This window comes from Heterocephalus glaber, unplaced genomic scaffold (genome assembly GCF_053883595.1).
Source record: "Heterocephalus glaber isolate CG9 unplaced genomic scaffold, H.glaber_assembly_v1.0 deba00000594, whole genome shotgun sequence".
Classification (NCBI taxonomy): domain Eukaryota; kingdom Metazoa; phylum Chordata; class Mammalia; order Rodentia; family Bathyergidae; genus Heterocephalus; species Heterocephalus glaber.
Window position 1 is genome coordinate 23,867,342 of NW_028258151.1, and position 123,269 is coordinate 23,990,610.

General features: G+C 41.6%; 1 protein-coding gene across 14 annotated transcripts; it reads left to right on the plus strand.

Annotated features, from left to right (window-relative positions):
- The first annotated feature begins 33,659 nt into the window (after positions 1-33,659).
- On the plus strand, positions 33,660-120,235 carry Cd44 (CD44 molecule (IN blood group)). 14 transcript variants are annotated; one of them, XM_013074934.3, is made up of 17 exons: positions 33,672-34,053; positions 65,869-66,034; positions 69,420-69,553; positions 75,050-75,121; positions 78,442-78,657; positions 86,212-86,337; positions 88,801-88,914; positions 89,378-89,494; positions 92,283-92,411; positions 93,794-93,931; positions 97,504-97,605; positions 99,339-99,431; positions 100,327-100,533; positions 103,172-103,237; positions 106,784-106,852; positions 110,461-110,539; positions 117,116-120,235. In XM_013074934.3, exons 1-17 carry the CDS (start codon positions 33,981-33,983, stop codon positions 117,318-117,320), a joined length of 2,106 nt encoding a protein of 701 aa, XP_012930388.1. In that variant the 5' UTR covers positions 33,672-33,980; the 3' UTR covers positions 117,321-120,235. The 14 variants fall into 14 exon arrangements, with proteins under 14 accessions (XP_012930394.1, XP_012930388.1, XP_021120017.1 ...); XM_021264358.2 differs by having other exon boundaries at positions 99,342-99,431; XM_021264361.2 differs by lacking the exon at positions 93,794-93,931.
- Positions 120,236-123,269: the final 3,034 nt, after the last annotated feature.

A 123,269-nucleotide genomic window follows, 5' to 3' on the forward strand; every position in this document is an offset into this window, starting at 1 on the left:
CATGGCTCTGACCTCTTCTATTTCTTGCAAGCAGAAATGGTGAGAGCTCTTCCCACCACTAGGGTCTTGAGGAAGGAGTTCCATCCTTGGCTTACTAGGACAGCACTTCTCTGGATAGTTCTCTTTCTTTCCCTCGTCAGTCCTGGCTGGTTCCCTTCCCTTCATATTGGGCTTTAGAGGGTGGGCCTTATCATCCTTTCTTGCTCTCCTGTTTTTCTCTTTTTTCTCAAGATGGGACCTTGCCATGTTGCCCAGGCTGACCTCAGACTTGCAATCCTCTCACCTTAGCCTCAGCCTCAGCACTACCATGCCTAGCCATCCTTTCTTGCTTTTAATTCTTGCAGGGCCTCTCTGGCTGCCAGCAGATATTGTCTTGGTTCAAGATTGGGTTTTGACTTAGTCTCTGGATCACCTTGAGAAGGAGAGGCCCTGGCTTGGAACCTCTCCCTCCCAGCTGTGGCTTTTGCAGTGTTTCCTTCCCACTTCTGCCCAGTGTTGGGCAGCCATGGCCTTAATGTTCAATGCTAAAAGGAACTTCCATGCTTCCCCCCACAAACTCCCAGAGCACTGAGTTCAGGGCCTGGGCTGGAACTTTAGGCTGCACTGTGACTTTCTATCACGGTGCCAGCTGCCTGGAATGTCTTTCTTGCCCTGTCTTCTTGTGGGGACCTAAATAGGTCTCGGGACTCAAAGCAACTTTATTTCCTTCAGCAGGTCTTCCTGCCTCTGGGTCCCTCCTCCACCACAGCCTCATGGTTACAAAAGAGGATGGGGGGGCTGAAGGGTCCCTCCCACAGCCCCAGGACCCAGTGCTTTGAAGTCCTGGCTCCAGAGTAGATATCTGTGTATATGCCTTTCACCTCTCTCCCTCCAATGAGAGGTCCTTGAATTCTTATAGTGCTTGGTGATTAGTAGGCCCTCAATACCTATTGGGTAAATCAAGGATGGATTCTGGTACAGGACACTGTAGAAGCATTTGAGGGAAGCTTTTGCCACATTCTTGAGGTTCCTGTTGCTGAGGGATTTGCTAAAAGGGGTAATCAAAAATATGGTGAATATTTAAATTTTAAAAATTTATTACAGTAAAGGACATCTTGTCATCAATTCCCCTCAGAATCCTCCTCCTTCCTTTGAACACCCTTATCCTGTCATTCCTGCCATTTTCCAAAGCAGTTCTGGAAGTCCTCTTTTGTGAGTGTCTTTATAAGTTATGATAAAAATTACAGTGAATCCTGCTGCCAAGTGCCATCCAACAGAAAGGCGGGGTCATGAAGACATTGTGTGTCCTCATCCACCTTATTCATGGGATCTGGCAGAGTGTGACTTCTGGTTTTTGAACGTCAAAATAGCCATGAAAGGTAAATGTTTTGATTCAATTCAGGACACTGAGGCAGCCACGACAGTGCAGCTAAAGACACTCATGAAAGAGAATTTCCAGAACTGTTCAGGAAGTGGCAAGAATGATGAGATAACTGTCTTTGAAGTGAGGGGAAGTATTCTGAAAGGGATTCCTGACAATGTGGCTTTTACTGTAATAAGTTTTTAAAAATTTAAACACACACCTATTTTTTGATCCTGTCTTGAAGTAACAGCTTGTGTTTGTTGAACACTTAATCTATGTCAGGCACAATCACAGGCTCTCTGCATGTATTATTGAATTCTCATAACAGTTCGTTGAGGTGAGTGCTCTTTCCATTTTGGTCATAAGAAAACAGAGACATAAAAAGGTTAGCTAACTTGTCCAAGGTCCCATGGCTAGGACATGTTGAAGGCATTTTTTCAACCTCCAAGTGTAAGCTATTAATCAAATGTCATGCCTAATGTGTCTTTAGTGCCAGCCCTCCACCCTCTCAGCCACACAGGAGCCCATAGCATGGGCATGACATCCTCATGTGGATCAATTAAACAAAAGGGCAAGACAGAGCCTGCCCCAACCTTCAACACTTAATTATCATCTCTGTGTGAATGTACGGAGTGAGAGGCAGGGGAAGAAGTGATGAACACTGGGCTGGAGGGAGGTGTAGGAAGGATTTCTATTAAAAAACTGTCTCATTCAGCCTGGGGGCAGCACAGGAGTAACACCTGTGGATACTGGAAGGGTAAGGCCAGTGCAGAGAGAAGGTAGTATGGACAACCCACTTCAGGTTTCTTCCAATTTTAGTATATGTGCTGCCAAAGGGAGCACTCAAGTTTCTTCCAAGATGATATCTGGACTTAGCCACCATTTCAGGACTGCTCAGCAAGGAAACCACTTGGAGCCTGTGACTGAAGTTAAATTTGGGGCCACTTAGAGCTGAGACCAGCACTCTTATCTGAGAAATGTGGGCTGTCATCAGCCATCTTACCAAGATGGGGCAGGGAGCAGTGGATGGCAGGAGACCAGAAGCCAAGTTGAGAAGGTTGCCACCAGCTTCTAGGCCACATGGAGAGATAGGTGGCTTTTTGTCAGTCATAGGTTGACTGACAGCAGAGCTTAAGAAGTTGCTGCTTGGCTTTGAGAATCAGGTGGATGTTTTCCTCTCTTGCTCCAAAAGATCAAGGAAGTAGAAGCCATCTAGTCTTGACTCTAGGTTCTGCTACACTGAAGTGACATCATTAGGGAGATATATGGAAACCTTACCTTTTCCTCTTCTTTCAAGATAAGTTTACATAGGTATAGAATTTGACAAATCACTAAAAATTATGTGAATTCCTAGAAAACAGCATAGACACACCCCAGACTAAATATAGAACTTTCATATTATCCAGCAAACCTACTACTGGATAAATTTTTTACTGTATTGTAATTATATATCTACGTGAATGAATAAAAATATTGCAAAATAAATTTAAAAACCACAAAGTATGTGAAATCTGTATGTTAAAGAGACACCGATATGCCCATGTGCATGTGTAGTGCAGAAATAGTGTTACCTGAGAAGGACTTAGGGTTCAGATAGGGTTAAGGGCTAGGGTTAGGGTTAGTATAAGGGTGATAGAGAGCACTGAAATTGAAATGCCTTTGTCTTCCACTGTGGGTTGGAAAGTTAGTATTAGCGTAAGTTCATCGGGAGGGGGAAGCATAATGTCTATTGTCAAGCACCTGGGTACTGTGATTTGGTTCTGCGGCTTAGGGTTAGGGTTAGGGTGAGGGGTAGGTTTAGGTTTAGGTTTCCAATTCATGTACCTGACGTATGGAGTGTGGGTATGATTGTTAGGGTCGGGATTCTTCTTTTGGTAATGATCATGTGCACTGCGGAAATAGCGGTACCTGAGAATGACTTAGGGTTCAGATAGGGTTAAGGGCTGGGTTTAGGATATGGACACAAGCATTTCTATTTCAATGTTATCTATCACCCAGACTCTATCCCAAACCGTTGATCTAACCCTACCTGAACACTAAGTCATTCTCAGGTACTGCTTTTTCCACACTATCCATGGCCCTTACGAAAACAAAGACCATAACCTTAGCAATCATACCCACACGCCAAACGTCACATACATGAATTGGAACATCAAAATCAAACTTACCCCTAACCCTAACACTACGCCTAAGCTGCAAGACCAAATCATAGCTCCCGGGTGCTTGAAAATAGACATTATTCTTCCCACTACCCATGAACTTACACTAATGCTAACTTTCCAACCCACACTGGAAGACAAAGGCATTTCAATTTCAATGCTATCTATCACCCTGATCCGAACCCTAACCCTAGCCCTTAACCCTATCCGAACCCTAAGTCATTCTCAGGTACCACTATTTGTGCACTACAAATGACCTTTACAAAAAGAAGTACCCCAACCGTAACAATCATATCCACACTCCAAACGTCAGGTACATGAATTGGAACCCTTAACAAAAACCTACACCTAACCCTAACCCTACCCCTAAGCCACAGGACAAAGGCCCAGTACCCAGTTGCTTGACAATAGACATTATGCTTCCCCCTCTGCAAGAACTTACGCTAATACTAACTTTCCAACCCACACTGGAAGACAAAGGCATTTCAATTTCAATGCTATCTATCAGCCTGATTCGAACCCTAACCCTAGCCCTTAACCCTATCCGAACCCTAAGTCATTCTCAGGTACAACTATTTCTACACTATACATGACCGTTAGGAAAAGAAGACCCCTAAGCCTAACAATCATACCAACACTCCAAACGCCAGGTACATGAATTGGAACCCTAAACCTAAACCTACTCCTAACCCTAACCCTAACCATAAGCCACAGGACCAAATCACAGTACCCAGGTGCTTGACAATAGACATTATGCTTCCCCCTACCCATGAACTTACGCTAATATGAACTTTCCAACCCACACTGGAAGACAAAGGCATTTCAATTTCAATGCTATCTATCACCCTGATCCGAACCCTAACCCTAGCCCTTATCCCTATCTGAACCCTAAGTCATTCTCAGGTACCACTATTTCTGCACTACAAATGCCCGTTACGAAAATAAGAACCCCAACCCTAACAATCATATCCACACTCCAAACATCAGGTACATGAATTGGAACCCTAAACCTAAACCTACTCCTAACCCTAACCCTACCCATAAGCCACAGGACCAAAGCCCAGTACACAGTTGCTTGACAGTAGATATTATGCTTCCACGTCCGCATGAACTTACGCTAATATTAACTTTCAAACCACACTGGAAGACAAAGGCATTTCAATTTCAATGCTATCAGCCTGATCTGAACCCTAACCCTAACCCTTAACCCTATCTGAACCCTAAGTCCTGCTCAGGTCACACTATTTCTCCACTATACATGACCGTTACGAAAAGAAGACCCCTAACCCTAACAATCATACCCACACTCCAAACATCAGGTACCAGAATTGGAACCCTAAACCTAAACCTACTCCTAACCCTAACCCTAACCGTAAGCCGCAGGACCAAATCACAGCACCCAGGTACTTGACAATAGACATTATGCTTCCCCCAACCCATGAACTTACGTTAATGCTAACTTTCCAACCCACACTGGAAGACAAAGGCATTTCAATTTCAATGCTATCTATCACCCTGATCCGAACCCTAACCCTAGCCCTTATCTCTATCAGAAGCCTAAGTCATTCTCAGGTACCACTATTTCTGCACTACAAATGACCGTTACGAAAAGAAGAACCCCAACCCTAACAATCATATCCGCACTCCAATCATCAGGTACATGAATTGGAACCCTAAACCCAAACCTACTCCTAACCCTAACCCTACCCCTAACCCACAGGACAAAGACACAGTACCCAGGTGCTTGACAATAGACATTATGCTTCCCCCTCCGCATGAACTTACACTAATGCTAACTTTCCAACCCACACTGGAAGACAAAGGCATTTCAATTTCAATGCTATCTATCACCCTGATCCTAACCCTAACCCTAGCCCTTAACCATATCTGAACAGTAAGTCCTGCTTGGGCCACACTATTTTTGCACTATACCTGACCGTTAGGAAAGGAAGCCCCCTAACCCTAACAATCATACCAACACTCCAAACGCCAGGTACATGATTTAGAACCCTAAACCTAAACGTACTCCTAACCCTAACCCTACCCCTAAGCCACAGGACCACAGCCCAGTACCCAGTTGCTTGACAATAGACATTATGCTTCCCCCTACCCATGAACTTACGCTAATACTAACTTTCCAACCAACACTGGAAGACAAAGGCATTTCAATTTCAATGCTATCTATCACCCTGATCTGAACCCTAACCCTAGCCCTTAACTGTATCCGAACCCTAACTCATTCTCAGGTACCACTATTTCTACACTATACATGACCGTTAGGAAAAGAAGACCCCTAACCCTAACCATCATACCAACACTCCAAACGCCAGGTACATGAATTGGAACCCTAAACCTAAACCTACTCCTAACCCTAACCCTAACCGTAAGCCGCAGGACCAAATCACAGTACCCAGGTGCTTGACAATAGACATTATGATTCCCCCTACCCATGAACTTATGCTAATGCTAACTTTCCAACCCACACTGGAAGGTTTAGGGTTCTTCTTTATGTATGGGTCATGTGTAGTGCACAAATAATGGTACGTGAGAATGACTTAGGGTTCGAATAGTGTTAAGGGCTAGGGTTAGGGTTCGGATCAGGCTGATAGATAGCATTGAAATTGAAATGCCTTTGTCTTCCAGTGTGGGTTGGGCAGTTAGTATTAGCATAAGTTCATGTGGAGAGGGAAGCATAATGTCTATTGTCAAGCCCCTGGGTACTGTGATTTTGTCCTGCGGCTTAGGCTTAGGGTCAGTGTTAGGAGTAGGTTTAGGTTTAGGGTTCCAATTCATGTAGCTGACATTTGTAGTGTGGGTATGGTTGTTAGGGTTGGGGTTCTTCTTTTCGTACCGGTCGTTTGTAGTGCAGAAATAGTGGTACCTGAGAATGACTTAGGGTTTGGATAGGGATAAGGTCTAGGGTTAGGGTTCAGGTCAGGGTGATGGGTAGCACTGAAATTGAAATGCCTTTTTCTTCCAGTGTGGGTCGGAATGTTAGCATTACTGTAAGTTCATGGGTAGGGGTAAGCATAATGTCTGTTGTCAAGCCCCTGGGTACTGTGATTTGGTCCTGCAGCCTAGGGTTAGGGTTAGGGTTAGGAGTAGACTTAGGTTTCGGGTTCCAATTCATGTACCTGACGTTTGGAGTGTGGGTTGTTAGGGCTAGGGGTCGTCTTTTCGTAACGGTCATGTATAGTGTAGAAATAGTGGTACCTGAGAATGAGTTAGGGTTCAGATACAGTTAAGGACTAGGGTTGGGTTCAGATCAGGGTGATAGATAGCATTGAAATTGAAATACCTTTGTCTTCCAGTGTGTGTTGGAAAGTTAGCAGTGGTGTAAGTTCATGGGGAGGGCGAAGCATAATGTTTATTGTCAAGCACCTGGGTACTGTGATTTGGTCCTGCAGCTTAAGGTTAGGGTTAGCATTAGGAGTAGGTTTAAGTTTAGTGTTCCAATTCATGTACTTGATGTTTGGAGTGTGGGTATGATTGTTAGAGTTAGGGGTCTTCTTTTCATAATGGTCATGTGTAGTGCAGAAATAGTGGTACCTGAGACGGACTTAGGGTTTGGATAGGGTTAAGGTTTAGGGTTAGGGTTTGGATCAGGGTGATAGATAGCAGTGAAATTGAAATGCCTTTGTCTTCCAGTGTGGGTTGGAAAGTTAGTATTAGTGTAAATTCATGTGGAGGGGGGAGCATAATGTCTATTGTCAAGCACCTGGGTACTGTGATTTGGTCCTGCAGCTTACGGTTAGGGTTCGGGTTAGGAGTAGGTTTAGGTTTAGAGTTCCAATTCTTCTACCAGATGTTAGTAGTGTGGATATGATTGTTAGGGTTAGGGGTGTTCTTTTCCTAACCTCATGTGTAGTGCAGAAATAGTGGTACCTCTGCAGGACTTCGGGCTCGGATAGGGTTAGGGGCTAGTGTTAGGGTTCGCATCAGGGTGATAGCATTCAAATTGAAATGCCTTTGTCTTCCAGTGTGGGTTGGAAAGTTAGTATTAGCATAAGTTCATAGGGAGGGGGAAGCTTAATGTCTATTGTCAAGCACCTGTATACTGTGATTTGGTCCTGCGGCTTAGGGTTAGGGTTAGGGTTAGGAGTAGGTTTTGGTTTAGGTTTCCAATTCATGTACCTGACTTTTAGAGTGTGGTTATGAATGTTAGGCTTAGGGTTCTTTTTGTTATGGTCATGGTTAGTGAGCAAATAGGGGTACCTGAAAATGAGTTAGTGTTCGGCAAGGGTTAGAGCCAGGAGTAGGGTTAGGGTCAGGGTGATAGATAGCATTGAAATATAAATGCCTGTGTGGTCCAGTGTGTGTTGGAAAGTTAGTATTACCGAAAGTTCGTGGTGACAGGGATGGTTAGTGTCAAATGTCAAGTACCTTCGTATTGGGGTTTGGTCCTGCGGTTAGTGTTAAGGTTAGGGTTAGGTGTAGGTTTAGGTGTAGCGTTCCAATTCATGTAACTGATGTTTGGAGTGTGGGTATGATTTTTAGGGTTATTCTTCTTCATTTCGTAAAGGCCATGGATAGTGCAGAAACAGCGGTACCTGAGATTGACTTATGGTTCTGGTAGGGTTAGGGCTAGGGTTAGGGATAGGGTCAGGGTGATAGATAGCATTGAAATAAAAATGCCTCTTTCTTCCAGTGTGTGTTTTAAAGTTAGTATTAGCGAAAGTTTGTGGTGAGATTGAGGGATAATGTGGAATGTCAAGTACCTGTGTATTGGGATTTCGTCCTGCAGCTTTGTGTTAGGGTAAAGGTTAGGAGTAGGTTTAGTTTTAGGGTTCCAATTCATGTACCTGACCATTGGAGTGTTGGTATGACTGTTAGGATTAGGCTTCTTCTTTTCGTAAGCGTCATGGTTAGAACGGAAATAGCGGTACATGAGAATGACTTTCGCTTCATGTAAGTTTAGGGCTAGGGTTAGGGTTAGGTTCAGTTTGACAAATAGCATTGAAATTGAAATGCCTATGTCTTCCAGTGTAGGTTGGAAAGTTAGTATTAGCATAAGTTCATGGCGATGATGATTGATAATGTGGAATGTCAAGTATCTGGGTATTGGGATTTGGTCCTACAGCTTAGGTTTAGGGTTAGGTTTAGGAGTAGGTTTAGGTTTAGTGTTCCAATTCATGTACCTGACCTTTGGAATGTGGGTATGATTGTTAGGTTTTGGGTTTTTCTTTTCCTAAGGTTTATGGATAGTGCAGAAATAGCCATACTTGACAATGACTTAGGGTTTTTCTAGTGTTAGGGCTAGGGTTAGGGTTAGGTTCAGGGTGATAGACAGCTTTGAAATTGAAATGCCTGTGTCTTCCAGTGTGGGTTGGGAAGTTATTATTAGCATAAGTTCGTGGGGACGGAGATGGATAAATTTGAATATCAAGGACTTGGTATTGGGATTTGGTCCTTTGGCTTAGGGTGAGAGTTAAGGTTAGGAGTAGGTTTACATTTATGGTTCCAATTCATGTACCTGTCATTTGGAGTGTGGGTATGATTGTTAGGGTTAGGGTTCTTCTTTTCGTAAGGGTCATGGATAGTGCAGAATTAGTCTTTCCTGAGAATGACTTAGGGTTCGGTTAGGGTTAGGGCTAGGGTTAGGGTTAGGGTCTATCAGAGGATGAATTATTAAAATATCATGCGTATACACAATGGAGTATAACTCCACCTTAAGAAAAGGAAATATTTTCATACAAAAAATATGGATAATCTTGGAGAATATTATATTAAATGAAATAAACTAATAAGCCAGGCACAATAATGCACATACCTCACAATCTCACTTATAAATGGCATCTAAAAACACTGAACTCACCTGATGGTGATGCTTTGGATGTTGCCAACAAAATTGGTGTTACATAAATGGAGTCCAGCTGCCTAATTCTAAATATACATTTTTTCCCTCTATGGCAACAAAACATTGATCTCACCAAAAGTAAAAGGGTGGTTACTAGAAACTGTGTTGAAATGATTAGAGAGATGTTGGTCAAACAACACACATTTCAGATAGGAGGAATAAGTGCAGGAGATCTATTTTACAGCATGGTGACTATTGTTAATAATAACATACCATATGCTTGAAAATTTCTTAGATTAGACTTTAAGGGTTCTCATACACAACACACAGAACAAAAGTATGTGAAGTGAGACATATGCTAAATAGCTTAACTCAACTATTTCATAATATATACATATGTTGTGCCCCATAAATATATATGATTTTTACTTGTCAGTTCAAAAGATATTCCAAACCTTTATGTCAGTTGAATTTCCCAGTAAGTCTATGGAATATGCAGGACCTTATACTGTATTTATTTGAATACCCAGGATGATGGCACTAGACTGAGTTTGAATTCCACTCTGGCTATGAAACTGGACAACTGCTTCACCTTCCATGTGCCTCCCCTTTCTTTGCCCATCCAAAGGGTGTTGACAATGCTTAACCTCAAAGAACTGCTGTGATTAAATAAGTTACTGAGGTAAGTAATTGGAACAATGCCTATTACACAATACGTGATATGTCTACATTAGCTATTATTATTATCCCATTTTAGAGAAAGGAAAACTGAGGCTTAGAAGATTAAATCATTTTCCCCAGGTCGCACAACCAGTTGGTGTCAGAAAGAGATCTGATCTCCTGAACTTGATCTTCCAATTTTAAGTCTGATGATCGCAGTGAGCCTTCCCCTTGATTACCCTCCCAAAGCAGTGGTATTTTTTGTCAAGACTCTTTGTTATGGACAAGACAGAATGACACCTGGAAGAGAGGACTTGCAAAGAATGTGATGAGGACCCAGGAAAAGGAATAGTACTTTTTCAACATTCTACCATTTGCCAAACCATTCAGATCAGTTGTCAGCAAATGATTTTCTTTTTCCTAGGGAACCAGATGTCTTATTGCTTGTGGACCATCTGATCTCCACAGTAACTACTCAGCCTGTTGTTCTAGCACTATAGAAGCCATAGGCAATACCGTATATAACAAATAAGCTCAGTTATATTCTAATAAAACTTTATTATAGACTCTGACATTTGAATTAGATGAAATTTTATTTAATGCATTATAAAATAGTCACCTTCTCCTGATTTTCTTTAACCATTTTAGAATATAAAAATCCAGGCTGGTGATGTGGCTCAGTGGTAGAGTGCTTACCTAGCATGCATGAGTTCTTGGGTTTGATCCTTAGCACCATACATACATACCACGCTAGCTTGAGGACTATTAAAAAACAAGCAGCAAACCAGATACTTCATGGGTGAATTGTGCCAATCTCTGATGCAGAGATTTTGACTCATTCAATCATGTATGCAAGGCCAAGATTCATTTTAAAAAGCATTAAGAAACTGAGGCTCTGGAAGTTCTCTTATTGGCACAAGAGCACAGACTAGTAAGAAGCAGAGCTAGGACTCAGTTCCTCAGCCAGTCTACTCCATGATGCCCTTGGATATGATTGCTAAAGTTTCCTCTGCCATTTGTTCCCACCATGTGAAGGAGTTGTATGACCCACTCTTATGTGACAGGAGAAGCTGCCCCTTTCATGTGTAATGATGGCATTTCCCATAAACAGGCCCTTGGGGAAACAGTATCAACAACTGAGTGAGAGGCCTGCCCAGACAACAGTAGTGTGGGTATACAGGCCCCAACCAGAGGCCCACCCAGATGCCAGTAATAAGGGTGCACAGGCCCCAGCCAGAAGCCTGCTTGACAGCAGAACAGCTCAGGGATCCATAAGGCCTTCACTCTGAGCCCCAGAATTGGTTCAGTGGTGAGCAGTAGAGAGAAGACCTCTCTGAGGCTTGTTGAGAATTGAAGACCACTGGGAGAGCAAAGAGTCACCTCAATAAAGCCACAGCAGACTGCAGCATGTGGTGAGTTGTTGTGGTCAACACCTCCTACTGGAACCACACTCATTGTGGGGGAGGGGCACCTCAAGCCTGCAGTAGAACTGTGCAGAGTTCAAACCTGAAGGAGGTCAGGGAGCTCAGTTCCAGCCTCACAGACAGAAACCAGCCTGAACTTCAGAGGACTGCTACAGCTGGCTTGCTGAGATCAGCTGACACAATCTATATGCTACTCACATTGTATGCCTGAGACAACAGAGACATGCCTTGAAAGGGACATTTTTTTCTTCTTTTCTTTTCTCCTTCTTAATTTCTTGCTTTTCTTGCTCCTGTTTTTGTCCTGCTTTTTTAAATTGTTCTTATTTTTATAGGAATGAGAATTCAGTTTCTGATTTTTCTGTTGCTGTCAGTTTGTTCTGTTCTTGGTTTTTTTTCCTTCCTTCTCTCTTTTCCTTCTGTCTTCACCAGTTTCCCAAAGTTTGCATGATCTTCCTGTATCCTCTAAACTTACTTCTAACCTTTCACTCTTCTTCTATTTCTCTATACCCAAACTCTTTCTAAATCTCCCCTCAGGGCAACTTCACTATATTGAAGGGTTTATTTACTGCAAATATATTTCTGGTTGGTTCTAGATTTTGATATATAACCACAAGTTTGGTTCATGAGGTCAAAGGTGGTAGATTAATAGTTACCACATTTGTCATTTTCTAGTCTGTGTTTGATGCTATTGTTGATGCTGATTGTATTACTTTGGCCACAGTGATGTGGTTATTCTAGTTACTTGTCCTTCCTGGTATACCAAGACTGAGATTACCTAAGAGCCATTATAGACTCAAAACCCAGAGGCCAACTAAACGTGGAAGACAATCCAAGAAGTAGCCATTCCTTAAGGGTTCTAAATGCTAGCAATGAAGATACTTGCAATAAGCATTTTACAATCAGCAACCAGGAATTAAACCAAAAGCATCATCATCAACAACAACAACAACAGAAATGAGAAGACACCTAAACAAGACTCAAAACCAGACCTCCAGATCATGAAAATCAACTCCAAAGGGCAATGAGATGGAACAATCTGAAACTCAAGCACCTGGACTCCCTGAACTGGCAATGAAAGAGGATCTGGAAAAATAAAATCAGAAATAATTTCTCAGATAACAACAGAGATGGTGTCCATAGTGAAAGACATGATTAATAACTCTAGAGGAGACATAGGAAAAAAAAAAAGAGGATCTCATGAACATGATGGAATCTCAGCATAGGAAATAAATGGAATCCATAAAACAGATGCAAACAGATATCCAGGAGATTAAAAACTCCATTGAAAGTTTACACAACAGAATGAGCCAATGCGAGGACAGAATTTCAGATATAGAAGATGAGATTGCAATTAGTGACCAGGAAAAGAAAAATGTCTTTAAAATGGTAAGTGACCACGAGAAATCAATCCAGCAGCTGCTAGATGATGCAAAGAAGAATAACATAAGACTGATCAGAGTCAATGAAGAAACAGGAGATAGTGAAAACAACATTAAGAAACTGTTCACAGAAGTAATTGCAGAAAACTTTCCAAGCAAGGGAAAAGAATTTGACATACAGATAAGTGAGGCATACAGGACCCCAACTAGCCATGATCAAAAAAAATCTACATGTAGGCATATAATAGTCAAGAATCCAGAAACCCAACAGAAGAACAAAATATTACAAGCAGTTAGAGAAAAGAAACAAATCACATACAAAGGAAAGCTGATCAGAATCACAGCAGACTTCTCAACACAAACCCTCAAGTCAAGAAGAGCATGGAGTGAAGTATTTGAAGCCCTAAAAGAAAATAACCTCCAACCCAGATTGAGGTACCTTGCAAAACTGTATTTTGAAATAGCCATATAATCATCTCAATAGATGCAGAAAAAGCATTCAACAAAATCCAAAATCCTTTTATGATAAAAAAAAACCCTACAGAAAATTGTAATAGATGATTTCTATCGCAACCTGATAAAAGTCATCTATGAAAAACCAACAGCCAACATCATACTAAATGGTCAAAAACTGAAATCCTTCATGCTAAAATCAGGAACACCACTCCCATTCAATATAGTTCTGCAAACACTAGCCAGAGTAATTAGACGAGAGAAAGAAATAAAAGAAATAAAGATAGGAAATGAAGAAGTTAAATTGTCATTATTTGCAGATGATATGATACTCTATATAGAAGACCTCAAGAACTCCACCAAAAGTCTTCCAGAGTTAATAACCAAATTCAGTAGAGTACCTGGATACAAAGTCAACACCCAAAAGTCAATACCCTTCCTGTACATGAACAACAGACTCACTGAGAGAGGAACTGGAGAAACAACTTTCACAATAGCATCCCAAAAATGAAATACCTAGGAATCAATCTAAGGAAAGAAATCAAAGACCTCTACTCTGAAAACTGCAGCACTCTGAAAAAAAGAGATCAAAGAGGATATCAGAAAGTGGAAAGACATAAAGACATCTCTTGCTCCTGGGTAGGAAGAACCAATATAATGAAAATGGCCACACTTCCAAAACTGCTAAATAGATTCAATTCAATCCCAATTGAAATTCCAACAGCATATTTCACAGATCTTGAGAAACAATCCAAAAATTCATTTGGAACAAGAAGAAAAGAGACCTAGAATAGCAAAAGCAATTCTAGGCAACAAAGCAAGGTAGGAAGTCACACAATATCCAAGTCGAACTATATTACAAAACTACTGTGATAAAAACAGCATGGCATTGGCAAAGAAACAGACCTGAGGATCAGTAAAACAGATTAGAAGATGTAGAAACAATTCCAGACATATGCAGCCACCTCATCTTTGACAAAGGACCCAAACACCCTCGCTGGAGGAAAGATAGCCTCTTTAATAAATGGCGCTGGAAAAATTGGGTTTCAACTTGCCGAAGATTAAAACTAGACCTATATCTCTGACCATGCACTAAACTAAAATCAAAATGGAGGAAAGATCTAAATATTAAAATAGAAACATTAAACCAGGTGGAAGAGAGGTTAGGTAGAATTCTTGAAGCCATTGGCATAGGAAAAGATTTCATGAACAAAACCTCATTCACATGTGAACTAGCACAAAGAATCAACAACTGGGATCTCATCTTATTAAAAAGCTTCTGCAGTGCAAGACAAACTACAACGTGGGAAAAAAATTTTACCAGCTGTTCCCAGACAAAGGTCTACTATCTAGAATATATAAAGAACTTAAAAAAAATCAGAACTCCCAAATTTAAAGACCCGGTCCAAAAATGGGCATCTGAAATGAAGAGACATTTCTCAAAGAGTAGAAACATCAAATAAACATGAAAAAATGTTCAATATCACTGGTCATTCAAGAGATGCAAATGAAAACAATGCTGAGATTCCACCTCACCCCAGAAAGAATGGCTGGTATCAATAAATCAACCAGTAACAAATGCTGCGGGGCTGTGGGGAGAAAGGAACCTTTCTCCACTGTTGGTGGGAGTGTAGTCTGGTGCAACCACTGTGGAAATCAGTATGGAGATACCTCAAAGAACTAGGGCTAGAGGTCCCATTTGACCCAGTTATTCCCCTACTGGGTATCTTCCCAATAGAATTAAAAGAATCATACCACAGTGATATATGTGCACCAATGTTCATCACTGCACAGTTTGTAATAGCTAAAACTTTGTAACAACCCAAGTGCCCATCAACTGGAGGCTGGATAAAGAAGATGTGTTTTATATATATATAAAATGGAGTACTACTCAGCTGTAAAGAATGAGAAACTAGAGATATTTATAGCTAAATGGATGCACATTGAGGCCATACTCTTTTTTTTTCATTTATTAATTTTATTGGTACATTTTAGGTATACAATATGATGACATTCATTGTTAGGAATTTGTACCTTTACATAATATATCTTGGTTCTTATTTTTTTCCCCATTCCCCTGCCCTCCCTTCAACCCCTCCACACCTCCCTATTTACAAAGACTTTGTTTTCATGTTTTCCTTTTCTCATATTAATTCCTTTCCCTTCTTTCCTTTCCCCTACCCCTCCCACTTCCCCTTCCCCTTTGGACCTTTTCTTCCTATTTCACATTATACAATTTGATCCTTATTTTTTTTGGTACCAGGGATCGAACTCAGGACCTTGCACTTGTGAGGCAGGGGCGGTGCCACTGAGCTAAATGCCTGGCCCATTTTAATCCTTATTTACACTTTCAGTTTCTCACACCAGAGAAACTATTCAGTATTTACACATGTGTGCCCCATAATGTGAAAGTGTGAGGGGAAGTGTGAGGAGCAGCAGAAAGGAAAGAAGGGAAAGAAAAAAATATGAGAAAGGGGAAAAAAGAAAACAAAATCTTTGTACATAGGGGTGGAGGGGTTGAAGGGAGGACAGGGGAATGAAGAAAAAAATAAGAAGTAAGATACATCATGTTAAGGTACGAGGAATGTCATCATATTGTATCCCTAAATGTACCTATAAACTTAATGAATTAAAAAACAAAACAAGCCAGCATTTGGAACAGGTTGCTACAGGAAATAACAGATCCCAGCTGCAATGTGGGCAGGCACCATAGTCACAACTTGGTATGTGGCATGAGGCTATGGTTCTATCTAAACGTTCTCTGAACTTTGCAGCACTGATGACAAGACCCACCATTCTTCAGTATGTTGGTCAGCTTTCTATCAGTGTAACAACTGAGATAACGGACTTACAAACAGAAAGGGTTAGCTGGGTGAGTTGACACACACTTGTAATCCCAGCATCTGATAATCTGATGCATCTGTAATCTACATCAGGCAGCTGAGGCAGAAAGACTGCAAATTCAAGGCCAGCTTGGTCTATGTAATGAGAGCTTGTCAGAGAAAGAGAGAGGAAGGGAGGGAGGGAGAGGTTTATTTTGGCTCATAGTTTAGGAGGTTCTGGTCCATGTCAGATGGACCTATTGCTTTTAGGCTTCTCCATTGTGGAGTAGATGGTGCATCACAGCAGGAATGTATGGTAGTGCAAAACCTTTCAACTCATCTCTGGGACACACACACACACACACAACAAAAACAAAAACAAAAAACAAAGGGGAAGAGTCTGGGGTCCCACTATCCCCTTTGAATTTACACTACCAGTTACCAAAAGACCTTCCACTAGACCCCTCTCTTAAGTTTCTGTCACTTCTCCATAACACCTTGCTTGAGATGGAGCCTTTAACATATGGGCCACTGAGTCCTTTAAGACCCAAACTCCAGCACCCAGCCTGTAGGCAGCAAGCAGGCCAGGAGGTTCCCACATGGCAGATAGCCTTGGGGGATAACCCAGTACCGTGGGCTGGTTCCAAGGGCCCTGGAAACATTTTGGGCAAGTGGCAGCAAAATGTAAGGTGAGCATGTCTGAAAGATCAACCTGGACCATGAGGTTTCCTGGAGGGTGTGACTGAGCCGGAGAGATTTCTTAAGAAGTCCTTCTGAGCTTCTTTCTTTTTTTCCCCCAAGTCCCACACCACAGGCTTGGTTGCTTCTGCCTCCTACTGCCAGACATGTTGTCAGCTGAGTCGGTGGTGAGCCTGGGGTCTGGTGATCCGAGAGTGCACCGAGCTGGAGCCTCTGCTCCCCGACCGACCTCAGCAGAACTGCAGGGTGGCTGCTCCCTCAGGTCTCAGCTTGCTCGGGCCTCACCGGAAGGGAAACCACTGACGCCTTGTGCAATGGGTGCGCCTGTCCTGCCTGGGATGTACGGCAAGCCCAGCCTGTCAGGCCGAGGGTGACAGACTGGCCCTGGCGCTTGCTTATTTATTTCGTATTCTTTTAAAACTGTTGTTTTAAAGACTGTTATTTGTGATTTAAACAGCCTCAAAGTAGAAACTTAAGAAAATATGGATAACCGAAAAGGAGAAAAACAATAAGCCTCCCCCTCCATTTTCCTGCCTCCCTTGTAAAAGCTTTTCTTTTCCTTCCAGTCTATTTCTATACACTGTGCGCCTTGATCCAGATGGAGTCCTAAGATAAATTCTGCTTGGGGAATTTGCTTCTTTTTCATTTCACACTGTAGGGCAAGCATCTTTCCATGTCAAAGTATACTTTTTTTTGCCATCATTTTTATCCTTCCCCTGTTTCTGGCAGGTCTTCTTTCAAAGGTGTGTGCCGAATGAGGTGGGCTGCTGTGTGCTGAGGTCTCAAACCCCCAGTGGATCATGGGGTCCAGGCTTTTTTGGGAAAGAGGGCTGGGATGTGCTCTGTGGTTTTGCACAATGCAAAAAAGCCCCAGGCTCGCTCTCTGCGGCCCGGTGTTCCTGCCCCAGCCCTGCCTGACTCATTGTGCCATCTGAGAGTAGTCACTTCATCCCTCTGGGCCTCAGTTTCTTCACCTATGAAACGGGGTGCTTGGATCAAAGGCTTTGCCCACTCTAATGTTCCATGACTCAGCACTTGCAGGCTCACAGGCTGATTCTAGAACCCACTGGGAGCACTGGCTGTGCAGGGGAAGTTGCTTCTCCCAGTGAGCAAGCCTGCTCTGACTCAAGGGAGGTCTGGAAGGGGCTGGAAGTCTTGGCCTGGAAATCTGAAGACCTCTCTGGGCAGCCAGTGCCCTGCGCTAGTTCAGTGCCCAGGGCTTCACAGGCCGCTGTGCTGTCTCCAGCTTTCTGCTCCCCACCCCAGTGGAGGAGGAAGCAGCATCCCAGTGCCAGATTGAGCTCACAGCTCCTGTTTCAGTCATGGTATTAATAGCTGGAACCACTGGCCAACAGCTGCCGATTAGAGTCAGAGATGTGAACCTTGTGACTGGCCAGAGAGTGCGGCCTTGGGCTGTGTCTGGGCCAGTGCAAGTAGGAGTGCTGTGCTGGAGATTTGGAGGCTGTGGGAGATACTAGGCAGATACCAGGCAGGGCTTAGGGGAAGCTTCCTGGGGTGGGCAGGCCATCCTTTGTCAGTCCTTTCCTCCTTTGCTGCAGGGACAGCAGCTCACTTCTATGTAGTTTGAGGAATCCTGCCTTAAAACTCAGAGGCAGTTGTTGTGGGGAGGTCTCAAGGGGTGGGAGTCTCATGACGTCTGAGCACCACAGTCCCTCTTCCAGAGCCTGGCTGCTGTGAACTCTGGTAGAAACGATGATGATGACAACCATTAAGAGCAATACAGCCACCATCTCCTTGGATTGAGGTGCACTAGAATTGTCCTCATTTCGCAGTGAGGAATTTAAAGGTAACAGAGGCTATGCCATTTGCCCAAGGCTCTCCAGCTAATGAGCTTCAGGGCTATGGCCCAGTATCAGCACTCTCTGCCCAGGAGCTCCCACCCTTCTGCCTCCTTGCAACTTTATGCCTCAGTGGATCAGGAATGAGGAATCGCCCACCAAATCTCTTCAGTTTCTTTCTATTCAGAGACTCCCAAGTCCCCAAAATTCTAGCAGTTCCAGGCCTCTGTTCTGTACTCACCAATGGTACACCTCAATTGTGTAAGACTTGGTCTCCAAGTGCTAGAGGTTTAATATTTCATTTCATTGTTGAGACAGGAGATATAGATTCTGTGGTTCTTTATCATAGCATACTAGAAAGAGTGCTTTTGAGTCATGCCTTCTGCAATTTAGATCCCACCTCTGTCATTCACCAGCTGTGTGCCTCTGGCCAAGTGTCTTATATTCTCAGCCTCAGATTCCTCATTTCTCAAGCTGGGATAATACTATCCATTTTATAGGGTTGACTTTTAATGGCTGAAGACAGCATATGTCAAGTATTGTCTCCCAGTATGTGCTTAATAAATGTTAACTATTTTTTTAAAGTCTAAAAAGACAGGGCCCTGAGTTATACAGCTGGGTTTTGCTCTACTTTATTTACTTAACAAGTTGTGTGGCTTTAGGCCGCTTACTTTTACCACTGTGTGCCCTTGTTATAAGACCAGGATTGTTATAAGCGATAAATTAATATATACTCAAGCAACAAATATATGCTAAGTATCTACTATGTGCCAGGCTCATTTCACTGTTCAACAAGAGCTAAGGGGTTTGAGGGGTATCTCATTGTGATTTTTCATGTTCTTGATGATTAGTGATGTTGAGCACCTTTTCATAGGTCTGTTGGCCTAGTGTGCTTTAATTTTTGTTTGCATGTTTTAATTCTATCTGGAAGTAAAGGAAGAAGTCTTACCCCAGTGATGAGATCCTTCCAGTTTCCAGGCCACAAGCATGAGCATTTCCTACTTCAGCTGCCCAAACCCCTGTACAAATCTGCAACTAGCTACATGTTGGTGGTGGTAGGGAAGAGAAAGCTTCTGTGCTGAGCACCATGCTCATCCCATCCAAAGTTTATACAGCCCATGTACTGTAGACACATTATCTCACTTGCTCATCACAGCGGCTTTGCAAGGTGCAGAAGGTAGATGAGGAAATTGAGGTTCAGAGAAGAGAAAACAGAGATAGAGGAGATTGCCTCACCAAAATCATATGCTCGGGAACAAATGCCTGGTGAGGCAAAACAAACATGGCTGCCTGCCCATGGACATCTGTTTGCTGTCTTCCCAGCTCATAGCTCCATGAACAGGTCTCAGACAATAATGGCGGTTCCACCCCTTTGCTTGGAGATTGGTGTAGCAGTGGCTTATTCAGTGTGTGTATGTGTTTGTGTGTGTGTGTGTGTGTGTGTGTGTGTGTATGAGGGGGGTTTAGGAAAAAATTCTTCATTTGAAACCTAGCAATAGCCAGGCATGGTGGCACATGCCTGTAATCCCAGCATTAGGAAGGCCAAGGCAGGAGGACAGTGAGGTCCAGGCCAATGTGGACTACACAGTTAGACCTTGCCGTGTCCTAGTCTGATACGTCCATGTTGCGGAACATTTCTGGCCTCTCTGGTCATTCTTTACACACTTATCCCCATAAGAGGAAGAGAGAACTCTCTTTTCTGACTGAGTTTGGAGAAAAACTGAATATTCTTCATCCAGACCCTCCTACCCCCTCTTTGAAATATACCTGTCTGCAGTGAAGGTCCATTCTGAGCTACTACCCATTCTGTGGAAACATCAGAAGTGGGATTTGGGGCTGGAGAGGGGTACTGCAAGTTTATTTCAAGGGACAATATTAGGAAGTCCCAGGGCTGGGGATTTAGCTCAGTGGTTCCAGCACCTGCCTCACAAGTGCAAGGTCTTGAGTTTCATCCCTGGTACAGGAAAAAAAAACAAACAAAAAGGAAGTCCCCCGTGGCTGTATATGTAAGCTATATTTCCTTCCTCCTTTCCTAGCAATAAAGCTGATATTGAGGTCCATTGAGACTCCTGAATGTACCTGTTTCCAAAATCAGGAAGGGAAGTGAAAGGCATTACTCATTGGACCCCTAAGCCCTAACTTCAACTACAAAATAAAAACTGATTTGTCAATACAAATATTAAAATGAAGATACTAGTAATTGTATGAAGTTGAAACCTCACATCATGTCTTAGTTACTTTTCTCATTGCTGAGACAAAATATCATTCACCCAAAGTTAAAGGAGGAAAGGTTTATTTAGCTCACAATCTGTAGAGGTTTTAGTCTATCATTGGCTGGCTCCACACCAGGGCAGCATGGCAGAGGGCCATCACAGTGGAGAAAGAGTTCATGGTGGGCAGAAGGTAGCAAAGCAACAAGGGCCAACTACAGCTCTATCTATCCCTTATATCTTATCCAGGCTACTTAGGGTGGATAGCACTCTCACCCTTCAGTGCCCTTCATTCTAGAATTACACCATGAATAGATCCTAGCATCACACACTCTAGATCCAGAAAAAGCCTCACCTATGACCACATGAGCCTTTGTGGGGACATCTAGACACAAGCCATAGCACATCACATCTACTGGCCTACTGTTCTTATATAATTTTATTTCCTATAGCTTGTGTGTGCATGTGCATGTGTGTGTGTGGGGGGGGGTTGATTAAAGTCTCTGACTACGTTAGTCAGCTTCCTAACACTGTAGAAAATACCTCAGATAATTGGCTTGTGAAGAGAAAAGGCTTTTTTTTGGCTCAGAGTTTTGAAGGTTTCAGTCCATGACTAATTGACTGTGTTACTTGGGCAACACAGACGATCATGAGGAAAGTGTGTGACCCAGGAGGACTGTTCACCTCATGGACAAGTATGCAAGAGATCAGTGTTCAACAATTCTTTTCGAAGGATTTGCCCCCCCAGCAAGCTAAAGCCTCCCACTACACCACCCTACTCCTGCCTTGTCTGTGGTGCTGAGGACCCAAGGTCTCACACGTGCTAGGCAAGTGCTCTTCCACTGAGCTGTACTTCCCGAGCCGAGGCCCCTCCTCTTACAGTCTCTACCATCTCCAAGCAGCACCTCTTTGGAGACCAAGCCTTTAACCTGTGGGCCTTCAGAGGATGCTCAATATCCATATTACAGCACCAATGCAGGGCTGAGGAAAGGTGTGAGTGAAGTAAGAGGATGTAGAATGATTTGATGGGATGATTGATTGCAATCTGGGCTGTATTTGCCTCTAGGAAAATTTTGATTTGACCCACATACTGTTGAGTCATCTTGGTGTTGGTCTAAAGGAACAGACATTAGTGTGAATGTTAGCAGGAACTAGAGCAGGAGTAGTATTAGTATTTTGAATATACATTATTTATTTATTTTTTGGGGTCTTCACTACAACCCCATGAATTAAGCATTATTTTAGCTTTGTCTTACATTTGGGACAATTGAGGCTTCGAGAGATTCAATAGTTGTCCAATGTCACAGAGCTAGGAAGTACCAAACCTGAATTTTGAATGAGTCATTAGAACTCTATTCTTAATACTGACTTCATATTACAATTAAATTATTTATAACAATTCCCATTCCTGATCAATTTTCTGAGAAAATAATTCAATGGAGGCAAGGATAGCAGGCAGAAAAATTTCTACTATGGTGTTTTATATCACTATGAGCCAAAGAAGCAAATTAAATGTTTTAATAGAGACATGTTTTAATAAATTATGTTATATCTAATCAATGGAATGCTAGATGCAATTTAAGAGTAGTAATTCTGGAACCTACATTAAAAGCAAACAATAGAGAATATAAGGTAAAATGAGCAATAAAAGTAATGAAATAGAAAACTGTGTGTATACCATGAAGGCATAGTGAAAAAAAAGATAAAAATCTACCCACATGGGATTACAGGAAATATGCAAAGCAAAGATAATAACTTTTAATAATCAGTGGGATCTTAGGTAGATTTTTTTTCTTTTCATTTTACCAAAGTTGTTGTCATCATTATAGAGATTCTTGTCACAAGCAGAACAGATCTGCTGGGGCATGGTAAGTAGAATCATGCTGTGTGTGTGTGTGTGTGTGTGTGTGTGTGTGTGTGTGTGTGTGTTTGTGTGTGTGTGTGTACCAGCTAGCTCACTGGTAGGCATATGGCAGGGGTGGGGAATGTCCTGGAGGAAACATGGCTCAGTCTCATTTGTCCTGCTGATATTCACCTGAAGCTGATATTCACCTGCTGATATTCACCTGGAGTGAGGTGAGTTTCTCCTCCCCTCCTGATGTTACTTCTCTTTCTACTTTGAAGCAAATAGTGCAGACCTGGGCACAAGTTCCGGCAAGCATCCTACAGAGAAGGAAACCTTGATTCTGACTCCACACAGCTTGGGTCCTGAAGATCCATGCAGCAGGGAGGGGTTTTGGAGCTTAACCATGAGGCGGGTGACACCACAGAGGCAGGGTGGAGGAGAGGTAAAGACGTGCACACCATAACTTTAACTAGAGGAAGTGAGATGCAAATGAGCAAGCGGAAGAAAGGCAGAAGCAAATGCTGGGGTGTGCGATGAGAAAAGGCTTGCTCAAATGGCTAGGACAGAAAGGGCATTATCGTTAGCCGGTTTCCTCCTGTCCTCCATCCACAGAGGCCATCATCATGGTGGAATGAACAAGGCTTCGGTGTGAGCCCAGGTTCCATTGCTGGCTCCACTGCACTGTCTCCTGGCTGTGTGAGTGTATGTGAACTATTGTACCTCTTTGGTCCTCAAATTTTTTAAGCAATGGCATTTTTCCAGCACAGAATTAAGTGAGATGTCCTGATCTTTCAGCAGCCCTTCCTTTAGTGACTGTCTGATAACATATGTGATATGTTCCTTGTCCTCCACTGATCTGCCCATTCAGATGGGGCTCTCTGAAACTATCTACGGTGTAGGCTTAGCTCCAAACTTCACCCCAGACAACAAAGCATTAACTGGTCCTCAAACTTCGCCCCGGACAACAAAGCATTAACTTCACCCCAGAAAACAAGGCATCAATTGGCCCTTCTCATGAAATAACTTGCTGTCACTCTTTCTTCCTCTCCAGCCAAGGTCCAGAGAAGCCTGCCATGGTTTTTCATACAGAGAGGTGTGACAGGGGATACCCTGAGGGCTTCACCCTAGACTAATTGTTCTGCTCTGGGGTTGAGTTTCCAGATTGTCGTGAGTGGAAACACACAAAAGGCCCAAATGAGGCCACCAGGAGTTGATGCTGTGGGTGGGGGGAGAGAAAGGGACAAACCCGGGCTGAGGAGGTGGCAGGCAGCAGCAAGTCCCAAGGTGAAGAGAGTGAATTTAAACCCAAAGCGTGGGCTTATATAGTATGCAGCTGGTGGGAGGGAACCATGTCAAGAGATAGGAATGCAGGGAGAATGAAGGGGGGAGAAATGAAGAAGCAAGGATGAGGGAAGCGTGGGAGAGAAAGAGAGACAATAGAAGTTCCAAGGAGAAAGAGTGAAGGATGAGAAGGAAGAACAATGCCCAAGAAATGGGCAAGTTCCTCTGCATCCAGATATCATCCCTTCTTGCCCAGCACAAGCCCATTACACACACGTCGTGGGATATTGTCCCCGGATGTAGGACAGTTTCTCCATGACATGGGGGAATAGCAATGCCTTTGCCAGTCCATTTGTTGCAGAGACACATGACTCCCTGTCCTGTCCCCAGTGTCCTACTGCCCTACAGTGCCAGGCCAGAGTAAAGAAAGTGTTCTACTTATTAACAAGGGTAAGCAATGACATGGACAGTGCTAATCATCCTTGGCATAGCCTCACCTGGACCTGGAAAGGGGATCGTGGTTGCTTCGGAGAAGGCCAGACTTGGGTACAATGAGGACTAAAACCAAATTTGTCTTTGTGGACTTTCCCTCCAGGTTTTCCTGAAGGCTCAGAGCTCTCATGCCCCCATCCCTGCTCCAAACCTGCTGGTAAGGAAAGGTCTTCTAAACTCATGGTCCTAAAGGTAGAGGGGGTGGGTAAGGCTCTCGAAGTTCAGAGGGTAGATTGAGGCATCAGCGAGTAGGACCTTCCCTAGAGGACACTACACACTGGCCTTACCTCCTGCTTCTCAGGCTGTGCTGCCCTGCCCACTTCACTTTTCACAACCTGGTGCTGTGGGCTGGATGGAAGACTGAGAAGATACTCCCTCCACTCTCACAGAAGGATACAAGGGTGGGCAAGTCTCTTCCCAGTTCTCCTGCAGACAGAACCTTAGCAGACCCACCTGGCATGTGGGCGAGGTGATCCTCAGGACTGGGCATTTCCCTAGAAGTGATGTCAGAGCCACAGAGTGTGTGTCTCTGTGTGTGGGTGTATGTTCTTACACACCTGAATACACCAATTTTGTTTATTGTATCTTAGTATATTTTTTAAATAACATTATTTAGCTGGGTGCATCCATGTAATCTCAGCACTCTGGAGACTGAGACAGGAGGATGATAAATTTGAGCCCATCCTGGGCAACTTAGTGATTTAGTGAGACCCTGTCACAAAAAGAAAATGGACTGGGGATGTAGCTCAGTGGAAAGGTCTTAGGTTCAATCCCCAGAACTGAAAAAAAAACGGGGAAAGTTATTTGATTTAAGAATAATACGTATACTTTTATACTACATCTATAAGACCTTTAATGAGAAAAGATTTCAAATTACCAATAATGTAATAATAGTATTGTGGTTATATCATTTCAAAGAGTTCTTATCTTTTAGAGATACATACTTAAATATCGACAGATAAAAACTTATGATGCTGAGGATTTGTTTCAAAATAATCCAGCAGTGAGGAAGGAAGTGGGAGGAGCAGAAAGATAAAATGGGCTATGACTGGGTAGTTGTTGAAGTTGAGGGAAAACCACTCAGGAATTCTTTTACTTTCTCTCTATGTATGTAATTCTGATTACAATTTTCTATAACTAATTATGTTTTTCCTTTCTAAAGAAAAGAAAGAAAGATTTCCATTTTCCTTTTGCACCATATGTAGGTATCCTTCCATTAAACCTTTACTTATTTTTGGAGAAAAAAATCACCAATAACTCAGAAGATCATTGTCTGGACCTGCAGCGAAAGTAGCCTGGCATGCAATTACCTGGGTAGTTGTGTTCAACCACTGAAATTTTGTTGATATGGTTACTGCAGCATAAACCAAACTGCCATGACTAATACAAAGTAGCTCTCCATCACAATTAGAGATGTCAAATATTGATCATTACTATTATCATTTTTTTTTGCAGTGCTTGGGGTCCAATCTATACCTCACCTATGCTAGACAAGTGCTCTACCATTGAGCTATACTCCCAGACCTAGCATTATCATTTCTTCATCCTGCAGATATGATGTATATTATTAATCTGTCAATGAACATTTACCCATTGAGCTGTAAAGTCTCAGAATCTTTCTTATCCCAGCCACCAAAGCGATCACCACTAATTTTTAGGGGAAACCCACTAAAGCCATTCCATCACAATCAGCATAAAATTCACACTTCTTACCATGGCTAGAAATACCCTCTGCTTCAATCTCATTTCCTGCTATTTGCCTTCCTGTTCATTCTGTCCAACCACATTAGCCTTTTCTGCCCCTCAAAAACACCTCAGATTCTCATCTCAATGCTTAATATTTGCTGTGTCTTCTTTCCCCTTTCATATTTGCAAGTTTGGCTCAAATGTCAACCTTTTCAGACACACTTTCCCTCATCACCTTATTAAAGTTGGCTTTTACCCTTTACCCACTTTCTCAATGAAAGAGACAGTCTCTTTCACATCACAGTGGCTTTGTGTCTATCTATGCCTTTTGTCCTGCTTTCACCTTCCTACCTACACTCCATCAACATGTCTCTTTCAGTCTTCTTTCTCCTGCCTCCCACTTCCTCTTCTAATTAAGTTCAGTTCAACAAGTCTCTTTCTCACCCACACAATATTTTCTAGAGTAGCAGTCTTCTGTGGTTGGGGAACAGTATCCAGCAATGAGTTTGGCCAGGCCTAACCTCCACATTCTGCGCCTATTTTTTTTCTGCAAGTGTTGACATTAAGCTCAACCAGGACTTGGCCGAAACTTTCTGCCTGTATGCTAAATAGTAGAAGCTGCTATCATCTGCCAACTCAAAGGTATTGCCTTGGAACTTGATTGTGAGGCACATTCAGGCAGAAAGCGACTCTCTGCTGAAGGTCTGGGAAAACATGGTTCAGAGGACTTGCCACTCATTTGGATTGCTGTGCAATTGTGGCCAGACCATGAGAGATGTCTCTGTCACAGGAAAGGAGAGATAAGTGCATTCTTTGGGTAGAACTGATGATGTTTGGGAGGAGTTGTTTGTAAGACCAACTGGTGTAAAGAGCATAAAACAGAACACCTGAGATTTAGTCAAATCTTGAATTCAAGACACAGTAGTGGGCACTTCTACCACCCACTTGAGCCTCTGTTTACTGTCTTGTGTTTATGATGGAGTGATGTCTTCCCATGTTCATCAATTTGTTTTTGGATGCCAAGAACAGAAATCAGCTTAAGATAAGATAAGCAGAAAGAAAGAGATTAATTATAAGGAAATCAGGGTAGCTCATAACAGCCAAGGTATCTGCAAAGTGTCAGAACTAAAGAAATATTTTCTGGGGCCAGGGATTTAGCTCAGTGGTTTTGCCGCCTGCTGCACAAGCGCAAGGACCCAAGTTCAATCCCCGGTGCCAAAAAAAAAAAAAAAGAAATATTTTCTGCTTTTCTCTGAGCTTCTGCCAAATTCTTTTTCTTGCTTCTCCATCCACATGGATGGAAGTATATGGCTTCCACATACCTTCTAATTTTGTGGCATATATGTTCAGCTGCACTCCAATCCCAAATTCCAAGAAGAAATCTGATTGGCCAGGTTTGTATCAGGCATCTACCACTGGGTCCAATCAATCATTGACATGGGAGGTGGGGGCTACATAGCAAAATTATGACTGCCAGGAGCTACTTCTTGGAAATAGAAAAAGAACTATAACCTGTGGGTTGGCCAACAATTCAAAGTATCTTGTGAGTATAGTCACTGAAGAAGCTCTTGGGTGCTATAAACAGAGGATGTTGCTCATTTCTAGTCAGAAAAGACAACAGTCTCATGATGATTCATTTGGGAATAAAAGCATAGTGCTCTGTGAATCTCAAATTATCTAATGAGTAATCAATGTCTGAGTCTGGGTACTTAAAGTAGCCTTATTCTAGGATTCTAATATTTCAGGGAGCTATGAGACACAACATACTCTATCCTCTACCTTAGTAGACCCCATTCCACCTTTTCAGCCCCAACAAAGGCTTCCAGAGAAGATTTTCTTAAAAATAACTGATTGGTATAAAATTCAGTGAAGACTAATTTGGACTTCATCAATTTAGCATTTTTTCTAGGTCAAGAATCAGGAGGGGATAAAAAATTTCTAGCCTACATCCTTTAATGACAGGACAGATTTGCTAAGTAAACTGAAGATCCAACTTTGGACTAGTCATCTAACCTTCATAAGCCTCAGTTTTCTTATCTATAAAATGAGAATTAGCTTTTCATAGAGAACTGTTGTGAGAATTAAATGACATTAGTTCCGCTGTGTAGTAAATGCTGGCTGTTAGCTATAATGTTAATGGTGGTTGTGTGATAGTAGTGGTAATACTAGTGGTGATGCTTGATGGTAATGGTGGTGTTGAGGTTGGTAGTGGTGATGGCAGCCATGACGGTGCTGATAATGGTGATTATGGTAGTGGTGATATTGGTAGTAATGGTGGAAGTGATGGAGAGGTGGTGACTAATTATGACAGAACTAAGAATGTATACATTTTGTCCAAAATATAGTAGTTACATAATGAATGAATGAAAAGAACAATTTTCAGTCAACACGAAGGGTATCAGTTGCTATTTACATACCAGCATGGATGTGATGAACATAAATCATGTGAAATAGATATATAACAAATCACTTGATATGAAGTAGGGAGAAGTAAACATGCATTTTAGCCGTACCTATACTTCAGAGGAATACAGTTACCTTTATTTTAAGTAATGATGTATAAAATGTACACTCTTTCTCTTATCTTCCTTTCAATTAACTTGCTACATAAAGTAACACAGCATTAATTTAAATTTTACCCTCAAATGAGCCATTAATTCAAATTTCATCTTCAAATATGCACGTTTCTAAATTTGCTACCATCAGCTCTAGGATTTGGTCTTATTTGTCTACTACACAAGGCAAAGGTCTATAAAGGTCTGTGTAAAATCCACTTCTTGACTGACACAGGGATATCTAGAATCCAGAGGTATCTTTCCCCTTGGAATTTCCAGAATGCAGCAGTCATACCAGCTATTTATTTATTTATTTATCTATTTATTTATTTTTTTCCCATCATTTGAAAGCCTTCTTAACCTTAAAGGTTCAGTTCCAGAATCACATTTGGTTAGTTTAAGACTAGTCATTCAAGGTCATTTATTTACTATAAAAACTGCTTCCCAGTTACCAGTTAATTGAGACTTCTTCATTAATAATTATTTTATCAGAGGTTTTTTTCCCACCACTGCTCATTTGCATGTGAAGAAGTCATCCTGGGAGTGTAAACCAAAAATGGATTTAAGAGTTCAAGTTTAAGTGGAATGACACTTTTTTACCTTGACAAATTGGTCCTTTTCTGGGAAATGCCCCTGAAAGAACTGAATATTGTCCTTTTAAAAGAGTCCATGACCTGCTGCATTTGTAATCCCTGAATTCCATGTTTCAGTCCCATATCTCTAAACCTTGATCATCTCACTCCTAGTCACATTTGGTTTAGATTTGACTTTTCTGTGTTTAAAAAGAACAAGATGTATTATTACTAGTCAGAAGGTATCAGGTCCCAGTATTTTAGCAAAAAAAACCCCACAAATCTGCCAGAGTGAACAATGCTCTGGCCACGCTGCTATCTTACCAAGGCGGTTACTCCAAATGCCGTTTGCATTTATTTAGAAATTGTCACATTATCTAAGTACTTCCACCTATTAGCTCATGTGATTCCTGAAACACTCCCATATGCCACGATGGGAAGGAAAAGACTATCAGTCATTTGTGCATTTATGTAATGCTTATTTATGGAACACAGCAGACATTCCAGAGACTGGGATGTGCCATATACAGAGACTGAATATGTACTGGTACCCAACAGAGCCGTCTCCCTTTTCTCAGGTGGCTTAGAGTGGTGGGTCATTGATCCCCCCAGGAAGCAGGCATCCCAAAAGGGTCCTGATGCCCGCTTTCATTTACTACTCATAAACTATGAGAAAAGTCTTATCAGACTCATTTTGTGGATGGGGTAACTGAAACTCCCAGAGGTTAGATCATCCAGCTGATGATAAAAGCAGAGTCAATGCTGGGACTTGGGTTTTCAAAGTCCAATGCTGCTGAGAGAATCCTGGCTTCTTTCTGAATAGTGTGATCTCATGTCAACACAGATAGATTCAAGCTCTCCTCTCCAGTTTCCCACATCTCAGGGTTCAGCTTAAGAAGGTGGTTTGTGTAACACACAGCAGATACAGAATGCCTAAAATTAGTCCCTTGAAGGATTTTAACCTCTATACAGGCTCAAAGGAGAGGACAGAGGAAGCTTGGTGCGAGCAGTGGTGTAGGTAGGGTCATGTTTGGAGTGGAGCTCAGAGAGCTCGGTAAGTCACCAGGTCCGTTATTAGAAATGAGTCACTTGTGAGATGGGGCAAGCCAGCCTCAGTACCTTACTAAACTATCGGGAAGCAGGCAGACAACATACTCCCCTCTGGGAGAATAATCCTAATAATAATCACTAAAATTTGCATGCCCCTCTACAGTTTGCAAAGCACTTTCAGACCTGTGTTCTTCATTAGCAATATTGCTTATTGGACTAATTGCAAAAAGGATCAGGATTTGAGAGCACCTCATTTAGTGGTTTTTATCTATCTGTTAAGAGTAAAATCCTTTGTCAAAATGAAATCGTTCACACTACTGTAGTATATAAAACAGATATGAGTGGAACTTCTGTGGTAAGACAGGGACAGTGGAGGGGGACAGCCCACTTTCTTAAGCCTTTGGACTGAACTGTGTGACCTCTATGTCTGGTTCTGAAGGCTCCCCAAGGAACCTCCAGGTCCAATGTCTTGGAAATATTATTTCCCCCATTTCCCTCCCCTCCTCCAAACAAGCTGAAATCCCTGGAGGTCACAGGAGGTGTTCCAGGCCATTCCTTAGTGTTCTCCAGGAAACCTAAGAGGGCTGCTTTCCCACCTAGTTAGGGCCTCAGGCTCTAACTAGCAGCCAGTTGCCCCTAGTTGTTTCAGGAAAATGTCCTTATGGTCACCGCCAGCCTCAAGGACAGCTCTTCCCTGTTACTGGCAGCTTTCTCAAAGTGCTTGCTCTTCAGGTAAGAGTTCAGTGGCACTGTCTTCCTTTCAGACATGTAATCCTTTGAATCCAGACACACAAGCCACAGAGAGGTTAGGTAGTAGGTTAAGACAGTGATTTTCAGCCCCTAAACTCTCCATGAAAATGCAAGGTACTAGGCTCTCCCACCTGAAATATTTACCCTGGAGCAATGGTAAGGCTGTGAATGTATTAAACACCACCCAACTGCACACTTTAGAATGGATAAAATGGTAAAGTTTGTGTTATACTTATTTTAACATAATACTAGTTTTAGAAATTTACATTGGTCCCTTATGTGCTACAAGACCAAGTTCAATCTCCCTGAAACAGTTCACCATCTGGCCTCTATCTCTCTTGCCTTATCTTGCTGTCTTTCATTCAATCTCTTCATGTGATCTAATATTCAAGTCTTTTCCTATACTTGAAGGTTTTTAAACTACCTTCAAGTTCTTACTATATGCATCTATATACATACATCCAGCACTCTATATGTCCAGGACTTTCAAATTATTTCATATATTACTTACTATAGGCATCTATGTAGATATATCTAGTGCTTAATATGTGTGGGACTTTTGAGTCATTTAATCCTCACCAATTCTATGAAGCAGATACTATTACTAGGTCTATTTTATGTTTGAAGACATTGAGGTACATAAGGGCTCATTATCTTTTCAGAGTCATGCAACTAATAGGCAGCCAAGGCAGGATTTGGACCCAGGCATTTGGCTCCTGAAGCCTTGCTATTCTTCACCACAGACTACTGCCTGTGGATGACCTGTCTCCACTGTTTCATTGGAGGAATTCTTTCTCATCCTCTGGACCTGTCTAATGGATCACCTCACCTCCTTTGGGAAGTTTCCTTGGTGTTCTCCAGGAAAGAGTGTGACTCCCTTCTCTAGGACTACAAGACTGATAACACCCGAACATGCATTCAGTCATTTCTTGGTATCCATGGCAACCATGGGGGATTGGTCCCAGGACCTCCCCAAGCATACTGAAATCTGTGGAAGCTCAAGCCCCTTACATAAAAAAGGTGTAGTGTTTGTATAAAACCTACTTATAGCCTTCCATAGACCTTAAATCATCCCTAGATAACTTATCACGCACCTATTAATACAATGTAAATGCTATGTAAATAGTGCTTATACAGTATAGTTCAGGCAATAATGATTGTAAAAGTCCATATGTGTTCAGAACAGGTGCCATTTTTAAAACATTTTCTATCTGCAGATATGAAGGTCCAATGGTATTTTGCAGCACGTATTCTATTCTGAGTAACAGCCTCCTTCTGAGTCTGTTCCCTACCCCAGCACGAGATTCCTGAAGTCAAGGCCAAGTCTTATTTATACCTTACCACTCTTGGGCACTCACTACATGTTTTATGAATGGAGGTGTGAGTAGATGGCTGGGTACACTTTTCTAAATTTTTTTTCAGTAAATTACAAAATCTTACCTTGTCTGTGAAATTTCGGCATGGTTCCTTTGAGGGTCCTGCCACAGCCACTGATAACCACTTTCATTTTCTGTATATTTCATCAGGCAATGAGTCCATTTGGATTTACTTTTGGGAGTTTATATTAAAAATAAGCACTGCTCTTGATTTCCAAATATTAAATCAAAGCCTACTATAGGTAGATATGGAATGATGATTCCAAATGTGGGTTTTCATATTTTCAAAGTCAAAACACTTCCCTCAAAAAATGTGACAATATCTGTCCCTCTTTGAGATTTATGGGGTAGAATAGCTGGGGAGAAGTGGATTAATGTTTGCTTAGGAAGGAGTATGAATGAGAGCAAGTGAGAATGGATGGATGTGAGGGTGGATAAGAGGTTGAGTAAAATGATGAGTGGATATGTAGATGGAGTACAGAGGGTGGATGCCCTCAGTCTGTGAATGGATAAATGGAGAAGATGGTGTATGTATGATGGTTTATGAAGAGATGTGAAAAGAATGCATGAAATGATGGATGAGAAGTTGTGTGAGTGGATGAGTAGGAGAACTGGTGTTTGGATGGATGGATAAACAAAAGGATTCGTGGTTGGATTAGTGGATGATCAAGAAGATGGGTAGAAGGGGGTAGATACAGGAAGAATAGGGCATGTGGATGTGTAAGCCCTGGAAGAATCCAAGGAAAAGATGTGTAGATAGGTAGGTGGGTGGATGGGAGTGTATTTGGGAGGGTGAATGGGTGTGTGAGTGGGTGGAACAGAAAGGCGACATCCTGGGAGAGAATGGAGGATGAACACGTGGGTTGCTGGGCTAGTGATCCCTAGCTTTCTAGGAGCAGGAACAAAAATCCTCCTAAGCCAAATAAACTTCACTTCCCGCGGAGGGGAAGAAGAATCAGTTCTCCCTAGCTCTCCTCACTCCCCACCCTGGCCTGGAAAGCACCATTATCCTGGGCAGGACTTCCCCCACTGTCCCAGCTTCTCTCCCAGGATACCCAGCTGCCTGGGAAACCCAGACAATCATTCCCGAGCCTACTCAGAGAAATTTAGCGGGAAAGGAGAGGCCAGAGACTGAATCAGCTGGGCGAGGTTTCAGGACTCAGTCATTCTCCTTCAGGAGCCCGCCTTCCCGGGAGGGCGGGCGGGTAGAGGAAGCCGGGCCCCTGGGGCGCACAGCCGGGGGCGCTCGCGGGGTGGGGTGGTGTGCTCGACGCAGGCGCACTCGGGACAGACACCCCCCCCCCCCAATCTACAACTTCAAAACTTCTCTGGCTAGCGCAGCCAGGGCGCAGGGGCAGCGCCCAGGAAGGCTGGTGCGTCTTTAAACCGCTGCTGGCGGCTGAGTCACAGCCCCTCGCTTGGGTGTGTCCTTCGCTCGCTCCCTCCCTCTTAGGTCACTCTTTCACCCTTCGAGTTAAAACTGCCGCCAACTTCCGAGGCGGCCTCATTGCCCAGCGGCCACCAGCCTCGGACAGGTCTGGTCCGCCTTCCTCGCCCCGTCCTCTCGTGTCCCCGCGCATCGGGACCCTCCAGCCGCACACGCTTGCACTCTGGGTTCACTCGACACCATGGACAAGTTCTGGTGGCGCGCAGCCTGGGGACTCTGCCTCCTGCAGCTGAGCCTGGCCCAGGTCCACATCGGTGAGTGCCGCCGCGGCCGGGGCAGCGCGAGTGGGAGCCTGGGTAGCCTGGGTCCCGCAGGAGCCCCACAGTAGGAGCGGCCCGCGGGGAGGGACTGCAGTCAGGTGGGCGGCGAGCGACTTGGGCTCGGGGAAGCAAGGCTGGGGTTTGCTCTAAGCGTTCGGAGAGTTTGTTGGTGGTGAGCACTGTTTTCTTGTTAAAGGGAAAAGAGAAAGAGAGAAGAAAAGTTTGCCGGGCAGGCTGCCCGCGCGCAATCTTGGGTGAGGTCGCTAGGGCTGGAGCACATGGCAGAAAGTAACTGTACTGGCATTGCTCACAGCGCAGCAGCCGGTGCCTGGACTAACCGGCTCCCGTGCCCAAGGGCTGGCTGGGGCGGGGCAGGGATAGGGGCTGGCGGCCAGGTGGCCCCGGAGTCACACATGTGAGAGGCCTTGGCCATGAGCTTTCCAGAAGGGCCTCCTGGGAAGTGGCAAGGATGCGTCCCCACGGAACCTGGTTTCTGAAGCTCCCACAGTCTGCTCCTGTCCCTGACCACCTCAAGGCTTGTGGGAACTTGAACCAGCTCTGCGGAGAGATCCTGAGTATCTGTGGCTCCCGCCTGGGGCAGGGAGGACCCTTAGGTGACAGGGCCGGTTGCTCAGTCCTTGCCACCTCCTGGTATACCAATCAGCCTGGGGAAACCCAACAGTAAGTGGCTCCTGTTCCCTGCCAGGAAACCTCAGAGTGGGAGGGGATCCTGGATACCAGGGAGGTATCAGAAATCCAGAAATCCGGGCACCAAGGCTCCAGGTCCCATCCAAACCGCCTTGGTGGCTGTGGAGGGGAGGGGCTGTATGTGAGTTACTCCCACATGGCTCAACTCCAGGCAATCATTTTCTTTGTCCGTATATGAGGAGATAATTACATGGCCGATTTGCTTATCGCTAGCAAAATTAATTTTTCTTTTAAGAAGTGCCAGCAGGGTCATTAAGACAGCTCAGCCTATGGTTAATTCTACTCAGCAGTATTTATTAAACCCAGTTCTGGGGAAGCACCAAAAAAAAAATAAGCAAAAGACACAGTCCAGCCTGGGTACTCTAGAATGAGGATAGGTGGAGATCTAGAATGTTGATTCCTAATGCAGAAGCAGTACAAATAATAATAACAGCAAAAGTAGTAAGAGCTGCCGTTGATGGCAGCCTTTCACTGTTGCGGGCGCTCTGTGTATTATCTCATTTTACACTCACAAGGGCCAAATGAGAAGTGTCCTTGTTTACAGGAGATAAACTTAGGCTCAGAGAGGTTAAGTAACTTTTCGGTGTTCACACAGCCAGGGGTGGCACAGGATATGAACTCAGATTGATCAAGTCCCAAAGCCTAAGGCTTGGTCAAAAAAAGTTAGAATATAAGGGATGGGCAAAGTCAGAAAGGATTTCAGGGGAAGGGGAGTTCTGGTGGACCAGAGGCCATAGTAGAAGCTTCCAGAAGGGAACTGGAGCTCAAAAGGCAAAAACCATTGCACCTGGCTTCCTGGGAAGTGCGCTTTGTGTTCCCACCAGTGATGTCTTCTGCATTGTCTGAGGATTCAGACTCCTAACTCTGCCCAGTCTGTCTCCTTTTTCTTCTAAAGGGCCCCACCTGCAAATACTGGGTGTTGTCCTTACCCTCAGGCTTTCCTAGAGTCCAGCAAGCTTCCTTTTGCCTCGGAAAGGGTTTCTGTTATCATTTGGGCAGCATCGTTTGAAGGAAGCACAGGGAAGTATCAATGACTGCCTGACTTCCACTTTCATGCGCTTGTAAATTTGTTCGGAAGGAACTAAGACTGGAGAAGGCAACCTGACTTAGCAGAGGGCTTAGTTCTAGGTGGGCAGACTTGGGAGGAGAAAAGGAAAAGGGGGGAAATTCCTATTCCTGGAGTGGTGTGCTCTGGAAGACAAAGAGGAAACTTGGGGCTGAGTGGGGAGAGGAAGGCAGAGTGCAGTCTTTGTATCAGAAATCAACAAGTAAAAAATGGCCAAAGGTAGTTAAGGCACGTTGGATACAAAAACTCAAACAGTTGGAGAACAGGGATCTTGAAAGAGTCGTTGTATGTGTTTGTGCCCGGGGGGGTGGCTTTAGGTAGAGGGTCCCAGGGCTGAGTCCTCCTTTCCCCTCTGGTGAGAGGTCCTTGCTGGAGAACTGTATCTCTGGTGTTGAGAAAGAGGGGTGTGTCTGAGAGCCCTGAGGCTTGGGGTGGCAAGTACCTTTTTGCTGCCACTGGGAATTAGAGAGGCCTCCTTTGCTGGGAGTTAGAGATTTGGCTGTTTTCCCACGTGAAGAAACAAAGAAGCAAAGCTCCATCCTGCTGAGGTTAGCATGGGTGAATTCAGTTATTCCCTTGATATGCATTAGACATGGACTTCTTGCAAAATGTGGTGACGAGTATGTGTGTTGGAAAGCTGGCAGCTGGTGGGAAAAGGCTCCATTTTCTTTCAAAATACCCCATGCTGGACTGAATGAAATTCCTAATTTATGACAGATCCTCTAGCATTCATTCAAGAAATATTTTCCGATTCACTGTCATAGACTCAGAGACAGGGATTCTAAGGAGCATTTAGAAAAACCCCTTGTGTCTTTCTCAAGAGGAAGTTGACTGCAAGAGACGGGCTGGTGACTTCCCTTTTCTGGGACATGTTACGGTGTTAAAGCAGGGCACTTTTCACACATGCTGTCTCAGAAAAACCCTTGCCGTCCTAGGAGCCCTACCCCACTCCCTGCAGTTCGAGGAGGCAACATTTGTTTAATACCTTGAATACTATCTTGTACGCTCATTACAACTCTGCACAACATACCCAGTTGGAGTTTAACATAAGAATAATGATATCTGTGTCTTACCATAAAGCAAAGTGTACTTGAGAAATACTCTGTCTTGTTCCAAGGCTCCTAGTTCCTCCCGGAACATCACTAGCTGCTTAGGAGCACCCACTTTAAAGAGCCAGACACTCTGCTATTGCACCAGATGGTTCTATACAAAGCAGGGCCTGAAGTCCCTAGGAAATGCCACCTGCTGTGCACTGACTGTGCTAGGCCTTAAGCTATGGGGTTTGGGGTTTAGCATAGGTTCTCCTATGTAAGCCTCGTAATAGCCCTATATATTAGTATTTTAACTCCATCTTCCTGATAGAGAAATGGAGGTTCACTTAGGGAGATGAAGTCACTTGCTCCAGGCTGCAGTGGTCCACTTGGGATTCCCCATTGTCTACCCCACCCCCGTTGTCACTTCCATGCCTGCGCCCCTTCCATTCTGTGAGGAATTGCCATGGTTCCCCTGCCCTCCCTGTCCCCCGTGGCTGGCATAACCTGGCAGGAGGCTTCTCTCTCCACCCTCTGGCAGGCTGTGGACTCTTGGCTGTTCTGCCCTGCCCTGCCCTGTCCTGACCTGTCTCTTTCCAGGCTTGGCCACAGCTGTCAGAGATGCCAACCTAGTTATTTGGTGCTAAAATAAGTCAATTTCCTTATCAGAGTCCAGCTGCCCTTCTAGACATGCTCTCATTTGCAGGCTTGGAAAAAAGGGAGAGGTTGCTCCCCGTCTAAGAGACAAGTCAGGGCAATGCTCTCTGTCTAAAAATTGAGAAAGAGGCCTGCAGACTATCATGCTGGCCCTGCAGGCTTTTCAGATGCAGTGACCCACCCAGCCCCTTTGCGGCATGCTTATTAGCCAGTTCTGTGTGGCCCCAGTGAGGAAAAATCTTGAGGTCCTGGACAGTGGGCTGCCGTGGATCTCTGCAAAAGTCATGAGGCCACCTAAGCAAGGTTTCAAATCAGCCTGTGGTGTTAGGGGCTTCTGGGCTGAGGTCCCTTAGTGAGAAGAGGTAGTGAGAGGCGAGCTGGGCCTCTGCAGGGGTCGGTCCTGGGGCTGAGGACAAGATACAAACCACAGTTGTGTTTCCCCAGCACCTCCATTTTGGCCCACTCCACCCAGAGCCCGAGAAGGAAGTGATTCTTGGGAAAGAATGAGCTGAAGCAGGTGGCAGACGGTCAACATAGTTTTCATGAGGGATCTTTTCTATCTCAGAGAGAAATTCTGAGGATTTGCACAGTGAGAAGCTGATGACTCAGTTTCCTTTGTGTCTCTGCTTGAATGAGGACAAGGATGCTCTTTGGGGAAGAGCTGGTGCCTTCCACTTGAAATTCAGGCTCCACTTTTCACTCAGCAAGTGAAATTGTTCTTAAAAAGCATAGTACCAGCCAGGTGTGGTGGAACAAGCCTGCAATCCCAGTACTCAGGGAGGCCGAGGCAGAAGAATTGAAAGTTTGAGCCAAGCCCAAGCAGCTTAGGAAGATCCTTTTGCAACATAAAAAAAAATCAAAAGAGGGCTGGGGATGTAGCTCAGTGCAAAGGCTCTGTGATTAATCCCCAGTATGAAAAAGAAGCCATACTTTCTCTAAACCAGCCAACAGGCCAACAAATGCAAAGTCAGCCTCATTTGCCAGAGGAATGAATGGGGTAATTCTCTTCTCTCTGTCTTCTACAGCCCTGTGAGATCCCCTTAATGCCAGGGACTGGGTTTGTGATCTTTGGTGATGGAGGCATGGCTTTGGGCAGGGCTGAGGAGAGGGCTTGGCCATCCAGCTACCCGAGCTCAGCTGTCTGTTTGTGGCTTGAGTGGCTATGGCTGAGGATGCCTGTCTGAGGACAGGGTTACTAGATAGTTGGGCTGAGAAGGGAGAGGGAGCCAGGAACGATGATGACACCACCCCTAAATTTAAGTTTCAAAATGAAACACTCCCCAGCAGTGCCCAGCTTGCAAGTCTAATGATGTGGGAGTTGCGGATCTGAAGTTGGAATCCTTGGGTGAGAGACCCACACCCACCAGACCCCCATGCCTGCTTCTGCAGAGTGGTGGTAGCTGGGAGAGAAGCAGAAGGGCCTCTCAGAAGATTCTGGCTGTCTTCAGTGTGTCTCTGAGTAATCAGGCAGCTGCTATCCAACATGGTGATGCTGCAGGTCCTGAAGGGATAGAGCCACAGGGAAGCCTGATGCCCAGCAGAAAGCCACATGGCACCCTTTGCTCAAGCTTGCCCAGTGGAAGTTGCCCACAGTGGGCAGGTCCTGCCTCTCATGGAGCACTTGCCCAGGGAGACTCTGAGACACGGAGTCAAATGCAGAAGGAGAGGCTGAACACTGTGGAGGGGACAAACGCTCAAGGAACCAGATCTACCTAAGTCTGAGGTACACTGGCTGACTGGGTGTGTCCTCCTGAGGCAAGTGTCCCTCTTAAGTGCAAGTGTGAGCAGACAGATTGAAGGTAGATGGGGATGGGCTGAGTCATCAAGGAGATGTTTTGCACAGCGCAAGTCCTGAAACCCTTCCTTGGGTCTTCACCTTTTGAGAGTAAAGGTTGATTGCAAAACTCCAAGTTGGGAGAGAGATTGTCTACATGTTGAGTAATTTTGAGCATTTACTGTGGTATCATTGCAAGTTTCCTTGAAACTGAAAGTAAATTTTTACCCCCTGAGCTTTTGCACCTTTTGCGCTGCTTTTTTTGTGGCTAGTTAACATTTCTGAGTTACCATCATACTATTAATAATAACAGCAAACATAGAGTGTTGACTATATGCCAGCACCATAGAATGATGTTTCCTATACATAACTTACTTAATCCATGCACCAACCCCAGGAAGATAGTCTTGCTATTACCCCTCTTTTACATATAAGGAAAATAAGCCACAGAATCACCAAGGAGACAGTTTGTACAACTGATAGAATTTAAGTAACTTGACCAAGGCCAAGGATTCAAGCCCAAGTGAACTGGCAACAGAGTTAAGTGCACTTAGTAACTATTTTGCAATGTTTTCCTTGGTATATTAAGATGTCAGGGCACTCTAGAAACCTGGATGGTTATATATGGTAGGTAGTACCCTGGTTGTTTTCAAGAACTCCATTTAGGAATCTCGTTGTGGATGGGTTATAACACCCATAGAGCTGGGTTTGCCTTCCCTTTTTAAACATTTTGTCAGAGGAGTGGACTGGTATCGAAAAAATGAAGGAGAAAGAAGTTGTAATGGAAACTTCTTTCCATTCACACTCTGAGTGGCTCATTCATTCCGATCCCTGAATAGAAGTTCTGCTCTCCTCTATGTGATGGGGAATTGGGAAGGAGTAGGACAGAAAGGGATGGTAAATTGAGTTGCTTGTTCATTATCATCTGATTCTCACCCGGATGGAAGGTGGAGGTTGCTCATCAGTATTTCTCTATTATCTAGAACTGTGGCTTGTGATTGACAAAACTGGGAAATGAACTAACTCAATAGCAGCAAAATATTTGTCCTCTGTTTAATGGTCCTTGGTTCCAGAATCTTCTCTCTAGTAGTTAGAATTGAGAGGAAGTAAGGGAAACTAAGTCTGAGGCAGCAGGCCATCTGGACACAGGCTACATACATCAGTGCACAAAGGATTTAGCTCAAGCTAGAAGGCTGTTGTTGCCTTCTCCCCAGCCCAAACCAGATGACCTGGCATCCGTGTGGCCTGGAAGGTGAATGTCACATCAGAAAGCAAGTGAGGTTTTTTTCTGGGTACCTCTAACTGACAAACAAGCTACCCAGGAAGGAAAGAGGCAAAGTGTCTTGGGTACATCTGACTCAGTCTGTAGGAGGAGGTTCAGGCTTTTAGCCTGGGGACAGGGACTTAGTGAGATTCGTTATCTGCTTAAATTTCAGTGCATCTCTTTCCACTTAGCAGGCCTGCCATGCCTTCTAGAAGGAACCACACAGCAGCCACAGAACTAGTCAGCATTTTTTTCTACTTCCTCTTTCTAAGGTATCAGGGTGACAACTGTAAAGCTTCTTCACAAGTGATCACTGAGTTAAGTGTGCAAATTAAGAGGCCAGGGAGAGATGTACAGTGCCATGTGTCCAATACCTGCCTTTGATCTAGAAGGTCATTTCTGCCGGTAACCCTGACCCTAATCTTTGTAAAGTCTGAAAGCATTAAGTGAGTATCTACCATAAGGCAATCATAACCATTGCCAGTGCTGACGGTGGCCCATCCAAGAGGCAGAGTACAACAGAGCTGAGTACCCTCATGCAGCCTGCAGACCAGTTGATGTCAGTCCTGCAGCCACCTTGAGTTGCAAGGTCTGTACCTGCAAGGGGAAGGACAGGGGCTCAGGAAACCCATAAAGGTGCAATCATACATGCAGAGAAGAGTTTGGAGAAGAAATCTCCAGCCTGGAGGTTTGCCTTTGCATTGGATCCCCTGTGTGGGGATTAGTTGTTTTCATGATACCAGCCTTAGAGGTCATCAGACTTATCTCTTTAAGCTCCCCTAAGTGACTTTTACTTTCCTCTGTTGCTCACTAGTTGTTTCTATTGATAATTCACAAAAACTCCTCAAGCTTTTCTCCATTTAAAAGCTCAAGGGTTACCTCACAGCTATGTAATGGCTCTCAAGGTCCTTAAGATGAAGCCCGTGGCCTGTGTGCATTTTTGTATCCACTATAACTCTCTGCTGTCAGCACAATCCCTCAACTCTAGTAAGTTGTTACGGTTTAGGTCTCATGTGTTCAGGAGGTGGGGTCTGGTTGGACATGGGTCCCTGGGGATGTGATTTGGAAGGGTCTCTCTCTGTTCTGTGCTTCCTGGCTGCCACAACATGAGCAACTTTCCTCAATGGCAGGCCCTTCCACCATGCCATTTCTGCATTTGAGCCTGCCAACCACGGACTGAAACTTCTGAAACTGTGAGCCAAAATAAACCCCTCCTCCTTTAAGTTGTGGATGTCTGGTATTGTGTCTCAGGGATGAGAAAGTGATGAAGACATAAGTGCTCAATAAGTATTTAGATGGTTGACTAAATGAATACAGTTTCTAGACTTAACTAGCAAAGCAAAACTCCATCATTTACCATTTGTGATTTTTATAGTTCTGCCGACTTTTTTGCCCGCCCCCCGCCCCTCTTTCTCCCTGGTATGTAGGAAAAACATTCTTTTTTCTAGTGAAATTCTCAAGCTTCTTTTAAATTTCCTTTCTCGGCACTATTTCCAGTTTGAGTGGATCCTTCCTTCATGAAGTTTGACATGTCAGGCAAGGCAAGAAAGAAAAGAACTCACTAGGTTTTGTCTAGTAGAACAGGGATCTTGATTTCCTTTAGGTCTGGCTGCTTGTATGCCTTAGTCCTTAGCATCAAATCTGTCCTCATGTATAAAGAACACTGAACCTCAAAGTCATGTTCTCTGTAATACTAAAAAAAAAAAAAAGACATTGGCATTTTGGTCAGTATGCTAAAAGGAAAAAAAAAAAGAATAGCAATGTTTCTTTCAGCTAGTGGCTTAAAGACCTTCCAGACCAAAGATCATATAGATATAAGTGTATGCTTAGTGAGAGTACAGGATGTAACTGTCTGAAGTGAGAATAAGGAAGCTGAGCTTTGGAGCAAGGTAACACAGAAGGTGTCAGGGCTATGAGACAACCAGACTTCCAGCTGATTCCCTTCTCTGCTACTCAAGCATCATGAAATGAGGCAGTCACACATGGTGTCTAAAATGATCTATAGCACATAATTTCTAAGCTATGTATATAATTCACAGAAAGTATCATAAGAATAAACATGATTATGTTATATTTCAGTTCCTCTCTTGTACTAGTTCATTATTGGATGCTGAGCAAACGCCTTTACCTCTGTTTGTCTTCTTTTTTCCATGTGTGAACTGAGAAAGCTGCATTTGAAGTGTTCTCTGAAGTCCTTTCCAGGCCTTGTGGTCGATGAATTCACCATTCTTTGGGCCTTTAATACTTAAGATTCATAAAACTTAATGGAAAGAATAACAATACTATAGCACAGGGCCTGGTTTGTATTAAATGTCAGAAGTGAATTATTAATCTATGCCAGAAACAAGCATATGGACCCAGTTAACACTGTAAACTTCAGTGGGCAAAAGTGACTCCTAGGGACGAATTGCTTTGCCCATATGCCACCAAATCCTCTTACCACCTGGAGAGTGAGCAGATAAAGAAGCTCGGGTCAGAGAAGGTAACAACACGTTCCAGTCACACAGCTAACACCATAGGAAGCCAGCCCTGGGATTACCTGCAAGATCTGAATGCAGTGTCTTTTGCTTTAAATTGTACTTCAAAAAAACATTGCTTCAAGTAGCCAGAAGAGCCAGCCTCTGAAGAGGAGAAAAGATTGTGTCCTTTATTCTTGAAGTTCATAAGCACCTTGAATTTTGCAGCTTTCCTCAAGAAGCCCCTGCAACACTTTGGTGCAAAGTGAAGTACTTAGAGGGTGTATTCTAGTATTGTATGAAAAACAACATGAGAGTCTTAAATGTAAAGAATAAAAAAGAAAAACAAAATAAAAATTACATGCACAAAGAAAATCCTGTCCAGGCACTGAGAAAGACAGCCCTGTGAAATGGCAAGTTGCAGCTTCTACTGAGAGCCTTTTAGATTTCTGCTAAAGTCCCACCCACCCACCCAATCAAAATCAGAGAAATGCTTGCTGCTGGGGGGTGGGAGGGAAGGAAATCATAAAGACCGCTTTACTAAGGAGTTTCTCAGAGTGGGTTTGAAATGAAATCCCCTATCTGATTCCACCTTTCTGTGAGTCACTGAAAGTCTTCAGTCAGATCAAAGATCATTCTGGTTGTTCCCACTTCATACCTGTTTGGAATAATCTGACCACTAGTTGAAATTAAATCCCATATGGCTTAGGGTCTCCTGTCATATACAATGCCTTTAATTACTGTTGAATATGATTCAGTTGTATCTCCAGCCAATCACACAGACACAAGTACTGGAGAAGTGAGAACCCACACACAACCAGCAGAGGTTTAGCGTTTCTCCCTTTTAGTCACAGGATGACAGTGGGCAGGGACCTTTCCTTGTTGGTTGCTTCTGCTTCTCCAATTATAAAATGTGGATGAACTGACCAATTCAATTTATTAAAATATATTATGTGGTTGGTACTCTGGAAAGATGTAAGGAAGGTGGAAGAGCTAGTGTCTTTGGAGATCTTATGGTTTAGTGGGAGAAGTTAAACAGATAAAAGAATGATATAAGAGAAAATATAACTGAGAATTGGGAGGTCAGAAAAAATAAACAGACATCTCTGTGAACTGCAATTATATGGGAAGACTTTGAGGAATTTGACTTGAGTAATTTCTTTCTACCAGTGTAGAAAGAAGATTGATACAAAGAGATGAAAGGAGAAAAACTCCAGAGAAAAGACAAACATGAATATGGTTTGACTGGGGCCAGAAGAGGGGTGGCCCACCTAGATAAGAGTGTCTATGTGAGGGATAAGGTTGGAGAGGTGCCAGGTAATCAAATAATTATGGCACCTTCTACAAGATTCAGTTATTCCGCCCCAAAGACTCAGAAGTTCTCATGACTCACTCTGTCAGACAATGCTAGCAGAGTTCAGAAACAGGCCAGCCCCAATATTGGTTAAGATAGAACACTGACAATCTTACCTGAGTTGGAGAGCGGCAACTTAAGTGAATCCCAAACAAATCTCACAGCAAAAATAGTAAATAAATTTCATCTCATGTAATACTTCCCATTGATTACTAGAGGCTGCCTGAAGTACTATACTAAGAAGCCAAACATTGACTCTTTTACAGAGAGTGCTGTGATCCATTAGTAATGTCTGCTTTGGGCAAAATATGGAGGTCTTGATCCCTCTGTGTCACTGGCTATCACTATAGTATAGCAGCAGCTTTCTCCAGTTTATGCTTTTGATAGTTGTTTGTAGAATCTTTTGGGAATGTAGCCATTCAGGAATCTAGCCAACTAACCATCTGGTACACTTCCCTTCCTTTCTGAACAGTGAGTATAGTCTCTTATGCAGAGTATGAGTTCAGTCACTTGTGCTTTCTCTTATGATTCACTTCTATTCTGTTTTCCCATCACCCCAAGTGAATATAGATGCTCAGAGGCAGGGATCTCTTCTGTTTGAACAAGGGCCAGACTTCCTGGCAAAGACCTCCTTTTCTACATCACCTTCTCCATCTGCAAACTGAGAAGACAAAAATGATGCCTCACTCATGAGGGTGACAGGACAAAGAACTAGCTAATGTGAAGAAAGTCTTTGAAGATGAAAGAGTTGTATGTGCATGTTAATTACAACTTTTATCAGCCCTGGAGTCTCTGCATTCTCAGCTGCCACTGGAAGCTCTTCTATGCCTTCAATATGCAAAAATAGCTGCATTCCACAGACTGGCCCCATTTGGGTCCTGCTCTGAGAATCCAAGTCAAGAAAGCTGAATTCTGAGCTCAGGCTGGCCAGCCCACATTGGGCCACTCAAGTTTCCCACTACTCATCTCCAAGAGAAAAAGTAGGCTCACTACCTGGGCAGGTAAGATAAGAGAGGAACCAAGGTATAAACAAAAGGCTCCATCAAGAGTCTACTAGAAATACCCCATGGGTAAGATTAGGACACTCTGCTCTAATTCCCACCCTGTGAAAGCCTAATTGTGTGACCTTGGGCTATTGGCTTTATCTGTCTAGTGTTTCAATATACTGTATGAACTACCTGGGGATAATAATCCCTCTGCCTCTCCTAGACCTCTCCACCTTTGCCTGCTGGTGTGAAAGTGTTTTGTGCTGTTAGGCAGAAGCACGTGATGTAAAACTACAAGGTTCCATTATTACCTGAGGTAACTCTCACCTTATCTATGTCTCCTGTTGCTAGTTGACCCCAATCGTTGAAACTGTATTCTTTGGAATGCTCACCAATCTTAGACCTGCCATTCCCTCCTTATCTAAGAGGGTCCAGTATTGACTCAGGCTTCTTGGTTGTGCCATTTCCTGAGGAATGTGAATGCATTCAGGCTGCCAGGGGACTGGAGTTCTCTGCCAATATGAGTCTCAATGCCTTTGCTAGGGTACTCAATGAAAGTTCTAGGAGCAGGGGTAGTTATCTAATATTTTTCTAGAACTGATGGGTTGACAAAGAAGGTGCAGGCTGAACTGGACCCATATAACAGTAACTAAGAAGAAGTGGAGAAATAGAGGAAGAGCCCTAAGAGAGAAGTTATCATGGTCCAGTGACCAAAAGCCAAACCATGTCAGAATGGAAAGAGTGTTAGGAATTATTGAATAGAAAATGGAAAGAAGTCTTGAGGACTTCAAGTGTCTTGTCCAAGGTCATACCACTAGTTAGGAGCCAAACCTTGGTCTTCTGACTTCTAGGCTAGTACCCTTTCCATTTTACCCTTTGAAGGGATAGAAAAAAAGGTCTGGAGTCCAAAAAGAAAAGAAGATAAAAGGAGCTGTGTTTTAGTGGCACCATGGGAAATGGAATGATTACACCTTTCTGGAGTGTAATCTTCCTGCATTGGACCTGCTTGTGTATATCAATATTTGCTGTTATTTTGGTCTTGTTTGAGTTAATGAGCATTTGGAACCAACAAGCCTAAAGCGTCCTGGCCTGGGCTTTGCCCAGCTGAGTAATTCAATGAGTTAAGTCAACAATCAATGGTTTGCAAATGAACAACTGTTCACTCACAACATCTGAATGAACATCATATGTATTATGTTCTGTGAGGCACTGGGAACACAACTTTAAGCCAGAGAGGCACCATCTCTTCCCTCACAGAACTTATAGTCTATCTAGGGAGATAGACATTAAATAACTAATGAGCCCTTATTTAATTATACTTGTGGTAAGTGCTATGAAGGAGAAGCACAAGATTTTGTGAGAGCATCTAACAGAGAGACCTCATGTGACCTAGGGCCCTTGACACCCATAGGATTAGTACCATTAACTATGTCTTCAGGGTTCCCACTCTTCCTTGAGGACCCGCTGGTTGGATTTCTTCGAACCCCTTCAGCTCTCAAAGTGAGGAACAGTCTGGTGGGTGGAGCAAAGCTCTACACAGCAGCTCTAGGTAAACCACCTCCTCTTCTGGCCGCCTCTCCCTTGGGTCCTCTGTGTAAGACAGCAAGAAAAACAAAACCATGAAAGCTACTGGTTTATCATGTCTTCCTTGCGGTAGACAGTGGTGGGAAGAGAATCTCGGAGCAGCTGACTCAGGCTTTTCAAAGCACATGTTGGAGCAGAGGAACCCAAATTCTGGAGAAACAAGAAGTGCCACCTGGTGTAAACGTGATTTTAAGCCATAGGAGAAAATTCATACTTTACGTAGATATCTTGAACGTTAAGCCTTGGTTTAGGGTTGAAACTTAGCCATTTTGGAAGTTTCTTGATCTTGTGATTGAGGCTTGGACCCAGGGCTTGATTGGCATGTGTGTATGAGGTGGTTTTCTTGATGCCTTCCAGTGGTCATGCAGGTACATTAGTGGCTCCAGGGAAGAAGGGATGGTCAAAAACTCTAGGGTGTGGATGTCCAGCCATTTGGCTACAGGCACCTAACTGCTTTATCTCCTTGACTGTTAGTGACTTCTTGGAGATGATGATATTAGATTCTTTCAGAAAGTAATGTGGATGTGCTGAAGAAACAAACAAACAAAAATCATTAAAGATACTTTCAAATGCACAGGTAATAATAAAAATATTTAACAGTTAGTAGAATAGAAGTGAAAGCTAATCTGTATGTTGCTTTGTCAACAACTGTGTCTGGTGAGTGAGAATAGATTCAAAGTTATTCCCCCCATGGTGATGACAATAATATCCTTCTCATCCACTGTTACTCAGATGTGCTTTCTTGAATAGGAGAGATAGGAATGGAGTTACAGCTGTCTGGACTGAACATAAGCTACTACTCATCTATGCATCAAACCATGAGATGTCATCCATCAAATATAATTTTGTATATCCATATCAGTGCATACCAGCTGAATCTCAGAACAGTCCACTCTCATAAAATATTATCTCCCACAACAAGAAGTCTGGGGATAGACTTCCAGGAACTCAGTAATATTGTCAAGATCTAGGTTATTTTCCCCCAAATTTCCACTCTGCTGCCCTATTTTCTTCCTTCTGTTTGCCTTCCACATTTTCCCCAAAAGACTCAAAGCTACAAGCATGTTGAGCATCCTTTGAAAACAGTTAATATTCAACAGCAGAAGACGGGGAAGGCTTATTTACAAACACCTCTACACCTCTTCTCAACATAAGGAATGGCTTTTCCAGAAGTCCTCAATCCACTCATCTTTGCTTCTCTTTGAACGAATAGAATCTCACGCCTACACCTAACCCATGACAGCCAAAGAGATCTCAGACCACTGTCCTTGACTTAGACTAGTCCTGATTCATCCACTGGAGTTGGGAGTCTGGACCTCCCCTTCCCTGAAGCACAAGCTCAATGTTTCTGGTCAAAACTTGGGTCTAGTTGGAAGAACTTTGGTGCACTGGTAACAAAGTCTGTTACAATGAGTACAGCTGCCACCTGGTAGAGTTATGGTGTGAGACTTTTGTATGGGATAGAGAAAAAAGGTAAACCTAAGGTCTAGTTTTCCTAAGCCACATCCTCCACCTTTTTCTGAGAAGACACATTTTGTCATAGAATTCACACGGGAGACACACTACAACTCGAGGCCAACATCATCTGTGGTTTTTCTCAGTCATACTAGCTATAAACTTATTCTTTTATCTCTCCCATAAACGGAAGTAATATCCAGAAATAACCTGCAATTTGTTATAATTTGCAAGAACTAGCCCATCTTTTGCATACTTGAGCACATTACTATTACTGTAATCTCATTACTTGCAACTCAGCACTGTTGGAGCTATACCATGCCTGAGGACAACTACTCTGCAATGATCCATTAAAAAAAAAAAGAATTGCTATGACCTTGGATGAGCATCTCTTCCTGTAAATTATGCAATGATGATCCCCAAGGGAAAGAGCTGGCTTCCCCTTTCTATTACACTTTTCTACTAGAGTGTTTCAATGCATGTAAAGTGTTTTCAGCTCCATTATCTAATCCAGTCTTCACGTTAACTTTGTGGTTGGCATTATTATCTTTTCATGTAGGAGAAAGTTTAATGACTTTCCCAAGGTTATTAAAGGTCAAAGTGATAGATAATAAGTGTAGATTCAGTATTTGAATTGTAGTGTTCAACCCCCATCAACCCCCAGAGCCGATGTCCGTGTTACACTGGCTTTCATTGGGCCTGATTTGATTTTAAGGAATCTTGAGTTGACTTTTGAATTTTATATTCATAACTGCTCTTTCATAGAAGTTCTTCCTAATAGTTTTTTGAGTTCAAAGCTCAAGGATCCAATATCTCAACTTCTAACAAACTTCAAAAAATGATCAGGAAGGTTTTCTGGGTCTATCCTCTGCCTCCATGAAGTTAGCTTATGAACCTCCTAATCCACCTCCAGGATTTTTTTGTTGTTTTCTATTCCTTTTTTAATTACCTAAATAAAGTTAAAGGATTTATGATGATTCTATCTAGGTGTGTTTAAAGATGGACCTTGCAGATGCATTCTTTCTTACACAGGAAGGAGGCCAGTTCTTTTCAGTATCTAACAATGAAAGATCTGGACAAAGTGGATTCTATTAAGCCAAAATGACTTATGCTTTATCTTGAGGGTGAATTTCCTGACTGTAAGCCTTGTTTGGCATTAGCCTGGCCAGTTAGCTCATAATCTGTCCTTGAGTTTTCAATTGAAATAGCATTTCCTAAGAGAGGCTTTCCTTGGGGACAGCAAAGGCTTCCCATTAGAATAAGCTTTCAGTTTCCACTGCACCACACATTCTATTATATTCTTCCTTCCCTCTCTCCCTCCTCCTCTCCCTCTCTCCCTCCTTCCTTCCCTCTCTCCCTCCTTCCTTCCCTCTCTCCCTCCTTCCCTCCCTCTCTTCCTTCCTTTTTCCTTCCTTCCTTCCTTCCTTCTAGCTGTCCATCCATCCATTCATCTATGTTTTTAAAAATGTATTTCTGTTCAAATAAAAGGCAGGTGCTTGCGAAGCACAGGAGGATAGATAAGCAGGCCGCCTTTCTCTCATTCCTCTTTTTGGTTGTGCACCACCCCAGTTCCCTCACCTCCTCCCTTGAGTGATTCGCCTAAGACATAATGTTTCCTGTGGCTCCCTGAGAGGATGCTATAAGGGAAGCTGAACACAGCCTCTGACCACTCAGGGTGGATGTGAAGGACAAGGAGGAAACATTTCCCTTTTAGAAATGGGATAGTTGGGGCAAGGTTTTGGGAAACAGGCCTGAGAGACTTCACACTCCTTGTTGGGGGTGAAGGCAGAAGCTATCAGTGGCTCCTTTCTGGGACAGTTCTCTTTCATTTTAAACAAGCGCCCGTAGTCACCTCCCAGATTTCCTTCAGCTGTGTTGCCTGATATAGGAAAGGTGCCTTATTATCTGCTTAAGCTTTCTATTCTTTATTTTGTTTGGAGAACTAAAATCAACAGCTGTTTCTGTGTACTGCCTTATCTGCATTGTTGACAATTTTGGAAAACTCATCTGGTTTCTTTTCCAAATGAGCATCCCAGATTCCCTGAAAGACATTCAGAAACAGACTGTTCTTCACAGAGGGTGCAGCACCTCTGGGAGCCAGGTCTCCATTCTCTCAAAGCCAGGCCTCCTAGCTGCGTCTAAAGGCTAGACTTGACATTGTTTACCCAATTGGCCCAGAGAGTTGAGTCTGTGAATTGGCAGGGATTTGCTGGTGTCCTGAGTGCTCAGAAAGCAGTGTGAGCCTTGAAGTTACAGCTGGGTTCAAGTCCTGCCATGCACCAATTATGTTGCACTAAGCAATTCATCTACCTTCTTTGCACCTCAATGTTCTCATCTTTAAAACAGAATTATAATACCTACAGCTTAGGGTTGTGCAAGGACCGATGTGCTTGTGTACGTGAAGCTCTCGATTGAATTCCCGGCACAGAGTAAGCATGCAACAGTAATAATTATGATCCTTGTTATGATCATAACAATCATAGGTCTCTCCCTTTGCCATTCAGCCCTAACTGTGCTCCAGGTACACTTGAGAAATTCTTCTAGCTGCCTTTGGGAGATTTTCATTCCATTTCTAGGCATAACATTAGCCAGTAAGATCTCATTTAATTTGGTGGGGAAGGCACACCAGAGTGCTGACGCCCATATGTGCTTACTGGAACCACTGTTGCTGAGCAGATAAAGCAGCCAGGGATATTCCGGGAACCTTCGCTGGAGATGGTGAAAGTGAACAGGAAAACACACTCTAGGTCCTGTCTCTACTTGCACAAATTACAGTCAATCTCCCAGGTTGCCTGTCTCAGCAGGATCAGCTTTTCCTGCCTTCTGTCCTGGCAGCTGGCGATGGGGCTAGAGGAGGAGGTGACATTTTCCTCCTTTACAGTGCTGTCCCCTGACTTTAAGGGTACAGAGAAACCCTTACAGGCAGTTTAATGCAATAGCTTCCTTCTCATTCTGGGAAGTTGCCCATAGCCCACTTCCTCCCCAGGAGCTCAGCTTGGAATTTCTTGGTTGTGAATGGGGGACCAGCATCGGAGTGCAGAGGTACCTACTTGTCAGTCATTGTGGTATTCAACTCTCATCTCCAAAAAATAGCAGTAATCTCCTTTCACTGCTTAGTTCTGCTCTCTTTCAGAGAAAGGACTACCTCGCCACTCCTGGTCACACCTCAGCAGTGAGTCAGGCTGCTGAACCTTTTAATAAGAGAATTTGCAGTTCTGTCAGCTTCCCTCTTGCCTTTTATTTCATGAGAGTGTGGCTTTGGACTGTTACTGGGGATAAAACAGCAGATTATCAAAGCACAAATGATTTTTTACATGTCATAAATTAAGAACATATGGGTCCCCTTGGTATGTGGGAGAGCTGAGGTCACTTGCTCAAGGTTTTATCTTCCCATGGGGGAAGGACTAAGATTGACATTTCCTGAGTACTTGTTATGATCCAAACTCTCTGTTGGTACTTTGCATATATTTATTATCTCACTCTCATTGACTTCTCTTTGAGCACAAGGATTTTAATCCATGAGGGGCTGAATTTCATCATAGCCACTTTAGAGGCTGAGAAATGGAGGCTCGTTAAAGGGAAGTACTTGCCTAAGATGGCTCAGATCTTATGCACTAAGGCTAGAGTACAATTCAAAGTCCCTTCTTCCTTTTAATACTATTCCACAAGTTCCCACTCACTTCTACGGAGTTAATTCTGTTCTTATATTCCCAGAACTTAGAGGCTTTGAAAATTCAAGGAGTCTCTTCTTTATTTTCTAAAAATTTAGATTTTTTTCTTTTTCTTTCTGGTTTCTTGAGAACTAAGAAGCCAGAAAAAAATTCAGAAGTATTGGCAGGCATCTTCAGGAAAGGAGGTAATGCGAACTTTCCTCTCCCTGCTCTTCCCAGAGGTAGTGGAGCCCCCAGGACAACCCAAGGCCAGGGACCCAATGGGAGGAGAGGGTCCCACAACTGCCTCGCTGTTCAGATGGGTGTGGTCTGTATAGCAGCGCCTCCTGCAAAGACTGTCTCAGGCCTGAAGAATCCTTAGAGTTGGCCCAAAGTGCTGAAATCCACCTCAGGGAGCACTGGGGTTGTTTGTAGTAATTTAGGAAGATGCCCTCTAAGGAAACAAGTTTCTCTTAATTGAAACCATCCTTCTCTCCAGCTTCAAGAGGCAAACTGTAAGGCTCTGTGTGCTGAAAGGCTTTACTTGGTGTAATGTAAGAGCAGGATGCTGGTCATACTCTTTCTTTTTCTGTCTATTATTTCTTTTTGCTGGCCAGTTCTCTCTGCCTGACTTGTTGATTGCACCAGAGTTGCCTCAATAGCAGAGCAAAATGGCACTGACCTTGCAGGCAAGAGGGAGCCACTCAGGTTCCTGGAGTGTTTTGAGAGTGGGTTAAGAGGAAATACAAACTCCTTCTAGAGACAAAAGCTAGGTTGGGACCTAGAGATCAAGTCTAACTGCTTCCTTGTCTGATGAATAAACAGGGACTTTCGGAGGTGCAGTGACTCCTTCAAGCCCTCATAGTGTATCAAAAAGAAGCATAGAGTTAAGCTCCGTGGCACTGGACATTCTCATTAATGCTTTCCCCCCTAAAATAAAGAGACATTTATTGCACACCATGCTATAAGTCAGACGCTGGGGATATAAAGATAAAGCAGGCATGGTCCCACTGGAACCCACTTTGGTTCTGTGGGTTAGTATCACTGGATGCAGTCCGCTCCCTAGAATAGGGATTTATAGACAGACTATTTCTCTGTGTCTCTTTAATCTGTCATATTGTATCCTATCAATTATTGCTGTCATCTATCTCTCATGCATATTATGTCGAGTGACAATCCATGCATCCGCGTAGTTAGGCTCCTGACCCTAAATAACTGGAGGTCTGGAAGAGCTGTGACCAGGATACAGTGAGTGAGCTGAACAGTTAATCAGGAGTTAAGTTAGTGCAAGAGGCACTTTACCTATAAGCTGCCTTGAGGGCACTTTAATCTTAGGGATGTTGGCTAATAGCTATAAAGTACCAGGCACTTTGCTAAGAGTCAGACACTTTGCCAAGTGCTTAGGTGGATTTCTTTACTTAATCCTTAAAAGTACCCCAGAACGAAGGTATCACCTTCATTTTACTGATGAACAAACAAAAATTTAAACTTTAACAAAATATGGCCCACCTAGTATCCCGTGGGTGAGACTAGGAGTCTTCTTTCCTATGAGCATGGCCTTCACGATCCTACAATACCATGGAAATAAATAAGTGCAATCTCCAGTTTCCAGTAACTGGGAATTATTGGATAGTATAGGTTTTGTGCAGCCAGGAGGTTCCTGTCAGGTTTCAGAGGGCTCGAGATTGGATACATCACAGCCATACTCTGTTGGGATACTCTGGAACTGTCTTAATTGCACTGAGTTTCCGGCTAAAACCCAGAAGGGGTAGACATAGCCCTATTTTGATCAACTCAGTACCCAGCATATGACCCACATGGAACTCTTGTCTTCAAAGGTAGGCCATTTAATTGACATAACCTTTACTTTCCACATCTTTCTTGTCTGTCCTCCTAGGCTGAAATTCTAGGGACATCTCTTTATAAGCCCTGGAAGGCAGAGATGGATTCCAAATCTGATTTGGATTCTAACCATGATTTGATCTGAGTGTGTGTGTGTGTGTGTGTGTGTGTGTGTGTGTGTGTGCATGCGTGTGAGCGGGTGGGGTGACATTTCCTTTTGCCAGGTATTTGATCTCATCTATAGCCCCATAATAAATAAATAAAATATTCCCATAACTTCCTAGAAGAATGAGCATCACATTTCACTATCTGACATTTTCAATCATATTCTCTTATTTCCTGCCTAACACTGCCAGGACCTGAAATTATATGATTCGCAGCTGTATCACCTTTTTAGTGTTTATGTCCTCACACTGGAAGGTAAACCTTTGGAGGGCAGGACTCTGTCTGGCTCCCCAGTACCCAGGATCACATCTGGCACATAACATCTGTATTTCACGGAAGTTGCTGCCAGTCACACCTTGTGCCATTCCTACAGATTTCATAAGAAGAGGCCATTTCTTCTCACTCGGAAGTTTTCAGAGCTTCACTCCAATGCCTGCAGTGAAAGAATTAGCCTTCGTCAGGTGTGGCCCCTTGTCATGTTCAATGGCCATTTGTGTGAAGGAAAATGAACACCTTATTTTCCTTGACAACTTCACAGAAGGGTCATTTGTATCTTTCTGCACTTCTAAGCCTTTGGGTTTTTGCATGAATCAGGTTCCTTAAAAGCAGGAAGTTATGTGTGGCCCACCCCAGCTGAGCATGAAATAAACAGTAAAGATTTTGGTCCGAAACCTGTGGTTAGAGTTATATTTAAAAGCTTGTCAGAAATGAGTTCTCTGAAGCTTGGCATTTGAGCCTGGCATCTGTTGCTGCAGATGGGATTTCACAGATTGAAAGCCTAGGAAGAGGCATGAATTACAGGCCCTTAGTTCACGAGGTAGTTGGAACCACACTAATCTTAGAAACCTTTTGGCCCAGATTTTTTAAATATCCCCCCCAAGTCAGCCTCTCCTGCTTTGAAATGTTTATGTACCTCTCAGAGCATCTGAAGAATGAACAATGGTGGAGCTCTTGCAGGGGGAGGAAGACCTTGCCCCTTTTATCCGTGCATGTATGCACATGTGTGCACATGCGCGTGTGTACACACACACACACACACACACACCCCCCTTTTCATTTTAGCACCTGGTAGAAAATGAGAAAAGAGAGAGATTGAGTTTTTAAAATGTGACCTGACAATTTTTGAGCTGCCAAATTTAGAATCAGTGGAAATCTCAGACGCCTCTTAATCATTTACAGTGCTTTGTAGTTGCAAATAAATATTTTTGCAGCTGCGTAACTGCACTGTTGATATATTTGAAGAGGAAAAGGGTGACCTAAAGGCATGACTGTTGTTCTGTATTAATCCACCTGTAAGTCGGTATTATTTGTAAGGTGAACTGTAGATAAAGGGCAACTTGTGACCAAGCATCAAGGTTTATGAATGACAGTTTTCTTACAAATTTCAACAAGTCATGGTTATTCCTAAGAAGTGTCCACTCATTTGCATTCAGATGAGGCTTTTTGAGTGACAAGCAAAGAGGCCTCTGGGGATTTCCAGGCACCTATTGACCATTGGGGTCTGTCTGACATTGTCCTTCCTATGATTTGAAGTGATGGTGTTGCGGAGGTGGGTAAAGAGCACCTGTATAAGGAGAATCTGAACTAGATACTGTTTGCAAAGAGTAGTCAAGGGAAGAACAGAGGTATTGACCTGTCTACATTCCACCCCAGTCAGGCAGAAATCCAATCCATTCATCAAATCTTTCCTCTTACAATGGATCCCTGGAAGGTTGGCCCTATTTAAGCACAGGCCTTTTAACTCTTAGTGCAGGGCTGATTTTTCTCTTTAATGCTTCCCTTTTTTTGTTCTATTAGCTAACCCTTGGGAGGGGAAAGTAGTAATCAGCATGCTTCTACTAGCTAGCTCTATTTGCAAGGCATTAAAATATTAACTCCATAGTGCTCTATCTGGGAACAAGCATGATTGTGGTTCTCAGCTGGAACTTCCTGAGGTCAAGATGCTATGATAAGAGAAGCATTGGTGTTCGGCAGCTAAGAAAGAAGGGAGGAGTCTGCCTGATCCTCTACCTGTACAATCGTGGACAGGTTTTTTTCTTAGATGCTGCCAGCCTCAGTCTTTTTATCTGTAGAAAGGTTTATTATTAGAATTGCACTTATACAACTACTGTGGTGGTTTGAATGAGATAGTCTGTGTGAAGTCCCTGGCACAGAACCTGATACACAGTAGGTGCCCCATTAGCGTACTGTGACTGGAAAGCCCAGGCCCCGGCTTGGCAGTACCAGCTGTAAAAGTCTGTGTGTTCCAACCACACCCTTTGCCCCACAGTTGACTTGCATATCCAATCCCTCAGTGCAAGAATCTGCATGCTCTGAGGCGAGAGCTGTGGCTTTGGTAAACTGAGTCTTGATGAACTCATGTCAGAGACCAGGTGTCAGTCATCCTGGAGTTTGACTCCTGTCTTTTGCTACTTTCGTAGTAGGATATTGGGCTGGTTATACTCTGCACCTCACTGTGAAGTAGGGGTGATCATTTGAAGTCTCAAGTGTAACACCTGTTACAACACCTAGAACTGTTGTCCCACACAAAATAGCAGCTCCATATATTCCAGTATCTTTCAGATCTCACTTAAGAAGATGCTGAAAGACAGGCAAGGGGAAGGGAAATCAAAATTGGAGCTACCCTGTTCTGTGTGTTGGAGCTGGGCTCTGCGGTAACTGGTGGTGACTTTTTACTCCCCACATTTTCTATCTTGAAGAACAGCAACTGAAACTTTACTTCAGTTTCTGATTCTCTGAATCCTGTTAAGTGCACTATTCATCCAGCTGCAGTTCCCACTGAGTATATTGGAAATTCAGACTTTTCCATCTCCACACGGAAGCAATCTTTATGAAGGACATTAAGTTGCAAAGCATTTCTATGCTTATCCCGAGGGAAAATAAAAAAAAATCATAATGCTAAGCCCGTTTTATTTCTAAAGCATTTTCACCTGATGCATGTCCTGTGGGCTCCAACTTGTGAGCTGCAGGACCCTGTAAAAATTGTTCAGACTGTTTATAGAGGTGTCATGTGTGGTGACTAATCATCAGGTACATTGCAAGACTTACTTAGTGATGATCATCATTGCCATGATTGCCCCTACTGTGTTTTGCAGACTGGTCCACAGGGCCTCCTAGGCATTGTGGAATTGCTAGGCCATGGGTAGGGAGGGGTGGGTGCTCAGTAAGAATGAACAGCTGGTAGATCAAGGCTCTGGAGTCTGCCCTGCCATCCTCATGCCAACTCTCATTGGGGCTCTGCTTTTATTTGTCTTAAACATCATGGTTCTGTCCAGCACCTTATAACAGGAAGTAGAAGAAAATTTGAAACCATCACTGACCTCTCTGAGCATGGTCACTTCCCTCTTGACACCTCAAAGCAAAAAAGGTGGCAGCATTGTGAGGTAATGGGAAAAATCAGGAGGCCTGGAAGATCTAAATTGATGTCTGGGTTTCTCAAATACCCTATATGACATTGAGTCTCTGAGTCTCTTGTTCCTTAATTTCTTCATCTGTAAATTGGGTGCATACTGTCTACTCCTTGGGCTTCAATGGGTTTCCTGGGTAGGAAAGTGCTTCATAATTAATGAAGGAAACTCATGGCAAGATTACCAAAGCCTATGATTGATCCATTGATCCATTCTGTTCTGCAGAAGGTGAAACCCACATGTGTCTTGATTCACAGAGATTTTTCAAAGGCTTTCTGGGATTTTCATCCTGCCCCAGTTGTGTATGTCCTCCTTTATCCCACAAGCTACAAAGATTTCCTGACTTTTTATTTCATCCCAAGAGGTAAGAAGACTCAGTGTGCCCAGGGAAACTACTATGAATTATTCAAGGTCCTGTAGGTTATAACGAACAGGATTTAGGCTAAAACCAATGCATCCTTCTTTTAGCTGGAGGTCCCTAACTGATCAGCATGTCAGGACTCCATTAATTGCCCCCCAAATACAAGTGTTTCCTGTAAGTAACTGTTTCTCACTCTACTTCAACTCTCAGAAGGTACTTCCTTCAATCTAAAGTTACTCATTTCCTCAAAGTGCTGGTTCCAGACCTGAGCAGAAACTGTATACAAATTAGATGATGTGACAGTAACTATCCAGAGAAAAAAAATCAAATTTCAAAACAGTAGGACATCCTTTTTCTACTGACAATAGGAAAAACCCTATGTGGGCACCTGAGATGCTTTTTCAGTTTACTTACCATATCCTGGGTTTGTGTTAGGCAATCTGCTAAATCAATAAGATTCACAAAAGAAGCAAACAAAGGTTTTGAGGCCAGTAGATTTCCTGATCACCATGGGAACAAACAAGGGTACACAGTGTGGTTTCTTCCCTTCATCTATCTTCCTGAAGACTTGCTCCCCAAAGACCACTTGGCCTTCCAGATTCTTGTGCAGTGAGGCAACCGTTCATGGGCTCACACTCTCTGTTGGCAGAAATAAGACTCTGTTGGAGCCCGGATCAGGAGTGGGGGTCCTCAGTGGGTTCTTGGTGTGCAAGTCCTCATCACTGCACCAGGAGGCAGATAAGAGCCTCTCTTCAAACTCTGAAAGCTGTCAAGGTCTTTCCAGACCATGCCTTGGGTTGGCTGTTTGGAGGCCTTGGCTGCAGGGTCAGGGTAGCATCTGAGGGAACCCTTTGGATTGTTCTCTGCTAGAGTGAATGTGACAGTCCCTGTTGGTTAGGGTCAGCTGCCATGAGAGGATCCATGCTCTTTGGACAAGAGGCTGAGGCCAGAGGGTCTAGCCAGGCACTAAGAAATTGAGGTGTCTTTCCTGTCTTAAGTGCCAAGAGATGACTAGCTCAGTTGAAAGCTAGAGGAAATTCCCTTGGGTATGATTGTTTATGACTCTTTTCTGTACTCTTTAAACCCTCACCCACCTCCCGGGCAATTCCGGGAGAGACTGAGTCACTTGAGACTCATGGTCTGCACTGGGCAGCCAAAGGCGATTCAGCCACCGAGTGTGATTCTGGCCTCATTCAGAAGTGGATGGTAAACAATGCCCTCTTTGACAAGGTTCCCATCACATGAGTGTCAGGAGATGGGGGCCAGTGATGTGGGGCTAGTGGGAAGACTGCCAGCTTTCTGGACTGGCAGGCCTGGGTGGCAGCATGGACCATAATAGCTCAAAAGACTCCCAGATGGAAACTTCTGGGCTTTGAAGACATCAAACAAATGAAGAACAGAATGACTGCTTCATGTCTTGTTAAGACAAGTGGACTGTGGCTTTATTGGGAACAGCTTTCTCAACCTGCTTATAAAAAAAAGTTTGGTGCAAGAACACTGGATTAGGAGTCAGGAATCTGTAATCATGGTCTCCTGGGGTTGTTCCTTTCTTGTAATTGTCCAGGGGACCTTGCTTGGGCATGATCAGTTTTATTTTCTCTTGTCTTACAGAGAACATGGTTAGAAGCTCTCGGATGTCCCTCCTGGCTCTATACACTGATGCTCCAATTAGCAATAAAGCTTGAAGAATAATTTAGCCCCTTTCCTCCCCACTTCTAATCAGAATCATCTCAGTTAGGTTTATAAGTTGCAAATTTTCTATTATGGACATGAACTCAGCAGATCTGAGCACAGAAATAGTCCTGGTCTTTTCATAATAAATACTGTATAAAGATGAAAAATGTGGAGAGCTCACCAATGCTTTGGGCTGCCACTGCGGAAGAGATTTCTGTGGTTGGCTCCCAGGTGTTCCATCATGTTGGATGCCATCAGGCCAAAATGCCAGGCTCCAGGTGGATCAGCCTGGGGTCTTAATGTGGTCTGTCTAGGCCAGTAGTGGTGAGCCTATGGCACGTGTGCCACAGCAGGCACGCAAGACCCTCTCTGTCAGTGCAAGAGCCAAATGTATGAATTGCTTTTCTCAACTAAAATCTCAGTATTCAGGTTTAATGGCATTGTTGGCACTTGGTGATAAATAAGTGGGGTTTGGATTGCAATTTGGGCACCAAGTCTCTAAAAATTTCACCATCATTGGTCTAGACCTTTGAGTTTGGCATCTCAGGATGTTACAAAGACATCCTTCAGTATGGTGATCCAGCCCTGGGCCAACTCTTGATCCTAGAATCCTCTCCTCATTAGCTCTGCTTGTCCATGGGCAGAGCACTCAGGCTATAAAGGACAGGGAGCAGGAAGGTTGTAGCAGGGATGGGATTGAACTCTTTCAGTTCCTAAGGGCATCAAGGAAAGAGCAACAGGTTGGATCTGAGAGGCATGGCCAGCTCACTGTTGGGGAAACCCAATGGACACTGAGACTTCAGAACCTTCTCTCCTGGGAGAGGGTGGAAGTTCCATTAGTGAGGTTGTTTTCCATGGAAGCTTTGCCAAGCCCTTGAACAAAGGCCCTACCCTTTAAGCCTTATGATCCAGAATCAAGGGAACTCTGATTTGAAAATAATATTTAATATGCTCAAGTTCTTTTCTGTAGAGCTCTCTTTAATAATCACCTCTCCATACTTTAAAAATCACATGGAGAGCAAGTGGGCTTCCTGTAGTTTTAGAATCTGTCCCATGTAGAAGCTATGAGGTAACACTGTGATCAGACTGCCGAGTCAGAAACCTGCCTCTACCAGTCACTGCGCTTCCAACTTCTCAATGAATCAGTTAATGCATATATCAAATGGGGATAATAAAATATAATCGTGTATAGGATTTTCATGAGAATAAAATGAATTATTAGGTGGAAAACCTTGAAAACCTTGAATCTAGAATGCATACCATCTGGGCTTGCTGTTAATATGCCCATAATGAGTGAACTGTGGAAATTAGACAAGTCATGGAGTAGCAGGAACTGACCTTCCTCCTATCTTCATAATAAAGCAACTTCTCCTTTCAAGTGGTGTACTCTGAGAATAAATCAGTAGAAAAATACCTAATTTGTCTTATGCCTTCTAGAGAGATGACAGATAGGGACCAGGCATATCTGAATGTCTCGTGTTAGAAATACAGACTAATTCATTTGAGTCCGTGTAGAGAAGTGAGGTTTGGACAGGTGGCCCTCTCTCTTTGGCAAGTATGGCTGTGGGTTGTCTTTTGGTGGCCTGTTTCCTGTACTCTGTCAGGAAATCTGGCCTCAGATATGGCCTCCGATAGTATGAGAGCATGCCATTCCCATTCAGAGACGAGAGCTTCAAAGTTCAGACAGACAAAACCAGTCACAAAATGAAAATGGGCCTTGGAAATAATTGCTTTCAGGGAAAATAGAAAATATTCACAGGAGCTAAGCTTCAGCTTTAAGACATTTTCAGTGTCCTGTATAGAATTCTCAACACAGCTCTGCTGGTGACTCCAGAGCAATGTGAAGAGGGACCTGATGGGGAATCATTTTGGGCCCCATAAGTCTGTTTGTCCTGTGGGGGGTGGGAGGCAAGAAGAGAACATTCACTATTCACTCAGCATTTAATTCGTTTCATTCATTCAGTGTTTGCCTATAAGGTGCAGCTGTATGAGGTACTGCAATATAATGGTGGGAAGGGAAGAGATACAGTCGCTGTGGTCCTAAAGCCCACTGTGAATTTCTAAGATTCCAGAATTTGGAATTTCCAATCTAATGAAACAAGACCTTGGAGAAAAATTCTTCACCCAGCTGAGCCACAGACTTTTTGAGAAACAAGTAAAACCTAGGGCATTGCCCCTCCAAACACCTGTCCATGTACAGAGTCTGCACAGTTTCATAACTTCGCGGCCCTTTTGAAGACCATCTCCTAGATTCCAGGTGGCAAACTTCTTTCTCCCAGCTCCCTTTCTATCCAGGGCTGTGAAATACCACTCTAAAGGCCTGGATGACATTGCTTGCATCTGAAAGTGGCCTCGCATAGTCCATGTCTTTGTTGAGCCCATTCCATCTCTTAGAGGAAGGGACGTGGGTCAGTGTATTCATTTTTGGAGAACAGAGGGCTCAATAGAAAATATTCTTTATATATTTCCAGTTGGAAATCTTTGTTTTAGAGATGCAACTGGCCTTTTAATACTTGCTTCTTGAGTCAGAATAGCTCCCAAGTACCCAAAGTCCCTGTTTCTAGGGACACCGCAGACATCCTAGGATCCCATCCTTCCTGCAGGAGTTTGCAGCAGGGCCCTCACCACTGCCATGGACACTAATGCCCTGTACAGAGGTGCTCTGTGGCCCCTGGCTACCCACACTTCACTCTTACTTTCATGTTTATTTTCATGTCAGCTATGCATTGGTGAAATAGAGAGGTTGGAAAGATGACCTGACTCAGAGCTAGGAGTAGCAGCGAGTGGTTAAGCCCAGGGAGACTTTATCATTATGACCTCAGTGAACGCGGCATGTTTCTTCATAGTTTCCACTTCCTGTGCTCTATATCTGCAAAGTGGGGAGAAAATATTACCCACCCCGAAGGGTTGTTTTAGGGATAAAATGAGTTAATACTTGTAAAGTGCTTGCAAGAGTGACTGGAATACTTAAGTACATAATAAGTATTAGCTACTATTACTGCTGTTGGTATCATTAATAGCCTCCAGGGTAATAATTTGGGTTTGCATAAATATTAGGGAAGCCTGTTGGAATGTCTCTATAAGTTGTCAGGGCTTAAATCATATGTGGCCTTGTGGCCTTGGTCTCTTTTAAGGCAAGAAGAACTTAGAGGAGAGGGACTCTGAACACTCATAGGATAGCAGACCTGAAAGGAAGTGTTTGGCACCGTATTTGCAATTCCTAAGTGCCCAGATGCCGTTAGGGTTAGGAGTTATATCTTTTGATAAGATGAAGGTAAATGTAAGCTGTGGGATTTTCACTTTGCCAATAGTTTATTTATTTAGCAGCCTTTTGCAGATACCTGCAATGTGTCAGGCCTGGCTTACGTCTCAAAGTCTAAGAATTTGAAGGTTGAGTTTATCTGTTTCATCCTGGCTCACCTGGGCCCATGCACACACACACTCACTGGTATGCACACATATCAACATACGTACACCATGCACGCACACACCATCTATAAAGTTATGTTGGCTGCTACACATGGAACTCAAGGGATAGTTCTCAGAAGTCTCAGCCTGAATTGGTTTCTCTTATATTTGCATATTCTGCCTGCCAGATAGCAAGCTGGAATTGATTTTAATAAGAAAGAAACTGCTGTTCAGTTCCGAACCACTGTCCATACCTCAGACTTTATTTTTAATCTGGGGAGTGACAGCAACTCGCTGCACCAGGAGGAGATAGGTAGTTGGCCTCCCCTAGCATTCGGCTGGAGGCTCCCTTGGCAGCCTGTCCTCCAAAAAGTTGTCTGGGACACCTCATTTTTCTTTTGTGTGCTGGACAAGGAAAGGCCCCAGAAAGGCTGTCACTCAGAGGGACAGGTTCCCTTTGTGAGATTGCCCAACTGAGCCTGAAGCTGAAAATGTCAGCAAAAAACAAATAGCATTTCAAAAGGGCCTTGTGCATTTCCTTCCTCTCGATTTGCATTGCCTCATCAGCCAGGTGTTGTATGAGCGACTTTGGAGGACCTGTTAGACCTGATAAAGAAGTCACTGCACAAAAACATGTTTTCTCCATTTCACCTCACTCTGACATTTGGGTTTTGTTGCCTTGCTTTTATTTTTTTAGCACTCACTTGCTAATGACACAAACAGAACAAAAGGAAAATGATTGTCTTTTCAAGCTTCACTTCTTATTTCTTCTTTTGTAATTTTCAGAATGAAGGTAGATAATACAGAATTTTATTTGTTCTCTTTCTAGTTTTGCATTTGTCAGACACTGATTTCTAGTGTTTGGAACCTACTTCCTGCCCTAGAAGCAGAAAGATGACAGCTGCAGTATAATAACCCTATCTTTGTCCTCATGAAGTAGTTGTTTAGCTGGGCCTCTCCTCTTTCTGCAGGTGCTCTAGGGACATGAAGGGATCTCTGGGTATGTAACAAGGTGGCTCAAAGCAGATCTGAAGAGATCTGAGGTAGATTTCTAGCTCTCCCATTTAATAAGTGGCTGACTTTGAGAAGTTGTTCATTTTTGGAAGTTCAGTTTCTTTACCTTTAAATAATGTGTATATGTCTAAAACTCATACCTCAGGGTTCTGGTGAAGATGATACCCACAGAACTACAAAGGGGCTGGGCACCTGGGACATTGCAGTAAGGAGGGATCGCCTCTTGGCCATCAGCTCTGGCATGTAAGACAAAGAAATGGGGTTTAGAAGGAGCTTATAGTTCTAGACAGAAATACTTATTTGGGCTGCTTCTCTGAGCCTCGATTTTCCTGTTGGTATGTAAGCAGCATTTTCCCAAGCTCATTCTAGACTTACACAAGGTGAAATCTGGGCTCTAGGTCAAAGCCAGTTCTGTCTGATTCTAGCCCTGGCCTTTAACTAACATGGAATGATGCCTGCACCTGGGCCATGGTCCAGAGACAACATTAGCAGGGCTTCCAGAGAAAGGCTGTCACTGAGGACCAGGGAAGTGCTCAGGAGGAATCCAGCATTACAGGGCAGTGTTAGTACCTTAACTTTCCCAGGTAGAGTTTACTTAAATGCACACTGGGGATCATAGAGTCCTGAAAGAATAACGAGTTTTGAGTTTTCAGTTAAGGTCTTTGAAGTCTTTTGGAATTGTTACACACAGGATCAAATAGAATAGAATGATTTTCATGCTCCTGATAGAGATTTTAGATTAATGTCTACAAAGCTCACAAAACTCTTTGCATCAAATAATCATTTACCCAGTTGATACCAGTCACATTTCATTTTCAGTGCCATTAACACTTGAGAGCAAAGAGCAGGCTTTGGGAGTATTGATTAGAAGTATGTTTTGGAGAAAATTTCAGTGGGCCATTCATTCATTCAACCGGTATTTGATGAACACAGCACCAACTCTTGGTCAGCCACTGCTATAGGTGTTAGAGTATAGTTGCAAGCAAGTGAACGACCTATACCTTCTCAGAGCTGTTCTTCCAAGGAGAGGACACTGACACACACATAACCAATGCACACATAGATGAGAATGTTATTGTGAAGCAAGAGTCAGGTGAGGGGAGAGAGAGGCTGGGGCTGCACAGGAGTGTGCAGGGAAGGACTTGGAGGTAAGGAGTTGCAGAGTTGAAATTCTGAAGACAACCGTGAACCACCCACGTGACTCTCTGAGCATGGAACATTCCATATAGAGGGGAGGGCAGCTGTGTGTCCTGGGAGGGAGGGGAAGGAGCTCAGTTAGAGTGCCTGAGGGAATGGAAGGAAAGCTTTGTGCTCAGAGCCCAGCAAGCTACTTAGAGGCTGGAGTGGGAAACCAGAGCCAGCTTGCAGTGGTCTTGACCATGATAAGCAAATTTATTCCGGGTGCAGTTAGAAGCCGTGGGAGGTCATAAGAGGAAGCAATATCACTTGATTGTGGAAAAATGCTTATAATGAAAGATTAAATGGAAAAGGACTTCCAAATATAGAACTGTGTATTTAGTACTATTTACACTATGCAAGTGTATGTGTGTGTGTGTTATGTAAAATGTGTGTGTATTCAGTAAACAAACTGGAGGAAGATGCAGCAAATGCTGTAGTTCTCTTGATGGCGGTGGGCTTGTTTTCCTTCTTTACTTCCCTGCATTTTATAGTTTTCCATTAGTTTCTGTTACTTTAAATTGTATGCTTTTTGAAAGCATTGTGTAGCAGGCAGTGGAGAGAATGTAAGACTCACAGTACTTTAGCATATCTTATCTTAAATTTGAGTTTAAAGCAATGTTGTTTTGAATGCCAGAGTGCATGTTGAAGGCTCTGGCCAGTGGTTTATTTGGTTTTTTAATGAGCCTTCTCAAAAAGGAACTTCTTCAGTACCCATCTATTTTTTGTGCTGATTGTTTATGCAAATGATTCTGACATTTCTGTTTCATCCCATAGATCTGAACATCACATGCCGCTATGCAGGTGTATTCCACGTGGAGAAAAATGGACGCTACAGCATCTCTCGGACGGAGGCAGCCGACCTCTGCAAGGCTTTCAACACCACCCTGCCCACCATGGCCCAGATGGAGCTGGCACTCAGCAAGGGCTTTGAGACCTGCAGGTGAGAGACCATCAAGCAGCCCCACTGGGGAAAGCCAAGGGCCTGGGTGCAGGGCGCATGGCTTTGGACTAGGAAGCCTCTTCCCTGAAAGCTGCATAGATTATTGCCTAAAGAGCCAGCCCCACCTATTAATTTGGCCAAATCAATGTGGAACCAGTATGACAGCTGGAATTTAAAGCCGGCTAAAGATACCTTTGTGAATCATAGAGAGGGAGGCTAGAGGAAGCCATTAAGGGTCATGTCGGTCGGAATCCTCTTGTCTAATGTGCTTCCACAGCGTTCTCCCAGCTTTGAAGATGCACGCAATATCATGGTTGGAACCACAAGAAAAACCTAAAGCAAATAACAGTGTTTAAAGTAAATATGTGGCTGGTAGAGTCTTGGCCCTGCCGACTTGGCTCAAAGCAGACTTTTTAAACATCCCTCTTTTCTCTTTCTCCTCTGTGTTGCTCTGGTTTGAGGAAGTACATACAAGCGAGTGAAAGTATTTAGATAGATGAAGATACATTATTGTTACGATCTCTGAGAGGGCTCCTACTAAGTACCTCAGTGCTCTGGAGAGCGTCCCTCAGACCATTTTGCTCCAGGAGCTCACAACAGGCTGACGCCTTATTTTTCTGATTCCTGTGGCATGTGGTCCATGCAGAACAAGCCGTGGTGGCAAGCACAGAGACATGTTTGGTTTGGTTTGGTTTGATTTCATTAGAAGGGGTCTGGATGATCTCAGTAATTGCTCTAAGGTTCCCCACCCCATCCTGCTGCTTAGGTAGCACACAGTTCCCCTCTGTCTTCAGTGCCCCCACCCCAGTGCTTTTGGAAAGTCAAGCTGCAGCTCTCTCTACTGAAACTATTCAGTGTAAGTTCAGCGCATCCATCCCCTGTTCTTAATTACAGCATTAGTCACCTACTTCAGGAGTGGTAGCCAGGACTCTTTTCCTAAAAGAGAAGAGGAGAATCTTTAGTATAAAATTACTGTAATGTGATAGCTGCTAGCCACATTTGGCAATTTATACTTGAATTAATTATAATTAAATAACATGAAAACTTCAGTGGCACTAGCTATATTTTAAGCACTCAATTAGCCTCAAATGGACAGAGACTACTGTGTTGAATGACATATATATATATAAATTATATATATATAATTTTCATCATTGAAGAAATTCTCTTGGAGATCAGAAGGAGGTAAGAGGAGCAGAGGAGAAGAGACTACTCTGGTAGCTACTGAACCTGAGATGTTGGCAGCAATGAAGGAAGATCAATTAGCAAATGCATTTATTCTATTGCTAAGGCTGATTATTTAAATCTGGTCTGGACTAGGCCACTGGGCTAAGAAAGGGGATTTGGTAAGCTGAATTCTGATAGTGAAATAAAATACAGGCGAGGCACACTGGGTGAAATATACAGATGTGCTGAGAACTAGGGAGCTCTTATTCTTGCCAGGGGCAATCGTGGAGCAGCGAGATGGTGGGTGTCCAGCTGCTCCCTTAGCTTAATCCTTACACTGCCTTGTGGGTGGATATCACTACCCTACTTCATAGGTAAACTCTGCAACGTGTCCTGTAACTCACAGACTGCACAGGGAAGAGTCGGGATTGCATCCTCCTTAGACTGAGCCCAGGAGAAGATTTTAAAGACCAAGCCCTACCCAGGCTTTGAGGGCAAAAGGGGAGGGAAATATGTTGTATGGATTTGCTGAATATTTCCACCCCCTGCAAATAATAACCTACTTATGCCACATCCACACATACATTTTAATATCCCCAGTTTATGTCAGTGTATTTCCACGGGCAACAGGCAACATGGTATAGCGAAAATTTGTAAGTCATAACTTACAAAGGGACTGTGTTAGATCCTAGAGAGTCGGTATTATGCGTATTTGTCAACATGATGTGATGGGGGAGTAGGTTCACTGTGGAGTACTGTTTAGAAAAAAACAGAAAGGAAACACTGTGCCAAAGAAGTCTATCATTTCACCTATAACTGGCATTAAGTGTTGTGAAACTCATTTCCATACTTTCACTTGGGTAGCCAAGAATCAGATGCCTGCACAGGACAAATGGCAACCTCATAGAAAAGGGTGAAGCCTCAGCAGCTGCTACTTTTTGACCTGCCCCAGCCTGATTAGTAGCAACTCTCATACATGAAAACTTATTAACATTTAATTGTACCCCTCCCCCTATTGAGTGAAGGAGACTTTGGGAAAACCAGTTGGACGGTGCAGGTAGGAATTAGTCATGCGAGCTACTGTTGCAACATAATGAGTTCTAGGTGCTTAGAAATATCCAACTCATACATCTTTCTCTGGGTCTTACAGGGCGATGCACTCTGGGTGGTTGCCTCTGGCAGGAAGGATTAAAAGGATCTATACAGTTCATTTTAGCCAGCATTGCAATTTCAAAAACCAGCTGAATTTAACTCTTCCCTTCCTGTCCTCCTAATGTTACCACCTCCTCCCTTGCAAATGGTATTTTCTCAGTCCACCTTTCAACTTTTGAGTCAGGTTATATTTGGAAAAAAATGTGTTATAAGTGAACATGTGGCCACCAGGGTGCTACTAAAAGCAGCTGGACTCAGTACCTTGTGTCTGAAAGGAACTCCAGCTGTCACATGCCTCCAGAAACATCTGTATAGGGAGCCAGGGAGTAAATGTTTTACCAGCTTTGCTGCTTCTGCAGTGTTACTGAGCGGAACAAGCCATTGCCAACTACTCACTGAATTCCAATGATTCTTATTTTAATGATGGTCAGTTTAGTTCCACTGGCAATAGAATTATGCTTGGGATGCTCATGAGGCAAAACATGGTGGTGTTTGGCCCATGAACAAGGCTTTGTGTTTGGGATAATGGAGTGTGGTGTGGAAAGGTGAGGCGAGGAATAAAAAGTGGTGGATGGGAAATGAGGCAGGTCTGAAATTTGTGGGCTGAAATGAAGAACCACCTCTTCTCATGGTAGGGAAGTGGGCCATGTTGTGTCTTGTCTGGAAAAGATAAAGTTCCTTGAGTGCCAGAAGGAAACTCACACTGTATTCTCTCTTCTGTAACTTGGGGCTTTCTTCTGCTTGTTTAAGCCAACTCAATGCCGCTGAGCACCAGTTATATTTGACACTAATTTTTTTTCATGAATTTTCTTTCTTTAAAAAACAAAGCAAAAGCTGTTCATGAGTCTGTAAATAAAATCACATTATCTCTATCTCCCTTGTTGATCTCTTTCACTCTCCTGTGTTGTTATCAGTGGATTTCCTGTAACCCAGCTGTTGAAACTTCCAGCATCCCTAGGGATGAATGGAGTGAAGCAATGCATTGCATTAGATGTCACTTGACGGGATCTTAGGAAGTTTCTGCCGCAGCCTTGCAGGTTGCTAACCTCTCATTTCTTCGTGGCAGGTACGGGTTCATAGAAGGGCATGTGGTGATCCCCCGGATCAACCCCAACGCCATCTGTGCAGCCAACAACACAGGGGTATACATCCTCCCCTCCAACACCTCCCACTACGACACGTACTGCTTCAACGCATCAGGTTGGTTCTAAGTGCACTGTTTTTATGTTATCTTTGGTGGTGTGGCTGGATGGTAGCAGCTCAATCATGGCTTAGGTGGAGATGCACAGAGCCTCCATTCATATAACAAAGGCTCTCTGACTCTCTGTACAACAGAGACAAGATTCCTGTCTCCATGGAGCCCATTGGGAGAACAATCAATAAACAAATAAATATTACATACCTTACATGAAGTCAAAGAGTGCTATTGAAAAAAAGCAACATATGAAGATATAAAGTGCTAGGAATTTTTTTCAGAGAAGGTGGCCAGGGAAAATACCCCCTCAAGAAATACATTTAGGGGAGCCCAGGTCATAAAGAAGGAGTGAAGTTATTGACAGAAGGGGCAGCCAGTGCAAAGCCAGCTTTCAGTAGTGTCCTCTCCTGTTCCAGGGAGGCCAGGGTGGCTGAAGTCCAGTGATCAGAGGGCTAAGTGTCCGGAAAGGGAGAACTAAGTCAGAAGGTAGATCACGTAGGACAGTCCATTCTCAGTATGATGGGAAATCATTGCAGGCTTTGTCTAAGGGAGTGACATGAATCTTGTGAGAGTTTGGGGATGCAAGCCGAAAGACTTAGCTGAGAGTATCTGTTTCATGTTGAAGACTAGGAAAGATATACAATAGACAGGAAGGCCAGCCCTTCCTGAGTGTCCTTTACCACACTTGAGACAACTAAAGGAAGAGAAAGTTAAGAGAAGATTTAGATGCTGGGCTGTTAGCCAGCTTAATTCTCCATCTATGAAACTTTGTTCTAATCAGTGGCACAAAAATTCATGCTTATGAGTCTAATTCAAGCCCCAGAAAAATCAAAGAATTTTGTGCATCATGAAATCTTCAGGATCCTTTGCAGTCCAAACCATCATTGTCCAATTTTTGAATGCCAACAATCAAAAGTCACCTTTTCGGACTGAGCCTTCAAGTTCCCCCTGAAAGGGAAAGGCGAAGCCTTGAGGTGAACTGGACACATCTTCCTGGAGTTTCAGTCTCCCTTAATGATGGGAAGGGGACATTAAGTTAGCTGAAAAGTAACTTAGGAGATTATCTACATAACAAATATAGATTTATGTACACTGATAGAATATAAAATCTGAGTGGATTTTTAAGCTACAGAAGGAGCATCAAAGACCTTGTGAGGTTACATTAGTGTTGAGACTGCATCACTTACTGAGTGTTGCATGAACAGTAAGGTTCAGAGTGGTAATTCAGAGAGGAAATTGAGAGTTTAAGAGAAAAAGAAAGTTACCAGGGCTGGATAATTGAAGTGGAGTATGTTGTGCCAGTAAATTTTGCCAAATATATATATATATATATAGTTCACTAAACCTATAAAGACACACAAACCAAAGAAAATTGCAGAATGTTTTCTCCTCCTTGTTGTATGAACAAAAATAAAAAATGATGAAAAATTTGATCAAAAGGGAGAAAGTCAAATTGAGGTCAGACACTGCATGTTCCATACCAAAAATGCCCATTCTAACGATGTTATAGTCAGCAAAACCACATAGAGTTAAGCGGGAACTAGACACAGAGTGACATGGGATCTGGCCTGCTCCATCTTGGCACCCAAGGTCACAGATGAAGGGACTGGTTTAGTGGCAGGGGCCTGGCACGAGCCACACACCTTCAGAGTCTCTAGATACTGCTCGTTGCTTCTCCTACTGGATCTTGTCCAGGGAAAGTATGTAATAAATGATGTAGTTGTGTTCCCACATTGTCTTGCCTTGTTTCACAAGTTGGTATCACTTTGAGTTAAAGTTTTGCGAGCTTTAATTCCAAAAAGCAAAAGCTAATGCTGTTTTATGGCCTGGAACTAAAGCCTGCTAGGCAGGCAACTACTATGGCTTTTTTCTACACCCTGACCCCAGGGCAGGGGTCAATAGCACTGATTAACTTTCTTCTTCATAGAAAAAGAGAACAATAACAGGTATAATTCTTACTCAAATGGCTACATGAAAATAGGAAAGTTAGAAGTACTGTTTTTCTTTTTCTGTCTTTTCCAAATTGATTCAATGTTGACAGGCTTCTTTTGTAAGTTTTCTTTAAGTTTAAAGAGAATATTTATTGGTCAGCTATAATAGTGTACTAGGCACAGAAGGTGTAAGAAAGAACCAGAGGTTGTATTTTTTGCCTTAAAGGAATTAACACTCTTGTTGAAGCAATGAGACACAAAATAAAGAAACTAGAGAAGGGGTAAAAGTGGCCAAAGCTAAATAAATGTTGAAATATCTTGGTTTGGAGTCAGTGTGAGGCATTAAGTAAGCTGAAGATCTTGATAACGTCTTGCTCCATGCAAGGGATCCCATTGGAAAGATCCTAGCGGCTAACTTAGCTTGAGTACTACAAACACATGATGAAGCCCCAGTGCTGGGATTTCCTGTAAACTGGCCACAGAAAACAATGCCAACTGGCTTTTAGTAGATAGCTTTGTGCACTTAAAATCTTAATGGTATTTTTGTGTCTTACAAATTAAAAAATCAGGCAACCCCTGAAAAGGCTTTGTTATTTTTACTGCCTCATCTTTCAGTAGTGAAGGCATAACATGAGCCTGAAGACTTCTGTGGGAAGGCGTAAAAAATTAGTTCAAGGTCATTGATCAGTGGTGAGCCTGAATAATCAGTGCTTCTCTTTTTTTTTGTTTTTGGTACTGGGGATTGAACTTGGGACATTGTGCTTGCAAGGCAGGTGGCGGAACCACTGAGCTAAATCCCCAGCCCAATCAATGCTTCTTTTGGCCATTTTGGTGCAGTGGAACCAAGGTTTCTGAGAATGTAGCCCACCAGGAAACCCATCTTAGCATCTCTAACCAGTCCCTTGGCTCGGGGTCACCTCAGCAGGCTAAATCTCCCAGTAATGCAGTACTCATTAAATAGAATGAAAAACTGTCTAATGAGGCCTTAGGACCTGATGTGGGAGCATGAATGTATTCATTGCACATTTGGGTCACCATTTATCTTGGTATACTTGCCAGATTTGATGTTCTTCATAAAAGTTTAGATGAAATGGAGCATGAAGTAGGGGAGGGGGGGTCCATGTGAACACAGACTGTTATCATTCACAAAACTGTCTTATTCTTAATGTTTTTGACATGCCCCATCCCATTATAACTTATCTCCTGGAAATTCTCAATATGTTACTGTTACCTGTGGTTGTGACTGAATTTTTGGGAGGGTGTGGCTTCCCTGGCATCAAGAAGTCATAATTTAAGCCCCATTTTTGAGTAAGTGCAACATATAAACATGAGAAGCATCTCATAGGCCAAGCTGTTCTCTGCCATCCTCAAGACAACTGGGGCAGATACCAGTTGGCAATATGCCCTTAATTTTCAAATCAGACAGTATTGGAGTAAAAAAAAATTTTTTTGAAAGCTATAAAGAACTATAGTACTATTAATTATTTTCTCCATAACTTTGTGAATTCCTCAGAAATAGGAGCAGAAATGTGTTTATGTCTTTTATTCCTAAAGGGCCTGACACACATGCATTGCATAAATGCTTTAAAAGAATCAAGAAGCATCCATATCTGTAACTTCCTTCAGTTGTGGCATTCTGTTCAAGGTTTATCTGCATGCTTTTTGACTTCTGTATATTTGTATACCATTTAGGGAAGTCTTAAGTATCGTAAGTATGCTTACTGAGAGAATTGATCCTTGGGAAATTATATTGATACATTTTTACTTTGTCATTCATTCAACAAATATTTATTAGGTCACACATAAATGTTCTGAACAAGATAAGATAAGGTTACTACTCATCTTGTGGAGCTTATAAATTTATACTGGGGGTGGTAGAGGGAAGCGGGATTTGGGAGACACACCATGAACAGTCATCACATGAACTGAGCAAGATAATGTTAGGCAGTGGTGCACATGAAGAAGACATGAAAGCAAGATGACATGTGATGGTGACAGGTGTGGGGGAAATGACACAATGGCCAGTTTAGATTGCATGATGAGAAATGGCTTCACCAAGGAGGTGACCTTCCCTTATGAAGAATCTCTCCCTGATAAATCCTTTAAATCAGATTTTATAAAAATAGATCTTTCTTAAACCTACTTTTTCCTAGTTTAATAGTTCCTTTCACTATGAGGTCAAAGAAACGCTGGAGTAAAAGACATCTCCTTCCTTAAATGTAGGAAAGATATTCCTAAGTATTAGGAAGCAACCAACACCTGTTTTGTCCAACTTGTGTTTTTGTCCAATGTTATCCAGCAGTTTATGGCAGAACTTTTAGAATACTTGTAATCACAACCTTCCTATGACAGGACCCTACCTGACTGTCTCTGTCCCTTTGTCCTTCTGTCCCTCCATGCATGTGCCCATCCATCCCTTTTTTTCTTTGCCAAAAAGCAACTCTAGAGGAGAGCAACTTAACAAATAAATTGCCATTTTATGTTTAAACACACACACACACACACACACACACACACACATACACAATAAAAGCTGTATTGAACAAATGAATCCAACCTTCTATCAGAGCAAAACCTGTTTAAAGCTCTGAATGCTTTAGAGCTCACCACAAGGTCTAGCTACTGAATGCAGCATTTGGGTAGGGATGAATGCTGGATTAAACTCCTCTGCAGTAGGTTGGTAGAACCACAGGAATGGCACACAGGTGGGACTTTCAGAGTTTATTTTCCAAGAGTTCCAAACAGTACTGCTCAGAAGGCTACCAGCAACACCTGTAGGTGATCAGACAGTGCAAGGTACAGCTGAAAATCCTGAAGAAAAGATTGGGAGTAGAAGGTAATGGAAAACAAAGGAAAAAGAAGCCAGAAGGGCCCATTGTGAGCTATGCCAAGACAGTTGTCTCAGGAAATATCTTAGGGGCCTGTGCAGAGATTGCCAACCTCAGCTATGTGTTGTGAAGCAGTATGCACTTAGAGAGATCATTACATTAATAAAATAATATACTAAAAAATGGACTAATGATTAATTGGTTTTAAATATTTGAATCAAATGCCTCGATTGTTATTTTAATTTTCAGATTGTCATGCTATTTGTGCTGATAGTGTCTATCATGGTTTCGCATCGTTTCTGTTGGTATCTGGAATGAAAAATGATTTTTCATGATAATTCATACATTTCTTTATTAAAAAATTTTTTTACAATGAATGATCCAATGTTACTTTTACATCAAGAATTTAAATAATCCTAACTCTTCTTCATTACAGAAGGACCCATAATCTATTTTATTAATAATTGAACTCCCAAACTTCCACAGTTTCAGATACAAAATACATATGTTAATAAATGAAATTATTGGGGTTCGGGTTTCCAGGAGCTTATACAGTTAAACAAAAAATGGAAAATGTGTCCTGAAGAGCAATGAAACTCCTAGTAGACTTACCAAGTTTCAGGAAAAGAAAATTATTTGTGATAAGTTATAATAAAAGTCCATGCTAACTGCCTTACAGAAATGGGGATAGAGTTAACTCACATAGGGTTAGGGTTTTCATTTTGTTCCCCTTGCCCCACAGCTCCTCTCGATGAAGAAGATTGTACATCAGTCACAGACCTGCCCAATTCCTTTGAAGGACAAGTTACCATAAGTAAGTATCTCTTCTCATCTTGATCAAGTTTTCCCACTCTTGGGAAAAGCATCGGTGTGTTTTCTTTTTGTTGTTGTTGTTGATACGGTGGTTACTTTAATAACACTGTGTCCGGCACAGAAAACCAGGTGTTGATGGTTCCATTTATATAACATTTCTAGAAAACTAAAACCCTAAAACACTCACACCTGTACACTTGAAATGAGTGAATTTCTAATTTGCAGATTATACTGGAAGCCATTTTTTATTTTTTTATTTTATTAAATTCTTTTATTGGTACATTGTAGGTATACACCACAATTACATTTCTCATTGGGAATTGTACCTTTACATGATGCATCTTGGTTCTTATTTTTTCCCCATTCCTAGCCCTGAAGGGTGGAGGGGGTGAAGGGAGGTGTGTTTTCTATAGTTTATATCTGAATAAAATGTTACTCATTTCCCTAAGGCTAGGGAAGGTTGACTATGATTCAGTGTTCCTTCTCCTTTTTCTATGTTGGCTTGAAACTGCCCTCTGCTTTTCTTTGATTCTTTGTTCCTCAAACTTAATCGTTTGAAAACTACTTTCCCATATTTTGGGCATAGCTGTGTACTACCTAGCACTATCACTTACTAGCTATATTTTGTCTTAATTGATCTATTCTCTTCTACTTAAAATAATTTATTTTGAAAAAGAAACTGCAAACAGGAAACCAACATTAGTTTTCCTAACCAGAAGTTACCCTTAAAATCAACTTAAATGTAAGAAAGAGTAAATACTGTTTTTCACTTGTAGTTGCTGAAGGCTGTGAGTCTAAGCTGTACTTTTTCTTCTAGAAAGTTAGTAGTGTCAGGGGTGGGGGCATTCTGGCTCCAAATGGGATTTGTTTTGTTTGCTATTACTGAATATTGAAAGATATCTGATGTGGAATTCAATAGCTCCCTCAAATCATCTTGGTTATCTGCAGAAGTATGAGATGGTAGTTTAGAAAACAGAAAATATCAACTAGGTCAGCCTGTTAATCCTGACCGTTTGCCTCTAATCATCATTTTGTTGGGCAGTAGCATAGTATTGAGGGGTCTGATTTCTGCATCCTCACAACCATACCCCAGCAAGATGGATGGATGTGGAGGTAATAGCAGTAAGGGCATGAGAATTTTCCCAGACCACATGAATCCAGCCTCCCACTGTCAGGGAAGGAATTGTCCTTGCTCTGTGTCTTGCCATAGAAAGAGGAAGCTTCCGTTTCTATATTGGCTACCATGTGAAATGTGATGTACTAGTTGGGATTGTTTTGAAATCTTATTTCCTCACCACTTGTGTGATTATGAGTCTTGATCACACTGACTTTTAGAGGCATGACTTACTTTTGCTGAGCTTCAGTTTTCTCATATGCAAAATGGCACAGCATGTAAGAATTGTTGTGAAACTTAAGAAATAGTATGCCTGGCCCATAGTAGATGTTCAGTTAATGCCAAATTTCCTTGGTTCCCATAGATCTCTTTTAAAGGTCAGATTTAAGTCTGGTCAATGCTGTGATTTGAATATGTCCCCTAAAAATTTTTATGTCATATGTTTATGGATTTGAGTTGAGGCTTTGGGGCAGTAATTAAGATTAGATGGAATCAAGAGCCTCCATGATCCATTAGTAGCCTTATTAGAAGAGAGAGACCTGAGCTAACACACTTGCTGTGTCGTGTAACATGTCATGTGCTCTGCATATTATGAAATATCAAGAAGACCCTACCAGGTGCCAGAACCCTTCTCTTAGACTTTCTAGCCTAGCCTCCAGAGCTGTGAGCCAGGTAAACTTCTACTCTACACAGATGATCTGGTCTCAGGTATTTTTTGTTATAGCAACAGAAAATGGACTAAGATAGTCAGTCATGTTTCTATTTTAGATGTTCATCTGAAGAGATTATCAAGGTGTTGGTACTTGGGATTTTTAGTTGTGCTATACTACTAGTTCCATTTGAGCAAGCTTGGTAGGTGGGCAAAAAGAATCTCTAGTTTTGCCAGTGTAATTCAGCAGAAAATCATTTAAGCTATATGCACACATATAGTGAATGGCCCCAATTTGAAGGCAACAAATACTTTCAGGCAAGAGCAATGACTCAATTCATTTGTACTTTTTCTATTCTGGTCCATTCTAGTCACTTGCCTGTTTAAACCAAAGGTGTTGATCTTTATACACATCTGTGTTTACCAATCTTAAGGTTAAATTTTAGAGTATGGCAGAGGCTCTGTCAATATTTAGGCACCAATTTCCCAGCCAATGGGGGTTTGCTTAGCCAAAATTTGTTCCCAAGAAAGAAAATCTCTTTCCTCATGGATTAGAGATGTATTTTCCTTGTGTAGTTTATTAGTCTGCTATTTCAAATCCTTTATAGAAATGGACAAAATTAATAGCAACAAATTTTACATATATTTCAGAAAGTAGAATCAGGATGACCAGGTGGGAGAATTATTATTTATTGAGCATCTGTTTATTTTGAATACTGTGCTGAACACTTTACTTGCCATATATCACATAAGCCCCATAACAACTTCATCCAGAAAGTAATATTATCCTTGCTTTACAAATGAGCAACTGAAGCTCACTAGGTTACCTGGTCTAGAGCTACCTGGAACTTAAATTCAAATGTGGGGGCTCCCCAGTACTTCATCTTTTGACTTCTAATTTCTAGGGTTTGAGGGGTGTCTTAAGTTACTTTCTCATTGCTGAAACATATACCCAACATCCACATGTTAATGGAGGAAAAGTTCATTTCAGTTCACAGTGTGTAGAGGTTTCAGTCCTTAGTTGGCTGGCTCCAAAGCAAGGGGCACAGCAGAGGAGAAACAACTCATGGTGTGGCAGGCATAAGGCAACAAGCAGCAAGCAGCAACAGCAAAGCCTTCCTTTCCCTTTTTATTCCATCCATGCTACAAGCCTTTTGGGTGGTGCCACTCTAACACAGGATGGGGTTTCCCATTATCCACACCCAGAAATATAATAAACCAATTAGTAGACTAATTCAGTATCACACACCCATAACCCCAGTATCACATCCTTAATCCACATTCAGACCCTAGATACAGCCACCTCCAAAAAGCCCTTCCTAGATGCACATGTAGCTTTGAGGGGGATATCTAGATACAAGCCATAACATGAGGGTAGAGGAGGGTCCTCTTTCTTCTTACATCAGCCACAGTATCTCACCACTAGGTAAATATGTAGTCTTCTTAATAAAAAGAATATAGCTTCAAAGTCACTATTTTGTATGCCATCCCATAGACTTCCCTATACTCAAAAACCATCAGCTGGAAAGTTCTGAAAATGTCTTTTCTTTCCCCCAAGGCATTGTCAATCGTGATGGCACCCGCTACACCAAGAAAGGAGAATACAGAACAAACCCAGAAGACATCAACCCCATCAACCCTTTGGATGAGGATGTGAGCAGTGGATCCTCCAGTGAAAGGAGCACTTTGGGAGGTTACAGCATCTTCCATACCCACCTTCCAACCACACACCCAACCTCTGATCTGGCGAACACCGGAGTCTATGGGAGTACCAGTAAGGAGTCTGAATCAGTGTCCTTTCTGATAGCAATTCTTTGGCAAAATATCTGTGATCTCCCTACATTATATGCACTCAAGAGTTGATTTTCTCTTGTCTCTAGACATCTAGACATGTGACATCATTTGGGGAGGTGGATTACTGTGTTTATCAGTGTGTTGTGTGTATTGACTAGTGTGGCCTACAATCTTTGTCCTCCATCTACAACTCTTGTTTTCTCACATTGGGATAAGATATGCCATACTGGAAGGTCTTTGTTTTGTTTTTTGTTTGTTTGTTTTTTAAAGAACCCATTTCCCTTTATTTTCTTATCCCTGGGAATATGGTGACACCTCAGACTTGATACAGGAACAATTTCTACTTTTGCTAATGTCTTTCTTCCACCATGGGTAACAGTGTTTTCAAAAACAGTGTTGGGATCATAGAGTATGCGTACTTTCCTGTAGGGTCTTTTTTATAGCTAATTTTGTATTTTCATGCTTTAATCTGGTTTACACTCAAGTTATTGATTGCATAATATTTTGTCATATTCATCAATGATGATTCACTAAACAATTCGTTTGCTTTGGGTCCAAGGGAAGTGCATTGAAGCAGTTTTCTGATCAGATCTATTAGCTTCAGAATTCTATACTCCAGTCTGCTGGGCAAGGTCCTTGATGCTTATCCGGTGTATGGGAACTGCAAGAATGGAACCATGTGAATGCTGCGTTAGGTGGCTTTGGGTTCATGCATCTAGGCTGCAGTTCCATCAGAATGGAAAGTGCTTACATCTCCCTCTCATCTCTTTCTTCACTTACCTCTCTGCATTTTCTTATGGTTTGTTTTAAAATAGGTTTCCAGATTGGCTGTGCTCTTTCTGTGGAGGATTCTTCAAACACAACTATGGCATCTGTATTTTGAGCAAATTTCTTAGTATGGTGTGGATATTCCCTTCTCCCGGCTTTGGCTCCTAAGGGGTGAAACTCTGGCCTCCAGACAGTGTGCCACAAATTGGTTTGTGAATACTTGAGGTGGGGCCCCTTCTCTCCCTTGTCACCCAGAAGCCAGGGAAACCTTCTCAGGACTCTGACTGAATCTTAGGTGACTTGCCAAATAGTGTTTTAAATTTGTTAGTGGCTTTCAGGAGGGTTAATATGAATAGGTTTGAGGTTCTGGTCATTCCTGAAAAATTCCTTGAAGCACTTCAAAAAGCAGATCTACCCCAACTGCCCATGCATTCCAGGCTGTGGCTCTCGAGATGGCAACACCTCAGGAGGGGTTTCTGTCAGCCAAGCAGGCTGTGCTGCTGGCTGCTCCCTGTTTCTTGGGTTGCCAGCCTTTTTTGTTTTCTTCAGCACAAGATATTGGTCCCAGGGGTCTTTGCACTAAGCTCCATTTCCAGCCCATTTTTGATTTTTTATTTTGAGACAAGGTCACACTAAGTCACTAAATTGCCCAGGCTTGGCTCGAACTCACAATCCTCCTGCCTCAGCCTCTAAGAGTGCTGGGATCACAGGTGTCTGCCACCATATCTCGTTTGCCTGCCTTTTTAACCTAACCATGTTGAAGACGCTTCTCATTACAGTACACAATTTTGTCAGATGTTGGAAAACACAGTAATTAATGATCTCTGTAGGATACAGAACAGGTATAACCTGTTCCCATTTCCTACCAAGGAAGAAAATCCTATCACAATGTGTCTTGTAGGAATTAGATGAAGTTAACATTCATGCTGCAGATAGCCTATATAAAAGCAGTGAGTGTCTCAAAAGAACAAAGAAAGTAATATTGAAGAGAAGTCAGGATGAGTGAGGGGTTTTTATTCAGTCAGCCAATATTTGTAGTTTTCTCTGTGTCAGATATTCTAGTAGTTACCGAGGTTCAGAGGGGTGAGCATATCCACAGATAAGACATCCTAGTTTAGTAATCAAAGAAAAGGAGTGTGCGAGACTTAACTAAAATATAGCTCAGGATTTGAGTTGAGCAAAGAATTTTACTTTCCTCCTTACAGAGAACTCTTAGCTAAGTTTCTTTTAACAGTTATAGTTAATGAAGAAAGAGACTTAATTTGCCCAGGGTGAGTCAGGGTTACTTCAAGAGTAATTGAAGTGCTTTAGGATTCAGTAAGGCAGCTCCAGAAGGATTAATTCATGCAAAATGAGTATCAAAAAAAGAAACAAAACTGAGGTAGCATAACACAAACTAGAAAAAAAAAAATTAGAGTAGAATCATAAGGAGATTCCCAGGGCCTTATCACTGTTGGACTGAGAGTTGGGATGGATTGAGAGGGAGTGGTTGCAAATCCTCCCTAATGCATTCAGGAGAGTAGAGGTCAAGAGGAGGGCTGGCTGAGCATAGAGAAGAAGCTGGTCTTTGGCTTGATGGAATCACTCCTGTAAGTGTCCTTAGTGGGTGGTCGTAGGGAAAGCTGGTAAGAACAACTCTCTCCTGAAGGCCATTGATTGTAAATATTATTTTTGGAAGAGCTTTCCTGGAGGCATGTTATCAGGCCCTTCCTCGAACTCTCTGGAAAAAAAGGAAATCTAAACTAATTCAGGAAGCAGACTCTTGCCTTGGAAAGCTCTGTTTCCTTGTCTTCTGGGTGTCAAACTAATAATTTTTTGCTGGGGATCTGGCATGAAATAGTTGGGTAAAACAAATTGGGAGCTGGCTAAGCCGCAACTGTTTTTTTATTCTTCCCTCTTATGCAGGAGGACAGAGATAATACCTATTTCTATCTTGCTTGTGAATGCTTATTTCTTGTACTTTTTCCCCCGGTATACCCTACAGTGAGTGTGTTGGAAACTCTGCATCTTTAACAAAGTTTCTGAAACGAGAATGTGGTGTCTGTGGACAGTCCAGGGGGTGCTCGGGCTTACTGAGGGCTTCATGAGTGAAACTGGCTCCTATCTCTTTGCTCTCTTTCTGAACTAATATATTCTTTTAGAACTGCTCAGTGTTTGTTGTAGGGATTTGGTATGTGTAATTTTTAACTTGGCTTCATGGATTTTCCGTAGGTTCTATTAGGTAGTCAAGAATCACCTGAAATAATGCAGAAGATTTTGAGAGTGTTCATCTGTCAGGTCCTTTCTTTGAGAAGAGAGGCCAACATGTATCAGATTTTTCAAAAGGGCATGCGATTTTAAATGTTTTTTTAACATCCTAGCTGGGTTAAATATTTATCCTGATGATTTTTTGCCATTTTGCTTCTGTAGGGAAGCATTCTGGCCTTAACTCCAACATGAGAGTACAAGAGATTTTTAAATTACAAAGTGTTACTATTGACCTTTCTCTAATTTTTTTATTTTTTCTGGTACTAGGAATCCAAACTCAGGACCTTGTGCTTGCCAGGCAGGCATGGTACCACTGAGCTAAATCCCCAGCCCCAACCTTTCTCTAATTTGAATAGAGTTCGATATTTAACTTCGGCAGTTTTGTTTTATTTCTCAAAGTACATATTGAATTTGAATGAAACGTGACAAAGTGATAGATGGATACTTGAGAAAGCTTTTTTAAATTTTAACATTTTGAACACACACCCTTTGCCAAGTTCTTGCTCAAGTAGAAGGAGGAGCTGAGTTTAATGGGAATGGGTGGAACTTTAAAATACCAGTTGTTATTACTAGCTACCTGGGCACAATGCTAGACAGACCCAAAAGATGCAGGCAGGCCTTCCCAAGGGCACTCCAAAGATAAATGAATGGGAGCAATGTTATGTTATACTGCATCAAAGACCTTCAATTCATGGCTGAGTCACCCATTCAAGAAAAGAGCAAATCTCTTTCTATCACAATATTAAGTTGCTGCTTGATTGTGCTCTGATCATGATTTCTGGGGGTTCAATGTGAAGACCAAGAAGCTTTGGATTGATATCCACACATATTTGCATGGGTGTTGTTATCCTAAGATACCTGGGAGATATTAGGAGGCTGGAAAGATAAAACCAGACCTTGATTTATCTTTTCCAATCTTTATTATACATGCAGACAATTGAATATAGACTGAATAGAAAGTAAATGTTAAGAGGGAACCTCACTAAATGATATTTTCATAATTGATCCAGTTACCTCAAACAGCCACACAGCAGCTCAGGAGCAAAGTAATTGGATATGGTCCTGGTTTGGTAATTCACAGCCTCTGACTCAGAATCTCACGACAACAGTAACAACAAGTAAACTGTTATGTCTTTGCTTATCAGGTGTCCTGTATGCCAAGTCTTTTAGTGTTAAATAAAAAGATATCCATTATCACACTGCAGTTTCCCAGTGATGCCCTTTCAGCATCTAATAAAAGCATGGTTTGGTCCCATTTTGTTTATCACAGATGCCTGTGGATCTGGGAATATGACTGGATGCTCCTAATTGACCCCATTTCTTTTCTTTTTTGACAATGGTTTCATAGAATCAGTATTATTTTCCTTCAGAGGCTTTGACCAGGAGATTAATCCACAAAATGTCCTCTATTTCTAGCCTGTTAACAGAAGCCTATTAGCAGATGCGCACACCTAGTTTCTGCCGACTTAATTATATGCTCAGTAATAAAAGAGGGAAGTGCTAATTTACAGATGGAATGTTAGACCATGGACAGTTGTTTGGACACAATGCCTTTACCAGAAGATACTATAAATAAATGACCTGTTGCTCCACACCAGCATCTAGCTCAGTAACAAGTTCCTGGATATTTGACTGTTGTCTCTAGATTCCTGCAAAGTACTTTGACCTGGGAGCTTTGGGAAGAGAAAGAGGGAGATTCAATCTATAACAATTAGAGATTCCAACTATATCCTCGTTTATTAATTTTGATGGAGAATATGGCCGTATTTCAAAATAAAAAGTCATGTTGCAGAAGGGGATAAATATGGAAAATGGTCTTTTAAATTGTTTATCTTATAAAACATGAGATATCCTTCATTTCTACAAATAATCATGTAAAGAATGATGTTATATTGTGGCTGCCATATCATAGATATTAAGATCATGTTAGGTGAAGGGGAGGGGAGAGAGATTTTAGAATAAAGGAAATGCTATTTTTTAAGTGTTTACAATGCTTATCTTCATAGAACAAATAATATGAAAGAAAAGATCTTACTGGTCATGTTTCTTCTTGCCTTTCTAAAAAAAGAAAAAAAGAAACTTCACCTTACTTTCTATGTGGAGATTTAATGATGGTTGATGGCTTCAGCCTCTCTGTCTGAACTTGTTCTCAGTTTTTAAAAATCTGTTATTACCTAATATTCTTCTGGGGGCATATTATGGTGACAAAAACGGCAGTCTTTTCAAGTAAAGACTCTTGCTTCTGGTCTTATCAGTGTGATTATCAGGTCACTTCTTCTCTGCCTGTCTGTCTGGGTTTTGGGGGCAAGTTTGCTGCAGGATTGGGAGTCTATCTGGGAAAAGTGGAAAGGCATCTTCTTCAACAGACTTCGTGCGTCATTCTCTCTTGTGTTTTGGATTTCTGAGATCATATATCTGTGACTGCTGGAAAAAATATCATATCCTGAATTCTTGGAGAATGATATTGGTTGGCCAAGATACATTGTGTAGAAGATCAAGGGGCTAAGACTCTAAATAGCTGGATTTTAGAATCATAAATCCTCAGATATGGAGTGGATCTTAATTGGTCTAGTTCAATCAACACTTCTAATCATTTAATCTCTTACACAACTTTCCTGCCAAATGATCTCACTGATGGTGGGAAACATAATACTTCATAAAGAAGTTCATTGTTGTGTAGTTCAGATTATTGCTTTTTAAAATCTAATATTTGAAAGAGCATCCATCTCCCTGACAATATTCATAACAGGTCTTCACTTGGCCTTCTGGGAGATGAGAAAAAAATTCATTCCTTTTTTACATTATAGACTTTCAAATTTTAAAGGTAGCTCATGCTGTCCTTGAGACGTCTCTGTGGCTGATTAGCTTTCAGATTTTGGATATTAGAAGCTCTGTTCAGCATAATTTTTTCATCTTTTAAAATGAGGAGCATGAACCGCATGATGTTTTTGGTCCTTCCATCTCTGATATTTTATGAACTCAAGTTTGAGCCTCTAAAATAAATGGAACTTCTTTGCCTTCTCTCTTTCTTTCCACTGTCTATGTTGAATATCGATGATTTTCTTAAGTAGGAAAAGAGTGAAAGCGTATTCAATGCTGTTTCTTAGGAACTGCTAATTAACCTTTCCACAATCAATTCAATCATGGTTACAACAGCTTTGATGAGCACTAGTGGTGCAACTCTTGAAACAGCAACCAAGAGGCAAGAAACCCGGGACTGGTTTTCATGGTTGTTTCAACCATCAAATTCTGAGAGTTATCTTCACACAACAACAAAAATCGCTGCTAATAAGTTATGGCTATCTTATATGTTTTTTGATAGTCTTTAATAATTCTTATTAACCTATGGAATGCTGTTAGAGTCTAAAGTCCATCTCAGTTTCACAAATGTTTGTGATGATTTAAGTAGGATCATGGGCTCTAAGATCTATATGTTTAATATTGCAGTACTAATAGGCAGTTTTCATCTTTCTACTCCATGGGATTAAGATAGTCCAGGAGGAGCTACTACAGAAAATGAAAAAGGGGTAGGTTTTTCTTGATAATAAAACAAAACTTCAACTCTGAAAGAGTGCTTATGCATATTTTAAAATTACCAAAGTTGTAAAAGCTTCTGAATTTCTGAAGAGAAAATAAAATAGCATAGCTAGAGTTAATGAAATACAGAAAATCTCCATCAATTGAATTATTCTTGGGTACTAATAGTATGAAAAACAAAGGGTTATCCTGTAAGACAGTCTGAATCTCATTCAAAAGGTAGAAAATCCTTTTTTTGGTAAAAAGATATTTTCTGTAATAACCACCAAGAAGAGGTAGTTTCCATGTCCTTAATTATGACTGCATCCAAAAGAATGAGAAGTTGCTATGATCTGGACTGTAGTCCACTTTCATCAACCCTTCTTGACTAAAAAGGCCAGGAATAATTTCTCTAGTTGAATAGCTTTTTTTGTTTTGCGTTCTCTATTTAAAAGTATTGTTGGGAATTGGAGTGTTGCTTCCATTTGGATTTACAGCTACAGAGATCTTATGCAAGGTTTAAACAATGAATTAACACATTATGAATGGAACTGCAGCATTTCAAAAGTGATTGAAATGGGGTTACATTTCAAGATTTTTCTCAAAGTGTCCTGACTAAGCAAATAGGCACACGTGAAACTTTTCTATTCTATTCTTGATAGCCTGGTTTTGACAGAATATGTTAATGAGTTAATAAGAAATGCATCTGAAAGCATAAGGAAATTTCCATTGGCCTTGTTTTGTTTGTATGGCAGGGCTGGGTTCATATTTATTCCTTTAGCCTCCTTAAAGAGAATGTTCAATCATAAAGAACATAACCAATTGTTTTGAGGTCTGTGTATTAGCTTCATAGACAAGAACATAAGAAATTGGAGTAGACAAGTCAACTGTCTCACTTTCTTCTTAAAATCTTGGGAGCTGTTATACCTTCTCTGCCTATCTTCCTTTGACAAATGGGTTGCTTGGCATCCAGCTCAGCTACTAATGCAAGTCACTATAACAGGTACGGATTCAAATACCATGTCAAAAGGCTGGGCCCCCAGTGAAGAAAATGAAGAGGACATAGACATACACCTCAGTTTTTCTGGATCAGGCATTGATGATGATGAAGATTTTATCTCCAGTACCAGTAAGAATAACCAATTACAGTAGATTGTGTGCAGGGCTTACTGATTAATCTAAATGGTGCCTTTCTTAATGTGAAAAATGAGTGGACCTACAATTATACCTTAGTTATATCTTGATGAGATTGTGGAGGAAGAAATAAATTGTTTTTAATGAAAGCCAAAACATATTTAGAGGAGAAGTGGGGAAAATATGTCACAGAATTTTGAATGCTTTGTGGTATTTCTGTTTTGTTTATCAATGAAGTCTACTACTGTAGGCTCTCTTTAAATTATCAAGCTTTCCAGAGAATGGTATATTAAAACTGTATAACAAATATTCATTGTGTACCTGCTACACTAGGTGCTCAGTATACAAAGACAAATAAAGCCAGAGCTTTTGCCTTCAGGGAAAGAGCACATGAACTACTGGAGCAGTAAACTTGGAGAATGTGATTAGGAAGATATTAATTAAAAGTTGTAGATGATCCTAAATTTCTAGGGCTAAGAAGGTTCTTGAAAGGCTCAGAAAATGAAAGGTAGATTTCAAGAATTGTCTTAGTAAAGCCTAGTTAAAGTCAAAGGAACAAACCGAGGGTTTTATCAAACATGCTGGGTACCAGTAGAGCAGAAAAAAGGTGGAAAGGGTGAGTGACAATCCAGACTTAACAAGACAGTGCTAATTATGGAAAGCAAATGGTGAAAACACTACACAATAGTATACAAGTTTGTGAGAACAAAGAGCTGGAAATTGAACTGAAAATATTCTTTGAAAAATTTAAAAAGCATAAGAATTAGTCTAGTATTTTAATAAATGATTGTGTTTCCTACACTTAGGTATAATGACCTCATATTTTGCTAGACAAAGATGAGAACTCTGAAATTGACTCTTATCACAGCTCTGTTTTTCCTTAGAGCAAAGACTCTTAGGGTGCTATGTGAGCTCTCTCTTGGGTCAAAGAAGTTGTGTCTGTCTCACTGAAACCTGAGAGTTTAATTCCCAAATGACTATCACTCAGGATTGAAGAAATCAAAAAATTTAACTTAGTCCTTGAAGACATCTGAGTATATGGCTTGAGTATACGCAAGATGAACTTAAGTTTTTATATTAAAACTTTTAAGTGGTATATTCCTTAGGCTGAACACCTCTGTGGAGCTTAGTCTATATTGTGTTTAAGCACTGGAGCTGCACTATACTGTCTCCTGAGTTCAGGATGTGGCCCAGCCTTGCAGGTGGGCCCAACAGTAAAAACGAGGCCTTGAGAAATTAAACTCCCTTGGGTGGCAACCCCAAAAGATCAACCTGGAAATAAGCCACATGGCCAGGCTCTAGGGAAAAATTCCTCATGTTATTTTTTTGTCTCTGTGGTGTATTTTCCAGTTTTTCATGCTTATTGAGAATGTGGTTGGGGCCAGGGATTTAGCTCAGGGTGCCATGCCTGCCTTGCAAGCACAAGGTCCTGAGTTTGATCCCCAGTATGAGAGAGAGAGAGAGAGAGAGAGAGAGAGAGAGAGAGAGAGAGAGAATATGAATGTGGTCAGTGATTCCAATTTTGATTTTCTTAACTTGTGAAATAACTTTGCATTATTTGGGTATAAAATCAAAGTTTGAAAGAAGATTGATTTGCAAGTAGCTTTTCAGAAAAGATATTTGGCTCTGATTTTGTCATGATCCTTCTGTTAGTTGTGTCTCCTATTCTAGGCCTAATATTTTGGGTGACAGTATCAGAGTATTGGTGGATGTATACTTTCTTTATTTTCAGCATGCCGTTCTGATGGTGATTGGTTACTTCTGGCCTTTTCCTATTGAATGTATGCATCTTGTTTTTCTTTCAGGCTGTGAATGGCTTGCTGTTGATATATTTTGTATTTGATGAGAATACCATAGGTGTTTGATAAATATTCAGAAATATATCACTAAGCAACATGGCAATTCTAGGTAGATATTTTTTCTCAGAATCATCTAGAGGAAAGCTCTGGGTGCTCAGGATATTTCTATCCCTAGCAAAATTACTAACGAACAGTGATTGTTGTGGTATAACTTTCCATTATTAACCTCTTTGGGCTAAGGATCTACAGGCAGCACTCTAGCTAGTGGTCCAAATTTCTTTGGCTTTCAAGTGCTGAGGGCCACTGTAGTTTGCATGGATGGACAAAACTCTGGCGTCTTTCATGATCCTTGGTGGAGGGCTGGTGTTTTCAAAGCTGTTACTCCTGTTGCCCTAGCTTCCTCGACTGCTTTTCCCAGAAGATCTCATGTTCTGAACCCCAAGGTACTCTGTGACAGAATGTGAAGGACATTGAGATGCTTAACCATGTGGCTGAGCCAAGCTGAAGGCGCTCTCTGCTTTTCCTCCATTTCTACACAGCCATCTATACAACTTCGTATAGATGAGTCGTATAGCCTACAGAAGGAGAAATGTGCAAAACAACTGGAGAAGGCTCAAGAAATAACATTTTCCTAATTGCTTCAATCATCATTATCACAGTTTCAACCACTCCACGAGTTTCTGACCACACAAAACAGTTCCAGGATTGGATCCAATGGAAGCCAAGCCATTCAAACACAGAAGTACTACTTCAGACAACCACAAGGATGACTGGTAATGGCTTATGCACGTTTAATTAAAGAATATTTTTCCTTCAAAGCCCATGGTACTACAGTGGCCAATCATCAAGACACAGTGGGAAATTTATTTAATATCTCATCACAGATTCTTAGTAAACTCTTCATGAAGATATTTAGCTTCACCTAGGAATCATTTATCAATCAGGCCACCTGGGCACAAGCTATTTTGTGTTGCTTTGTTATAAAAATGAATGCATTGGAATGGTTTATGGTGCTGTCTCTGACAGAGTGGCTATGGTGGAATGTCATGCCTGTTCACAGAGAAATGTCATGCCTGTTCATTTTCTTTTGGGGACATTTTAGTAAAATCACTAAAATTTATTCAGTGTAGATGCTCAGAGATAGTGTTTAAGCATAGTGTATGCTTTCCTGGAAGAAAGAAATCATTAAAAGTTGCTTGATAAAAGTCACAGTGTATTTAACCATCATCACAACAGATGTAGACAGAAATGGCACCAGTGTTCATGGAGAAGACTGGACCCAGGATGCACAGCCTCCTGTCATTCACCATGAGCATCAGGACTCAGAGGAGACCCCACATTCTACGAGTACAAGTAAGAAGGATGACAGTCAGCAGTCATTTACATGTGTTAGTAAAGGCATTCCAGGGGCTAGGGAAGACATTGTTTAGACATTGGACACATCTTCTGTTTCTCCACAGTAATTTCTTTTATCTGTAGATCTTTTGTTTGTTTGTTTGTTTTATTTTTGGGGGCTTTTTTGGTACCAGGGATCGAACTCGGGTCCTTGCGCTTGTGCAGCAGGCAGCGAAACCACTGAGCTAAATCCCCGGCCCTATCTGTAGATCTTAAGGAGACAAATCAGCACACAATTTTTTAGAAATTGGAAGAAAAATGCTAACTTGTCAGGTTGCCCAAAAGGCCAGAGTGTTGAAAAAGTAGATCTGAGTTACAGTTTGTGTTCCAGATGCATAGAGGTTCTTTTGGGAGATTTGTATGTGTTTATGGAAATGTATGGAGGAGAGCATGCCCTTTGGGTGCTTGCTAATGGGATCTGGAAGGAAAGCTTATTAAGTGGAAGGATCTTTGGAATTCTTAACTTCTATGAAGATCTGTGATAAATCCAGTTTCTTTTTCACCTTCTGTTCATCACTCTGTTGTAGAATTTCATCCATTGTACTCTTGGAGCAGAGTCAGTAGCTGAAGTGGTCTATATTAGAATTCTACAGCTGACTTTTTTCTGTTTTCAAACCCAGGATAGCTTGAGGAAGCCTTTGGTGTTCTTACTGTTATTTCTGCTTATGCACAAACATATCATTTTCTAAAACAATCTTAAGTCTCGCCATTGGACTTGAGTGGTGAGGAGTATGACCAAAAATCAAAACCAAGAAAAAGTAAAAAGTACATATTCTTCTTTCAGATTTGTACCTCTGAGACATGCCTATCTTTTTGGGAATAAAGTAAGCTTTTATTTGAAAAATAGCCTCTAACATTTTAAAAGCTATGGTTCAACTGCTATTTTCATAGCTTTAAATGCTCCTAAAAAGAAAGGCTAAGAAACAGCTACCTAGAAGCCAAAGGAGTTTGGAATCTCTGGTTTGATTTATGTATTCAGACAACAGAAGAAAAGTTTAAGACATAAATTAATAAGTCCCAACCACTGTACTGGCCATGTCCAACAAACCTTACATCCCTTTACTTACTTCAATAGATTTGATACATGCATAAGAATTCTAGGTTAAGTTAACAAAGAAAAGGAATAGAGAGGAAGCAGAAATGTATATGCAGCAAGATTCAGTACCAGTCATCTTTGGGTTCTACCTGTGTATCTCAGAAATTATTCTCAAAAGCTTGTACCTAAGCAGAAAGCTATCTAAGAGGCTTGGAATTAATGAACCTAGTGTCAAACGAAGGTGGTTTGAGGGCATCACTCATAGAGGATAGTTGAGAAGCCAAATATAACAGAACTTGACAAAGGGAAAGCAGTAATAATGCTTGCAAAAAGTTAAAAGGATTCTGACGGGTGACTTCTAGGCTTTACCAAGTGGACATTACAACTTCTAAAAGAGAGTCAGTTTTCATATTCTGTAATGGAAATCTTACATTCCCCTAACCCATTCCTACTTGCACTGAAAACATCAGAGACTTACTGGGTCCTGAAAGGATCATTGTGTTTATAAAAGTAGTGATTGAAGGAGTGTAGAATTGTGTGTGTGTGTGTGTGTGTTTGCACACACACGCATGTACTGGCTTCTTTTTTCCTTTAAGCTTTGATTACTATGGCAGTCTGTGTTTGAATCAGTTTTTCCTTTTCTGTAATTACATGCAGGGTTTTTCTAACATCATTATTTGAGGAGTTGATTTAGTCAGTGGGAGATCAAATTTAAAATTCTGACTTTTTTCTCCCCTTGGATAACCAGTTAACCCCAGGGTTAGTTTGGCCAATGCAAAGGCAATGAGGAAATAAGTTTTATTTTAGAAAATATATTTGTTGTTATCAAATCACACGTCTCATTTCCTAAGATAATGAGATACAACCAATTTTATAAGCCACATAAAATAATTTCATTTGGCAAGCTTATAAGCATTCATTTTCTAGATGAACTAGAAACTTGCTATTAGTTTCTATAGATGAAAATGTTACAGGCTTTCTGACTTTTCCTGAGAGCAACCTGATGGAATTTTATTCCATTTATTTTGTTTCTTTTAAAGAAGGTGGATGGAGGTTTAAGCCTGTTTCACCTTGCTTTTGCATAAAAGCAAACTAGCTAGAATAGGCACTGGATTAGTTTTGTTAAGAAGCAATTTTAGATGTCACATAGGCATAACCATGTAATGAGTCAGTGTAAAAACATCTTAGACATCCCAAAAGTTTTCATACTGGGAAAATAAATCACTGATACGCTTCAAATGTTTGTGACTATATATTATGTGACACATTTGAGAAGTTCTCCTACTATGCTGATATTGTCATAAGTTGTTTTAAAATATATTTCCTCCTCCAGAATCACTGGGGCAAAGAGATTATTCTTTGAACAAACAGTTCTCTGTGAGAGGATGTGTGAGGTCCTAGACTAAAGTAAAATGAGAATAATACTGGGCATTCATAGACTATAGTCTGTTCCTAACTTGGTGTCCAATCTATCTACATGATTATGACCGAAACAGACTTTCTTTGGGCCCTAGTTTTTCAGTCTAAAAGAATTAAAGGATTAGACCATTTAATTTCTAATATTACTTTCAGAATATCAGTGACCTATCTCTGGGTGGTCTTCCTTTTCTGCCTTCTCTCCCCACATGCCTGTGCCCTTAAAGTAGAAGGTAAGAGCTGTTGGTGGGGAAATTGGATAAGTGTGGCTCACAATTGACATTCTTCTCACAGCCTGGGCAGCTCCTAGTAGCACAACAGAAGAAACAGCTACCCAGAAGGAACAGTGGTTTGAGAGAGAATGGCATGGGGAATATCCCCAAACACCAAGAGAAGACTCTGATTCAACCACAGGGACAACTGGTAATGAATAGTTTCATAAGCAAATGTGGGTGGAACTTCCTTTGAGTTAAATGTGGGGCATTGAGGATGTTGAACAAAAGGACACTGAAAGAACTGTCATAAGATGTTAGATTTCTTAATAAGTCATGTTGTAGAGAACACAAAGCCAAATCTTAAACGCTCCTAACAAATCACCTGAACAGGAACAAATATAAAAGTACATAAGGACTATCCCCTTGAGTATGTCACTTCCATATCTAGTTTTGGACATCCACTGCAGAGACCCTGATCTTATAAAATACTTCCTTCTGTTCTGTAAAGGAACCCACTATCTAATGTGTGGTTAGGGTTAGGGTTAGGGTTGCAGTGTGGTTCTGGGAACTACTAGGCTTGTGAGAAAGAATTTTGTCAGAACTGTAGTACTTGAAAAATTGGATCCAGACATGAGAAAATTGACACCTGTCTGATGCCATTTGGCCTTTTGTTCATATCTGTTTGGTAATTTCTTCTTGAGTATACAATGTTTTTTTCTCAGATTTGTGGAATTGTAGAAATGGGACTCGAGACTTGTCATCATGTCTAAGTGATGCAAGCTCCTATGCATGATTCTTTTGTCTGTGTGGCTTAAGCATTGAGATCTGTCCTGCCTAGTAAGGAATGTTAATCTCACATTCTTACTTGGTATAAGTGGAAAGTTGTCCTCCTTTCCATTTTCATTATAAAATATAGTGCATAACATCCTTCCAGTGCATGGCAATTTCTAAATAAATCCCTAGTAAAGCAGTAGATTCAGTGAATGGCTATGTGGTGTGGTTGTTGCTGGATGATAGTACTATTATCTTTTCTATCTCTACTTCTGTACTGGCACAGAATGAAGCAAAGGTCATGAGCTACATTCTTTTGTCACTTATGCCATAAATCTCATTGTTAGAAGGTAATGCTTCTAGAAGATTTCATTCATGTTTTTGTGATGAATGGCATTTGCTTTCCTCTTTATTACTGGAGAAGCTGCTGCCTGAATCTTTCTCTAGATCCTTATGCATTTTATTGGGATTTGGTTGTCTTATGGTGACATCAGCACCTGGGCTCTTGCACTTCCTCCTTTAGGAACTGTGGCAGCATGGGTCAAGAACTACTTCTTCATCTTCCTTTGATGCCTATAATTCATCTTCTGTTCATGCAGAAGTTGAAAATGTTTTGTGTCCTCCAAGGCGCATGCTGATTGCCAAGAAAATTAGCATGAATGAACCAAACCTCCTAAAACATTCTGCATTTATGCAACTTCTTTTCTCTTTGTACCAGGAAGATAGTCTCATTGTCTTGTCCAGAGAATAAAAAAAAAAAATCAGTGTATCCCTAGCCAAATGTCATTTAACACTTTGACAAATGTTTGAACTGCATAGTCACGACAGTCTCAGCTCACAGCAGCCGTCCAAGTCAAAGAATGACAACACAGAGTCAAGAGGACATTTCCTGGACTGAGTTCTTCGACCCAATCTCACATCCAATGGGAAGAGGTCATCAGACAGAAAGAAGGATGGGTAATAGCCTCTGAGCATTTTTATGTATTATGTTTTTAACATTCACTGACTATTTTTTCCCCCAGAAATATCCCTTTCATTTTAGATGAATCTATTTTTCTAAAGATGTTCAGGTTTCATCACAAGTTAGTTTCTTCATAACAGCATGCCTTAGTTACTTTTCTCATTGCTTGGACAAAATAGCCAACACCCATAAGTTAAAGGAGGAAAATTTTATTTAGCTGACAGTTTGTAGAGGTTTCAGTCCATAGTCAGCTGGCTCCAAGGCAGGACAGCATGGCAGAGGAGAAACAGTTCATGGTGTGCCAGGCAGAAAGCAGCAAGTAGCAAACCTCCCTTTACCTTTTATCCCATCCAGGCTACAAGGTTTCTGGATGGTGCTACCCATACCCAAGGTAGGCCTTCCCATTATCCATACCCAGAACTATGCTAATACTAATCAGTGAACTAATTTAGTAGCACACACCCTTAATCCTACTATCACATGCCCTAGAACCAACCAGCTCCAAAAAGCCCCACCTATGAGGGCATGAGGCTTTGGTGGGACATCTAGTTACAAGCCGTAACAGACTGGTAACCAAATGAATATGAATTTCTAGGCTGAAAGTGAAGAATTTCATGGGAGGGTTAAAAAATAATTATTCCTAGGCTGCTAAGAGTAGAAGTCATTTCCTCTAAGGGAGGGGTATTCATGAGATTTCCTTTCTACTTCTACATGCAAGGTTTTCAAATAAACAAACTGATGGATTCAGTGGCTATTTCTACTACAGACTCAAAGATATTTGTCTTGTAAAGAAATCTGAGAGGTTAAAAAATTGGTGAGTAGTTATTCTAAACAAGTAACTAAAAGGCTCAGAAAACTTTATTATTTATTCTTGCCACATTTAGAGATTACATGGTAGGGGCCAGGGATTTAGCTCAGTGGTTCTGGTGCCTGCCTCACAAGTGCAAGATCTAGAGTTTGATCCCTGGTACAAAAAAAAATGCCTAGAGATTACATGTTGCCTGGTAGTTTACTGTTGGCCCTCAATGAATGTTTTTGAATTTAATGGGTGGAAAATTTTTATAACAGATGAAATTTTTTTTTCTTAAATATTCTTTTATATTTTTTCATGAGAATTTCTAAAAGAGAAAGAAAGACACTAGTGGTAGTTCTGCGAGAATGGAAAATTGTGAATTTATTTGACCAATTTTTATATTCAGAAAAAAATTTTCCTTGGTTATGACAGATTACAGCTTACCTGAGAGAATATTCAAGAATAGATAGCATGTGGTACCTCTCCTGTATCTGTATCAAATAAGTAGAAGAATCAATATTTTTTACTATACCCATGAATAGAGTTAACTCAAGGTTTGTTTGGTTTTTTTTAGACAAGCTGTCCTGATTACAGAAATGTAACATTCCAAAAGAGTGATAAATCAAAAGTACCAAAATAGGGTGTGATTTTACAGTCACGAAATAAAATATATTTTCTGGATATAAATTGCCAAACATCTGTATCACATAAACTTCACTAAATGAGTTCTAAGAGCATAATGAGTATGTCCCTTGGTATTAACCAAGTACAAAATTATCTCTAAAATGAATCCAACAATTTCTATAGTTTCATTTTCTTAGAACACTCTATTTCTTCCCCAAATATTAGTGATCCAGATATCCCTTGAACTATAATCAGCATTAAATACCTGCTAATGTGAGAAGCATTATGGAAACAAAAGGGTGTATAATTCATGGTCATTTCTCTTAAGAACTTTAAAATTTAGCTGGCAAAAAAAAGAGTTGGAAGCAAAATAGATCTAACAATGTGAGACAATAAGTAATACCTGTGAAATGAATGTTGCCAACAATAAATACAAGAAATTCAAAGGAGACCATACCTTCCAGCTAGCATTAGAGAAAGATGGATTAAATCTTTTTTTTTTGTTACCAGGAATCGAACTCGGGACCTTGAGCTTGCGAGGCAGGTGGCAGAACCGCTGAGCTAAATCCCTGGCCCAAGATCTTATTTTTGAAAAACAAAAATCCCTGAGTAATCAGAGAAAGAAAGTGGGAGGAAGAATTTCTATGAAGGAGACTCACTTAAGGAGAACCATAAAGGAAAGGAAGTCAAAGCATGACTGTGTCAGAGTGAGTGGGCCCATTTGTCATAAATGAAGAGAGGTCTGACTGGCAAGGTTGAGGCTGCTACACTGAGTTATTAAAGTGCCATATGCAGATCCAGTCCACATTTTTTATGCAAATGGATTCTGGAGGCTCTGATGACATTCGTGGTGGAATACCAAGCCAGTAAAAGATCCTCAGAATCAATATTAAATCTCCATACTGAGGGAAGAGATTCCTCTACATGGATAAGCATGTCAAAGAAAACATAGTTGGCTTCAACTCTGGAGTCGTGTGAGGTCTCTTAAAAGATTCTACACATAGGGCTGGGGATTTCGCTCAGTGGTTCCACCGCCTGCCTTGCAAGTGCAAGGTCCTGAGTTCAATTCCTGGTACCAAAAAAAAAAAAAGAAAGATTCTACACATAAGAGGGAACTGAACCAGAGTGGCTGGACAGGCAGGGCTTTTTCTGGCAGACTATCCATTTGAAATTTTGGTTTGGATTAGCTGGCCTTTCCTCTTCTTTGATATCTGGGATAGCAGAGGTGGCCACACATTTTTGACCTACGTAGATCTTGATCATCTTTTTTGTTAGCACATAAGGGCTGCAGTGCAGATGTGGGTGCCCAGGAGTCCAGTGCTTTTCTCTGGAGTCATTTGGAACTGATTAAATCTTCCCAGAGGTACTATTGTGGATGGACTGACTAAAGTGGAGAGCCAGCAATATTGATGGCATTTATGGATTGTTTGGCCTCTGTTTCACTTAGGACTTGTTATTTCAGCAGAATAGATCTGTGATGACCATTAAAATTTCTGCACCACTCAACATTTTGTGCACAGTAAATTCCAAACTCAGCTCATACTTGTGTTTAGGGGGAAAATGATTGCTTGACACCCATTGCTTCTTATTTCTCCCCCGTGTACTCCCTATGGTCTCTGCCTAGATAACACAGTATGAGGATTTTATGTCTTTATCTGTATGCTCGCTTTGTGAAGAAAAAAAGGACTAAATGAAGGCAGAAGGCTGTTATAAAAGTTATTCGCCCAATAAGCAGGAAGTCGCAAAACAGTGCCTGAACAGTGCATTTTGGCTTTTCTCCATGTGTCAGATTGTGTGAGTCGCTAAGAAAGGCTATGTGTATGGAATGGGACAAAGTCACACATGGGTTATGTTTCTGTCTCGGCAAGGTTTTGGAGTCTCATTATATGTTCATGTGTAGTGCTTCTACACCCAGTGCAAACAAACAAAATCATAGCTTTCGTACAATTCAGTCCTTAAATGAAAGCCAGCTACTTCTTGGAACACTCTTGAAGAAACAATACTTTATCTTAATTCTAAAGACGTGAATCAATATATATTTTCTTTCCTCTTACCAGGTTCAAATATAAAAATAACTTGGCTATAGAATATAAATGGCCCTCAGGTGGTGGTTTAGGAAAGAAAGCAATAACACTGATTTAATTCCTTCAGATGTGGACACCAGTCATAGTGCATCAGTTCAGCCTACTGCAGATCCAAACACAGATTTGGTGGAAGACTTGGACAGGACAAGACCTCTTTCAGTGACAACTCGTAAGGATAATGACACTGAGTCCTTTGTCAACCTAGCCCCCTGCTTCAGCTCCTGTTCATTTGGCCAAGATGCTGGCCAAGCTGGTGGTGGGAATGGTGCATTGTTTGCTATGTGGCTTGGTTCAGCCCAGGGTGTTAAGCTGTCTTCATTGTCTGTATTTCTTGTGAGGTTCTTTATATCTGATTTTACCTTCATTCTTGGTGCCTCCAGATCCAATGACTTTATGTTAAGAATAAATAAAAAGGCTGTAGAACTCCACTCAATTTGATTTTCCTTCTCTAAGTGGTCATGTCAGTGCCATCGAAGACCACAGCTAGGACAGTGGTTCTTTGGGTTTTAACTGGTCATCTCATTTTTACTTCCACCCTTCCTCCAGTCAAGGCAGAAGAGGGATTGCTTTTCTGATAGTGAAAGGGCATTTGGGTGCCAGATAATCATACAGTAGCGAAATCACATTAGCCCACAAAGGAAGGGCAAAGTGTAGTGTTGAAAATTGACAGAGCTGGCACGTTTCTTGGAATAAAAAAGGAATATTTGCTAATATCTCTATCACTAAACATCTAGTAGGAAAGGATATTACATTTCTGGTAGCCTTAATTGCCACCGTATGTTCAGCAATAATCTAGAGATCAGTCTAAAATCATTCATAATTTCTTGGCAGAATATGAAAGAAATCCAGAATTAAGAGGGCCGCATTTCACTGCAAATAATGGGCAGAGCCCTGTATATGAGCCCTCTAGGCAAAGGAAAAAATCAGCAGGCGTGTGTTGATTGTCAGCAGTGTAAATGAGCACAATGTTAAGCATCAAAGGAGCTGTAATAAACCTATGAATGGCCTCTGCTAATGAAGGACTTGTATTTCCATTTTATATTACTATTAGTTTTTATTCAGATGTTGGATTTGGGATTTGGTGAATGTCTGAATCTTGGTTTCGATATTTATTTGGTGATGGGCATGGCTTATAGTTTGTGTTTTATGGAACACTTGCACCTGGAACTTGGCAATAAGCACCATTCTTACAAGAATTAAAAGGAAATAAACTCAAAACAGCCAAAGTGCTTTCAGATCTGGGCAGTAGTTCAGCCTCAAATGTATACAAATCACTGAAGCCTCTGTGTTTGTGCAGGCAAGCATTTCCTTGGTGTGGTGATGAGAATCCCTGTGCACAGATGAGGTCAAAAGCCTAATAATAGAGTAAAATTGTTAGGTTAATTTAATGATCTTTAGAAGGGAGTTATGAATTTCCTTGTGCAAATTTGATTTGAGTTCCTTGAGCAAATTAACCCAATGGGCTTCTTTCTCTTTTGTAGATACACTATGTAGTGTTGTTTCTGTACAGTCACACTTCTTGAACAGTAGTTAGATGTTCCTGATTGTTGATAGGAGCACTGAAATTCAAACGTTCCTTTTCCACATCTCTGCATTCTCTGGTTCTTCTGAGTTCCCAGGAGCAATGCTATCATGTGGGATGATCCAGGGTGGGGAAAATTTGGACTCAGTCTTCACCTTGCAGCCTTACCTTTATTCCTTATACTGAAAGACAAAGGGGCCAACAATTGTCAAAATAGAATTCTGATGTTTCTTTCAATCAAAGGACAGTGTTGTGCACAAATCTCCTTCTCACTATGTACCTATCCCTTTGAATAGTATAGGTAGATCCTCCCTATTAGCAGATGACAGAGGACCTGAATCATGGTTCCAAATTAACACTGGATTCATCCCTCATTAAAGCAGAGCAGAGCGATTCTCAGAGCTTCTCTACCTCACATGGAGAATTGGAAGAAGATAAAGACCATCCAACAACTTCTACTCTGACATCTGGCAGTAAGGATTATAGAACCCAGTTGGCTTCAGCTGTTGATAAAAATCAATCTCTCATGGGTGCTCTTGCAGTGTCTTTGGTGGAGGTACATGTACTGGCTGTTATTGATACTGTTCCTTTTCACCAAAAGGTGCATATGGTGGTGGTCTCTGATTTTTCTGCTTTGTAGACCTCTTAGAAGACCTCTTAGAAGACCATTAAGCATGAACTGTATTGCTCGTCTTAAAAGTCAGATTTCTTTAATGCTATGGTTAGTGATTTGGTTAAAATGATACATTGCTTCTATAAGATATACAATTGGTGCAAAATTCTGATTATATAACTCATATTACTTCCATTAATAATATTATTGTACCATTTTTCCTCTGGAGCATAACTCTACAGTGCTGGTGACTAGGAAGCAGTGCCTATCTGGCATAGGAAACAATAATTAAGTTGGAAGCCTTGAGTTTTTTAAATCATTCATTTGCTATTGCAGTTGCAGGTAGCATAATTTTACCCTTCAATTCAATGGTATGTTTCCTCCACTCCACCAAAGGTGGATCCAATTGAGAGAGACCTCATAGTTATCTAGTACCTGAGTTGACTTCAAGGTTACAGTTGTGATGACATAAGTCTTACCTTAGTAACTCGGGCAAATGTTGCAAAAATGCTTCTTGTGGGTATTAGGATCACCAAAATCTCTTCTGTTGAGCAATGTTCAGATGGTGTCTATTGCAAAATACTGATTTTGTTTAATAGTGTGGCAAACTCTGTCTTTTGTTTTTGCTCTTGGAACTTTTGAAACTATTGGAACTATTGAAAAGCTTTTGCAGCCATTGCATATTCTGAAGATGGGTAGGTGGTGAGTGGTGATATTACAGATGTGGGTTTGTCACTGACTCCACCTCCACACAGATAGAGATCCTGCCAAAGGGGGCAGAAGAGGTGCAAATCTTCCTGAAGACTCAACTACTTCACTGGAAGGTTATACCCCTCATTACCCAGAAACAAAAGAAAACAGGACCCTCATCCCAGTGACCCCTGCTAATACTGGGGCCATTGGAGAAACTGAAGTTACTGTTGTTGAAGAGCCTAACTCTGATGTTGATCACTCCTTACCAGGTAATTGGACCATTTATTATCTGGTTTACTTTCTCTAGAGAGAGAAACAACATATACTTCCCTATTACAGAATTAGTTTCTATATAGACTGTGATTAGGCCTCTTTGTGACATGGGAAAGGTTTTCATCGCTTGTTATCAATTCTGGTGCCAGGAAATTTGGAATTACTTGAGGTAAAATAATGTTTCCATTTATTAATATATTTTCCATTTATTTTTGTGAGTTGGCTGTTATGGTAGAATTTCTTATTCTATTCCTCACCTTGTGATGTATCAAGGTGAGCCATATGAAAATAATATTCTTATGGATCAAAATAATTGTATGTTAGCAATTTCATTGGATTCAATTAATAAATCCTGCTTATTTAGTAAAGTTTCACTCAACATAAGAATCTTTGTTCTTAATTTTTTATTTTTGGTAATGGATTAATCAATTTTACTTTTGGTGATGGGTTGGTGAATAAACCTCTTTAGTTATGATGCATTTAAAACTTCATTTTTAAATCTAATATTAACAATAGGAACTACTTCTTGTTGTTGTTGGTTTTTTTTTTTTTTTTTTTTTTTTTTGGTACCAGGGATCAAACTCGGGTCCTTGCATTTGCGAGGCAGGTGGAGGAACCACTAAGCTAAATCCCCGGCCCAGGAACCACTTCTTTTATTGTAATGGTAAAGAGATGGTTTATTCCATGAAGTTTGACAGGGACCCAGAATAAGACTGCTCAAATAACCAGTCCTCTCTGCTGGGTTTTTTCTTCCTCCGTTTGCATTAAGAAACTGATACTGAAAAAAGAAGAACTGGCTAAGAAACTAAAAACTGATTTCTCTCCTCTAGTACCAATTGTTCAAGTGCTTCTAACTATTCAATCATTAACACATATTGTGTTTATAGTAGAGATCCCCCTCCCCCCAAAAGAAAAAATATATCGTAAGAGAATCCTGTATGTAAAACAGAGAGCAATTGCAATGTTCTGAGTAAGGTAGGACAAGAAAATCCAGGATGTCACATGCTTGGTGTTGTTCCTTTGGACTGCCCACTTTAGGGCTTCAAAGAAAATGGTTTAAAAAATACTGACATCAGCAGTACTGGAAAGACAAAGCCCCTTTATATTACTTAGTGTTTTGTGAAGCATAATCCTGCTCTCCCTTATTAAAAACTCTAAGTACCATTGTCAGTTTTCTTCTGGAGGAGTGAATCTTACAGTTCAGTCTAGTTTCTCTTGGCAAAGCAAGGCCTGTTGTACAACCTAATGTATTTAAATATTCAATGGCAATTTTAATAATCCTAGAAGGCTCATAAAGCCTAGTTGTTAGCAAATAAAATTCTTTCTACCAAATTGGTATTTCTTCTATATTTGCATATGAAGTCATGATATAGATGGATTTTTCATGGTTCTCCATGGATTCAATAATTAGTAAGACATTCCCTTCTCTTCTTAAATTTCCTTCCAAAACACTCATATATGTATATTTCTGCCTATACCTTTTTTCAATCTTTATGCTCATTAATATTAAGAACTAAAGCATTTGTGATCGTGGTGGCAGTGGTGGTGCTGGGTTTAGTGATGGTGATTTTGATCATGGAACTATCAACGTGGCATTCTTGTTCGTGCTGTTTTCTGTTATTCTAACCTTCAGCCCAGGAACAAAGCAATCTGTGTCTTTAATGTAATGAGGAGAGTGATTACAAGTGACCCATCTCCATCTTTCCTAATCAAGGAAATGGTAATGATCAAGCTACTCTATATTCCTTATATGCATTTTCAGAATCAGTAACTACATCCAGTTTGTGAAACTGCTGAACTCTGTGTGTGTGAGTTTAAAGATTCCAGTATGCTTTAAAATTGTTGAGGGTTTGGGGAGGAGTCAGGGAATTTCCATATGTCAAATCTAAATTTTTAATTATGGATTTAGATTTTAGCAACTCATGAGTTTTTCTCTATCTAAAAGCCTTCCTGTAATGGATATTTGAGATTATATTAATTACTGATGTCCAACATATGGCTTAATTTTCAAAAAATATTATCTGGACCTTGTTCTAATACCCAGGAACAAATTTTCTACATGTTATCCTCTTATCATCTCTTTTTTCGCTTTACTTTAAATAAGTCTCTGGATTTTCTTTTTGAATCTTTACATCATTCAAACCCGGTATTGCTTAAATACAGTCCAATTTTGTGGCTCAGAGAAATCTCTGTAAAAATCTCATCCCCTGAGCCAGAGTACAATTTTCCAGTGATCACACACCTCAGTCTAATTCTTATAGTCCTTATTTAACATCCACATTGCCTAGTTTCAGCCTCAGACCTGCGAATCCATCATAATATTTTAGTGTAAGTGTCTCACACCACTGTTCTTGAATTCCTACCAAAATCACACGTTCTATGGTGTGGTTTTAAATGGCCTGTGCTGCCTCCGTTTCCTTAATTTTGACAGAGTCTGTAGCCCACTCATCAGTGAGCTAAACAAAGAGTGGTAATTCATGTTATGAATCCAGTCAAGACTCTTTTCACATCATTTCTTGGTTACCTTTAAAAGACTAAGCTTCTTAATGGACTTGTGAAAATACAGCATAAGGAAATGCAGCTTGCAGAGTGAGCAGAGACCCAGGACTAACTTCCCTTCATTGGCCATTACAGGAGATCAAGACACGTTCATAGACCCCAACGAACGCTCCCATACTACTAGTGATTCGAAATCTGATGGTGAGTTTGAAATTGCTTTAGTCATTTACTGCTAAAATCATTCAACTTGATGATTACTAATAAAGTATGAGTCAGTGTCTCTAGAGGAGGGAATGATACTCTCTTAGCAGGCATTACAATCACAGAGAGGACTTATTAAATCACATTTCTGGTCCTCACCCTGAAAAGGTTTTGAATCGGTTGGTGTAGGGAAGAGCCCAAGCATTTATATTTCTAATAAATTCCCTGGTAATGCTGATACTTCTGGGACTTCGGTGACTACTGCTCTGGAGAAAAGTCTTTCATCTGAAAGGATCAGGAAGAATCCAAGTAGGGTCCCAATTTAACATTGCCCTGTGCCAGAGTGACCGTGAGCATGGGTCTTGAAATAAGAATAGCTTGTGTTTGATCTCAGTTCCTCTACATAGTAAAGGAGCAAGATGCTTAAAGGGCCTGAGGTTCAATTTCCTAATGAAGTTTGGATAATAATTGTCAGAGGGCATTGTTTCAAAGTCTAAATGATAGAATACATGTAAAGCCCTTAGCACAATCTCTGGTACGTAGCACAGTAACAAGCATTTGAGAATTTACTATGTGAATGTAAGTAACATTATCCAAAACACTTTACCTGCATTAGGTTAGACCATATTAAACTGATATTTCTGTAGTCCAAGGATAGCCACTCTCAGCAAATTTAGAGTTCATCTGATAATAACGGATTTAATTATCCTAGAGACCCCATGATGTACATAATACTCTTATTGTCCCCATATCACAGATGAGGAAACTAAATCCTGGATAAAGTAAGTAACTTTGCCAAGTTGATATACTAGTGAGCCAGGTTTAAACCCAGGGTCTCCTGTTGCCCTTCATAAGCTCTCCATTGCTAGAGAAAGCACCATAGTGACTAACTACTGCCAGGCATGCATTATTAAATCGATTCCTGTTTGCTCTGACTCAGATCACGCCCCCTGAAAATGTTACTTCAGACAGCAAAGTCTGACATGAGGTTTACTTCTGACCTTTTAGTCCTGGGGCTATTGAGAGGTTCTGCTATTCCCACCTACTGTGATCTCCCAAGCATCACAAAAAGCAAGTGACTCATATCCGTATAAGTTATCACCCTTCCCTGCATGCCCAAGTTGGAGCAAAGGTTGCTTCCAGGTTTAAAGCTAATCTGAAGAAGGATATTTACATGATGGCTACAATAATAACCCTTTATGTTTCTACCCTGGGACATAGGGTTTATTAGAAATGCTTCTGAAGTACAGGCAGTAGTCTGAGACTCACTGGGGTCCTTGGATAGGGTACTTAATGTTCCATCCTCAGTTTCCTTATCAGTAAAGAAGATCAGATCATCTATTTCAGTTACCTCCTGGAGTGTTTTTGAGGAGCACAAGGTATCAGGAATGGGAAAGTATTTGGGAACAGTAGGAAGTTATTATTAAGAGCCATGCTCTCTAAAGCCAACAGACCCCAGCTACTCTACGTATGGTCCTTGGACCAGCAATAGAGACATTACTTAGGAGCTTGTTGGAAATGGAGAATCTCTGGCCAATTGTGGGGACATTGCATCAGTATCTGCATTTTAACCAAGTTCCTCCTCCCAGGTGGTTTGTGCACATGTTAAAATTTAAGAAGCTCTATCTTCCACTGTCTTTCTCATAGTTGAAGCCAGTTGAATGATCACTGTTCGCACTTATCAGGTTGGGTCTCATCTTCCAACCAGAGTGCTCAGTCTCCTGGTTTGCAGAACTTGCTCTCCTGGTTGGTTCTACCCTGGTTGGATTAGTGGATCTTTAGGGCACAAGAGAAGCCTGCTGTATCTTGCCTATGCTCTTTGGTTTTTGCTTGAAATGAGAATCGGGTGGGCAGGCCCTCATCTCTTTTGTTTGGCTCCCATGCAGGTGTATATTGTTCAAACAAGAAGTTTCATTTTGTTGTGCACACATCCAGATCTTTACTTGCTTGGAGCCCTTTTTTTGAAAATCAAAATAAAGAGATATGATCTATTAATGGCCTGTCTTTTGAATATCAAAGGCTGCTATGAGTCAGAAAAAAAGATCAGCAAAGATGATGGTACCTTTTAGGTGGTTTCCAAAACCAAAGATCTCCAGTTTAGTTGGCCAGTATCTCAGGTGAAAACCTTCCAATGGCCAAACACAGTGGGAACAGGTAGGCAAAATGCCTTGGAGGCCTTTGAGGTTGTGAAATAAAAGGTCACTGTCAAAATGAGAGGGTGTATGCTGAAACAGCCAGACATCTGGTAAGAATTTGTTTTGCTCCATTTTAAGTTTTAACAAAAACTTCAAATTGTTGAGCCCTCCTACCCCCAAATAACCATTGCAATCAAGATTTTAGTGTCTGTTCTACAGAGTCCAAAGTTTGAATATCTAAGCCTACCATTGTCATCCACCAATTAGCCAAACAGACTTCCCTAGGTTTTTCTCCCATTGGTGGCCTGGAGGATACTACAGCATGTCCCCATTTGCTATGAGATAAAAAGCTCATTTTAGTGGAACATTTTCAACTTTTACTCTCAACTAGTGGATGAAACATATAAAAACAAAACAAAACAAAACAAAATAACCATGAAGCTTTAGTTTTAGGTAAGCCTCTTAGCAAGATGTCTTAGATGTTTCTTTTAAAACTTGATGCCTTCCTCATTTTGAGAAGCCACCTGTGGTTTTGACTTGTAGAGCATCTGTTTTGCAATGCTTCCTCCCAACTTGGGTGGTTTCTTTGGTTCATTTCCTTATTTTGTTATTTATTGGTAGAAAAGTGTTCATTTTTCTAACAAAAGTCAGACATTCACTAGTGAGTTAGCAGGGACTCTAATAAGTTGATTTTTCATTGAAAGTAAAGGCCATTGCCCCCAAACCTATATTTCTCGGTGTTCATATTTACTTCTGTGATGATAGTGGATGTGATTTTTGGGCTCACTTTGGGTTTTCTGGCACATCTGAATCCCCTGGGGAATCTCATGAAGATGAAGATACTGATTCAGTAGGTCTGGAATAAAGCCTGAGATTCTGTATTCCCAGCAAGCCCTCAAGCAATGGTTCTGGTACTGGTTTAGATGGTCACACTTTGGGAAGCAAGGTCCTACATTAAACATAGGAAATAACAACTACATACAGTTACCATGTTTGTGCACTTCTTTCTTTGAACCTCTGTAAAATGCTGATGAAGTGCAGTATCTTACTATCTCTATATTATAAGAGAGAAAACCTAGACTTGTCAAAGACAACCTTACCTAGCACAAGTTACTAGCAAGAGGCAGAGGTAGAGCTCGAACCCATGACTTTCGAGCTCTAGAAACAAGTCTTAGTACTGCACAAACCACTGCTCCTGAGATTTTCATGTTCCCACATACATATAACACATCTAAGCCTTAGCCTTAATTGCACTGACCTTTTAGGGGTGCTAATCTTTTGCACAATACTTTATAGATGTCTGTGGCTGCAATATATAAATAGCTTCTTGGTGATGTAGATCTTGGAGGTTGGAACTCCTAGCAGTGCATTCCAAACTTGGGAGGAGACAACTTTTTGCTTATCTCCTTAGGACACTCAAGTGGGACTCGAGCTGGAGCAAGCACACCCTCTCCTCCTCAAAGGAGACCCCAAATTCCAGGTGAGTTTCAAACTGTACAGGAGGAAAAACATGGTTAAAGCAAGTTTCTCAAAATGTCCCAGGAAGGAAGAAGAGACCTAATCAAGTGTACATACTCCTAATTGCCCAATCCTTGAACCTGTTGGTTTCTCTTTGCAAGTTGAAGGATGCATGAGAGTACTCTAACCTCTTGCCAAGAAAGGGTAGAACATTTCTTTTCCTTGGTCCCCTGGGCTCCATAGAGGAACTGAACTTACGTTCAAACCTGTCCCTGGCCTGTCACAGGGAAGTATCCCTTTAGTTACCAAAGCTTCCTTCCCGAGAGAGTAATCATGCCCAGGGCTCCGTGTCATACTCAAGTCCTTTCTTTCCCTGCCCAGTTTCCCCTTTATTACTGGGGCCAAAGCAAAGCATGTAATTTTCACATTGCAGACAGAGGGGATAAAAGAGCAATCTGGGTTGGATGGAGTGAAATCGTTGTTCTGGTTCCCAAACTAGTTTTTCTTGAGAGGCAGTCCACTGATCAGGCTGGAAGAAAATTTTCAGAAAATAGTATTACAAACTATACAGTGAGGCATCTGGAACACCTGGCTATCCTGGACATCGATCTTTAAGGCATCTGGTGCAAATTGTTCTTTGGGGTTGGGGTCAAAATCAAACATTTGTAAAGGGAGATTGCAAAAAGGAAGGCATACCCTAATATTAGTTCTCCTGTCCTCTGAAGTCTCCAAACTGAGCCTCCTTGGGGAGAGGGAAGAATATGGGATATGTGATGCTCCTTTGCTTTGGCTTGCCCAAGCACACCTGAAGGCAGAGCATGTGGAGAGAGAGAGGGAAGGACAAGAGCAACACAGCAGCAGTCAGGCATAGGGTTCTTCCTGTCCTAGTAGGGTGAGTGTTTGACATCTCAGAGCTGGAGACCAGGCCAGGATTGGGGGGAAGAAGAACAGAAATGGTACCTGGCTTCCTGTCATCCTCCTTGAGGTGAGCCAAAAGTGGAAATGGGAGGAAACCAAGACTTGCAAAGAGAAGTGGACAGTGAATGACTTCTCACCTTTCTTCTTTCTCAAGTCTTTTTTTTTTTTTTTGTAAAATCTCGTTACTTTATTAAAATGTTGGCAGTGAACTAAAATAATTTTATACACTAATGGGCCAATGCCTGGGGGCCAAATCTGGACCCCTGGGGCCACCAGTTTGCAAGTTCTGGTGTAGAGGATAAAATGCAGCTTCTCTACCAAGGCTTCTCGTCATCTGCAGAAATAGCCTCCAAGTTCCATGCATGGCTACCCACATCCTCAGACACTCACGAGCCCTGTGTTTGGCTATTATCTCTGATTCCCAGATCCGCTGCTTTTTTCATGCCCATGGGCCCTTTTCCCACTATGGAGGATAACAAACTCCTACTCACACGGAAAAACCCAACTAAAAGAAACCTTTGTGAATCTTTCCTTTACATTTCAGGCAAATATAATCCCTCCTTCCTCAGAAACTTCATAGGACTAGGCACAGGTGTTTGTTTTTCTGTTTTCTAAGCCCCTCTCAGGGTTTTCCAAGAAAAGACACTCAGTAGATGGGTAGAAGGACAATAAATCACAGAGGATAGGAGTTCAGGATGTGGACACATGTCTGTCCCTGACTTTCTTCACCTGTGAAGTAGAATTAAAAGAGTTTATGCAGTGAAACGTGTTTTTGAGGCTGACAAAGCAGTCAGCTCACAATCGTAAGATCAAAGGGAGGGGGAGATTCTCCCCAGAACATAGAGACCTTCCCTAATGGCAACACATGTCCACACTACGTGGAGCCAGGGTCCTGAACTCACTCCACGGTGGAACCTGAATCCCAGGTAGACAAGACCCAGGCAGGAGTCCGGCCCCTCTCTTGATACTGAACCACACAGTCCTTGTCTCAGACCCCTCCCCACTTCCCTACCCCAAAGCAGTATTTCAGTAGCTTTACACAATTTTCTTTTTAAATTCCAGGATTCTATGTTCTATGAACAGCACAAAAGATCCAAACTTAGGCATTTTAACAGTTCTAAACTTTGATATCTAATCTCTGATTTGATTTTTATAACAGTCCCCTGAAATAATTAGGGCAGACTTTTTTTAAAAAAAGTCTTTTATTGGTACATTGTAGGTATACAACACAATTACATTTCTCACTGGGAATTGTACCTTTACATAATGCATCTTGGTTCTTATTATTTCCCCATTCCTAGCCCTCCCTTCACGCCCTCCACCCTTCCCTATTTACAAAGACTTTATTTCCATTCTTTCCATTTCTCAGCACTTTTCCTTTCCCTTCTTTCCTTTCCCCTGCCCGTCCCACTACCCCTACCCCTTTGGACCTTTTCTTCCTATTTTGCATTATCGATTATTCATTCTAATCATTGGTACATTTTAGGTATACAATATAATGACATCCATCATTGGAAATTTGCACCTTTACATAATCTCTCTTGGTTCTTATTTTTCACCCTTGCCCAGCCCTCCCTTCAACCCCTCCAGTCCTCCCTATTTACAAAGATTTTGTTCCTATTTTTCCATTTTCTCACATTAATCCCATTCCCTTCTATCCTTTCCCCTAGCCCTCCCACTTCCTTCAAGTCTTGACTCATTGCACACATACATCACTGAATGGATTCAACTTGCCAAGTCATATTTTACTCCTATTAGCCCTGATTTCAAAACATATAAAGTATTTATTAGCCCATAAATAACTCATGATTATCAAGGACATTTTAGAAAATACAGCCAAACAAATGGATGAAAGTGTAAATTGTGTATTATTTCACCACCCAGAAGCACCGTGGTTATGTTATCATTGTAATACCCATTCTTCCTGTCATTTTGCAATGTAATCTATGTACAAAAATGGCATTAAACCATACGTGCTGCTTGGTCAGCATTCCTTCCTGGTTGACCACAGCTTTCCATGTTATTGAATATTTTCCCTTTATCATAATACAATGGATATATCTTGACTTATTTAGCAAATGTCTTACTATTTGATATTAGGTTACTTCCAACTTCTACTATTACAGATAATATGGTAATGAATATCTTTGCAGCTAAATTTGGGGTCCTGTATGTTCCCTGAGGTATAACTGCTGGATCAGAAACATGAATATTTTGAAGGCTTTTGTCAAGTAGGCCCGAAAGACCCTCCATGAATGTTTACAAATTTACCTTCCTTCCTCCTTTCTTTGTCCCAGGCTCTCCATTTTTGTTTCTGAATAAAATAGAAGGCAAATGTTCTCATACAGAAAAGGCATGTTTCTCTCAATGGAGGCATAAATTTCCTTTAATCTATTTAATAATATTTCACCAAAAGCATCTACAAATTTCAACGAGTTTCATTCTATATGTTTTTGGAAACCTATTTCTCCAGGTGGGACTTGAAAATCCTAACTGATGATAAAAGATTAGTATAAGAGGTCTATGGAACAAACTCCTGTAGCAAAATCACTCCTTTAGAATGAGATGCTGGTTGGCTGGACCCTTTGGTCAAGCCTTTCTGCAGTGCTGACTGTAGTTCTTGTTTAGCCCAGGTCAATTTCCCAGTTGCATCTTTGGTTTACAAAGTGTATTTCTGATGCTCACACATGTCTTTTGGTTCACTCACACCAGAATGGCTCATCATCTTGGCATCGCTCTTGGCCCTGGCTTTGATTCTTGCTGTTTGCATCGCTGTCAACAGTCGGAGAAGGTAAGAGACTGCTCGTTGGGGCCTGTGACTTTGAAGGACATCTTTTAAACTGAGGCCTTACATCCTTGCTGCTCAGAGTGTGATCCCTGCAAGGCTTCAGCACCCTGGGAGCTTGTTAGAAATGGAGAAACTCAGACACAAGCCCGGAGTCTCATTTAACAAGAATCCCAATATTTAGCAAAATTATTTGGACTCTTACATATTGGTTGAATCTCATGGTTCTTAATTTTTTCAGGGTTAAACTGGGGACTCTGATAAAAGTTACAAAATATCTCACCATAAAGGCATATAAAAATATATACTCACTCACTGATTTATTAAGTGCATTAACAATACACAAAATGTCTCATGATTCAGGGATTGATCAGTCACTGCCATCAGCCCATTTGAGGTCCATGGAACTAACTGTCCACAACCCTTACCTGAAGCAGACCATGGTTTTTCATTTTGTTTGTTGCTTGTTTTTATAATGATGTTATTTTCTATTTTCTGAAAACTGAAGTTGGAAGCGTTCAGATTATTGCCTAGGAAGAGCTTCTGAACAGAAAGGTGTATAGAACCATGAAGAACTTTCTTTCAGAAAGTGTCTTAGTTACTTTTCTCATTGCTGAGACAAAGTACCCAACTCCCAAAGTTAAAGGAGGAAAAGTTTATTTAAGCTTACAGTCTGTAGAGGTTTTAGTTCAAAGTTGGCTGGCTCCAAGTCAGGATGCATATACCTGCTTGCGCCATGGCCAGGCTCCAGAAATAATGCTACTTAAAGTGAAGTAAAGTAGTAATCATTCCGCCAACAGAGAAAATGAACTTTAGCCAGAGGTATCTTAAAGCTATGAGTCTAATTTCCTACCTTTAAATAAATAAATTTTTAAATAAATACATTTTCTACCTTTAAATTAAAAAAAAGTTTGTTTTCTCTGAGTGTACGCACAGGAACATTAACTCTTTGTAGCCATCCCTTGAGACTGCTTCTTAGAAGGGAAGAGAGTTTTAGTTCCAAGCAGGGCCACCTTTATTACACATGTCAATCATCTCACAAGCCAGGAAATGCCCCTGAGTTTGGGAGAAGCCCTGGAGAGAATTATAAACTCTGTTGTTGGCTTTTAAAAAGCAATAGAGGGCCGGGGATTTAGCTCAGTGGCACCACGCCTGCCTTGCAAGCACAAGGACCCGAGTTCGAGCCCCAGTACCAAAAAAAAAAAAAAAGCAATAGACATCTAACTCCAGTGCCATGCACAGCCTTTACAGGTTTTCTAATTATCTGAAGACATCAAATGATGCCATTTTATGTTTCTACAAGTTAATAAAAGTGCTATAGTAAAGCCAAATAGCTGTGTTGCTATCTATGTATTTTGTGGCATAATAAAAAAATAGTCAAGATAGCTGATTCCCATAAGGAACAGAAACTAGGAGAAAAATCTAAAAGACTTCCAATGGGCTCCTAGGACTAAATGGAAAGAGTTTTGTTTTGGTTTGGTTTTTTTAGTTGAATTTAAATGGGACTTGGGGAAGCCCTTACAAAGAGTCTTTATACTTAGCCCCGGCTTCCTTGTTTTCCCTTGGGTTACTTTTGCTTAATTAAATATGAATTTCCTATTGTTTGAAATCAGCCCTTTTTATTCCTGGCCCTCGAATGTAGCACTTTGGCTCGCACATACAGTCTATAAGCTTTGCACATGTCACCATGGCAACTTTGGCCTGGATGCTGTCGACGTGGGGAGCCCTCTGAGAAGCATCTCAACTGTCCCCAGAGCAGCTGGAGTCGGAACATTGTGGCTGGTTAGCTCCCCAGTCGCTCCCTGTCTTGTCAGAGCAGAGAAGGAGCCCCACGGTTCCCCTCCCCCTCCTCTCAAGACCAGCAGTCACCCTAGCAACAGGCAAACAGGGACAAGCAGGATTTGCAGGATTCGGCACAGCAAGTATCTCACCGGGAAAGTAGTTGTTTGGATGCCATAAATTACTGTGTCCTGATTTGATAATTGAAAACAGATTTGCTATGCAGTGGTTAAGGGCTGCACAGGCCCCTGAATGTATGCTGTGTGCCTACAGCTGACAGCCCATTTCTAATCCTCTTAGAAGGCTGGGGCCTTTCTGCTTTGAGCGTGATATGTAAGAGATGTACAGAATCCTATTTCCATCAAAGAAAGTTTAGCTGGAAATAGGGCCTCCAAAGGGAATTCATTTATTCAGCAGGCCTTTTTTTTTTTTTTTTTTGCACTGGGAATCGAACTCTGGTCCTTGCGCTTGCACAGCGGGCAGCGAAACCACTGAGCTAAATCCCCAGCCCTCAGCAGGCATCTTTGGAGTGGATCCTCTGACTGTTAGCACTGGTGAAGAAGAGAGGAGAGACGATGAAAAGTACCATCCCTTCTCTAAAAGAATCTTGAGGTTTAGTGGCAATAGGGCCACTGCTAAACTGGGGCCAGTAACTGTTAATGGAGAACAGCCTCAGAGCCAGTCATTATCACAGGAATTAGAGTTGAAAGAATGAAAGTAGAAAAGTGTTCACTTTTATGTTGAGATGCAGGACTGGCTGTGGGCTTCAAAGTGCTCTGTGAATCACCTCATCTGAAGGACACTGATTCACTGGGGGTTCCACAATTTCTTCAGCTCTTCCCACAACAGCTTTCCTTGATGCTCTTCATGAAATCAGACTCCATGAATTAGGGCTTTCCCCTGGAGATTGTACTTTCTTGGCTCTCCTTAAGAGCACTTTGTTGTAGCAGTCAGTTGGGTTAGTAGATCCTGAATAAGGCCCGAAGAAGCAGTTCTTGGGTGCCTTCCTCTGAAAGATGTGTCTGAAGAGGAGAAAAGGCATGAGGTCCTTGCCACAGAAGGCTTCAGAAAACAGGAGTGATTTAAGGATGCCTCTGTGCTGACTGTGCAGAAAATGCCCTACCAGACTTCACTTTCATGGGAATAATCATATTTTCGGTAAACCCAAAGGGTGGTCACCCACTTTCTGCTTGGAAGGTTCTCTCTATTCGGCTCTATTTAGAAATGCTTTCTTTCTTTTATGCGACAGTCTAGTCTGCCCCGACCTCTTCCTGTCCTCTACAACAACGCCTTCCAAGCGAACTTCCCACAGTGATAGGAATGTTTGGTCCCTAACTATTAAACCTCTGAGACTCTTGAGCACTTAAAATGGGACTATTTCCACTGAAGAAGTCAATTTTTATTTTTGCTTATTTCAGTTTAAATTCAGTTTAAATTGAAATAGCCACATGTGGCTGGTGGCTACTTATATGGGGTGGTACAGATCTAAAACAGTATAAAAGAAATCCATAAATATCTTTCAGGATTTTCATGTCCCTTTCTTGTAGAAGGGACATGAAATCAGCTGTTAAATTACTTGCCCAAGTCTTTTGCGACACAACCCATATGCTATCTGCATTCTAAACCCTATCCAGCTTATCCAACCAGCCTGGGAAGATCTCAGTCTGGGTCCTTCTGCACTGTGTGGTCTCTGTGTGCCCAGAAAATCCCTGAGATGTAAGGGAAGAGGAGACAAAGGTAGCAAGATTCAATTCAGTGAAGTTCTCTGATCTTTGGAGATAGAAAATCTCAACTGTGATTCTGGCAGCAAGCTGTACGTGTCGCTTTGGATAATACCCTTGACCTCTTGGACTCCATGTCCAGTTTACACAATGAAGAAGCTGGACTGGATGATCGTCGAAGCCTCCTCAGCTCTCATATTCCTTCTAATTTCCTAAAACTAAGAAATATTTTAAAAATTTAGAACTTGCCTTTTAAAGGTACATATTAAATGTCCAGAGAACTCAATATTGGTCTGTGTTCTTTATGAGAATCATTTTGCCTTCCTGAAATAACTCAGACAGATAATAGAGATGCATGAATCCAAAGGGAAATGGGCCAATACGATATTCCCACATTCTATAGTTCAAGTGTTGCCACTTTCAAAATCAGCTTCAATTAGATTAATATTAATCCTCACCCCACTTGCATGCACAGTTTTTCATGACTTTCCTACAATGTTTTGTTCCCATCTCTCAACCATCCATAGGACAGGCAAATAGGAATTACTTCAGTTAGGCAATGTTTCTCCAAAGAACACAGGGTACCACCTGAGAATTTGGAATAATACAAGCAGCAGTAGTCTGCAGTTAGCCTTTTAAGCCATCCTCAGGGTGCATAAAACAAGGTAGGTGGAGGCAGCCAGAAGCTAGTGAAGTTAGTTGCATTAACAATTACAGCTATCACTTCTTTTTTTTTTCATTAAGTTTATTGTTATGTTTTAGGTATACAGTACAGTTACATTCATCATTGGGAGCTTGTACCTTTACGTGATATATCTTGGTTTTGATTTTTTCCTCATTCCCTGCCCACCCTTCACCCACCTCCACCCTTCCCTGTTTACAAAGACTTTGTTTCCATTTTGTTCCTTTTCTCATATTTTTTCTTTTCCCTTCTTTTCTTTCCCCTACCCCTCCCACTTCCCCTACTCCTCAGCCAGCACTTCTTGAATGGTGACTGTATTCCAGATACTGTTCTAAGTACTTATCCAAGGCCTTATTCTCCTTAACCCACACTGTTCATTAGAGCAACAAATAATAATAATAGATTTATTATTGAGTCTCAGGTTCTGCGTGAAGGGCTTTTCGCCATTCTGTGAGATCGATTCTCTTAACGGCCTGATTTTACAGGTTCGAAAACAGGCTCAGAGAGGTTAAGGGAGTCAACCCCCAGTCACATAACTCTAAGGTCTCAAATCCAAACCTTCAACGCTCTGCTCTTGACCATGCACCCTACTGTCTATGTGGCCTCCATCCATCTTCCCAGCCCTTATAAATCACAATTCGAGCATCTTTCCCACCCTTCACAAAGCCTCCTGCCAGAGGATATAGGATCTACCTCCTGTTGGGGAGGTATAATTTCTGTTTCCCCAAACAAGAGATTAAAGTTTATGGCTTTGGCAGTTCTACAAGGAATGGCCCATTGTCTCGGCCCGCGGGTAAGTCAACGGAGACCCTAGAGGGGGAGCGAGGATGAGAGGGGACAGGGGACACGAGAGATGGAGACAAGACAGGTTTCTGATCAAGTCTCGTTTATTACGGAAGCTGTTACAACATATATACCGTAGGGCGAGAGGGGAGGAGCAAGAGGAGTGTACTGGGGCTACTTTTTTGTTGCCGGGTAGATCTTCAACAAGCCCGGGCATGTCTGTAGAAGGCACTCAAGAGTTCCAGCGGGGGGGGGGGGGGCAGGGCCCCCTACAGCCCATGATAATAAATAATAGAGGCTTTGTCTCTACAACTCCAAACATCCAGTGGCAAAGTGAACAATCCTGACTTCATACTGTTTCCAAATCTCCAGATGGTTGGCAGCATTGACAGAGCCAGGCAGAGCCTGGCTTGTCATAAAGGTCTAGGTTTGATTATTGTCAATCTTACCCCTTATAAGACCTCAAAGAAGTTATTAAACTTCTCTGGGCCTCAGTTTCTACTGCTGTATAATGGGGAGAAAAGCTGCTTTGCAGGATTATTGTAAAGATAACAGAAATTACTTTTAACATGTCTGGGATTCAGGAAGTATTTAATAAGTGGTAGTTCATCTCTGCTCTTCCCAGTTTGCTTGTAATTTTGCATGAGTGGCAGTGATTGTGTTACAGGAAAGAGGAAACATTGCATCAGGCTGGGAGGTATGAGGCCATGGTATGACATTTCTCAAGGTCAAGATCAAGGTCATGCTTTCACATAGAAGACCTTCTTATGCTTTTGAATTTCGAGTAGTTCCTGAGAAACCTTAACGTTACAGTGAATAGTGTGTCTTAGGTTGTTAAATCTTCTACATCCAGGGTTATACAAAAATTAAGCAATGTTAGGGACAAATCAATGACTTTATGTTTCTAGAACGATGTCATTTGATTCTTTTCTCTAAGTGCAGAAGTAACAGTGACAAGGCCAACAAAGTGTTGACGGGAGAGGAAGTAGTGGGACTTTCTTGAATAAGCAGATCAGAATGATTTATAGTGACCGTGTTGATGGTTTATCTAAGTTTTCAGGAACTGCTGAAGTGCTTACAAGAGGCAGACATTTCCATTGTGCAGTATGATGGAAGGAGAATTAGAACTTGAGAATCAGAGTAGTTTGAAGACTGACTCTGACTGCTTTTTCAGTAGCATGGAGAAGATCCTGAAATTTCAGCTCCCGATGGTCTTTTTGACTATAGTAGGGGATTACAGTAGCACTGGATTCCCAGAGTTGTGGACATTGATTCTCATATTTGTGCATCAGTAGCTCCCCAAGGACTTATTAAACCTCAGATCCTGGGACTAGAGTTTTCTAACTCAGTAGGTCTGGGGTGGGACCAAGAATTTGCATTTCTCACAAGGTCACATTGTTACTTTTGCTGCTAATCCATAAACCTCACTTTGATAAATATCGCTTGCTAAGATTCAGTAAGATAAAGTAGCGAGAGTATTGAACAAGTTGGGGATTAGCACATATTAAGACCATCAGAAATTGCAGTGATGACCATGGTGATGATCACTGATGATGATCATGACGGTGATGGTTGAGTCACTGTGCCCTTTCTAACATAATTCTTTTAAATTGTTAGGTGTGGGCAGAAGAAAAAGTTGGTGATCAACAATGGCAATGGAGCAGTGGAGGACAGAAAGCCAAGTGGACTCAACGGAGAGGCCAGCAAGTCTCAGGAAATGGTGCATTTGGTGAACAAGGAACCATCAGAGACCCCAGACCAGTTTATGACAGCCGATGAGACACGGAACCTGCAAAATGTGGACATGAAGATTGGGGTGTAAGATCTACACCATTATCTTGGAAACAAAAAAAAAACATAGTTGGAGACACAACCATTACAGGGACCTGGGACACTTAACAGATGCAATGTGCTACTGATTGTTTTATTGGAGAACTATTTTTAGCATAAAATTTTCTATTCCTTTTTGTTTTTGTGTTTTTTTTTTTTTTTAAAGTCAGGTCCAGTTGATAAAAATAACATTGCTTTGTGAAACGAGAGCCCAATTAATAATCCACAAGAACTTGATAGTTCTGCTTTCTACCTAGAGGTCTTTTTATCCCCTGGGGTATGTCATGGATGGCTTCTAAATGCCACAAATTCATGTTTCTGATACTCAACACCCCCAAGCCCCACTTGCCAGGTAACAGCCAGCAGCCAAGGATATTCCTGGGGCCAGGAGGGATTGGTTCCTGGGAGGAAATTTGAATGGGTCCATATCGCCTCTCCAGTAGCCTAATCCTGGGTCATTGGTTTCCAGTGGGGTAGGAGATTGGAGTATACTGGTTACACATCCTCTCATACAGACTCCATGGAAATTTATGAGTTGCTTCGGGGAGACACCCAAAGGGTGAAGCTATTTATCTGTAGTAAGCTATTTATCTGTGTTTTTGAAATATTAAACCCCGAACGTCCTTTGATCAGTATGATTTTTCCCCAGGTTTCTTTGTCAGAGGAACAAAAGGGTTTAAGCTAATTCACAATAAACTTCTGTACTTTTTCCATCTTAACCTTCGTGCTGTGATCTTTCACTTTCTAAACTGCAAGGTCCAGATCTCTGTAGCTCTTCAGAAAGATCTGAGAATGGTTCCCTAAACTCATCTCATAGCCTCTTTGCCCCTACTCTGCTAAATTGCCTAGAAGATCAAGGAAGACAGCACTATTTTATTTCCAAAGATGTCCAAAGGCTTACTCTTCTTTTCTGGAATCAGAATTGTGAGCAGAAGAGTTTCTGCCATTTTTGAGTTTTAATGGCCATGTTTCTCTCCTCTGAAAGGCCTTGAAAAGTCACATTTAATGTGCATAACCCATCATTGTGGAGTCCAATTTCTCATATGTTCATTCTCTTAGTGATTTCCAAAAGTAACATGAAAGTGCCTTTTGACATCTTGTTATAAAAAGAGAAGCCAATAGAAATGAAAGAAGAGTCAGGGGCCAACTGATTGGCACAGGCTGGTGAGGTGGAATGCTCTGTAAATCCTGTTTGACTATTTATGGCTGTATTTGTTTATACTTCAACATTGTCTGTATGCACTTGCCCCTCCAGATGAGTTAAGCATGTGGGGAATCCCAAGTTACAGGGCTTCCCACCATTGGAATCTTATCACAAGATGAGCAGGTTTATGGCTAAATGAGTGAATAATGGCTCTTTCCTCTGTCCTCATGTTTTTTCCGAGTTGGCAAGTTTTTCATGACATTTCTTCATCAGTCAGGATGTCTCATTGGTCCTGGAACTCCCAAAGACTACTTATAATCATAGAGACTGAATCTATACAGTGAAGGGTTCTATAAACTGGGATCTGATTTCCTCAAACATCCAGAAACATCACTTGTTGCCTAAATTGATAAGTTTAATTGGGAATGTTTCTTAAATAACAAAAGAAGAAGGAAAACAACTTCTAACTTAGATCAGTGGTGGGTTGATACAGAGATTTGCAAGCCTTCCATGCTCATTCCAAACCTCTGGTCTTCCTACCCTCCTTATGTCCTCTCTCCCTGTACCCCTGCCATGATCTTCAAAAAACTCCTTTCTCTTCTTCTGTGAATATATTGACCAGTTAGTTATATAGTCAGCTACTTGGTTTTCTTTTTCTTTCTTTTTAAGTTAAAAGAAAATGGAGATCACACCACTTTGAGTTGTTGCTGCCATTGGTGTTAAAATGCCCTGTTTTCCAGGACCTGGTCTCTACTCATCCCTCAGATTGTCTTATGGGCACACGGAGTCAAGCAAATCTCACAGATAGAGATGACTGCCCACCCATTCTAGACAGTCCCAACAAACAAGCTGGCGTGGGAGACGATTTGACATAGCAGCCATGACACTTGAAGCACAATTTGATTATGTGTCTTTCCTGCCGGTGACCTGCCAGGTGACCTGGGCTAAGTCCTTAAACGGGATCTTATTTATAAAAGTAGGAAGCCAGCATTTATCTTGCAAAGCAGCCTGAGAGTTTAAGATGTACTTTTCCCTGCAATGATAAATCTTTCATGTCTCCTGAGGGCTTTCTTTAAATTAACTCTGGGTAAAAATTTGAAGGATGCCAAAGACACTTTCAAGAGTATATTTTACAGGTTCTAGCCTAGTAAAATGGATTCTTCCAACTGAACATCTCAAAAAGTTTTACATTGAGAACCATTACACCAAGAGCCAATTTTGTAGCCAATATTTATTTAATCCTTTTACTGCAGAGTAGAAATATCCAACTTTTCTGGAAGAGTAAAATGCACGTAGGAACAGGAATAACATGACCCAAACTGGGTGTTGTGGTGCACGTCTATAAACCCAGCATTCTGGGAGGCAGAAGCAGGAGGCTCACAAGTCCAAGCCTAGCCTGAGCAATTTAGTAACTTAGCAAGAGCCTGTCTCATAAAGGGGGGTGGGAGGGATGTAGCTCAGTCCAAAGGCCCTGCGTTCAGTCTCCAGTAAAAAAAAAAAGAAAGAAAAGAATAACATGGTCCATTCAGTTTGATGTTGTAAGTATGTCCATTTGTAAGTCCTTTGTGTTTATTTTTCAGAAACTAGCCAATTGTTCATGTACATACAATGACCATTGCTACCATTACTTTGAGTTTTCAGAGCACATCCTCTCTCCGGTTTTTGTATATTTATTAATGAAAGCATGATATGTCTATTGCCAAGTTGAAAGTCCTTATTGGAAAGTATTAAAAGGCTAACATTAAAAGGCTAAATGAAATGGACTCAGGAGTCTCTAATTTAAGGTGGACTAGGAGGTTGGGAAGGGCAGAACTGGAATGATCTGCATGTCTGGGTAATATAGAAGCAACAGTCAAAGCTTTCAGAGGTGACTGAATCCTCACACTCATTTTTTCTAAAGGAAAAATTATACGGGTTTCCATGACTTAAAGTGTTGTTTTGGAGAAAGTTTGATTTTTTTCAAAGGCAGTGTGTGGTCCTCAGTTTTTTTGTGTGTTTTTTGTTTTGTTTTGTTTGGGTTTTTTTGGGTACTGGGGATCGAACTCAGGACCTTGCACTTGCAAGGCAGGCGCCAGAACCACTAAGCTAAATCCTCAGCCCATCCCAGTTTTTAAACTAAGTGAAATGCTGTGAGGTGATAATTCTTTAAAAGCCGAAAACTACTCTGGGATTCCGAGTTAAAGAGAGGAGTGTGGGCATTCTCACTTCCATTCCTTCATACGGTCGTATAAAGACAGTGAAGACATACTGTCAAAAGGAATGAACTAGGTAGAAGATACTGGAAGAAGAGACAATAGCAATAAAACTTTGAAGCTGGAAAGTAGTGGTCAATTGACAACTGATTAAACAAATATAGAAGAGCTGAATCCTAAACCAGCAATGGGGAAAGTTGAGAAATAACCAAGTTTATGTGGCAGGATCCTCCAAATGCTCAGGAATTGGCAGCATTATCTACTCTGGAAGTGATAGGAAAGGTGGGATTGGATTAGAAAGAAGCTTAAGGTCTATTTAAGAAGCAGTCAGAACTCCAGCCCCCTTCTCTGCTCTACACAGTTGTGCTTTCTCAATTCTAGCAGAAGGCCAGACATTGATTCTCTAGAGTAGGCAAAACAGAGTCAGGCTGAGGGGCAACAGGACAAACTGAGCCCACTCCATAAGGAATGTTGAGACTTCTAGGTGTTTCCCTTCTCCTTGGCTCCCAGAACACTGGCAGCCAGGCGTGTTTCCAGGGGGAAGCTCAGGCTTTCTGGGGAATTTGATAGGCCTGAGAAAAAAACCCTAAAGATACCAAAACAGCAGTGCCCCAAGGCAATGGACAAGCAAAACAATTTGCAGTGAAGGTCACATCTCACACCCCACTAGGCCTGCAGGACCCCCAATCAGCTGTCTGTAGCTCAATTTACACATGGGTGACCACCAGGGGAGCTGGAAACTTGCAGAAAACACCTAATATTAAAGACAGGAGCTGAAGAAAACAAGACAGCTTAGACTAGTCAGAGACAATTCATGGAAGAAAGTCCTCTTTAAAAAGATCATTAATAGGCTCAGTAGAGTAAGAGGAGATAGTGTTATCTATGAAGGGAGGACACAATGCTCAAACAAGGAACATTCAGACAACACCTTAAAAAGGAGCTTTTAAAATATAAATATGAAGGCACAGATTTAAAAATAAACTCAACAGAAGGCTTGGAAGATAAAGTAGAAGACACAAGCTTTAAAAATAGAGCAAAGACAAAGAAATGGAAATGGGAATATATTAGAAAGATTGAGACCCAGGGGCTGGGGATTTAGCTCAATGGCTCCACTCCTACCTTGCAAGCACTGGGTCCTGAGTTCAGGAATTGGTACCCGAAAAAAAAACCAAAAAATAACAAACCCAATAACAGAAAGATTGAGATCCACTCCAAGAAATCTAACATGTAAAAAATCATCTAATCAGTAAATTAAGGAAAATTTCCAGAATTTAAGAACATGAATCTCTTGACTAAGGATTGAATGCTTACTCCAATGGATAAAAACAGACCCACACACTAAGGCATGATATCATAAAAATACATAACATTTGGAGCAAAGAGATGATTCTATAGGTTTCTAGGGGAAAAAAATAAGCATATAGAGGGTCAAGAATCCGAATAGAGTCCCACTTCTGAATAGCCACTTTGGAAGGTAGATGGTCCTTCAGAGTGCCTTCAAAATTCAGAGGGAACTGTTTCAAGGTAGATCCTCTAACTTAGCTACCCCACAAATTAAGAAAAGGGTAGAATGAAGATATGTCAGATATGCATCGTCTATAAATCCATTCAACTCTTAACAGGTGAGTCCCACTGGAACTGCCAAATAAAGGGAGTTACCATGAAAGCGGAAGCCAGGAGTTTCAGAAAACAAAGTAACGGGAATTCCTGAAGTGACAGAGGGAGATCCCAAGAAGACAGCTGTCCAACGATTGTCCAGGGAATAATCAGTTTAAATTGAAATAATACATGCTTGGCCTTTATTGACCTCTGACTTGAAAGAAAATTAATTTTTGATTGTATCCGTTAACTATTGATGGATTAAAAACCACACCAAAATCAGCGGCTTAAAACAACAAACATTTACTTATTTCTCATGAGTCAACTCATTGGGTACTTCCGTTGACCTGGGGAAGGGCTCATTGACTCAGACATGTGTGCGCGATTTATAAATTGGTTAGCTGAAGCTATCTGGTCTAGGATGGCTTCATCTTGGATGCCCAGAACCTTTTACCATGTGCCTCCTATGCTGCCAGATGACCAGTCTAACCTGGTAGGAATCCTGGTGGTAGAGGCCCTGAAGTAGCATAGCATTCTAGTATTCTGCCATATTTTACTGCCCAAAGCCAGTCAGAAGAACAGCCCATATTTAAAGGAAAATAGGTTATCACAAAGCGAGAGAAGCCACAAAGTCACGTTGCAAAAAGTAAAGCTACAAGGAGGCGAATTATCAAGGCCATTAATAAAGTATGTTGAAGGATTCCATGACTCAAGGGTACTTCTCATGTTTATGTTTAAGGTACAGTCTCTGTTTAAGCTGTGTTGGCAATGGCATTAATTTAGAGAACCATAAACAACTTAATAAATGCCAGGCTTTTTGGAGATGGGAGGAGCAGAATCATGTGTACACACATATTTGAAAAATTGCCTGGTACTATAGAAAAACCATGAGATTTGGAATCAAAATTAAAAACTGATTCTACCACTAATTAACTATCCAATCCCACTCATACATCTTCAATTCTTTGAGTCTTAGTTTTCTTGTCTGTAAAAGAGGGGCAGTAAA

Bases quoted from the DNA above. Each gene is read 5' to 3' on its own strand.
- Cd44 (XM_013074934.3), top strand. From the start codon at position 33,981: ATGGACAAGTTCTGGTGGCGCGCAGCCTGGGGACTCTGCCTCCTGCAG. The intron at 99,432-100,326 runs GTAAGGATTATA...ACCTCCACACAG, and splicing joins TTCTACTCTGACATCTGGCA to ATAGAGATCCTGCCAAAGGG. The intron at 100,534-103,171 runs GTAATTGGACCA...TGGCCATTACAG, and splicing joins TGTTGATCACTCCTTACCAG to GAGATCAAGACACGTTCATA.